The sequence below is a fragment of the Monodon monoceros genome, unplaced genomic scaffold (assembly GCF_005190385.1).
Source record: "Monodon monoceros isolate NGI ecotype Baffin Bay Population unplaced genomic scaffold, NGI_Narwhal_1 Super_Scaffold_18, whole genome shotgun sequence".
Classification (NCBI taxonomy): Eukaryota; Metazoa; Chordata; class Mammalia; order Artiodactyla; family Monodontidae; genus Monodon; species Monodon monoceros.
In genome coordinates this window covers 30,957,935-31,102,072 of record NW_021703774.1, presented here as the reverse complement: position 1 = coordinate 31,102,072, position 144,138 = coordinate 30,957,935, and the positions used below count along the sequence as shown (strand labels likewise).

The 144,138-nt window shown below is 46.7% G+C and overlaps 2 protein-coding genes and 1 long non-coding RNA gene across 5 annotated transcripts; 1 reads left to right on the top strand and 2 right to left on the bottom strand.

Moving 5' to 3' along the window:
• Positions 1-36,189: 36,189 nt before the first annotated feature.
• Positions 36,190-98,539, bottom strand: LOC114898714. 2 transcript variants are annotated; one of them, XR_003794449.1, is made up of 5 exons: positions 98,351-98,539; positions 93,318-93,399; positions 57,224-58,701; positions 39,650-39,713; positions 36,190-36,466 (listed from the first exon to the last, which is right to left on the bottom strand). It is a non-coding gene; the product is annotated as an uncharacterized LOC114898714 (long non-coding RNA). The 2 variants fall into 2 exon arrangements; XR_003794448.1 differs by lacking the exons at positions 93,318-93,399; positions 98,351-98,539 and having other exon boundaries at positions 57,224-59,616.
• On the top strand, positions 83,875-90,722 carry FMOD (fibromodulin). The gene is given in 3 exon segments (XM_029228672.1): positions 83,875-84,488; positions 84,490-85,225; positions 89,695-90,722. Coding segments are annotated over 3 exon segments (1,131 nt in total). The 5' UTR covers positions 83,875-84,245; the 3' UTR covers positions 89,847-90,722.
• A 12,386-nt stretch (positions 98,540-110,925) lies between the features above and the next one.
• On the bottom strand, positions 110,926-115,863 carry BTG2 (BTG anti-proliferation factor 2). 2 transcript variants are annotated; one of them, XM_029230603.1, is made up of 2 exons: positions 115,530-115,863; positions 110,926-114,179 (listed from the first exon to the last, which is right to left on the bottom strand). In XM_029230603.1, the coding sequence occupies exons 1-2, from the start codon at positions 115,681-115,683 to the stop codon at positions 113,845-113,847; spliced, it is 489 nt and encodes a 162-aa protein (XP_029086436.1). In that variant the 5' UTR covers positions 115,684-115,863; the 3' UTR covers positions 110,926-113,844. The 2 variants fall into 2 exon arrangements, 1 of the variants encoding a protein (XP_029086436.1); XR_003794630.1 differs by having other exon boundaries at positions 113,992-114,179; positions 114,694-115,768.
• Between the last annotated feature and the right edge of the window lie 28,275 nt (positions 115,864-144,138).

The window sequence follows — 144,138 nt, the reverse complement described above, 5'->3', positions numbered from 1 at the left end:
CATCCCTCCATTTCCTCTTCAGGCTGCTCACTTCATTCTCCCATCCTGCTCCCAGCTTCTTCCTCTCTCCCCCAGCCTTGGGCTCCTCTTGTGGCTGAGCTCAGGGAGGGGCTATGAAATTCATTAGCCGTCACATTGACGTGGGATTAAATCATCCTGGCCGCTCCGCTCCGCTCCGGCAGCACTCTCCTCTCCACCAGGCCCTCACTGAGCCCCAGGCGCCTCCGAGCCCTGCAGCTCCGCCAGGACTCTCCCAACCCTTCAGTGCAGCTCCAGGCTGCCTCCACTCCACCCGGTCCCTGTGACCCAGAGCTGGGTCCCTTCCCTCAACCCAAGTCCCTGGTGGGTTGGGGCGGAGGTGGCTCCAGGTCACTCCCTTTTCAGCCTCCCTCTTGCAAGCTTCACCCTCACCCTCCCGGCCCCAGTCCTGGCTTCTAAGCCCAGCGTTGGGCCCCTTCTCCTGCTCCCCCCGCCCCAGCCCATCTCTGGTGCCCCTGCTGCCTCCCTATCAGTGCTCGTGTGCCTGTCATCTTCCTCCACTGCCTTGTCCCTCTCTCCTCATCTCAGGCCCCTTGCCTGATACCTTCTGCTCTCACAAAGGTCTCAGAACTGCCCTCAGAGAATTATTTAAGTTATTCCAGCTTCCCCTTGAGATGAAATGCTCTATGAAGTCTTACAGCGTATCCCAGCACCCTGCCCAGGCCTGGCATTCATCCCACAAATGCTTATTGAGCACCAACTATGCGGTTGGCACTATATTAGTCTCTGAGAACACAGCTGTGAACAAAACAGACATGGTCCCTGCCCTCCTGCAGAGCTCAGTCTAACAGGAGGCACAGAAAATAACCTCAAAAAAATCACATCGTGTAACCCAAATATATATAACTTTTGTTTGTCAATCATACCTCAATAGAGCTGGAAAAAAAATAAACAAACACATAAATAAATCTAAGTATATCATAAATGGTGGTTGTACTATGAAGGGGAGAAAAACATACAGAGTAGGCCCCTTATACATATTTATGTAATGCATGAATGATGCATTAACTCCAATTTTTTTTCCCCCTTTTCTTGGCCCTACTTGCTTCCATGAATGAAGGCTGATCTGGTCTATACCACCTAAAAATATCCTTAATTATATCCTAAATTAATCTTTCACTTTTTCCCCTTGTTTTTGTCTTATCATATTAATAATAATAATAATTTTCACACATTAAATGGCTACTATGTGCCGGGCAATATGTTAAGAACCTTCATGTATTGCCTCATTGTCATTTTTATCCCCACTTTAAATACAAAAAAAACTGAGACTCAGATTAAATAACCTGTCAAAAGCCACACAGCTACCAGCCATAGATCTGTGTCTTACACTTCTTCATTGCCCCATAGGCAGGGGTACACAAGATCCCACAAAAGGAGTTGGGTAACCAAGCTGGTGGGGAAGAACGGACCTGGAAGCGTAACTCTGCCTCCGGGCCCCTGCTGAATCCAGCAAGAGTGGGGTTGGCACCCTTCCTGCCCCTTGGAGGGCTCCAGGCCTGGTGCTCTCACACATCTCTCTGTACCTGTTAGGAATGGAAATCAGCCACCACCCTGCAAGAGCTGGTTGTTCAGCCTTTACTAGCACACCACTGGGCTTACCCACAAAATATGTCCAGAATCTGATCGCTTCTCACTACCCTGCCAGCCAGCACTGTGACCCCAGCCACCACGATCTCCTTACCCAGATTATCACACTGGTGTTTTAAAAGCTCTTTCTGCTTCATTCCTTGCTTCTCTTCAACTGATCCTCAACACTGCAGCAAGAATGACCCTGTCACTCCAATGGCTTCCAGTCTCACTCCAAGTGAGACCCAAAGCCCTAGGTACTTTGGCTTTCTCCTCCTCACTCCTCTTACCTGTTACCTCTCTCACCTCTAATACTACTATCCACACCTCTCCCGGCCACTCTTGCCCCCTTCCTGTTTCTCAGCCACTCTGATACTCTCCTTGGGCCTCAGGGCCTTTGTACGTGTTATTCTCTCTTTCTGCCTGTTCTCCCTGCAGATATCTACATAACTCCCTCACCCCTCAACTTCAAGTCTTTATCACATTTCATCTTCTCAGTGGATGTCTCTGCCCACCCTGTCTGAAATTGAAATACCTGCACAAAACTTCGTAAGTCCCTTTTCTGCTTTCTTCTTCCCCTTAGCAGTTGTTATTAACACATTATAAATTTTACAAATTTATCTTTATCATATGTCTCCCAATTAGAATATAACTCCATGATTTTGGTGTTTTTTTCTGTTTTTGTTGAGATACATCCTGTACCACTAAAACTAAGTCTGACATACAGGCATTCAGTAAATAATTCCTCACTCACTGGTTTGTGTCGACTTACATGGGTATGATCTGCTGGGGCATTTGAACATTTTAATTCGATTGAGGAGGATAGGGCTTATCCCAGCCTTACTGGCATCTTAAAGGCAGTGTGCTGGCCCAAGTCTGCAAATTGGCAGCCTGAGTCGAATCCAGCCCAAGAATGTGTTTTGTTTAGCCCACTAGACTTTTTAAAAAATAATTAATTAATTTATTTGTTTTTGGCTACATTGGGTCTTTGTTGCTGCTCGCAGGCTTTCTCTAGTTGTGGCGAGTGGGGGCTACTCTTTGTTGTGGGCTTCTCATTGTGGTGGCTTCTTCTCTTGTTGTGGAGCATAGGCTCTAGAGCGCAGGCTCAGTAGTTGTTGTGCACGGGCTTAGTTGCTCCGCGGCATGTGGGATCTTCCTGGACCAGGGCTCGAACCCATGTCCCCTGCATTGGTAGGTGGATTCTTAACCACTGCGCCAGCAGAGAAGCCTGCTAGACATTTTAAACTAAATAAGATTAGTTGCCAACATAAAAAAATGGGAAATTTCACATTTTAAAAATCCAGATTTCCAGCTTCTCCGGAAAAAACCAAAGATCCTGTAATCCTGAGGCTGCATTCCCACCTGGCAACGATCAGAAGGCACTGAGCAGAGCCTGCTCTCCAGTCTCTACGCCGCTCCCCACCAGCGTCACCTGCTCACATATGCGTCTGGAACCTGCCTGGTCTCCTGGATTAGGTTTGTGTCTGTTCAACGGTGAGGTTAGTAGCAAGACCCCTAAATTGGAGACAGGAGCTCTGAGTTTCAGTTCTTCACTTGTAAATGGAGATAATAACAATATCTACCTGAGAGGACAGTTATGAGACTTAGTGAGGCAACATCTGTGTTGAAGAGACTGGGTGAGCTGCAAAGCCCAGGACACCCTGAAGGGATCAGCATTCACGCTACAGCTGATAGGTCTCTGTCCAGGTCTCTCCTGTCTGAGGATCCCACCCAAAGCTTCTATGCAACATCATTCTGCCTTTCAGATAGCATCTGGCTCCCATGCAGAGCAAGGTCCTCAACCTACTCTCTGTCCTCAGCCTGTCCAAGGACACCTACCCAGCCACCTTCCTTGCACAGCAGCTCTACCAAGCTGCCTCAGGGGCAGAGTCCTGTGTTCTAGGACATCCCCCTCTGACAGGCTCCACTGCACTGGGCCCTGGGCAGCTGCGTCAGCAAAGCCTGGCAGGATGACACCAGGAGATAATCTATAGGATCCTGTGTAGGTTGGGTCCTGGGAGAGCCAAATGAGGACCGTGGTTCCTGCCTGCTCACAGCACCCACCAGCACTGTCAGCTGAGCCCAGAGTGGTTCGTGAATGTCTCTCTGCCCATGATCAGAAAGGTAGGAGTGTGGCGGGCGAGGGGGACACCATTCCCCCAGCCCACAGTGGGTTTGGGGTGGAAAAGCCAACTGTTATTGGGAAGCTTCAAGAACGTGTGGGAAGGCCACAGGAATGCCAGGGGAGGGGAAGTTGGAGGGACGGTAGGGATGCCAGAGTTGAGGGCTTTTTTATGCCATGTCTGTGGAGCTCAGAATCCTGGCTTTGAGTAACCATGTGCTCATGTATTAGCTGTGTTGTCGGAGGCAAGTAACATAACTTCTCTGAGACTGGTCTCCTCTTCTGTGAAGAGGAGAGATCTTTACCTACTTTCTAGTGTTGTGAGAATCACAAGAGGTCATGGGAGAATCACATCAATTTAATTAATGAGAGGATCACATTATGAGCTCCTGCTTGGCAGACACTGTCCTAAGTGCTTTACATTAACTCATCCACTCCTCACACCAGCCCTATGACTAGGTGCTATTTTTATACCCATTTTAGGGATGAGGAAACTGAGGTACAGCAAGGTTAAGGACATTGCCTGTGAATTTACAGCTAATAAGTTGCAAAGCTGGAATTTGAACCCAAGGGATCTAGGTCTAGAATTCAAGACCATTTTAAACTCTTGTTGTGTTACATCTCTAAAAAACTGTGCTGGGACAACTCTAAAATCTACGTTAAAATGTAAGGGCAAATTGTTCACTCAAATAACTGGATGTTATTTTACTGGGAGGGTTTTAATTTTTTAAGACTTGTTGGTAAGCAGAATAGTCAAGCTGTTTACTCTTGAGCTCCCAGTGGGGTGCTAGCTCCTATGGGAGGTCTGTGATGTCTGAGGGGCTCATGGCTCCCTGGGGAAACTGGGACTAGCAGCCTGGGAAGAGAGAAGTGTTATGAGGGAAAGCCCTGGGGTTGAGTTGGGAGTGGATGCCTGAGAGAGGACACAGTGTGCAATTTCTGGGAAGGCTTCTGGAGGGTTAGGGTTAAGGTGGTCCCTGAAGAGCAGGACCTTGAAAAACGGGATGAGAACAGGGTTGGGTCACCCCAGTGCCATGGTTGTGGTGTGACTGAGGTCCTGCCAGCCACCCTTCTGCGTTGTTTTCTGAATCCTACTTGCCCTTTCTGGCTGGGAGTGGTCCTCCCATCACTTCCGTGGTAAGGAGCAGAATTCTGTGATCTCAAAGGCCTTGTTCAGCTTGCAGGTGGCTGTGAATGGACACAGAGGCCTGCCTCTGATTTAAACTTCATGATTTAAACTATACTCCCAAGGGAGCAAATGGCAGCTAGAGACTGGGCCTTGGGGCTAACGGCCATGAAAAGGAGGAGGCAGGAGACAGGAATGCTGCCCTCCCTCCCCTGATGGCCGTCTTAGTCTGCCCTGTGCCAAGCCCCTCATGTTTGGGAAGAGGCAGACTCAGCCTGGGCTGTGTTGGGGCTTCTTGGGTGAGTTTTTGGCAGCCCTGGTCTGGTTCTACCACCACCCGAGTAGTTCTCTTTTCCAGAAAATCATCACATCTCTTCCCGGATTCTCTCTTTCTCCCCTCCCGGACATGATCAGAACAGAGTGAGACATTTCTTGCCCCTGTAAAAAGTCATGTTTATGAAATAAATCATATTCAGATTTCTCTAAACCAATCAGCTTTCTAGAAAGTATGATTCACTTGTTCACTCATTCACAAATATTTCTTCATCTCTAAAGGGGATCAATGATGTAACTCATGGGAAAATTGTAGGTGCTGGATGGCAGTACATGGAAATCCCTAGAATGGTACCTGGCACCCAGTAGGCCAGTGTTGAGATTGGCTCATTCTACTGTGCACTGTCACTGTTCTAAGTGCCACGGGGATTGGGGAAGTGGCTGAGACAAGATCCCTGCTCTCAAGGATTTCATAGTCTGGTGCATCCAAGTAATATGGACCCAAAAAAGGCCCTACAACTGTGGTTTAGCATGCAGCGTGTGCCTCAGAGTCCCCTGGGGGCCTCTCTCCTTCACAGTTTTGATTCACTGGGGAGTAAGCAAGGCTGGAGCATCTGCATTTTATTAAAAGATGCGCAGGAGATTCTGAGGCACACGCAGGGTGCAAGAGGCTGTCCTACAGTATGATGGATGCCATATGGAGGTGGGGCACTAGGGACGGGCTGATCAGCTCTGCCTGGGTCAGGCAAGGGAGGCTTCCCAGAGGAGGTGCTGCCTGAAGGTTGCAGACAAAGAGGGTGGGAACACACTTCAGTAGAAGAACCAGCATACGTTAAACTGATGGCATTTTCCAGGAACTCCAAGAGTCAGTCACTGCCCGCGAGCATAGGTTCAGGAGATGTGGGGCTTGGGGCTCAAAGCGGGACTGCCAAGAGATGAAGCCAGAGAAACAGACGGGGGCTTGACTCTCTAGTTCAGGGGTCACAGTCAGGTTCTGAAAAACCTGCCATCTCTTATTGCAGGAAGAAAACACATGTACACACAAAATCTTGCATAAAATTTCAAGAGGTTCATAGACACACCCTTTCCCCCCCACCCATCCGTCCACTGACATACATGGACCAAAAACCACTGTCAAATGTGACGCATCAGAATATGGAACACAAAGGAGCCTCAGGTTTATGGAAGAAATTAAGGAGTCCACTTCTGGAGAACTTGAATTTGAGTTGTTTCAAATTTGACCTCCAAGTGGAAGGTGGGTGCTTAGGCAGATGGGTGGTTAGGGGTGGGGTTTAGTGAGAAGCGTAGGCTGGACACAGAGACTGGGTCATCTGCAGATAGGTGGTAGCTGAAGTCATGGGAGTGGCTGGGATGACCCTGGGGCGGTGTGGGGGGAGAGAAAAGCAGGGGGGGGCTTGGGTGTGACTCTTATACACATGACACTTACCTTTATTACTCTAAGAACATATTAGGTAAACCAAGCCCTGATTATAAGCTATTTACATACTAGGAAATGCTAGTATAGGATGCTATACTTGGGGGGAAGGGACAAGAAGAGAACAAGATGAGTGGGGTGTGAGAGATGTAGTTGTCACTACTCCAAGTGCAGGCATGAGCTGCTTGGGAGATCATTTTGGAAAGAGTCCTTGAAGCAGATAGGATCCCACAGTTCTCTGGATGACGGGCGGGCTGCCCTGCTAGGCTTGGGGAACCAGGGAACACATGCACTGTCCTTTGGGAGTGGGAGGTGCTCAGGGACACTCCCCAATTCTTTGGAAGGGTTTCTTAGCAGTGTCTTATTCCAATCCAGACGGCACAAGGGGACTCTCGACACCTCCACTTGGCCATGATGCATTCCACCTGCAGAAGAAAGTGAGGCAGACCTCAGGGTCCTCCCACCCTCTCCCATCTTTAATGTATCTATATGGAAAGCCCTCCCGAAGGATGCAATTTAAAACAAACTTAGCTACAGATTTAACAATGAGTCTCCTTTTAAAGAATAAAATTACTCAAACTGGGGACTGTCATAGGAAATACTGGACATATGGTCAACATATTAAAGAGCTGTGAGTCTTTATGCTGAGCAGGAAAACTTTCAGAACTATTAACATGTCTCCCCCTGACCCCCCTTGTTTCCATCTCCTCTTTGCCCTTCCTCTCCAAAGCTAGGGCTTTTAATTACCTCGGGCAGTGTTGTATCAGCAGAGCAAAAATCACCCTCTGCCCAGTTTTGTCCCCTTGACTAGAATGTAGATTAGATACAAGACTTGGGAGAGAAATATATTAATAATATTATATATTTTTATGTAAGAAATATAAGACTCTCCTCACCCTGCTCAGCGGGACAGCTCCTAAAATTCAGAAGTATGGGGTTGGGGGAGGGGGACAAGAGAGCACAGACATTGATGAGTTTTGGGAAAGCTGACCCTGCACACATTTCTTCACTCAATGACCCCAGAGAGGGGAAAATACCAGGGAGATAAGAGGAATCCAAGAACAGGGGGTATGGGCCTCATCGAGTGGGACAGCTCCAGGCAGCAACAAGCGTGTAGAGAAATGCTGCCTGGACCGCCTAGGGAGGTAAAGGCCTTATAGAAGCTTCTGTTTCTTCCAGCACATGGTTGGAGCTCCAGAATCATTGGAGAGTGGCAGAGAACAACGGAGAGAGCCATCAGCCTGAAGGGACCATGGGGCAGAACAAAGGACATCTACTCACTATCTGAGGGTCCCATCCACCAAGACCAGGTAGGGTGGCTGAGGTCTCAGAGGAGGTTTCTTCTGCAAACAGGCCATGTTGAGAATCAGATCCAGGCACATTAGACACCACCCTGGGGAAGGGAGGTGGTTCTTGAAGATTCTGCCAACCCAACTGAATAAAAAGTCAAAACAGAAATGAAAGGAAATGAGTCACACTTCTCATACACATGAGTTTGTGAATAATGATTCATAAAATTTAAATCATATTTATGTAAAGATTACACAAATTACATTTTAAAAACTGGGGCTTTCTGAGAAAATATAAGACAGGTGGTCACTGTACTACAAATCTAAATCTCTAGTACCTTTTAGAAGAAGAAGAAAAAATTATTCCAACCCCACTCCCTCAAAAAATAAATAAATAAAAGGGAGAAAGAGGATCATTGTAGTGTTAGCAGTAATTTTCCAAACATTTCACCAAAAAAAAAAAACAAAAAAAAAAAACCAAATGAAACTCCTGAATCTAGTCATTCATTCATCTCAGGCAAATATGGAAGAACTAGAAGTATTAGCCACGAAGAGTGAAGTTACCAGGACAGGGCTGAGGATGGAAAATGTTTTGCAATTTCATAGCTGTCGCCACCTTGGGTGGTGAAATGGGTCATGAACACAGTGTGCCTTGGTGCCTGCTGCTCAGGGGAGCCCAGAGGAGGCTCCAGACACAGGCTTCGTTGACCTTTATGTGTTTAACGCCCTAGCAGCCTTGATGTCTGGGACAGCTGCCTCACCCGCTCCTCTGAAGGGCGGCCTGGCGAGTCCTGTACCCACCCCTCCCCCAACACTTTGTGAGGTGGAGCCATGGAACCTCCTGCCTTCAGCGGCTTCCCACTGGGATGAGCTGCAGCCATGGACTTGGAAAATGTTCTTGCTGAGGAAGAGGGGGCCCTCTGACTGCCTGCTCACTGTCTTGACCTCTTGGAAGGAAGAATATGGCTTAGGCTGGCTGCAGAAGGAGGGATTTACATTAAACATTGGGGAGCATTTCCACATCATCTGGACCAAAAAATACTGGCTCATGTCCCAAGGGAAACTGGGGATTTACCTATTTGTCGGGAGTCAGGTCAGAGTGCCTGCAAGCAGGAGGTGACTCAGTTAATACCATCATTCAGTTCTGCATTTTTTCAAGTGTCTTCCACTTTCAAATACACTCACAGATATGGACATGGGCATATAGTTTTATTCTCCTGGTTCTCTAAATGGTGCTCAGTCCTCCAAAGCCAGCTCTCTCTAAGCCTTCCCTTGAGAAATTTTCTCCTACCCTGTGGAGTATGAGACTGAGGCTGGAAGGCTTGTCACTAAAGCAGAGAAATGAACAGAACAGAGAGGATGACAGCCTACCCCAAGCCCCAGGGTCTCTTGTCAAATTCAGGCATATTTCTGAACTCATTAGCCCACCCCTCTGACCTTACCCACAGTGGAAATGGAGAACAGAAATGCCTTGGGTCGAGGTCCTTCGTGCCTATCTCCCCATCTCCCCAGATTCTTGTCTTCTAGATAAAGAACCAGGGAAGAAGTCAGTTGTCTAATGACTTATTCAGAGCTAACCAAGCAATGAGAGTCTAAATAACAATTGCTACAGCACTTATTATATGTCCTTGATGTGGTCTGTCTTATTTAATTCCTCAAATAGCCCTATGAGGTAAGGAAAATAATTCACTCCATTCTTCAGAAAAGGAAGCCAAGGCTTACAGAGGATAAGTAACTGACCTGCATAGCTGTTAAGAGGCAAGCTGGGATTTAAACCCAGGTCTATCTGACTCCAGAGCCCACAGCCTTAACTCCTAGACTCTGCCATTTCCTAGAGGAATGCAGAGTGACGCATAACATATATATATGGGAAATAGCTGGGAAATAGCTAGACTAGTGCATGAAAAGAGGGGAGGTGGAAAACCTATTTTTAGATTATAGATAGCATCTTTTGGGAAAGGTTGGAAATTTCATTGTTGAAAATGGTGAAGCTGTTCCTACATTTGGCAAATATAGACATGGAGGTCCTGGCTGTAAAGAGCTTGTAGAAAAGGGAAGTTGGAGTAAATGAGTTGGAAGGTTTGGAATGCACCAACGCTTCCTCTGAGTAAAGGCAGGAGCTTGTTCCCTTCTCCCTTGTCCCAGTCCAGCTCCAATTCTAGGCCCTCTAATTCCCAGACCTTCTGTTGAACAATACTCCCCACCCTGTCCAACCCCAGCAAACTCTAGGCCTAACCCACTGGCTGCCAGGAAAATGGCAGGCTGGGGCAGAGCCTGGGATGACAGCTCCAAGGGAAGCAGTCAGTGCCGCCCTGTCTCCAGAAGCCAATGGAAAGAATGATATAGACAGTAGGAGAGCCAAGCTGTTACTCGGGTGGGAAGCTGGACTCTCTGTCCAGTTAATCAGTGGGCACTTGTCCAAAGATTTGATCTGGGACACCCCTGCAGGGTCTGAAGGGACTGGAGGAGAGGGCGTCCGTAGACATTTTGTTAAAAATTGAGCCAGGTAGCCAGCTGCCTAGGAGACAGGCCTGCCTTAAGACAGGGGCTGGCCGCTAGGCTCCTAGAGCATGTTTTGAGAGACCTGAGAGGAGGTAAGTTTTCTTGTTACAAGCCTTGAAAGTTCCAGAACATCACTTCTGCCACATTCTGTTGGTCAAGCAAGCCACTAAGGCCAACCCAGGTCTCAAAAGGAGGAGTAGTCAAGGTCTGTGGCCATCTTTAATATACCACGTGTCCTCATTTGCCAGAAGAGTAGGTGAGGCTCATAGTGTGGCACCTGACTGCTTCTAGGGCATATAGCTGTTAGACACTCTATTAGTTTCCTAGTGCTGCTGTAACAAATTACCATAAGCATAGTGGCTTAAAACAACTAATTTATTCTCTTATATTTCTGGAGGCCGGAAGGCTGAAATGTGTCTTATAGGTGAAAATCAAGGTTTCAACAGAATGGTGTTTCTTCTGGGGGCTCTAGGGGAGAATTTTTTCCTTGCCTTTTGCAGCTTCTAGAGGCTGCCTGCGTTCCTTGGCTGTGGCTCCGACCTCCACAGCGGGAACACACACTCAACTTCTGCTGTCATCACACCTTCTCCCTGACTTTGACCATCTTGCCTCCCTCTCATAAGCACCTTTGTGATTAAGTTGGGCCCACCCAGATAACGAAAGATGATCTCTCCATCTCAAGATCCTTAACTTAATTCCATCTGCAAGGTCCCGTTTTCCATGTAAGGTAACATATTCACAGGCTCTGAGAATTGGGATGTGGACATCGGGGGGCCATTAATTCTGTCTACAACAGATACTGAGCCTGACCTAGAACACAGGCTCCCAGCTCATGAGGTGCTTTCTGTGATAGTAGGAGAGGGCTATGTCAGTTACTTATTGCCTCAAAAATGCAGCATAACTGACCAACCCCAAAACTCAGGCCTTCAAACTAGACGTGTTCATTTAGCTCACAAGCTTGTGGGGTTCTGAGTGGTTCTCATCTTCCCTGGCCCTGCTAACATGTTCGTAGGTCAGCCCTCCTCGGCTGGGACAGCTGAGACAAATCGGTTCCTTTCTGCATGTCTCGTATCCTCTGTGGGCTAGCTCAGACTTATGTTCACGGCAAGGGCAGAAGTGCAAGAGCCCCAGGAGAAACATGCAAGTGCCTTATAAAGCCTCTGTTGGATTCACGTCTGCTGACAACCTGTTAGTCAAGGCAAGCCTTATGGTTGGGGCCAGGGTCAGGGTAGGGAGGACACCAAAGATTTCACGGCAAAGGATGTGGACACAGAGAGCAGTGAAGAATTTGGACTCTGAATTAATTTCCCTCCCCAGTGACATGGTTGTTTCAGTTCCAAGTGCCACTGAATACAAAGTCCACACATGAGCATTTGTTTTGGGCTCACAAGGGCCAGAGACGTGGTCGCACTCTATTATCCCAACGTGGCTACATCTGTATATTTATCCCATCCCATGAGCTCTCCTTACCAGCTGACTAGAACCCAGTGAGAGGCAGGTTTTATGTTCCCTCCCCCCTTGAATCAGCAGGGTCTCGGGATTGCCCTGAACCACAGAACACAGCAGAAGTGATGCCATGTGACTTCTAAAGATTAGGTCACAAAAAGCTTCAGCTTCTGCCTGGTTCACTCTGTCTCAAGATGTTTGCCTTTGGAACCCAGTAGCCATGTTGTAAGGAAGCCCAGGCCACATGAAGAGGTCCCCTTGAAGAGGAACTAAGGCCTTCCCCCAACAGCCAGCACCAATTGGCCAGCCATGTGAATAGGCAACCTTGGAAGGGGATCCTCCAGACCCAATCACACCTTTAGGAACTGCAGCCTTGGCTGACATTGTGACCACAACCTCATGAGAGCTGAGTCAGAACTACCCAGCCAAGCCACTCTCAGATTCCTGATCTGTAGAAACAATGAAAGGTAATAAACGATTGTTGTTGTTTTAAGTCACTAATATTTGAGATGATTTGTTATGCAGCATTAGCTAACCACTACAGACCTGTTCATGAGGCTTAGGACAGAATGAGAATAAACATGGTCTGAGACCTTAAGGAACCTACAGTCTCCAGGTGACCAAGCAGACACTAATGGAATCAACAATGTATATGTCTTAGTCCATTTGGACTGCTATAACAGAGCACTATAGACTGGGTGGCTCATAAATAAGAATTTATCTCTCATCTTTCTGGAGGCTGGGAAGTCCAATGTCAAGTTACCAGCAGATCTGGTATCTGATAAAAGCCCACTTCCTGACTCACACACAGCTGTCTTCTCACTGTGTCCTCACATGGCAGAAGGGGCAAGGGAGCCCTCTGGGGTCTCTTTTATAGAGACACTAATCTATTCATGAAGGCTCTACCTTTGTGACCTAATCACCTCCCAAATGCCCCACCTCTAAATACCATCACATTGGCAATTAGGATTTCAACATATGACTTGGGGCAGGGGACACAAACTTTCAGTCTATAGCAATATACAAAGTAATACAGTCAGGATATATTAGGGTCGCCAAGAGAAAATGTGGGTCAGAGATATGGTGACCATATTTTTCCAACTCAGAATTGGGACAATTGACTAATGGTAACCCATTGTAGCTTAGAATTGGAACAGAATATTTAGATCAGGGCTGACCAGAATAGTCAGGTTGGTATGGTCCCTTTGTCCAGCAATTGTCCTGCCCAGCTGTGGCTCGGTGTGATCTGTAAGGGCTATCTGTAGTGACAGCTACTGTGATGGGGAAAAAGTGATGACCGCATGAATATTTCCAACCTTCACCCTTTCCCCTGCCCAGGAGAGAGGGCTTTACCCAGTCATCTTCTTCCCCTCCCCTCTCTCCAGGGGTGGTCTCTGTGTTTGGGGCTTTTGTGTTACAGAATCAAGAGGAAAGTGGAGATAAGACGAAGAGCTGGAAAAGGAGTTTGGGAGCTAGGAATTTTGGAAAGGAGAGCTACAGGATCAGATTTGGTATATAGAGAAATAAATGGGAGAGGGGAAACAGGATTTTGAGAAGTATTGTTTTGAGAATACTACAAATAACTTGAGTTATTTTGAAACATTTTTTGGTTGTCAGACTGAGTTTATTGATGGCAACTGCTTTGAGCATGGACCATGTGGGTGACAACTCTCTGGGGCCTGCGCTGTGATTTCACAGCAGAGCAGGAATGGGGTGTGGTGAGTGTTTCTATGTGTAGGAGACGGTTGGGTCAGTGACTGTGAGGGGAAGAGGCTCAAAGCCAAAGAAATGTTCATCTGTTCCAGGCTTAGAAGTCTGTGTGACTTATGGCCTGGGGAATTTAGGCTGCCCCAGGCCCAGCTGTGTCCAGATATGTGAAAGGAGCTCAAAGACTCTCAGGGCTTTTAGAGACCTGTCTGTCTGTGGTGTCACTGACTACTCTGGCTGTAGCCTCTGGAGCAACTCTGGGAGAAGAAGGGGAAGGAGAGGCTTGGCCAGAGCTTGACCGTCTGTCTCTCAAAACAGAGGGAGCTGGGCTGGGGGGAGGAGGAGGAGCTTTGCTGGGCCCCCAGTTAGGAGCTCAGAAGTAAAGACGGGGAAAAATTGTCCTGAGAGTAAGGGTGTGTGTGTAAAGAGCTGCCTCAATTTCCTGGAATTTCTCAAAGGATTGTGAGTTCCCCAAGGGAAGGGCTGGTTCTTAGTCGTGTTTGTTCCTCAGACTTAACACCATGCCCGACAGGTTGTAACTGCTCTGTAAATAATGTTAGAGGCAGGAAGGGAAGGAAGGAAGGTTGGTTGATTCTGTGACCTTCCTTCAAAATGAATTGGCCACCTAATTAAGACATGACACTGCTCTCACTGAAATCTAATTTCTCCTGGAGGCAGAGTTACTGTAGAAGACGTCGATGTCAGTCCTCATTTTCCAGAGTTCTGGAGTTCCTTTTGTCTGCTCTGATCCAGCCACGCCTCCTCTCACAGCGAAGACAGAGTGATGGGGAAGCCATCCGCAATCTGATAGACTTGCATTCAATCCGCGCTCCACCACTTCAGCCATGGAGCCACAAGCAAGTTACTGAAATTCCTTACAAAAGTTTCAGTCTGCCGTAAAAGAGGTCAGGTCCTGGCTGAAATGAGGGTTAAATGATATGTGTCTAAAAGGCCCTGACACAACCCCTAGCACATGGGTCTCAGAACACTCAGCTCTTCCTTTCTCTGGTGGATAAACTCAGTCCTGTTCACTGACTGATCTGACTGTTCCTTGTACTTTATCTCTTCAAGCTGCCCTCCTGCACTTTCTTCCTTGTCTCTGACCTTGCTTCCTCTTGACATCTTCCAGTCTTGGTCACTGCTCCCTGACCCTGTTTCCCTGCAGCATTTCTCTCGCTAGCCCTGCTTGGTCTCTTTGGTAGGACTGTGGCGGTGTCCCTCCAGGAGGCTCATGCCCTGGGAGGTGAGGGGTCAGCACAGAGTCGCAGAGATAGGACTGTCCACTCCATGGCTCTGGAAGGTTAACGCCCTTCTCTTTCCAGCAGCTGCACACAGCCTGTTATCAGGGGGGAAATTAAATTAAAATTAAAAAACGGATGCTCCTACATTCCACAGCATTCCAGGGCTCTGTCTCAGCCCCAGGAGAACCCCATCCTCCTCCAGCCTTCCGCCTCACCTCAGTCGCCATCCCCCCTGACTCTGCCCTCCATCCTCTGCCCAGATGGAGGTGGCAAGCTGCAGGCTGGCCTTGGTTTCTTGTCGGCATGATCACTCTCATCTCCCCCACCCCTGAAGGTGGGAGGCTTACACAGGGTGCCCCAGCCCTGCTGTGGGCATTTGGACTGACCTCCGAGGAGCCTGTTTTTAATTTAAGATTGCATTGGGATATGCCCTCCAGCAGGTGGTGGGTCTGTGCCTGATTCAAAGGAAGACAGTACTGGGGTGGGGGTCAGCCTATCCTGACAATGAGTTTGCCACACTGTCAGGAAAAACCCCAGAGAGTCCAGGTGAGTGGACAGAGGTCAGAGTGGAGAAAGCTCAGGGGCCATGCCCAAGGCTCAGCCCCATGCAAGGCCTTCTGAGGCCTCTGCATCAGTGATACACAAACCCTCAGGAGGGAACGAGATCAGGGCCTGCTTTCTGTCCAGCATGGGGCACCAGTGCACTGTGAGGAGGGCCCAGGAGGAGCTGCCAGCGTGGCTCTGTTCAGGGTGAGGAGCCAGTGGCTTTTGGGGAGGAGCTGCTCCAAGCCACCCTGGCAAGCCCTTGCCACATTCCAGAGCACAGAGGACCAAGAACCCCCAGCTTGGCCCAAGGCATCCGGGCTGGCATCCAGCCCAGGCGTTTCCTCCTTTCTCTGTTCTCTTTCTGCATCCTGGGGCTAAAGGTTCAGCTGGAGCTTCCATCTCTTTTCTCTGCAGAGGAGCTGTGCTGGAATTGGGGAGGATAGGGAAAGGGTGGGTGTCAGCCAGGGGAACTTTCCACTTTGCTTAAAGCTGTTGGAAACCCAGATATTTCTACAACGCGGGCTGAGTGTCTCAAGTGCCCGGCACTGTGCCAACCACCTCCAGAATACAGAGATGAGGAGGCCTGGTCTCTGCCCCGAGTTGCTGTCTGTCTAGGAGGGAGGGGACTTCTCATGGAAGGGTCCTTGACAGCCTCATTGGCAGGGCACCTAGAGGAGATATCACCGAGGTTTCCAAAATATTGTGCTCCACAGACTGTGCAAGGATGGGAACCATATCTGCTTGCTCATGGCCAGTGCCTAGCACAGTGCCTGGCCCACTGGAGGACCTTAATGCACATTTGTTGAATGAATGAATAAATGAAATGAGGTAGTCCAAGAAGGATTCCTGGAGGAAAGGGAATCTGAACAGGGCTTTGGAGGATGGGCAAGATTTAACCAGGCCAAGCTTAAAGGGAGTTTATCCTAGGCACCTGGGAGCCTTGTAAAGAAAGGCAGGAAAGGGAAATGGCCACAGAAGGGCTGTTGTGGACAAGAGCAGGAGGGACAGCTCCCCTGTTACTCTCAGGATAAAGGGCTGACCCCCAGCATCACCTCTGAGCCCCTTTGCCGCTGGTTTTGCCTTCTGCTTCAGTACTATCTCTACCCTCCAGCCAACTCTAGTATTTATTTGCAATCCTTGGAACAAGACTCTTGCTTTCTCTCCTCCAGGCCTGTAAACATTCTCATCCCCTCTGGCAGGAAGGCCCTCCACCTCTACCTCTGCATCAGTGGTCTCGTCCTCCCAAGGTCTTCCCTTCCACAGTCAGGTTGTTCAGCCTTTTGCCGACCAGGGTTCTTGGCCTCCTTAATCAATAGAAATTGATCAGAGGCCAGACAAGAAATTCAGGCAAGGCTTTATTGGGGCCCCTCCTGCAGCAGGGGTAACGAGAACAAACAACAGGTTCCCTTGATTGCCCGCTGGCTTGCTGGGGTGGGGGCGGGGCAAGCTGTTTCCTAATAAGCGGTGAGGGTAGAGGTGTGTCCAGGGGTCAGGCCTGAGGGGTGGCTTAAGCGGTTTACCCACCCCTTAGGCGGTGGTGTGTGCAGGGGTCACGCGCAATACCGGGCTTTTCTCCCAACCCCCTGATTTTGCTCCCGGCTCTTTGGAAGTGGCAGTTGGGCTTTTTGGTCTCTTTATATCTCGTTGTCCAGAATTTGCCCCAGTTGTGCATGCACACATTTATTTTTAGTCCCTTATGGTTTCTTTGTGTTCTGTTGCTCGAGGAGGCGTGTGTCCAGGTACAAGCACTGCAGCAAAGGGTCCTTCCTGGGTCCCAGCCTGTCTCAAGCCCTCCTGAGTGTGGCCACACCACTCCATGCTTGCCCCCTATCACCGTCCACTGGCCATGAACAAGTTGTCCCAGGTTCCCCCAGAGACTGCCAACCACAGTCAGAGACAACTGACTACGATTTCAACGTGGGTGCCAATGTCAGAGGTGGCCAGCATCCAAGAGGCCAAAGCTGACAAAATAAAGAAGGTGTGGTCCCAAACACCCTTGACCTTGGCTCACATACATCTCTCTGAGTGGAGGAGCCTGGGCTGAAATGGGCATGGCTTACCAAGCTTTTCCATAAAGCATTAGCGATTTCTGATCACATTTGGCAACTATCCTTTGTGGATGTGGGTTTCCCATTAGCCCGTTATCTCCTTGGACCTGGAGGTCAAGTCTCATTCTCCTTTGTATCACCAACTAAGCACCATGTCAAGCACATGGTAGGTTTAATACATATTTGTTTATTTATTTGGTTAATTAATTGATCACACCACGTTAGAAAGTGTCATCATAATTTCTAGTCTCTGCCCTCAATCTTGAATGGGCTGCAGGAAGGGGTACCCACCCCTAGTTCACACGCCCAGAATAGAACATAATACCAGAAGTAGGAAAAAGAAGGCTACTGCGGTAAATGGAAGCAGGTTCTCAACTAAACATTATGTGCTTAGAGACAGTAAAGGCTTTAGAGAGCGCCTAGCCCAAGCTCTCACTTTATAAGATGCGAAACTGAGACTAGGAGATGGAAATTATTTGTCCAAGGTCATAAGACATCTCTTGCACGTCAGATCCAGATAGTTGACCTTGGTCTTTGAGGTTCAGCATTCTTTCCACTATAGCAGGCTCTCTTCCTCGACTCCCACTAAGCCTCCTCCTACTGCCTTTTCCCAAGAAGTACCCTGGTGGAAAGATCATGGGCATTTGTGCCAGACTCAAGTTCAAATCCTGATTCTGCTACTTAATTGCCATTTGACCTTGTATAGCATTCAGATTATTCCCTTGTGAAAGAGAGATCTAGCCCCTGCACGGGGGCCAGTGTCTGCATTCAGTGACAGAATGTCAGCAGAGAACCTACACTGTGGCCTTCAATTAATGTCAGTTCTGCCCTCCTTCCTCCCAGTTCTTGCTTCTCTCTTTTTCCCTGGCTCTGAGGAAACTATAAAGTCTACTTAGAAGGGCTTCTGGAGGTCCCTAAGCCCGTTTCCCTGGATGTATTCGGAGCCCATCCCTCCTTCCAGCTTCTAAGGAAGACGTCTCACTGTGCAACCATGCCAGTGGATAAAGGTGGGTGGGTGGCCGCCCCCTCTTGAAATCTAAGATCTAACCCAATGCTTCTTGCTGAAGTTTAGCAGTGAAGCTATCTTCTCTATTTTGCCCTCCAGGAGGATGCAAAAAGCTCATTTTTTTACTTTCTTCCTTCCTTTTTCTACTCTGTGTGTTTATTTTTTCTTCACTGTCCTAATTTAGCTTCCCTTTCTCCTTCCCCAAGGCTTCAGGAGCCACCTCCATCCCTTCTCTCCATCCTCCCCATCCCTGTAATTTGTCTTTAGACGGTGGCTACATAATGTCTCCTGTACACAGCCCCTCCTGGACCCAGACATCTTCCCAGCCACGCTCCATACTGCCTCTGGCAGAGAGCTTATCTCTGTCTACCACACCGCAGCTCCTGAGGCAGTCAGTCAGGGACAGATGGAAACAGAACAACTGAAGTGAATCTGCAGGCTGGGCCCTGGAGCTGTCTCACCCAGCTGTCGGCTTGGGGAGAAGTAGGAATCGAGGCTGCCTTCCTGGCTCCTCTGACAAAATGTCAGAGACCCCCCGGGGCCTCCGCCCATGATGCAAGATGGGTGCTACTATCTCTTCTTGCTCCAGGCCCTCTTCCTGGTCTGCACTGACCCTTTGCTAGAAAAGTTTCAGGTCAGGCTGAAGCGATCTGCTGGGAAAACAGACCCTGTGCCCAGCAGGCAGGATGGGCCAAAGGGTTTCAGTTTAATCCAAAAGCTCAGTGCATAGACCAAACCTCTAAGTCAGGACGGGACTTTTGGTTGCCGTTTTAAGGGCAGCCTGTCTTTCCTTGTGTTGACTGCCTCCTTACTCCTTTCTGCCTCACTCTCTCCTCTCACCCTCCTGGAGTTGGGGAAGGGCAGGAATGGAGAGCAGCCAGGCAGGGCCAGAAGGGAAATAATTTCCCTGCCTCTCAGTGTCCTTGACCTTCAGTCTCACTAGAAGACCTCATTGATATTCCAGTGCTGGCCAACCTGGGGAATGGCATGACCTTGTATTTAGGGAGCACGGCCCAACTTTATCAAAGCACCTTCATTCCCATTAATCCATTTTAGACTCCTAGCAGCCCTGGATAGGGCATAAGGTGAGAGACAGTCCTCGGAGGTCACAGAGATCAGCCGTGTCCATGCTTAACTCCCTCCTAGCCCTTGGCATCTTTGACCATCCCCTTAGAGAGCATGTCTTCTGTGACCCAGAGAACTTCCTGAAGCTTCCACACAGTGGCCTCACACTGAGGTCCCTGAGAACATGGACTCTGGCTCAAAATCTGACTCTGCTGTGAGTGACTGTGGAGCCTTGGGCAAGTTACTTAACCTCTCTGTACCTCAGTTTCCTTATCTGTAACACACTGGTAATATTGTACCTAGCCCATAGGGCTGTTATGAGGACTAATTGATGACTATTTAGAAAGTGCTTAGCACAGTGTCTGACACATAGTAAGTGCCATGTTAGTGTTTGTTCAAGAAATTAGTCCCAGGAAGGACAGGAATAAAGATGCAGACGTAGAGGATGGACTTGAGGACACGGGGAGGGGGAAGGGTAAACTGGGACTAAGTGAGAGAGTCCATTCTTCCCACTAGTCACTCCCTATGTTCCAGCTGAACTGGAATATTCGTGGTGCCCCAAACATGCCTGGCACATTCCCACCCTGCGCCTTTGCTCCTGCTGTTTCCTCTGCCTGGAAGTCTTTCCACACTTCATTCTAGCGGGTTCTACTGATTCTTTAGGGTTCTGGCAGGCACTGCTTGCTGTCCAGCCCATATCTGTGGGATATGGCTATCTTCTGCCTCATTTACAGTACATTGATTTTGTTTGGAGAAGGGAGATCAATGTGATATCCTAAAAGTAATGATTTTCCAGGCTTCTTTGTTGATAATGTGACACAGTTCTGGCCAATGAGATATACATTTTTTTTAACAAAAAAGGAGGAGGCAGAGCGGTAATATATCTGGCATGTGTCTTTTGCTTTTCACTTTCTTGCTGCCTTGAAAGTCTATGATGTGATTGATGCCTGGGGGCGGAGAAGCCAACTTCCAACCCAAGAAGGCTGCATATTAAGGATGCTGGCCCGGAAGACAGAGGGGGCCTGGGTCCTTGATGACATCCTTGAGACCTGTACGGGCCTCCCTCCACACTTTTTGTTACAAGGGAAAAACAAACACCTATTTGTTAAACCTCAGTAATCAGGTTTCTGTCACACGTAGCCAAAGGCTGTCCTAATTGATGAGAAGGCTCATCCCAACAGCTGCTCTCTCCATTTTTAACCATTCTGACTGGGTAGGCTCTTCCCTGTCTCTGAGCTTTTTGTACCTCTCCCAGGGAAGTTATCTTACTCTCCCTAACATTCTCACTGTGTATTTGTCTCAACAACTTCAATGTGCATGCTTTGAGGGGAAAGGAATACTTCCTCTCCCCGGGAACTCCAATAGTAGCACTGGGCTTAGGAGATCCTTGGTAAAGTTTGTTGAACAGACTTGATTGGTGCTGGCCTCTCTCCCCCAGGATCTACTAGGATTGCAGCTTCACTGAGGATTATTTTATGATGATCCCACCACAGGCTCTCCACTAACTGCACATGCCTTCTGAGCGTGCCACTCATCCTCTGTCCAGGCCTGGACTCCTCTAGAGCAGTGAGGTGTCAGGGTCAGAGAGGGTGGGAGGAATAATGCTTATCAGTCCCTTCTAAGGAGCAGGAATAGAGTGGATATATCCTTGCCTCCCGAGTGTCTGCTCCTTCAAGACAAGACATGTCTTATTCATATTTGTTTCTACCACCTAAAGGATATCTGACACAAAAAAGATGCTCAATAAATATTTATGAGAGGAAGGAAGGCAGGGAGGGAGGGAGGCCTTAAATAAAGTTGTCAGGCAAATGAGTTAGGAACTAGCATGCAAGCCCCGCCCTTCCCCAGCCCAACCCAACCTTCCTTTGTGGCACTGATCTTCAAATGTTGCCCTGGCTCTCCCTTCACCCTTCAGGCTCTACTCAGATATCACCTTCTCTCCCACCTCTCTCTGGCCTTCCCACGTCCAAGCAGAATTGACCATTAAGTGCTTCAGCAGCAAATTGGATTCTCCGTCACCGCATCTACTCAACTGGATTGAGAGTCTCTGCCCCTCTCTCTTCAGTGGCAGATGGAGCTACTTGAGGGAAAGGATCAGGGCTCACTCCTCAGACTGGCTGAGAGGGTCTCCAGGTCTCTCAGGTCAGAAGGTTTCACAGCAGGGTAATTGAGATGAAGGTTTAGGTGAGACAGCTCCCTCCTGGCACGAGGAGGAAGGTGGGGTAAGGTAGAAAAAGATTACGTTTGAGGAGGGCTGGCAGACACGCAGGGCAAATGAGGTACTCTCAGGCCAGCAGGAATGGGCCATTAGGACAGGCTTGTTTTTCATAAAGGAAATAAGATAGCTCCTGGCACTGGAAATCAGAACTGAGCCTACGAGCAGAATGGAAAATGGACCTCCACTGGCTGCTAAGGGGCACAGGGCTCCGGCATCATGGGAGGGGGAATTGGACCTCAGAGCTCTCCTAGGCGAATCCCTAGATTATGATGAGTCCTCAAAGATAATAATGTGGACCTGAGAAACATTTACAGCTTTCTAAAGAACTAATGGAAATTTTATCCTATGATAAGACTAAACAGGCTAAATTTAAAAGTTGGTTTTCTTTGCTTTTGGCTGGAATTATAGCAACAGAGTATTCTCAAGGGAATATGAATAGTTTGAAAAATGCAGTTAGGTAGATCGAAAGTCTTTCAAAAAATATAGGGTTCTTCTTCCTTTTGGTAAAGTTGAGAACCACTGATCTGGCTCAAATCCTTCACTTTATAGGCTGAGGCCCAGAGAGGTCACACAGATAGTGGCGGGCTGAGGGCTAGGACCAGGATAACTAATCCCAGTCAACTGCTCTTTCTGCTACACAGCGTGTCTCTCTCGCCTTCCCTACTCCCTTCCAAAGAGAAGCTCCTCTAGGTCTGCTAACCCAGCTCCTTCCGCTCTCCTGTCGTACTTATACAGGAGTCTTGATACCCACATGTTCTATGGCATGGCCCAGTGAGCCCCAGCATCTACTGCCATTAGTATTGTGTCCACAGCTGTCAGGGGAGTGCATCCAGGAATAAAAGGAGGCATCCCAGAGGCCCCAGGGGTATACATAAACCAGGTTTATGTTTAGTTATCAGTAATAGTAACCCTGACAGATAATGGCTTAACTAAGAAAGTTGTTTTCTTCCTTCTTTCCTTCTTTCCTTCCTTCCTTCCTTCCTCAGTGAAACAAAAAGTGTGGAGATAGGTAGTACAGGGCAAGTGCAGCTGCTCAAGGAGATCATTAAGGTACCAGGCTCTGTCTTCCTGTTCCATCATCCTTAGTGTGTGAACTTTCTCCTCATGGTTGCAATATAACTGCTGGATATCCAGGCATCAAAGCCAATGCCCAGCCAAGAAAAAGAGAGGAAATAAAAAGGTGGGAAGGAAAAAGCCCACTGCTAGAGATGCTTTGCCATTTTATTCAGGAAGGGAAAGCCCCCTCTAGGATTTCAGCTACTCCCATTGACTAGAACTCATCCCATGGACACTCCTAGCTGCAAGGGACATCAGCAATTTTAGTTTTGCTCTTTCCAGCCTCTATAACAGAGAAAGGTAATATAGAAAGGTATTGAAATGGGGTAGAGCAAGCTGACATAGACATATACAATCTTCCTTGCATCCTTTCCCATTCTCTCTTCTGGCCTTCCTGTTACAATGGAAGGCAGCTTGTGAGGCCAGTCTTTCCATTGGTGCTATGGATCCCACGCTCTACCACCTTCACACCTCTATTTTCTATATCTTCCATCTTTTCTGCTTTCCTGGATCTTATTCATTTTTTTATACATGCTCAAATCATTCCCATGATTTGTTGTTGACAAAAGTCAAACAACTCCAGGAGTGGTGATTTAGGGGGCTTGATAGAAAAATGTTGGGATGTTGACTTGTGTTGGTCAGTTCCTGCTGACCTTCAGTGAGCTGTTGCAAGAGAGAGACAATCATCGCTCATGCTTGTCTACACGACAACAAGGAGGAGATAATTTACAGCTTCATTGAAAGGCCCTTTCTGCCCATAGCTAAAGGTCTAGGAGCTCTGAGAGTCAGAGGTTCATGTCCCTTGCAGACTGCAAATCTAAATTCCTTTCCCTTCTTGAGTGAGGACAGGACACTTAATCTTTTAGGCTTTGACTTTTCATGTTTAAAGTGGGGATAATAATATACCTGCTTCAGGGGATAGTCATGAGGATATAATGAAGTAATATACACAGAAATGGTTTGTTATCTTATAAAAGATAAAGAAAAGTGGGAGCTGGAGGGAAGGGAAAAAAACCACCTTCCAGATCTGAGTATCAGTATTAGATGCTCTTGGACCATAATTTAGCCCCATCCTATGTATTTCCTGCTGTGTGAGCCAAATTTGTTCTTTTTCTCTCCTTAACCTTGTTTGTAACCCAAGGCATCCTCTCTAATAAATCCCTTTACTCCCATGGCTTCCAATGATTCTCAAATCCATATCTATAGCCCAGACCTTACTCCTGTGCTCCAGAGTGATATATCCACCTACATACATGATATTAATACTTGGATATATGCAAACTCCTCAAACTCAAAATGTCTAAAAGTAGACTTTTCATCTTCCCCACATCTGTGTTTTTTCCTCATATTTTCTGATGACATTATAATCCATTGGCTGCCCAAACTGATAACCTGGAAATCAACCTTTTCCTCTTTCCCTCCTTTATTCTCCTCATCCCATCACCAAGTTCTGTAACTTCCACCTTTTAAATATCTCTGTCTCCAATGTATCTTATCTGGGGCCCTCTTCTCTTGCCTCTGTGACCATTGCTGTTTATTTCCTACTCAACAGTCATTTCTCTTTTCACCTGGCTATGAGAACCCCAATTTTGCTCCAGGCAGCAATGTTTCAAGCTTCACGCACTGAATTATAATGTACAATCCAGATTTTCAATTTTGCAGTCTTGCTTGCAGTTAGAGGGGCATTGTGATCCAATTCTGACAAATGAGATGTAAGGAGACATCTGTGATGAGCTTCTGGGAAAGTTTTGCTTTTCTGAGAAAAGGAACAGATGGTGGCTAGCACTGTTCCTTCCTCCTTTTCTCTGCCTTCAATAAGATTATTGTGTCTTGAGGTAAGACAATCATCTTGCAAACATGAGGGGACAAGCAAGAGAATAAAAAGCCAACACATGGACAGTGGTGGAGTGGAAGGATAGAACAAGTTTGGGTCTTTAATGATATTATTGAGCTGCCCAACCATACCTGGGGGACTTCTTGTTGTTAAACCAAGGTTTAAACTATGTTGGGTATTCTCTTACTTGAAGCTGAAAGCATTTCTAACTAATAAAACCTCCTAATTAGTCTCTCAGGCTTTATTCTCTTTCTCTCCTTTAATGCATTCCAAAGTATTCCATGAATACTTTGAACTCACCAGTATTCAAAGTAATCTTTTACAAACGTAATTCTGATCTTTACATTTCCTAGCCTAAATGCTTTTGTTGGTGTCGCATCAAAAACATTTAGTGTAACTTGTATGATTAATGTTACAAGTTTGGAATAAAAATAAGGACTTGCCTCTGTTTACTATTCACACTAACCACTTGACCCTCAATCTGTACCCATTTTGAGCCTAAGGACCATAGTGGTCGCTTAGTCCAAAAAAGTCAATCTGCATTCAAAGGCCAAAAGAAGGGGGGAACTTGAGAATATGCCAGGCCACCACCGGGTCCTTTCTTTTGGCCACCTTTGAGTGTTATATGGCGTCTTATTTGTAGGATGGTCACATCTGACTGATGCATCCCTATCTGATGCTGCATGACATCCTTGTTGATCCATGGCCCTGTACCAGCCATGATGGTGAGTCTTTAAGGGAGGAGAATCCCATGCCTTCATGTGACACGGCTACAGTATACCAAGGCTGCAGCTCTGTTGGCTTACACTTGTATTCTTCCTAGACCACATCTCCCACACCAAGTGACTGGATACAGAGGAGCTCCCAGCCCAAAGCTCTTTAATCTCATAGAGTTGAACTCAACTCATAGAGTTAAACTCCAGGCTCTGTCTTCTTAGTGTTCCCCCTAATTCTGCACACAGCCATATCAGGAGGAAGTGTGTGTGTTGGGGGAATCCCTTAATATGTCTGGACCCTTCCTACTTCCTTAGCCTCATTTCATGGCACTCTCCTCCATGTCTCTTAGCATCAATGACACCAGACGTCTTGCTGTTTCTCATAAGCATGAAACTCTTTCTCACTTTTAGATTTGAACATGTTCCTTCCTCTGCCTGAACATGTTTCCACTCTTTTTCACCTAGCTAATGCTTATTCTTCCTTTAGGTCTCAGCCTAAGTGTCACCTCCTTAGAGAGGTTCATCTCACTCAGCTTTCCCTTCCAGAACACTCCCATGTGTATTAAAGTTTCCATTAAAAGTAAAGTCTGGGGCTTCCCTGGTGGCGCAGTGGTTGAGAGTCCGCCTGCCGATGCAGGGGACACAGGTTCGTGCCCCGGTCTGGGAAGATCCCACATGCCGCGGAGCGGCTGGCCTGTGAGCCCTGGCCACTGAGCCTGTGCATCCGGAGCCTGTGCTCTGCAACGGGAGAGGCCACAACAGTGAGAGGCCACAACAGTGAGAGGCCCGCGTACCGCAAAAAAAGAAAAAAAAAAAAGTAAAGTCTGTCTGTCTTGTTTATTGCTTATCACAGTCCTAAAAATTAGTGAGTGAAGGTATGAATGGATGAATGAATGAATGATGGCTTGGTTTGGTCCCCAATGACAACCCCTCTTTTTTAAGTGATGAACTTTTACTCATCTTGCACACCTTCTCTATACTTCCACTGCCAAACTGATTAAATTACCCTTCGTCTGTATTCCAGCAGCACATTTTACTTCCATATCACAGGCATAATCTCATTAAATCATGATTACCCTTGTACTTATCTGCCCCCCGCATCTATGATTTGAGCTCCTATGTTCCATGGCTTCGTTTCATTCATCTTTGTATCCCAAGAAGACTGGTTGGCATAAACAGACTCTCAGTGATGTTGACTTTATAAATTAATAAGTCCACGGTTAGAAGAGCCCATAGAACCCTTGAAGCAGGAAGTGGGGAGGGGGTGGGGGAGGAGGCAGAAGGTTAGACTTAGCTTACTGACCTGAGCATGGCAGAGATGACTTTGTCTTCTGCCTAACCTGTCTGGTGACATGGACAGAGAGTTCTGTGTTTCTGTGCCTAAGTGTGTATTTGCATATTTAAGTTCAACTAGAAAAATATAAACTACCCTTGAGAGGACCTTCAAGGTGGCAGAAAAGTGAGACGTGGAGATCACCTTCCTCTCCACAAATACATCAGAAGTACATCTACACGTGGAACAACTCCTACAGAATACCTACTGAAGGCTGGCAGAAGATCTCAAACTTCCCAAAAGGCAAGAAACTCCCCAGGTACTTGGGTAGGGCAAGAGAAAAAACAGAGACAAAAGAATAGGGACGGGACCTGCACCAGTGGGAGGGAGCTGTGAAGGAGGAAAGGTTTCCACACACTAGGAAGCCCCTTCACTGGCAGAGACGGTGGGGGGGTGGTGGTGGAAGGGGGGAAGCTTTGGAGCCACGGAGAAGAGCGCAGCAACAGGGGTGCAGAGGGCAAAGTGGAGAGATTCCCGCACAGAGGATCGGTGCCGACCGGCACTCACCAGCCTGAGAGGCTTGTCTGCTCACCTGCCAGGGCGGGTGGGGGCTGGGAGCTGAGGCTTGGGCTTCAGAGGTCAGATCCCAAGGAAAGGACTGGGGTTGGCTGCGTGAACACAGCCAGAAGGGGGATAGTGCGCCACAGCTAGCCGGAAGGGAGTTTGGGGAAAAGTCTGGACCTGCCTAAGAGGCAAGAAACCATTGTTTCGGGATTTGCAAAGAGAGGGGATTCAGAGCACCACCTAAACAAGCTCCAGAGACAGGCGCGAGCCGTGGCTATCAGCGCGGACACCAGAGACAGGCATGAGATGCTAAGGCTGCTGCTGCAGCCACCAAGAAGCCTGTGTGCGAGCACAGGTCACTATCCACACCTCCCTTCCGGGGAGCCTGTGCAGCCCGCCACTGCCAGGGTCCCGGGATCCAGGGACAACTCCCCCGGGAGAACGCACGGCGCGCCTCAGGCTGTTGCAACACCATGCTGGCCTCTGCCTCTGCAGGCTCGCCCCGCATCCATACCCTTTCCTCCCCGTCGCCCCCCACACGGCCTGAGTGAGCCAGAGCTCCCTAATCAGCGGCTCCTTTAACCCCGTCCTGTCTGAGCAAAGAACAGACGCCCTCAGGCGGCCTACACTCAGAGGCGAGGCCAAATCCAAAGCTGAGCCCCAGGAGCTGTGCGAACAAAGAAGAGAAAGGGAAATCTCTCCCAGCAGCCTCAGAAGCAGCGGATTAGATCTCCACAATCAACTTGATGTATCCTGCATCTGTGGAATACCTGAATAGACAACAAATGTTTCCAAAATTGAGGCATTGGACTTTGGGAGCAACTGTAGACTTGGGGTTTGCTTTCTGCATCTAATTTGTTTCTGGTTTTATGTTTATCTTAGTTTAGTATTTAGAGTTTATTATCATTGGTAGATTTGTTTATACATTTGGTTGCTCTCTTCCTTTTTTTTTATATGTAGGTATATATATATATATCTTTTTCCTTTTTCTCTTTTTGTGAGTGTGTATGTGTATGCTTCTTTGTGTGATTTTGTCTGTATAGCTTTGCTTTTAACATTTGTCCTCGAGTTCTGTCTATCCATTTTTTTTTTTTAGTATAGTTTTTAGAGCTTGTTATCATTGGTGGGTTTGTTTTTTGTTTGGTTGCTCTCTTCTTTCTTTTTTTTTTTACTTTTTTATTTTTAATAAATTTTTAATTTTAATAACTTTATTTTTTTATTCATTCTTTCTTATCTTCTCCCTTTTCTTCTGAGCTGTGTGGCTGACAGGGTCTTGGTGCTCTGGCTGGGTGTCAGGCCTGTGCCTCTGAGGTGGGAGAGCCGAGTTCAGGACATTGATCCACTAGAGACCTCCCAGCTCCTTGTAATATCAAATGGCGAAAGCTCTCCCAGAGATCTCAATATCAGTGCTAAGACCCAGCTCCACTCACAACCAGCAAGCTACAATGCTGGACACCCTATGCCAAACAACTAGCAAGACAGGAGCACAACCCCACCCATTAGCAGAGAGGCTGCCTAAAATCATAATAAGGTCACAGACACCCCAAAACACACCGCCGGACGTGGTCCTCCCCACCAGAAAGACAAGATCCAGCCTCATCCACCAGAACACAGGCACCATTCCCCTCCACCAGGAAGCCTACACAACCCACTGAAACAACCTTAGCCACCGGGGGCAGACATCAAAAACAATGGGAACTATGAACCTGCAGCCTGTGAAAAGGAGACCCCAAACACAATAAGTTAAGCAAAATGAGAAGACAGAGAAACACAGAGCAGATGAAGGAGCAAGATAAAAACCCACCAGACCAAACAAATGAAGAGGAAATATGCAGTCTACCCGAAAAGCAACTCAGAGTAATGATAGTAAAGATGACCCAAAATCTTGGAAATAGAATGGAGAAAATACAAGAAACGTTTAACAAAGACCTAGAAGAACTAAAGTGCAAACAAACTATGATGAACAACACAATAAATGAAATTTAAAATTCTCTAGAAAGAATCAGTCACAGAATAATTGAGGCAGAAGAACAGATAAGTGACCTGGAAGATAAAATAGTGGAAATAACTACTGCAGAGCAGAATAAAGAAAAAAGAATGAAAAGAATTGAGGACAGTCTCAGAGACCTCTGGGACGACCTTAAACGTACCAACATTCGAATTATAGGGGTCCCAGAAGAAGAAGAGAAAAAGAAAGGGACTGAGAAAATATTTGAAGAGATTATAGTTGAAAACGTCCCTAATATGGGAAAGGAAGTAATAAGCCCAGCAAGTGCAGAGAGTCCCATACAGGATAAATCCAAGGAGAAACATGCCAAGACACATATTAATCAAATTATTAAAAATTAAATACAAAGAAAAAATATTAAGAGCAGCACGGGAAAAACAACAAATAACATACAAGGGAATCCCCGTAAGGTTAAAAGCTGATCTTTCAGCAGAAACTCTGCAAGCCAGAAGGGAGTGGTGGGACATATTTAAAGTGATGAAAGGGAAAAACCTACAACCAAGATTACTCTACCCAGCAAGGATCTCATTCAGATTCGACGGAGAAATTAAAACCTTTATGGACAAGCAAAACCTAAGAGAATTCAGCACCACCAAACCAGCTTTACAACAAATGCTAAAGAAATTTCTCTAGGCACAAAACACAAGAGAAGGAAAAGACCTACAATAACAAACCCAAAACAATTAAGAAAATGGTAATAGAAACATACATATCAATAACTACCTTAAATGTAAAGGATTAAATGCTCCCACCAAAAGACATAGATTGGGTGAATGGACACAAAATTAAGACCTGTATATATGCTGTCTACAAGAGACCCACTTCAGACCTAGGGACACATACAGACTGAAAGTGAGGGGATGGAAAAAGATATTCCATGCAAATGGAAATCAAAAGAAAGCTGGAGTAGCAATTCTCATATCAGACAAAATAGACTTTAAAATAAAGACTATTACAAGAGACAAAGAAGGACACTACATAATGATCAAGGGATCAATCCAAGAAGAAGATATAACAATTGTAAATATTTATGCACCCAACATAGGAGCACCTCAATACATAAGGCAGATGCTAACAGCCATAAAAGGGGAAATCGACAGTAACACAATCATAGTAGGGGACTTTAACACCCCACTTTCACCAATGGACAGATCATCCAAAATGAAAATAAATAAGGAAACACAAGCTTTAAATGACACATTAAACAAGATGGACTTAATGGACTTAATTGACTTAATGGACTTAATTGTCCTATAAATATAGGACATTCCATCCAAAAGCAACAGAATACACTTTCTTCTCAAGTGCTCATGGAACATTCTCCAGGACAGATCATATCTTGGGTCACAAATCAAGCCTTGGTAAATTTAAGAAAATTGAAATCATATCAAGTATCTTCTCTGACAACAACACTATGAGACTACATATCAGTTACAGGAAAAGAAATCTGTAAAAAATACAAACACATGGAGGCTAAATAATACACTACTAAATAACCAAGAGATCACTGAAGAAATCAAAGAGGAAATCAGAAAATACCTAGAAATAAATGACAATGAAAACATGATGACCCAAAACCTATGGGATGCAGCAAAAGCAGTTCTAAGAGGGAAGTTTATAGCAGTACAATCCTACCTCAAGAAACAAGAAAAATCTCAAATAAACAACCTAAACTTACACCTAAAGCAGTTAGAGAAAGAAGAACAAAAAAACCCCAAAGTTAGCAAAAGGAAAGAAATCATAAAGATCAGATCAGAAATAAATGAAAAAGAAATGAAGGAAACAATAGCAAAGATCAATAAAACTAAAAGCTGGTTCTTTGAGAACATAAACAAAATTGAGAAACCATTGACCAGACCCATCAAGAAAAAAATAGAGAAGACTCAAATCAATAGAATTAGAAATGACAAAGGAGAAGTAACAACTGACACTGCAGAAATACAAAGGATCATGAGAGATTACTACAAGCAACTCTATGCCAATAAAATGGACAACCTGGAAGAAATGGACAAATTCTTAGAAAAGCACAACCTTCTGAGACTGAACAAGGAAGGAGGAGAAAATAAAAACAAACCAAACACAAGCACTGAAATTGAGACTGTGATTAAAAATCTTCCACCAAACAAAAGCCCAGGACCAGGTAGCTTCACAGGCGAATTCTATCAAACATTTAGAGAAGAGCTAACACCTATCCTTCTCAAACTCTTCCAAAATAGAGCAGAGGGAGGAACACTCCCAAACTCATTCTATGAGGCCACCATCACCCTGATACCAAAACCAGACAAGGATGTCACAAAGAAAGAAAACTGCAGGCCAATATCACTGATGAACTAGATGCAAAAGTTCTCAACAAAATACTAGCAAACAGAATCCAACAGCACATTAAAAGGATCATACACCATGATCAAGTGGGGTTTATCCCAGGAATGCAAGGATTCTTTAATATACTCAAATCAATCAATGTGACAAACCATATTAACAAATTGAAGGAGAAAAACCATATGATCATCTCAATAGATGCAGAAAAAGCTTTCAACAAAATTCAACACCAATTTATGATAAAAACCCTCCAGAAAGTAGGCATAGAGGGAACTTACCTCAACATAATAAAGGCCATATATAACAAACCCACAGCCAACATCGTTCTCAATGGTGAAAAACTGAAAGCATTTCCTCTAAGATCAGGAACAAGACAAGGTTGCCCATTCTCACCACTATTATTCAACATAGTTTTGGAAGTTTTAGCCACAGCAATCAGAGAAGAAGAAGAAATAAAAGGAATCCAAACTGGAAAGGAAGAAGTAAAGCTGTGACTGTTTGCAGATGACATGATACTATACATAGAGAATCCTAAAGATGCTACCAGAAAACTACTAGAGCTAATCAATGAATTTGGTAAAGTAGTAGGATACAAAATTAATGCACAGAAATCTCTTTCATTCCTATAGACTAATGATGAAAAATCTGAAAGAGGAATTATGGAAATACTGCCATTTACCACTGCAACAAAAACAATGAAATACCTAAGAATAAACCTACCTAAGGAGACAAAAGACCTGTATGCAGAAAACTATAAGACACTGATGAAAGAAATTAAAGATGATATAAGCAGATAGAGAGATAGACCATGTTCTTGGATTGGAAGAATCAACATTGTGAAAATGACTATACTAGCCAAAGCAATCTACAGATTCAATGCAATCCCTATCAAACTACCAATGGCATTTTTCAGAGAACTAGAACAAAAAAATTTCACAATTTGTATGGAAACACAAAAGACCCTGAATAGCCAAAGCAACCTTGAGAAAGAAAAACAGAGTTGGAGGAATCAGGCTCCTGGACTTCAGACTATACTACAAAGCTACAGTAATCAAGATGGTATGGTACTGGCACAAAAAGAGAAACATAGATCAATGGAACAGGATAGAAAGCCCAGAGATAAACCCATGCACATATGGTCACCTTATTTTTGATAAAGGAGGCAAGAAAATACAATGGAGAAAAGACAGCTTCTTCAATAAGTGGTGCTGGGAAAACTGCACATCTACATGTAAAAGAATGAAATTAGAACACTCCCTAACACCATACACAAAAATAAACTCAGAATGGATTAAAGACCTCAATGTAAGTCCAGACGCTATAAAACTCTTAGAGGAAAACATAGGCAGAACACTCTATGACATAAATCATGGCAAGATCCTTTTTGACCCACCTCCTAGAGAATGGAAATAAAAATAAACAAATGAGACATAATGAAACTTAAAAGCTTTTGCTTTTAGCAAAGGAAAACATAAACAAGATGAAAAGACAACCCTCAGAATGGGAGAAAATATTTGCAAATGAAGCAACTGCCAAAGGATTAATCTCCAAAATTTACAAGCAGCTCATGCAGCTCAATATCAAAAAAACAAACAACCCAATCCAAAAATGGGCAGAAGACCTAAATAGACGTTTGTCCAAAGAAGATATACAGATTGCCAACAAACACATGAAAGGATGCTCAACATCACTAATCATTAGAGAAATGCAAGTCAAAACTACAATAAGGTATCACCTCACACCAGTCAGAATGGCCATCATCAAAAAATCTACAAACAGTAAATGCTGGAGAGGGTGTGGAGAAAAGTGAACCCTCCTGCACTGTTGGTGAGAATGTAAATTGATACAGCTACTATGGAGAACAGTATGGAAGTTCCTTAAAAAACTAAAAATAGAACTACCATATGACCCAGCAATCCCACTCCTGGGCATATACCCTGAGAAAACCATAATTCAAAAAGAATCATGTACCACATGTTTATTGCAGCTCTCTTTGCAATAGCCAGGACATGGAAGGAACCTAAGTGTCCATTGACAGATGAAAGGATAAAGAAGATGTGGCACATATATACAATGGAATATTACTCAGCCATAAAAGAAACGAAATTGAGTTATTCATAGTGAGGTGGATGGACCTAGAGACTGTCATACAGTCTGAAGTAAGTCAGAAAGAGAAAACCAAATACCATATGCTAACACACATATATGGAATCTAAAAAATAAAAATAAAAAAAATGGTTCTTAAGAACCTAGGGGAAGGACAGGAATAAAGTTGCAGATGTAGAGAATGGACTTGAGGACACGGGGAGGGGGAAGGGTAAGCTGGGATGAAGTGAGAGAGTGGCATGGACATATATACACTACCAAACGTAAAACCGATAGCTAGTGGGAAGCAGCCGCATAGCACAGGGAGATCAGCTCGGTGCTTTGTGACCACCTAAAGGGGTGGGATAGGGAGGGTGGGAGGGAGACGCAAGAGGGAGGAGATATGGGGATATATGTATATGTGTAGCTGATTCACTTTGTTGTAAAGCAGAAACTTACACACCATTGTAAAGCAATTATACTCCAATAAAGATGTTTTTATATATATACATATATATATATATATATATATATATGTATATATATATTACCCCTCTAGAGGAAGATGGGAGAGGTAGATGGCCTTAATCAGCAAGCCACGGGGGCTATTTTCAGAGTTTCCAGTGAGTTTTTGGCTATCTTAAGGGGGTTCAGGAGCCAAGGTTGGGGACAGAGGTTGGAGACAGCTGAGTTGCTCCATGCAAGAAAATGAGAGGAATTTGGATTTTGCCCCTGAGAATAAGACAACAGAGGAGAGAAGATTTGCTGAATAAGGTGGAGAGTGTCTGGATCTGGAGTTGTGAGAATGACCAATAGGTTTTTAAAAATAAGAACAGAAATGTCTATTATTTGAGTTTTTTGCATTGTTATAATGTACATTTCTTCATTTCTTCAAATCTTCCTAAGCTTGCCACATCATGGAAGCCTTGAGAGTGTTTCTGCCACGTTCTCTGTCTGCATGGAGGTGATGTGGAACAGAGATTGTCGTGAGGAATGGCCGGGGGACCCTGGCCTGTATGATTTATCAAAAGCAGGCATGCCCTCTGGAAGTATGCAGAAAACTTGAGATGGGCGTTAGGCTTTGCAACATCCAAGGGGTGATGATGGTTCAAGGCACGTTGGTCTTGATCTTTAGGGTCAGTGAGACTCCCTCTGGTATTGATGAACATGGCTGCCTGTGTTTCAGAGGCAGTATGCGTGTAAGTAAGATGTATGAGCTTTCATTGTATGTACAGTTGATGGCCGTGTTTGCAACTATACTTGAAGGTGTATGTGTTTATGTACTTCTTTGGGGTTTATGTATGGATATGGTTGCCGGGTTTGTCTTTGTTGGAAATGTTGCTAAATGTTCATATGATCATACTTTTCTTCCTCATCGAATCTTCACACAAGGAAACTGAGCTCCCTCCCACTCTGTAAGGTGCAGAGGCCTTCCCAGGCTCAAACTGGCTCTCCCTGTCTGAGCCCAGCCAAGTAACGTACACTCCCTGCCCCCATCTTCCCTTCTAGGGCCTCATCCCATTTTCCGGACTTCTTCCTCCAGCCCCAAGCACAGCAAAAGCCCTCAACCAAGCAAGAGTAGGAAAACAAAAACATCAGGTCACCAGATGTGTTCCATTCCATCCTCTCTCTCCCCACCCCTGCTTACCACAGGCCAATAAATTCTGAGTATATATACAGCAAGCACCTGGCTTCCCCCCAAACCCAGCTGTGCCCCTGCCTGGTGACAGACCCAACGGAGGTGGAGACTGAGCATGTACTCCCAAGCCCACCACGCAGCCCACCCATGTCTCTAGCACCAGGGTCCAGTTCATTTGCTCTGTCTAGTCAGCCCAAGCAGACCCTAGAATGAGTTTTCCCAGCTGAACAACAGGTGATATATTTGTGCCATCTGTACTGTCAAGTCTTCTTCTCCCTGTGCCTGTCTGGGGGCAGGAGGAGACTGAGATCTCCTGGGCAACATACCTATCTGGATATGGGAGGGGCGAGAGGCCAGCAGCTCTGCCTCAGCTCATGCACAGTCTCCCTCGAGCTGGCCCCCACCTGGAGCCCAGGATGAGTGTCTGGGTCTCTGCAATGAACCCGGCCTCTGGCATCTGAGATTCTCATTGGAGGCTGTTTACTTGTCGATTTGCATTGCAGATTAACAGCCTACAGCAGCCCTCTTCCTGCCAGGGACTTTCAGGAACCATTTCTCCAAAGCCAGCGTGGCCCAGCCTGGGCACGAGCCCTCCCTCCCTCCCCACATCAGCCACGTGGACCGGACTCACACAGGCTCTCTAAACCCCTGCCAAGAGCAGTCAGAGGACTGCCTGGATAAAGTTGGATGGGCTACTTCGGGAGCAGAGAGCAGTCCAGAGCCCCTTTGGAATCCTGTGCGTCTCCATATCCTCCTTCCACTATTGCTCCCCAAGTAGCCTACCACCCAACCAGCTGAGGCAGTGTGTCATCTCACTGTTCCGGAGAGCGTTCACCCCTCGCCACCTGGTCCATTCCTTCCTCCAATACCGTGCAATACGATCAGGGCCCACTGGGGGAGGGCCTCTGGGCTTTTCATGGGAATATTATACTAATAACTCACACCTAAAGCAAGGCACTCATGTACAATATATTACCACGTGTTATCCCCATGATCACCCAAAGAAGAAGAAATTGAGAATAAGAAGACCAACGGAAGGCAAACACAGAGAGTTTTTTGGGCAGTGAAACTATTTCTGTAATGACAGTATACTGGTGGATACATGTCGTTACACACTTGTCAAAACCCATAGAATGTACAACACCGAGAGCGAACCTGAAGGTAAACTATGGACTTTGGGTGATAATGATGTGTCAGTGTAGTTTCCTCGACTGTAACAGACGCCCCGCTCTGGTGTAGGATGTTGATAGTAGGGGAGGCTGTGCCTGGCGGGGGAGGCAGCTGTACACGGGGAACTCTTTGTACTTTCTGCTGAATTTTGCTGTGAACCCAAAATGGCCCTAGAAAAAGAAAATCTGTTATAAATAAATAAAAGATTAGGTGACTTGTTATGATCACAGAAAGTGGTAGACCTGGGATTTGAATGGGGGGCAGCCTGCTCACACAGTCCATGTTCTTTACCACTGAGATGTCTCTGCCTAGGATAGGATAGGAGAGATGAATGAGCCAGGCGGCATGGATACACACTAGAGGTTCTCTGAGTCCTGTCTCCTTGATCCCAGTTTTCCCTGTTTTAGATGTACTGCCTAAGACTCTGAATGTACTTGGAGACTTAGCAGTTAACTCTCTTTGCCAATTGTCACTCCTCCCCCCAGCCTGTCATCTGGGTGCCCCACCCTCCACAGGCCCTAGACCATAAAAGCCTTGAGCCTTGACTTTTTTACTCTGTATTTTTAGCTTATAGCACAGTGTTTGACATACAGCACCTGCTAAAGCAATGCCCACTGAGAGAATGCATGAATGAATGAATTCATGAACAAAGAAGGAGAGGGACAGAAGAAAACAGGAAAGAAGAGAGAAAGAGAAGAAGACAAAAAAAGGGAAAGAGATGAAGGGATGGTGGGTGGAGAATCGGGTGGGAGGAGAAAAGGCTCGGCCCCCTGGCTTGACCTCATCCCCTCGGTCATCCTTGGGGGCTGGAGAGCCCTCTCCATTGCTTCCTCTTGCCTTCCCTCCCAACAGGAGAAGGGCTTTGGCTGAGCCCTGCCCATCCCCCAGGTATTCCTCATAAAATCTTTAACCCTTAGAAGAACTGTCCCATCCCTTTTCCACAAAATGAATGCGTTATTTGGGCAAAAGAGAAAAATTGAAGTGGAAAAAATCTGTTACTTGGAAATTCAGCTGACTGCCCTCATTTGGGATAAATGCTCCTTCAGTCCCTGGCTGTGCTGTAGGCAGGCAGGCAGAGCCAACACAGTAACACCGGAAGCCGGGATACTGGGAGGAGACCTGGGGACTTTTCAGAGGAGCTGCCAGAGTGGTATGAACTTGGAGTCCAGGAAGACAGTGATGGGGCTCATCTCTGGGGGCTGAATCCCAATGTCCTCCCTCATCTCCATCATGACAGTGGTCAGTCAGATGGATCAACAGAGCACCATCCTGGGGGTAGGAAAAGGACCAGAAGAGGGAAGCCGGGGACTGCATCTGCCTTATATCCTTAGCACCTCCCTCAGTGTCTGACACATGGAAGGTGCCCAAAACACACCAGCTAGAAAAAAAAGAGTAACCCTTGTTCTGAGGGGTTGATGGGAGACCCAGGCCCTACCCTTACCCTCAGGTTGCTCACAGCCTAATGGTGGAGAGAAAACAGCTATAAAGAAAACAGACATGAGATCCAAAAGTTGAATACCAAGTCAAATAAAAATAATATAAAACAGGGGCTTACTTTCAGAGTAGCACCGTGGACTGGCTGGCTTGGAGGCAGGCGAGGTTAACTGAGAGAGTCTTCTCAGAGTCTATCTTAAGTAGGCCTTTGAAGGAGTAAATGAAAACTATTGGGCTGAATCCAATAGGATGGGTATGAACGTGGAGAGGGAAAATTTGGACTAAAACAGAGTGCAAGGAGAGCCAGAGGCTGAGCCGGAAGGCTGCGGCCGGGTCTCCATGGCAGCAGAGAGGGGCTCACTGGCCCTGACAGGTGTCTACAGATGTGGTATGTGTAAGCAGGGCTGGAGTTTACATGGGTTCACTCATCACCTGGGTAGCTGGGGAAATATAAAAGGATGTGTTACAGGCCCCAATGTAATCTCCCAGATTCTTTGTTTTCAGCCATGGTTGTGCTTATAGGGGTGATGGGTAGAGGCCTAGACTTGTAAAAGCCCAGAGACCAAGTCAATTTCCACAAGAAAGGGCACAGAGACCAGTGAAGGAAAACATGGAAACATAGGACAGGAGGTCAGAGGTGTGAGTGAAGAGAGACCTGTTTTACTTTGTTTATCAAGAGAGGGAGATTGGAGCAGTACTGAGAGGAGGTAGATAATAGCATAAAGAGGCTTGTAGAAAAGGTTGGCTAGGTGTGCCATGTGATCTACTGCACATGTGCATGGAGGTTTCAGTGAAGACCCATATAGATGTCAAGGTTTCTGGATCTGGACTAACAGTTCCTTCAAACGTGACCTGGTGAAGTAGACTTTAGAGATAAAGGGAAACAAAGAGGCTCAATTTTACTCATTATGCCTTCCTGGCAGACAATGTTTCTTACCAATTATCCATTCTTTCCTTACTAATAAATCACAATTTGTTGCCTAGACACAACATATTTCCCGGCCTCCCTTGGACCTAGGAGCTCTGACATAGCTCTGACCAATGAGGCATCTGCAGAAGCTACTGGAGCTTTTGTGAGAAAGGTTGGATTTCCTGATATAGGCCCACCCCTTCCTTTTTTATCATTGTCTTTTTTCTTCTTCCTGCCTGGAACATGTGATCAGGAGGCAATCATGAGGATGAAAGTCATAAGCAAAGGATGATGGAGCAGAGAGGCTGAAGGAGCCTGCCTCAGGCAACCTGATTTCCTGCTACGTCAAATCGAAAAGCAGCCTCACTGACATGGGTGTGTTACCAGCCACTAAACACAGTCCTACCTGAACCAGTGGCCCTCACCAAGGCTTAGGAAATGAAGAATAGCCCCCAAATCACAACAGCAAAAACAAGTCATAGTGTTGGGGCATCTCGCTGTGACTGGTGACTGGGAGGGCAGGACCTCATGCAGCAGAGGGGGGCACCCCCAGCGGAGTTGTGAGAGGCGGGACCTGAGAGGCTCAGCAGGTGTTCTGTGTTGGGACTGAAGGCAGAAAGAGGAAGATTTGCAAAGCACAGCTACTCACCTCCTCTTGCCTCACGTGGGGACTCCCTCACCCCTCACCCCCAGGTGGTAACCTACTCCTGTTTTCATTTTTCTCTGGGGTTGGAAAGGAAGGCAGCAGTAGCCAGACCTCCTGGTGGCTCTTGACCGACCTCATTGTGCCCCACTAAAGTGCTAGCTCCCTGCCCATCCCTCCAGACACTGGACAGATGCCCAATGATTCCAGCCATTTGCCAAATTCAATTTTTTCTAGGAAACTTCAGAGATACATCATACTTGGTCAAGAGACTTGAGTTCTACTCAAGTTATTCAGTATGTTCAGTAACTGGTCATGGACCTTAGCTGGACAAGTCACGTCTACTCTAGACCAGTTTTTCCTTACCTGGAAGAGGAAAGGGTTGCTCTATCTGCAGTTCCCAGAGGCCAGTTTATGAAGACTTCCTGGTCTGTGGAAATATAATAATAATGACTGTTATTTACCAGGTGTTTCCTTTGTGCCATGATGATAACCATGTGTGCATTTGGATGCATGCACGTCCACACACGTATTCTAATATATTTGTGTAACGTTGGTGTAAGCTTGACACTGACCTTCTGGGAAAGAACTGGGATAAAACCTTTATGTTAAGAGTAAGAATAAGTCTTTCATATTTTTATGTTAAAGTGCCTTTTTTTTGAAATGATGACAGAAGATGAATATTTTATTTGTTCAATAAGCAAAATAAAAATTGACAACCTGTTATTGTTTAAACTATTTCCCTCCCAAGTCCTAACAGACCATGAAATTAAAAGTCGGGCAGACCCTGGGCTACAGGGACTTCAAAGTCCTTTCTGGCTTGAACAGTTTGAGAGCTTCAACCTTCAGATAAGGTGATTTAGGCCACATGTTCCAGGAGACATCGTCCCTGATACTGAGCCACTCCACCCTGATGCCCTGGTGAGCTTAGCAGAAGGAAGCAGTCAACAGAGGGGCCTGTTGGTACCACGCCTGCTTGAAACTCTGCAAATATTTTGATCCATAAAGAAATTTCCCTTTCATGTCCTGTCCTGGCCCCAGCTTAACTCCAGCCCTCTCTGCACTTGTCTACTTTTTGGGATAAGCACCATAGAAAAAGTCTTAAATTACTCATTAACTGCGTAGAGATATTTCATTTGAGATCAGGTCCCAAACATAACCTCCCCCGACCCAGTCTTGAATTCCAGGTGTCAAAGACGACCAACCTCTAATCAGAGTACTAAGAGAGAGGAAGCAAAAGGAAAAATTATGGATTATCTTGAGGATATCTGTTCAAAGCAATTGTTCTCCACTTACATGGATTCTGCTGATGCCTGGAGCTGACCAGAAACAGAACAAGCAGTACTGTGGGCAGTCCACTGGTGCTTTCTTTAACACAAAGCTGGTGAACACTTATTTTGAAGCTAATATAGAACAAGTAATTTGGGAAAAAAGGAATTTGTGTATCCCAATGTTGTTATCTATTTATTTATTTTTTCCTTACTAAAAGTCTCAGAGACCCTTATGAAGGAGGGACATTGCTAACGTCCCAACAGCAGCCAGGGACATTCTTAGGAAAGGCAGTGGAAGCCACAGTGCTGCTTCTGCTGTGAGGCCCACATGCCTAAAACCCAGCAAAGAATTAGCCTTTGTGGACTGGGCTAAGACCAGACAGACTTAGGGTTAGGAGTTGAGGAAAGGGGGGTGCTTTTTCCTTTCTGTCTCACAAGCATAGAAACAAAAGAGTCACGAAGGCTACCAATCTGGCAGAAATCTAAGGAATTAGAGGAAAATGAACAAAAATAAACAAAAAGACATCATTTTTCCAGTTTTTCAAACCAGATGTGACCCTGGAATAGGGTGTAATGAGGAAGAAAAACAGCTGTTGAATATATCATGTGGTGACTCCAATGCTATCAATCTTTCATCATCAAAAGGGGCTTTGACAAATTCACCGTTCACAGTAAGATTTAAAATAGAGAAAAAGAGGAGGGAGGAGCTGGGTTACAGCACTAACCTGATTAATTTGCTTCAAAAACTCAGGCTTGTGGCCTGAACTGGTAATGGAATCTAGCCATTAAAAATAATTTGCTCTGGTGATGGGATTTTGAGACACAAAGTTGACAAAGTGGATTCATCTATTTAGAAAAATGTTCGCAACTATGGTGGTCCATTAAAACACCAAGAAAAAGAACAAAATAAAAAGATTTTTACTGGAAAGATTCCATATTAAACCCACAATCCTGTAGTTTCAAAGTAGCAGCAAACAACTTGCAAATTAAAATTGGAAATTTGTGTTTCCTGAACTTTTCGTGGGATGGAGGGCTGGGGAGGGACTGTCTGCTTTTTATGGGTGGGAAGTGATTTCTCACCCTGGCTAGAGGCCCATGGTTTACATAATCAATTACTCCCTCAACTGTGTCCTTAGCCTTTCCCACTATGGGCTGTTTCCCTTCAGCCTACAAACAGACCACAGGAAGTGTTGTTGTCTGCTCTACACGCTCAGACAATCCCATCTAGACATAATTTTCCGTTGACCTGGGTCCCCTTCCATCTATGGCCCTGGTACTCATCTTTTATTCCCAGCCACGTTGCTTGAGAGAGAAGTCCACATGCCACCCTGTTAGGATTACTACACAAAGTACAGAATGCCCAGTTAAATGTGAATTCCAGATAAGCCACGAATAATTGGTTTATTCTACTAATACTAAAAATATTATTCATTGTTTATCTTAAATTCAAATTTCAGATAAATTCAAATTTAACTGGGTATCCTCTATTTTTATTTGCTAAATCTGGCACCCCACTGACCCTTCCTCACTTTCCATTTGCTGCTCAGCCCATTGATCCTGCTCTCCCCAATTTCCCCAGAGATCTCCTAATGATCAAATCTAAAGGAGGTGTTTCCAGGCCTTACAGCAGGCACCTCTGTGGAGCATTCAGCAGTCACTCTTGGCGTTCCCTCTCTCATGGTGAAACTGTCTTCGCATTTCTTGTTTTCTCCATCTTTTTCTGACAGCCCTTCTCTGCTTTCTTCATGCACTCCCCTTGCTAAACTTGGTGCTCCCCAGGGTTCTGCCTTTGAGCCTTCATCATTCTCTACACACAGAGCTGTGTCGCTGCCATATTTCTCTCCCTGCTCAGCCCCACTGGTCTCAGCCGCCCCGAGCAGCTCTCTTGCCTCCTCGTCCATCATCCTGGCTGCGGGGCACCAGAGTACATCTCACAGAGAAACCTTCCTGCCCTAGGCCTCCGAGGAGAAGGGCTCAGCTGTCAGAGAAGAGAGCAGTTTCCAAAGGGGTCAGAGCACTGGGCCCCCCAGGACTGATCGGCTATGAATTACGGACTTCATGTCCCAGTTGGTCCTGGTGTTGCAGAGCCAGCAGGGGTGTCCCTGCCTTCCTTCTGGAGTCAACCTCTTCTCTCGGGCATCCCTTTAGCATGCATTCATTTGACTTTAGGTGTCTTCCTGATTTGCTTTTTTACATTTGTTGTTTTTTAATGATTATTATTTCTGCATACACACACACACACACACACACACACACACCCCATCTGATTGGGAGCTCCCTGGGCCCTCCTCCACCAGACTGTGCCCTGCTGGAGAGCAGGGACTGACAATGCCCCATGGGGAGTGTTTCATACACAGGTATGACCGTGTGACTATTAGGACTGAGAGCTGTGAAGGGCGAGGAAGAGTTTTTTGAGGGAAGAACTAGGAGACTGTGAAGGAAAGGACGTCTTCAACCCACTGCAGTCTGGTGCCTCCAGCCAACAAAAACCTGCACAAACTGCTCTCAATGTTGCTAGTCCTTCCAGCTGCCCAGTCCAGTAGACGTTTTCCAGCACTTACCAGTTTGGACTTCTCTAATGCACTGGATCCTGTTGATCACTCCCCTCTGCTACTGTTTGTTTTTTAAAATAATTTATTATATAGCCAATGGTAGTAATTCTCAGTCATGCTGCCATGGTACATTCTAGTGGGGGTGGGAGGTGGGGCTGAAATAGATAATTACTTAATCAACAACTTGGCAAGTGGTTATAAATGTTTACAGATGAATAAGGCAGGAAAGATGATACAGTCTCTTTGGTAAGGTGACATGTGAGTAGAGACCCAAATGAAGTGATGGAGTAAGCCATGGGGATAGCTGGGGAAAAAGTGCTCTGGAAAGAGGAAATAGTAGGTGCAGGTGAACAAGGAGGGAATGTGCAAGAGGGTAAGGGTGGTAGAATCAGAGTGAGCGTGGAGGAGTAGGAGATGAAGTCAGAGAATTAGCAAGGATGACTAATCGTGAATGGCCTTGTGAGCCATAGCAAAGACTTTGAGCCTACTCTACGTGGAATAAGAAGCTGTTGGAGAATTTGGTGGCAGTTGAGACTACTGCGTACTGGTAGAGGTGGTAATAAATTATTGGACTTGAAGGTGCAGCTGACAGAATTTGCTGATGGACTGCATGTGAATGTGACAGGAGCAAAGACTAGCCCCAATATTTTTACCTGAATAACTGGTAGCGTGGCGATGCCATTTATGGAGAAGGAGAAGACTACAGGGTACATGGATTTGAGGCGGAAGATCAGTTTAGTTTGAGACTTGTTTAATTATATCTATTGAATATGCAGTGGAGATGTATAATAAGTAGGCAGTTGAAGAGAGGAGTTAAATGCAGGATAAGGGGTGGAAGTAGGGATGTAAAGTTGGAAATCATCAATATATAAATGGTATTTAAAGCCATGGATTTGGTGGACCATCTAGGTAGTAAGTATGGGTAAAAAAGTCAGGAAGATGAGGAGGAGCTAGCAAAAGAGACTGAGAAGGAGCTGCCAGTGAGGTAGGAAGAGAGTGATGAGAGTGATTTCCCGAAGGCCAAGGGGAAAAAAAGGTTTCAAAAGAGGGCATGAGGGCTTCCCTGGTGGCGCAGTGGTTGAGAGTCTGCCTGCCGATGCAGGGGACAAGGGTTCGTGCCCCGGTCCAGTAAGATCCCACATGCCGCAGAGTGGCTGGGCCCGTGAGCCAAGGCATGCAAAGAGACAGGAAAATATAACCTTTAATGAAGAGAAAAGTAAATTTATTGAAACAAATTCAGAAATGACACAGATGATAGAATTAAGTGGACAAGAACATTAAAACATAATGATAAATATACTCTGTGTGTTCAAGAATGTAGAAGAATGAGTGTACACGATAAGGAGAGATATAGAGGACATAACAAAATACCTAATCAAATTCTATAGGTTGAAAAACGTACTAGATGAGATTATAACGTATTATTAGACTGTCTACAAGAAAAGACTTTAAAAACCGAAAGTCATAGCAATAGAAACAATTAAAAATGTAACACCAAGAAAAAGTCTGATAAAAAATAAACAGAGCATCAGTGAACTGAGGGACAACATGAAACTGCATAATATACATATAATCAGAGACCCAGAAAAGAGGAACAGAAAACATATTTAAAGAAATAATTACTAAAAATTTTCTGAATTTGATCAAAACTGTAAACTTACAGATCCCAATGAACCCTAAGCAGAACAAACATGAAAAATATATCAAGACATATCATGATCAAATTGCTTAAAACTAGTGATAAAGTCTTAAAGCAAAGACAGACGATCACAAGCAGACCAGCAGTATAAGAAATGTTAAAGGAAGTACAAAAGGAAAATGATACTAGGTGAAAATTTGAATCTACATAAAAGAATAAAAGAAATTCCTGGAAATGGTAAATACTTGTGTAAATATAAATTTTAAATAATTAAAAATATATATTTAAAAGATAATTTACTGTTTAGTGTAATAATAATAATAATTTATTATAGGGTTTATGACATATGTTGAAGTAAAATATATGACAACAATAGCACAAAAGTTGGGATGGAAGAAATGCAAATATACTTTGTACAGATGGTATATTTTACACAAAGTGGTAAAGATAGACTGTATAAGTTATAGATGAATACTATAAACCCTAAAGCAACAATCGAAAAGAATAATACAAAGGAGTATAGCTAATAAGCTAATAAAGGAGATAAAGTAGAATCATTAAAATTATCAACCAAAAAGATGACAGGGAAAAAAAGGATAAAGGAAATTAAGAAGAGACAAATAGAAAACAAATAGCAAGATGATAGATTTAAACCCAACCATGTCAATAATCACATTAAATGCAGTTAGTCTTAACAGTCTAACCAAAAGGCAAATTGTCAGATTGGATTTTTTAAAAAGACAATTATTTTCTAAGACACCCATGTTAAATATATAGGAGAAGACAGATTAAATGTAAAAGGATGAAAATGATATATCATGTTACTATTTCAAAAGAAAGCTGTAGTGACTATACTAATATCAGACAAAGTAAGTTTCAGAACAAGAAATATCACCAGGAAAAAGAGAGTCATTTCATAGTGATAAAGGGGTCGATTCCTTAAGAGGAAGCAGTAGTCCTAAAATATTTATGTACCTAATATTAGAGTTTCAAAATACATGAAAGAAAACCTAATAGAAACACAAGGAGAAATGGACAAATCCACAATTACAACAGGAGTTTTCAACATTCCCATTTCAATAATTGATAGAACAAGTAGACAAAAAATAGCAAGGATAAAGTAGAGTTGAACAAACCTACAACCAATTGGACCTAACTGATATTTTGAGAACACTCTGTGATACAGCAGCAGAATACACATTGCTTTCCAGTGCCCATGGAACAAATACTAAGATAGATAATTTGGGCCATGAAGCAAGTTATGAAAAATTTCAAATGATTCAAATCATACAAAATACGTTATCTGGCCAAAAAGGGAATATATTAGATATTAAGAATAGGAAGATACCTGAAAATTTCCCAAGTATTTGTAAACTAAGCAACATTTCTGAAAACATCTCATGTTTCAAACAAATATTCACAAGGGACATTAGAAAATACTTTGATCTGAATGAAAGTGAAAATAAGACATATAAAAATATGTGCGGTATAGCTAAAGCAAGATTTAGAGGAAAATTTATAGCACTAGACACTAATGTTAGAAAGGTATACAGATTTACAATCAATAACCTCAACTTCTACCTGAAGGAATTAGGAAAAAAGAAAAATTAGACCCAAAGCAGAAGAAAGGAAATAAAGAGCAGAAAATAAATTGAAAACCAAAATATAACAAAGAACAATCAATGGAACCAAAAGCTGAATCCTGGAGAAGATCAATAAAATGGATAAATCTCTAGCCAGATTGATCAGAAAAATAACAGAGAAGACATATATTACCAATATCGAGAGTGAGGGAGGGGTAAGCACTATAGATCCTACAGACATTAAAGCATTAATAAAGGAATATTATGAATGACTTTATGGCAGTCAATTTGGTGCCATAATGACTTTATAAGACAGCTTGGTCCTAGCTAATGCAATAAGGAAAGAAAAAGAAGTAAGAGGCATACATATCGGAAAGAAGGAAGTGAAAATGTCTGTACTTTCAAGTGACATGATATTCTATATAGAAAATCCTAGGGAATCTACCAAAAAAAAAAAGCCTACAGAACTTTTTAGTGAGTTCATCAAGGTTGCATGATACAAGGTTGACATCAAGTGTATTTCTATATATTAGCAACAAAAAAACAGAAATTGAAAATTTAAAATACCATTTATAATGGCATAAAAATACAATCCAGGGATAAATTTGCCAAAAAATGTACAAGATATTTAAACTCAAAAGTACAAAACATTGCTGAGAGAATGCACAGAGGACCTAAACAAATGGAAAGATACACCAATTCATGAATATTTGGGGTTCTGGGACCCAGTTCCACTGCAGGCGTGGAGGTGCTTTCCATAACAACAACAAACAATTCTCAGACCCCAGTTGTCTACAATTCAACTCAATTCTGACACTATCCACCTGTAGAAATCATCAGACTCCACAGATTAAGGGCTTAGTCTCACAAGACTCCCCACCCCCACCCACTTCAGACGCAAGTTGCAGGCCGAGGTTATCATCTGTGCTTCTGACCAACCCACTGTAGATTGGAAGTTCCAATGACCCCCTCCAATTCAGTGTATCAGTCACAAGTCCACACTGTCGTTACCTGTACTCCTGAATGATTGGCTATACATCAGAGGTTCCCAACACCCCCTCCTTGGGTTCGATTAATTTGCTAGAGCAGCTCACAGAGTCTGTTTGCTACAGGGATATTAATTTATTGGATTGTGCCAATGACTTTATGGGTATACACCTATGTTGAAACTCAACAAAGTGTACATGTTAAAAATGTGCAGGTTTTGTACATGTAACTTAATAAAGTTGTAAAAAGCTAAGAAACAAAAGACTTGACAAGCTGATTATAAAATTAATATGGAAAAGCAAAGAGCCAAGTTCAGCCATGACAAAAGGAGGAGAGTCTTACCCTAATAGATATGAGGACTTGTTTCTAAAAGCTACTATAATTAAGACAGTGTAGTATTCATACAGGGAGAGACAAACAGTCCAGTGGAACAGATTAAAGAAACCAGAAACAGACCCACACATGTGGAAACCTGGTAAACAACAGAGATGGCATCCTAAATCAACAGGGAAAAGACAGACTTCTAAATAAATGATGCAGAGACAATTAGGTATCCATATGAAAAAAAATGAAATTAGATATTTACCTCGTAATATTCACAAAAATAAATTTCAAATGAGTAGATACTTAGATGTTTCAAGAGCAAAACTTTAGAACTCTAAAAAGAAAATACAGATATATCTTTATGCCTTTTGTGTAGGGAAGACATTTTTAAACAACATGCAAAGAATGTAAACCATAAAAAAGTAATCAGTGTGATTGCCTGAAAATTATAATCTTCTGCGCAACAAAAATACCATCTATTAAATGAAAAAAACAAGCCACACAATAGGAGAAATTATAACTGAGCAAAGAATTTGCATCCATTTCATACTTTGAAAAATTCCTCAAACAGTAAGAAAATGATAAACTCAATAGACAGATGATATGAACAGATAATTCACCAAAGAGAAAACCCCAAATTCTGTACATTTAAGAAAATATTCTCAACTTCACTAGTAATCAGGGACAGGTAAATTAGAAAATTAATAAGAATATTTACACACATCAGACTAGAAAAATTTTAAAAGTCTGACAATACTAGACACTGGCAAGGAAGTGAAAAAACGTGAACTCAGTCACCCCTAGTTGGAATGTAAACTAGTAAGAACCATTTTGGAAAAATACTTAGGCATAGTTGAAGATGCACATAGCTTATTCCACTGCTAAGCACATATTCTAAAGAAACTTGCACAATTGCATAAAAAGACAAAAATGTTTATTTCAGTAATGCTTTTATTTTTGTTTATTTATTTATTTATTTTTGGCTACGTCGGGTCTTTGTTGCTGTGCGCAGGCTTTCTCTAGTTGCGGCGAGTGGGGGCTACTCCATTGCGGTGTGCAGGCTTGTCATTGTGGTGGCTTCTATTGTTGGGGAACACGGGCTCTAGGCATGTGGGCCTCAGTAGTTGCAGAATGCGGGCTCAGTAGTTGTGGCTCACGGGCTTTAGAGAGCAGGCTCAGTAGCTGTAGCGCACGGCTTGGTTGCTCCCTGGCATGTGGGATCTTCCCAGACCAGGGCTCAAACCCGTGTCCCCTGCATTGGCAGGCGGATTCTTAACCACTGCACCACCAGGGAAATTCCAGCAATGCTTTTAATAGTGGAAAATTGTGAACAACCTAAACTGTCCACCCACAGTATTTGGATAAATAAATTGTGGTATATTCATACAACATATTATATAGCAATTTCAAGGAATGAACTAAAGCTATGCATTGCAATAAGAATAAGTCTTAAAATCATGAAGTAGATAGAAAAAAAAGAAATTTGCAAGGTCATGCATTCAGTATAATATTCATAAAATTTAAAAGCATGCAAAGTTATACTATATGTATAATGAAAGTACAAATATATGCATAGGAATAACTTATACCAAATGACTGTAGTGTTTTCTCTGGAAAACACAAGAAAAGAAATGAAAACAGGGACAGTTCACTGTGGAGCTTAACTGTATCTGAAGAGTTTTGCTTGTGGTGTGTGGTGAACTTATTTGCCTGAGTCCTGGTTCCATCACTTATGAGATGAGTGACCTTGGACAAGTCACTAAACCTCTCTGTGCCTCAATTTCTTTATTTATGACCTAGAGATTATAATTATACAACCTCCTATAGAGGCCGTGAGAATTACCTGAGTTCAGTATACAGTGTTTAGAACAATGCCCAGCACCCAGTAAGCACCATGAGCATTAGCTATTATTAGATCTCAAAAAAAAAAATCTCAGTAACTATGTAAAGATTTTTAAAAGCAGTCTTACTCCTTCCCCTTCCTGAGCAATTCAGTCCTGAAGCTGTTAGGTAAGGCAGAGCAAGGTAGGCATCCATGGAGAGGAGCGATCTGGCATGTGGTGTCAGAGCCAGAGCGGAGTAGCGAGGCATCCACACAAGCAGGGGAAATGCTGATGTGGGGAGTCAGCGCCCAAGCAAAGTGAGAAGGGTATCCATGTGGGGATAGCCCAGAAAAGGTGTTGGAGTCCAGGGGGAGGGGTGTGAGGAAGACATTCATGATGTGAACCGTAAAAAGGTAGCATCCATCCTGAGCTGTCAGCCCAAACAGGTGAGTAGAGGTTCCAAGTAAAAGGGCAGCTTGTCATGGGAGTCAGAGCCTGGGCATGATGACCTGACCTCCACACACAAGTGTGGCCCAGAGAAGGTTATCAGAGCCTGAGCAAGATGAAGGGAGCATCAGTAAGGGGCAGGGCTGGGAACGGGAATGGGAAGGTGGTTACTTACAGGGGGCATTGATTAAATGAGAAAGTAATTTAATTATAGTGGGAGCCAGGTTTCTCTCTGTTAGAAAAAGAAGTTGCAAGTGTGGAAAGGGAGAAAAAGTAGAAACACCCCTGTGGTATTAGATTGGAATTGGAGGCATTGGTAAACACACATGTATATCCTAGCTCTGCCCCCTGAGAGGGCCTGGGAAGAGTAACACCCCAGGAGCAATGAGCATCCCTGGCACCCAGAGCTCAGCTTCTGAGTATCACTCTGCGCTGAAAGACACTAGGGCTCTGTGAAGATACGGTTGCTTTCAAGGCTGGGGCAGAGAACATGCAAAAGGAGCCTAGAACACCTTGTGCCAAAGGCAAGGAAGTGCTCAAAGTATGATGGGGATGTGGCAAAAGGACACAGAGGTCAGCTTGAAGGAGCTTGTACCAGTCAACTCAGAGAAAATTTCAACATCAAAATTCATGTTAGCAACAGAATGTAACCCATTGAGTAAAAGACAAATCCATGAGTTAGCAGACGATGGCCTGTGGACCAAATCCAGCCCTCTGTTTCTGTATGGCCCACAGGCTCAGAATGATTTTTGCAGAGGAACATTTGCAATCAATTTGATAATTGGGAACACTGACCTTGAACCCCAGTTAAGTCTAATCTTCCCTCCACCCCCAAAAGAATTCTATTCTCATTAGGATATCTGCACTACAAAAAAATTTCTACTCAATAATTATATTTTTAATTTCATCAGTGAAAATGTTCTGGAAAAATTTTTTTCCTCTCATTATGAAAGTACCTACATAATATCCTCAACTTGGCTTCCTGGCCTGCAAATCTGAAAATACTTACTAGATAGTAATAACTCTGGCCCTTTACACAAAGAGTTTGTTGACTCCTGGTCTAAATTAATTAAATGTTTGTTGAAGAATGGGATTTAAAATGGGATTTTATTTTTTACATCTTTATTGGAGTATAATTGCTTTACAATGGTGTGTTAGTTTCTGCTTTATAACAAAGTGAATCAGTTATACATATACATATGTTCCCATATCTCTTCCCTCTTGCGTCTCCCTCCCTCCCACTCTCCCTGTCCCACCCCTCCAGGCGGTCACAAAGCACCGAGCTGATCTCCCTGTGCTATGCGGCTGCTTCCCACTAGCTATCTACCTTACGTTTGGTAGTGTATATATATGTCCATGCCTCTCTCTCGCTTTGTCACAGTTTACCCTTCCCCCTCCCCATATCCTCAAATCCATTCTCTAGTAGGTCCATGTCTTTATTCCTGTCTTACCCCTAGGTTCTTCATGACATTTTTTTTTCTTAAATTCCATATATGTGTATTAGCATACAGTATTTGTCTTTCTCTTTCTGACTTACTTCACTCTGTATGACAGACTCTAGTTTCAAAGCACTGCCTATAAAATACTTTTTAGTTACAAAGGAGAAAAGAAAAATGTCATAGTGGAGAAGCCCAGCAGACATCAACGTAAGTAATGAAAGCCTCTTCAGTAACGGGATAAACTGATGTCAAGCCTCACCTATTAGGGTGCAACGAAAAAAACAGGTCACTCCTGTGATATTCCTGCTGAAGGTGCATAACCTGAAAATAATCAGGAGGAAACAATGAGGGACATCTACAAAATAATTAGCCTATAATCTTCAAAAGAGTCAAAGTCATGAAAGTCAGGGAAAAACTGAGGAATTGGTTCAGATGGAAGAGACTAAAGAGAAGCAGCAACTAAATGCAACATGTGATTCCAAAATGGATACTTTTGGTATAAAGGAGATTCTTGGGACAAATAGCAAAACATTAACAATATCTAGGGATTAAAAGGTGGTACTACACCAATGTCAATTTTCTGATTTCCATGGTTGTGTTGTAGTTATACAATATGTAGGAGAATATCCCTTTTTCGTAGGAAACACACATTAAATTTTTCAGGGGTGCTGGGGCATCAGTTGGCAACTTACTCTCAGCAGTTCAGGGAAAAGAGGTTTTTATATCATACTTGCAACTTTTCTCTAAATTTGAGATTATTTTAAGAAAAAAAAAAGTAAAGGCTTTGACAAAGTTAGAGAGTTCTATATTATTCTCACTACCCCAGACTCCCTCAGAGCTAGGGACGCACAGTTCTAGCCAATGAGACATAAGCAGGAGAGTGTAGGGAATTCATGGAGAAGCTTGTGTTTCCTTCACACAGACTCAACCCCTCCCTCCTTCCTCCTACCTGGAACATGGATGCGGTGCCCCAGTGTAGAGCATCCTGGGTTTTATAGCACTGTGGTGACAAGTGTGAAGAAGAAAGCTGATACCTTAAAGATGCCAGAGTACTCAAAAGATGCTGGGCTGCCCCAAAGCAGGACAAATGTTAATTACAGAGTGACGGGGAGTCATTTCAGGAGCCTCTGAGGGTGCCTGCAGAGTAGCTCAGAAGGACAGGAGGAAGGTGGCCCATCATCCCCTTGCACTGTGTGGCCTCTTCCAATTGCTATCATTCCTGCACCCACCCCTCTTGCAGGCTATGATAGAAACAAATCGTAAAACTAACTATAAATTTAAAAAACAGAGGAAGAGATGAAAATTAAAATAAAAAATTTAAAGCCAGGAACAGAAGTTGGAAAAGGATAAAACAGAATAAATAAATAAATAAATAAACCAAACCTTAAGAATTATTATTTTTAAAACTAGGTATTTAAGAATGTTTTAAATAAAAATTAAATATTTTACAAGGAAACAAAGTAAAATTATGTACAAAAAGTAAACAACATGAAAAGTAAAGGCAAATAAAAGCTAAGACCTTCAAAGGAGCAAAAACACAACAGGGAAAAGATAATAAAAGGATAAATTGTCCGTAGTAAAAAATGTCTGTAGTAAAAAAAATCAAGAACAAAAAAGCTAGATATAGACAGGCAGGGAAAATACCTTCCCATCAAGAAGACTAGAAAAGACAAAAACTGCTAAAGACCATTGAGTAGAGTCAAGGGTTAATGCCACCAAAAAGAGGAGGAAAAAGAAGAAAATATAAAAAGTAGAAAAGGGTCTGAGGAACAAGCAGCATCTTTCTGGCCTGCAAGGAGAAACTAACGCTTGTCCCAAGAAAGAACTTAGTATCTACTCTAACTCAGGAAATGAAATGCATTTTAGGAAAGCCTTCTGGGAGGACAGCCTGGGGGAAGACACGCTCCTCTTGTTTCACCATCCTCCAGAAGGTTCCTGCCCCTGCCCTTGAGTGTCACTTGGAGATAGTGGTTTCCTATCAAGTAATCAGGAAATACTAGGCAAAGAGGTTCCAACCAGCCCGTTGGAGCCCTGAAAAGTTGCTGCGTTGTTGTTGGTTTCAGGTTTTAGCTCCTGTGTTTGATGCCTCCCTGGTTGTCCCCTGGCCTAGCTTTGGAGGGCAGGACTGAATGAGATTAAATCAGGGGTTGCTGGGGGAGCAGTCCTACAGAGAAGTATTTGATGAGAAGCAAATCTAGTTCTGGAAAGTTCCCTGGATGGGCTTTTGAAGGCAAGGAAAAGAGGTCCGTTCAAGTTGCCTCAAGAAACGTATGCAGGAACCCAGGAAGAGATTAATGGCCAGATCTCAGGAGAAACAGAAGTTGGAGGGTGTCCATGCCCCTTTGCTCTGGTGGTCCACCATGAAAATGGCTGCTACAGACTGAATGTTTGTATCCCCACAAATGCATATGTTGAAATCCTGACTCTCAGTGCGATGGTATTAGGAGGTGGGGCCTGAGATAAGTAGGTCATGAGGGTGGAACCCTCATGAATGAGATTAGTGTCTTTTTAAAAGAGACCCCAGAGAACTCCCTCACCTCTTCTGCCTTGTGAAGACACAGTGAGAAGGTTGTTATCTCTGAACCAGGAAGTGGGCTCTCACTATACACCGTATCTGCCAGCACCCTGATCTTCGACTTCCCAGCCTCCACAACTGAGAAATAAAATCTGTTGTTATAAGCCACCCCAGGCTGTAGTGTTCTGTTACAGCAGCCCGAGCAGACAAAGTCAGAGACTTTACAGTTACTCTCACTACTCAAGTTTGTGTTGTCTTTTCTTTCTCAACCAGCGAGCTTTATATAATGCGACATCACGTGGATTTCATTACAGAGAGATATGGATATGTGTAACGAGATGCTAAAATACAATTCTTTCTCCCTCAGTCTTGACTGAGAGCCCAAAGGCTTTGCACAAAGCCATGGGTGCAAAATGACTCCACATTCCAGAGTGAGGTGCTAAACCATCTATACAGGATTTGCAAAGGAGATATCTTAAAACCCATTTTGCAATTCTAAGCAATTCTAATCAACAACCTTAAGGGTATTAAAGGGTTGTGACTGAAGTTGAAGGGGAGGTGATTTGATTTTTTTGGAGAAAGTTATAGAAGTGTTTTGGAGGTGGGGAGGAGAAGCTTGCCCTTCACATCAAACAAGGTGATTAGGGCTTAAGGGATCACTTGGAGAATATAATAGACATAATAGACTGGTGCTGGACCCATGCCTGTAAATGTAATAAAGAGACTGTGGCTGGCTAGTGCCTTGGCATAGTGGAGTAGAGAGAGCTGTGTTGGGAAGTAGCTGTGCTCTCATGATAGTAGGACCAAAATGCTGATAGGAGCATTATGGATGCTGATCTGTGACTTATAAGGATGGTGATCTGTGACTTTATATACAGACCCTGCCCATGATGACTTCCCAGAGGAACTTTGGAGCCCCAACAAGAGTATGTGTGGTGTGGACCAAAAGATACCCATGAGCTAAGGGAGGAATGGTAAATGGGCAGCCAGAGGAAAGGCATGGTCTGTATCAAGGAAGCTGCCATCAAAGGACCACAACAGGGGCATCACCAAGAAACATATGTTAGACCCAAGAGAAGAAAGTCAGCTTTAAACATCCACTAAGGCCAGAAAATATCAGCACTATAGTAAACAGTGCCAGTCAAGTAAGAACTTTCCTGCTCCCTGCACCTCCTCTCTCTCCTTGAGCAGCGGCCTTGGAGCACTACGCAGCCTAGTGAGGGAGGGGAAAATGAGGAGACGCACAAGGTGGGGACATAGAATATAAGCTGATCACCATCCCTTCTGCCCTCTGCAGCTTCTGGCCTGAAGCAGAGGAAGAAGAAGTACTGAGAGAAAGAGAGAGAGAGTTTTATAAGAAATTTAGAGTTTTGATCAAGTAGAGAAGAAATAATTGATGTTTCAGGAGAGAGAGGGGAGAACTGCAGGACAAAGGTCTTCAGTAGACAGGGGGAGATGGGACCAGCCCAACATTTGGGGAGGGACCTGCCTCAATAGGAGTGGGGGCTATACATCCACTGCAGTTGGGAATTGGGGAGTGAATTTACTAGGGAAGTATAGCTGGATCTCCAGGCAGTACTGAACCTCATTAAAGCATGTTGGAGAAAGACAAAGACATACACAAGGCATGATTACACTGAAGGACCACAGAATCCCCACTTGGTTAGGAGGGACATGAAGACAGGAGGGGAATGCGGGTCATTAAATTTCAGGGCCAATGTGGCTGAGGTCCTGATGAGTGCGAGGAATTGTGAGACTGACTGTGCCGGCAGGCGGCCACCAGAGACAACCCCAAAATGGAAGACCCAAACCTATTACCATTGTTCACTCCCACCTCTCCACACTTTAAACACTTCTGAGGCAGCTGTCTCCTGTCTGACCTGCTGTCCCGGGCACATTTTGTACATCCTTCGACAAAAAATCTACCTCAATTCTTGGCCCTATAACCCTACTACTAAGATTTTTCTCCTCCAGTTTCAATCCTTATACTCTTTTTTCCTTACTCTGCCACTTCTGGACCTGAGTACTTTGGATAAAGCTCAGCAATTTTTCAGAAGATCAGAGGCTGGGGCCAGATGTGTAGCCTCCCTTGACCCCAGTTGAGTAAAATGTTGTCTCTCTTATGCAAGAAGTTTTCCAACAAGAGAGTTTTGGGAGACAAGTAGCATCCCAACTCCTATAGGTGGGGTCCAGGAAGTAACAAGGAAAAGCATATAGCCACAGACACCTCCAGGATCCTCCAGCTAAAGTGGCAAAGGTCTGAGACCCAGATAATGCTGGGGAACTCCAGCCAGAGAACTCTGCTTAGAGCACACAGATCTTAAGGGAATAAAACTAGAAGTTATCAAGCTATCTCAACTACGTTAGTGGAAGCACATACAGTTAGGAGCTGCCTGGGTAAGATGGAACCCCGTGACCCACGTGTCAAACACTCAGAGTGGGTAGAACGACAACAAAAAACCCACATGGTGTTTGTCAACCTCTGTTCTCCCCCAAGCAGTTGTCTGTTCTGTCTCCTGAAGTCCGAACCTCCTTAAGGAAATGGAACCCACTCTAAACCTCTCCCCCGGTGATGTGGCCTTTGCTTCTAGTGGGAGTGGTTTTAACACCAATGCATTTATTCCCTGACTGTAAGTAACAGAGGGATCCCAGCAGTGGTGCCCTAAAGGCAGCCCACACTGGCCTGCAAGAACTGACTGTTCAATTTTCCAGAACTTTGTGAGCAGGTTGTTAAAGGCATTCTACATCATTTGAAATTAAGTTATAAAAACTGACAATTACATCATATTAAAAACAAAGGTGGGAACCACCTGGCGGTCCAGTGGTTAGGACTCAGCTCTTTCATTGCCGGGGCCCAAGTTCGATCTCTGGTCAGGGAACATAGATTCCCCAAGCTGTGCGTCTCAGCCAACAAAACCAAGAAACCAAAAAATGAAAACAAAACAAAACAAAAACAAAGGTAATAAATACTCAACACTCATCACTCACTAATTATCTTACTGCGTTTTATAATTACTTACGTTCTGGAGGTTACGTACATCTATTGTATCAGATGGTAGAAATATTATGAAATGGAGTGCCAGTGCACATCTCTTCCCAACTCCATGTTCAGGGGCTTCACTTTTGGTAGCTCCAAATAGGCCATGGAAATCAGCAGGCACTACGAATCAGACCCCCGCCCCGCCCTGCCCCGAGAATTGGCTGTTAAACGTTTACCAGCACACCACTGGACTCCACGGACCTGAGGGAAGTCAGTTAGAACAACCCCAGCGTCAGCCCACCTCCGGAACCCAACGTTTCCTCTGCCTTTTTCGTACACCCTCCTCTGCTCAGGGACGGGGCAAAACTGTATTTACTTACTTAAAGGGCATCTGGGTCAGATGGTCTCCCTCAGACAGCAGTGCTGAGGAGCTGGCTGATGAAATATTTTCCCAATTCTGCCTGGTTTCCATTTGAACAGGAAAAAAAACTGGTTCTAAGGAATGCAGCCAGTAGGTAAGTAAATAGGGCAGCTGTGATGTGAGTTCCAGCTGAAATAAAGAAAACTTATGAGTCTGGTTTATATAAAAAGAAAGCTTATAGATTCAGATTTTCCTCCCTTCCTGCCTCTGGTCTCTCTCCTACAACAGGGCACAGTCTGTGCTTGCATTGCCCTTTCCTTCCCCCAGGGATGTAATTGGCACCTGGTTGCTCCTTGGCTCTAGCACAGGATAAACTTGCTGTTTTCTGGACACTTGTTTTCAGTGGTGGAGTTATTCATTTCTCTTTTCATAGTAGACATTACTTAGACTCCACTGGACTCTCTCAAGGGCCCATGTTCAAGGATCCACTATTCTGAGTTGGAATAATCCTCCGGCCTCAGTTCCGTTCAAAAACTCAGTCATTTCCCTTGAGAGCCAAGGACAGAAGGAGGAGATGGGGAACCCAGCAGGTTTAGGAATTCAGCTAGATTTCTGATCCTCCCTGAAAAGATGCAATTTTCTTTCCTACCCCCAAACCTGGTAGTGAATTAGCCACACCAAAGATGCGTGCGTATATGCGCTCCGTGTCAGTACAGGCAGACCTTGGTGATAGTGCAGGCTGGGTTCCAGCCACTGCAATAAAATGAATATCACAATGAAATGAGTCACACAAAGTTTTTGGTTTCCCAGTGCATATAAAAGTTATGCTTACACTATATTGTAGTCTAATAAGTGTGCAATAGCATTAGGTCTAAAAAAGTACATACCTCAATTAAAAAATACTTTATTGCTAAAAAAATGCTAAGCACCATCTGAGGCTTTAGTGAGGAGGAGTCACATCAAAGACCACTGATCACACATCACCAGAACGAATATAATAATAATGAAAAAGTTTGAAATATTGAGAGAATTACCAGAATGTGACACAGAGACATGAAGTGAGCAAATGCTGTTGGAAAAAATGGTGCTGATAGACTTGCTCAGTGCAGGGTTGCCTCAAACCTTCAATTTGTGAAAAATGCAGTATCTGCAAATGCAGTAAAGTTAAGCACAATAAAATGAAGGATGCTTGTATATGGCAATAACACTGCAGAAATGGCGCTATTTACTAGTTTCTATTTGTTCATATGTATGTGTGCCATCTATTGTGAACCTGAATGTTTGCAGGTATACGTGTGTGTGTGTGTGTGCGTGTGTGTGGTGTGTAGACAGGCACGTGTGAGTGCCATTTTGTAGATACCTGTGTGTTTGAACGTGTATAAAATCACGTTTTCGTGTTCCTCTGTCTGTATTTTTGCACATGCAGATGTGATTCGTGTGAGCAGGAGTGAGACTTTCACAAACCTGGTTGAAATGCTTGGAGAACGTCATCATCTTCTAAAAAGAGAGGAATGAAACATTTTGAAGAAAGGATTAAAACACCCAAACATTTCTTTTTTAAGACTCCCTATGTTTTCTCTATGTGTAATGGAAAAGTACCAGATATTTGCATTTTTCTGTCAAGATAAGGATGGTTGATTTCATCTGGGGACAGGACTTCATCATTAAGTTTAAGCTAAAAATTCTTTAGAAGGAATGTTGTAAGAGGAGAGATGAGAGACCATGGCCCCTGAAGGGGCGAGTTTGGACACATCAAGCTTCCCTTCCCCTCTCTCCAGCTGCTGCTATCTGCCTCTGAAACATCGTGGCCCTCTTCCCACTGTTCAAAGGGAAAGGGCTGTTCTCTAGCTGTGGATCCCTTTAGCACACGGGCAAGGGGCCAGGGGCCATGCCCTTCGTCCTTCTAAGGACAAGGAGACACAAAGAAGACATGAGATTGGGTTGTAGCAGAATGAGCAGGGGAAAATGTCTCTACTTCTTTATGGGCCATAGGATACAATAAGGCCTTTCTGAAGTGTTTGTGAATTCTCTTCCAGGTGATTCTAAGAGGAGAGGACTCAGTTCTCTGAGGTGAATTAGAAGTAGGATCATGGAGGGGCATACAATCAGCAGGATGACCTCCGGAAGTTTTAATAATACAATAACTTATGTTTATTGGGTATTGTTATGGTGCCGTGAGGGCTTTGTGTGTGTCAACTCGTTTAATCTCTGCCACAACCGTTTAAAGATAATTATCACCCTTACTTAACATATGAGGAAAAAGAGACACAAAGAGGTAAAGACACTTGGCTAAGGTCATATAGTTAGTAAATGATGGATTCAGGATTCACACCAGGTGTTCTGGCTCCAGAGTCCACTCAGTCAACCATTAGACTGTCCTAGTCCTGACAACTCTGCTCTAGGGCTCTGCATCAATTCAGAGAAGTCAGTGCCTCTTCTTATTGCTGACACCTGGAGGGTTAGGGCTAAAACGGGTGTGCATCAAAGGCCCAACTACCAGGAATACTTTCAGATGCATGTGTTCATTCCATGAAAACTCAAAGCTGGAATAGAACCTCAGGAAGCCACCTGCCCTCCAAGTTCGGGGTTGGAAAATTTCTGGCAGGAAGAAAACTCGCATATTTAGCACTGTGTGTGTAACAGCTGCTGTGCTCCTTGCTTGTTATAATCACCATGTCCTGACACACTGGTGTAACAAACCCTTTACCTTGTTGTTTCCCCTAGAGTTTTAAAGTGTTTCTTCAGTGAAAGCTTACCATACCCACAGACTTCTTCTACGGAAAATTGCCCTGCCCAAGGCCCCTGTAACTTTGTGATTCTGTCTTCTTAGATACAGCTGACTGGGGCAAAGGTGACCCAGTGGCAGCCAATTCACAGACTGGCCAGCCCTGGCTAGAAGATTAACCAGGACCCTCAGATGGTTGCTTTCAGAAATCCAAGGTTGAAACTATTGGAAGGAGGAGGTAGTTAACAGTGGATGTTGAGGTGGAAAGATATAGAGAAGGGAAAGGCCATGAAAGTTGTGTGCAAGATGAGGTTATGAGGAAGCAAAACTGGGAGTGAACAGAGGCTATAAGGAAAAGGAGGCATGCACAGGGAGAGAGAAGTGGCTGAATCCCAACAGCCCTCTGGTTTCAGAGCAGCCACCAGCCTGCCTATGCCCTAAAGCAGCTTGAATGAGCTCCTTGCTATCCAAAGACCTCTTAGAATACCAAAGTTTTCAAATTATTTACATTTTTTATATTATGTTAGAATTAAAACAGAATCAAGGTTATCACATAATAAGTCTTTTGCTGATTTCTGTTCCAAAATGCCATTTTGGGTGGGGGGAAAAATTAGTAAAGGTAGGCAAATTTCACATAACACGAGATTTATCTTATCTGTGCTTGTAGTAACTACATCTCACATACGTTAATAGTTGTAACAAATACAGACTACTGTAGTGCTTTACTTCCCTGTAAAATTGTTTTAGGTATTATAAACGTCTGGTGTGTCATTCACGTGAATATCATCTATTACACTTTGCAGTGTGTGGCAGTGGGAAATGGATGGGAACAACTGCGAGGTATTTTTACACATCTTTTCACAGAGAGTCAAACTGAGACTCAAAAGGTTAAGTTCCATGCAGCTAGCACATGTCAGAGGCAGGATATAAATTTAAATCTTGACTTCATAACGCAGCAGTTTGATAGACTAAAAATTCTGAAGATTTCTGCTACAAAACAACTAGACCCTATACAAAATATAATTGTTATTTCAGTGCCAAACTTGTAATAAATAATTCTACAAGGACGAAAAAAGGCCTTATAAACCATGAACTAAAACCAGTACTGTGAATGGTTAAGCGTAAGTAAAAGGTGAGGGTTGCCCAGAGGATAAATGCTGATATCAGGGCTGCTTTTAGGAGACTAAGCCTTGGGCCATCAGCGAAGTAGAGGAGCTGAACCCAAGACTCTGAGGTTTAGCCAAGGATCCACTAGGGTATAAAGCTTTCTGTGGTCCGTAGTGGTCCCAGCTTCCATCAAAAGCAAATGCAAATTCTCACTGAGGAAAGAATCTTCATTTTAGTTCTCTAGGTTTTTCAGAAATAAAAATCAAATATGACCTTGCCATCAAAGATCAGTAAACACACAAGAAATAAACGACCACAACAAATGTGGCCCCCTGCTTCCCAACAAGAGCTTCAGGTATTGAAATTATCAGACACAAAATATGAAGTCATGATATATGAAATGTTTTAAAAATTTTTGAAGTGGAATGACAGATATGAAATAGACATGACCAGAAATGACAGGCATACATATTTGAGGGAGTTCCAGGGGCCTAAACCCTTAGCAGCTCTCCTTCATGAAAAGCCCCAAAGAAGTGAAAGCATCACTGCTGTTCCCTAGTGGCGGCCTGTGGCTGAGAGGGAGCTGGAGCTGAGCAGAGTTGGAAGCAGTCATGGAACTCACTGTGAAGGCCCCTCAACCCCTTCTAGACCTTTCATGCTACCTCTGAAGCCATAGCTTGGTAAACACTATACATTTAAATACTATCTTACTGGAGTGAACATAACCTGCCGGCATAGCAATAATCAACTCTGCTCTCTCTAGGCCTGGGGAGGGGGTGCTTAGGGGGAGCTGGATTTTGCCTTCTATTTTTCCAAGGTCAGAAATTACTTTGTAGTTCACTTGGCTCAATTTCCCTTTGGATCAGCACTAAAACAGCTTTTAAGTAAAAGTTTTCTCCCCATTGAAGTGCACCAAAGTCAGCTAAGACTTCTGGCCTTAGATCATAATTCCCTTCCTTTTCCTCCCCTGAGAAGCAGCCTTGAAGGGTCATTGATTTGCTTAACATTTGTTGGTGCAGATATGAAAGGCAGCTGCTTCTCCTCAGCTAACATTTGAATCAATGTATGCTGTTTCTTTCTAGGGCCTGGTATTTCTTGAAGGTCTTCTCTGGCCTTCCTCCACAAAGAGGCAAGATCCTCCTCTCAACAGGAAATGGGAGGAAACACAGGAGCAAAAAGGGGTCAAAATGTTGAAGTTGCAAAGAGGAGAAAGGAGATAGCTGGCCAGGGGACACAAGAAGTCAGTGGAACGACTGCTCATCCCTCCCAGGATCTGCATCTCAGCTTCCCTGGCTTAGGGCTGGTCTATACCTCTGCTCTGCCCCACCTTAGCACCCCCGGGTCCTATTCTTCTTCTCCTGGACCCCTGGACGAGAAAAGACTTTCCTTTTGTAACCTAGACCTTGCTGCACCATCCCTCCTTCACATTTAATCAAGGTCTCTCAGACTTGGGTCCCTGGAAGCCCTACCCTCACTCCTAAGTGTTATAACAAATAAACCCTTTGTTCAGATTGTCCTTATCCCTTCCTGATTGCCAACAAGATGCAAATACATTCGAATCTCCTCCCCAGGTATGCTTCTCTAAGGTAACAAATTACCCAGTTAATCCAGCCCTGAGGGTCAGGAGCAATAGAACAAGAATGCCCAGTCCCTAAACCCAAAAGAGGGAACAATCAGCTTCTACAAAGTTCACCGTCCTTGGTGTTCATCAGAAACACCCAGAGAGATTGATAAAATTACAAATTCCTGGGCCCCAACACAGAACCACTGAGTTAGAAGCTCCTGAGATAGAGACCCCTGTGACTGCACCAATAGCTCTTCAGGTAATCCAGATGCACACAAAAGTTTGGGGATTACTGGTTTAAGGGTATCAGTTCTATGGAATCTGGAATGAGAGATACTCCAAAGAGACCCTGAGATATCATAACTTAGAATCCTGTAACAATAGTAATAGAGGTGGGGGTAGTAATGATTGCTAGCACTTATAGCTACTCTCCATGTGGTAGGTACTATTTCTAAGTGCTTTACATGTTATTTCCTTCTCACAGTAACCCTCTGAAGGAGGCACTACTATTATCTCCATTTTATAGATTAGGAAACTGACACATAGAGGGGGTTGTCCTAAGATCACATAGTTAGTAAGTAGGAAAACTTAAATTTTATCTCAGACAGTCTTACTCCAAAGTCTCTGCTCTGAGCCACTATACCATACAGTTGCCCTACCCTAACTGTCCCCCTCTCCTTGTTTAATAGGTGGGGGGGGTGTTGAAAGGGGAGAAGGAGTCTAGAGAAGAGCTGGGAGGAAGGTGGAAAGACCATTGAGCTCCATCTTCCCCACCTGTCACCAATCCCTGCCACACTAATAAGAGGAGGACAACAAAGGGGTCAGAGACGGGGTGCTGAGACAGAACGGCCTCCCCATTCAGTTTGACCACTCTGGTAATAACTTCCTGCTGGCCCATCCATGCGTCTGAGGAATGGCCAAGTCTGCTCCCTTTGTCTGCCATGTCCTTTCTCTGCATCAACACCTGACAAGATTCTCCTGATCCTTCAGGGCTCTCTGGAAAAGCATTAGTAACTCTCCACCCTGACAGGGCTTATGATGACATCCTCTTTTGCAATGATATATGTTCATCTCTTTCTTCAGCCATGTGTTCCTTAAAAGCAGGGACTCCACAGTCCTGTATATCAATGTAGTCCCTATGCTTGGCACCTAAGGACTCTCAATAAGTGTTGTTGAAAAAAAATGAATGAGGGACCTACTGTGTGCAGGCACCACTAGACCCTGTGGATCATTGAGGACCGTGCATTGCCCCTGATTGCATGGAATATATAACCCTGTTAAGAGGAGCAGATGTGTCCCCAAGCATCACTGGCCTGCTGTGTCACTGTGAGTCAGCCACTGCCCAGTAGAAATTCTTTCCTGGTAGAAAAAATTTATAAAACCTTTGGGGATATTTTCCACAATTCTTTTACCTCCTGTCTGTTTCCATGTAGAGACATCTTTAAATAGAAAGACCCGTGTACTTGTGTACTTGTGGTTTGGAGGATGGGAGGGAGCCAGAGAAGGGGAGCCGAAAAGGCCACTTTCCGACTGTACTGGGGGAGGGTAGGTGGTGGCACAGTGAGGAGGAGAGGGAAACTGACCGAGGCCCCAGGCTGCTGGTGAAGAAATGAGGGAATTCTCAGGGAGCCAGCCTGGGCAGAGGCAATGCTCTAAGGGGTGATTTTTACGTCTGGGTGCCGGTCCAGGGCTGTCCTGCACAGTCTTGCTATTTTAGGTGGGGTGTAAGGGGCTATCTTCCTATTGCTCCCTGCTCAGAGCCCAGAGACCCTGGGGCCAGATTGGATCCTCCGCAGGCTGCCGCGCAACATTGGTTTGGGACTTGCACACTAACTGGCTCCACGCTGCGGTTCCAGGACTTAATTGTGAGCCCATCACGACCCCTTCTGTCCTCAGATAGGAATGTGCACAGACTCATAGCAGAAACCGGGGCTGCACAAGTATAGGAGGCTGGAGGGGGTGGGGGGTGGGAGATCTTGGCTGTTAAACTTTGCCTGAATGGATGCACGGTCATCTTCTGAAGGATGAGAGGAAGCAACAAGGTCAGGAGGCCCAGCCAGGGACACAGAGGTCAGGAAGGAGGCAGCGGCATCCCATGAATTTCCCCAGTGGAAAACCAGGTGTCAGAGCACAGGGTGGAAAGTTAATGCATCTCCCAGACATGGGCTATTTTCTTTTTCTTCTGATCTCAGACGCTTCCAAATGCTTGTCCAGGCCTGGCCAGTCCCTCAGCAGAGCCTGGATGGATGAGGTTAGGGACGGGAGGTCAGCACTGCCAACAGGACTCAGGAGCCCCAAATTTGTCTTCTTTCCAGAATGAGTCAGTCCAGGCTGCCCGAGCAGGCTACCTTGCCTGGTCCCCACTCCTTCAGGGGCCCCAACATAGTCTGGTGTTCCAGTCCTGGACCTGGGCAAGAGGAATTAAAGGTGTTGGAGCCCTGGATTTGTGCATCAAGCCCTTGCCTGTTCATCCACCTCTGACCTCAGGCCCCAGTTCTGACAACCAGCTTTCTTCCTCGCTGTTGAGGGCCAGTCCCTCACATCCTGAAGATCTCAGCCTCTCCACCAGAATTATAGTAAAGACTCAGTCTGGTAAACCCCTGCCTCTGGGGGCTGCCAGCTACCCAACCCTCCTGCTCTTGCCCAGGGACAGCAGATCCTCACTAGGCACCCGTGGTAGCCACTGTTAATCAATCACATCACTCTTTCCTACTTTTTCTGCTGAGTTCAGACTTAAATCCTACCCTTGACTCAGAGCTCCAAACAGTCACTACCAATTCATCAAACCTGGCATGGGAGTTCCCATTCCCTCCTAATCTCAGAGGGATACTGACATTATTCTACCTATTTTAGGAAGAGGAGAATTTGGTAGAGAAAGAAGATACAAGAATCTTATCTGGTTCTTAATCCAAAGTGGGAAATATCCTCTAATCAGGCTGAGCAAAGTCCCAGAATGTAACCAGGACCACTAGCTTTATTCAATGTCTCCCTCATTAAAAAAACAAAGTGCGTGATCTCCATTTACCCCAGGGGAAGTCCTAGCTTTCACTCAGCAATAAACTCTCATTTCACACCTCTTTCATGCTGCTTGCTGCCAAATACATACAGAGATGTCTATGTATGTGACACTGTCCTTGCCCTAACCGTACTCAAAGTCCGCTTCCTCAGTATCCCCTGAGTGTGTCTTTGGGAGCCCTAAGCCCTGACTTACAATGTCGCTCTAAGGCATTGATTTCCTAGACCTTGTGCTTCAGAATCACCTGCAAGTTTGTTAAAAATACAGATGTCTGGGCCCTACCTTATTCTCACTAAGAATCTCCTGGACTGGGGCCCGAGACTCTGGTCCTATACCAGTATTCTTAAAGGGTAGCCACAGACCAGTGGCATCATGAACGCCTGAGAACTTCTGAGAAATGCAAATTCTCCCTCTGTACCACAGACTCTGGAGATGGGGCCCAGCAATCTGTGTTTTAACAGCCCTTCAGGTGATTCTGGTGCACACAAAATTCTAAGAACCACTGCCCTAGGTGATTCTGAGATAGATTCAAGTTTGAGAGCCATTGATCCGAGGGGCCTTCCAGAATTCTGATTTCAGCCACCGTTCCTTTGGGCACTTCCAGTGCAGCCCAAGAGGTAGCGAGGAAACACTGAAACATCTTTAGTCTTCTCTAGAGGACCAGCACATTGCAAGGGAGAGGCTGGAAGGGACAACTTCTCCAGGCTATTGCTATACCTGGCATTAGTTTCTGCTGGCTGCTAGACCACTAGCCAGCCAAAGGCCCTTCTGAAAGGTTCTATTCAAAATTGTTAAATGAGCAAACACCATCATTTTTTCCTTTCCTCTGCACCTGGAGCTGTGACCAGAAGTGTTGGCAGCTGCATCTGTGGCCCCAGAAAATGGTCAGAGCAAAAGAAGATCACTCCTCACCTGCTGGGGAGCTGGATCCCTGGGAAGGAGCTGGCCAGTGGGTTAGAAAGAGAGAATGTCTGCTGGAAAATTGGGCCAATTCCTTGGAGTGGGAAAACCAACCCTTGTCTATATCCCTAGCACAGTGCTTACATTTGAAAGGTACCTGAACAGTGAGCTGTGCTGAATGCTTACCAGATGGTCTCTGGGGATCTCTCAGTCTGAGGGGGACACACGGACAGGCCAAGCACCCATAGACAATCCAACAGCAACATTATAACCAAGATAGGAACCTATGCCATAGCCCAGTCAGGGGTCAGGGCACTTTGGGGTGGGAGCTGTGGACGTTTATAGTTGCAGACAGAGCAGAGATTTGAATCTGTCCTGTCCTCCACAGCCCATATCACATGACCAATGCAGGACTCTGTGCTGAGCTGGCCACTGAGCAGAGGGAATTACACAGCTGTGCATCCTCTCTCAGGGGTCTACACTCATACTCATTTCCACAAGGCAGGGTAAGTCCTGGGTTCTGAGTTCAACTACAGTTTATTTTTTAACTTCCTATCCTTTGATTCACTTGGGGACCAGGAATAAACCCTCTGGTGTTTTATAAAATCTTATGGCTTTGACTTGTTGAATTTGAGCCCCAGAAGGGGTTACCATGCACTTCTTCTCCATTCATATCCCAGAAGACCCTTCTTACTAGCAGTGGGATCGAGTAACTTCCATGCCCTTTCCCAGCCTCAATCTTTTTGTCTGCAAAATAAGGATGACATTGTCAACCTCACAATACCCTTACACCACGTTACAGGCATTTAACAAATTCTAATTTCCTACTTATTTTCTCATTTAGGCTGAAGAAGCCAGTGCCCAAGTCCACAAAGTGGTAGAAGTGGGGCCTGAGTCCAGTTTCTCTATCTCTCCATCCAGAATTCCATTGCGATGGGTTGAATTGTGTCCCCCAAGAGGATATGTGGAAGTCCTAATCCCTGGTACCTGAGAATATGACCTTATTTGGAAATAGGGTCTTTGCAGATGTAGTCAAGTTAAGATGAAGTCATATTGGACTAGAGTTGGCCCTAAATCCAATGACCTATATCTTGATAAGAGAAAGGAGACTGAAATTTGGACACAGAGACACACAAAGAAAAAGATGGTGTAAAGATGAAGGCAGAGATGGGAGTGACGCAGCTGCAAAGCCAAAGAAATCCAAGATCTACAGGGAGCCAGGAGAAAGTAGGATGAGGCAAGGAAAGGCTCTTCCTTGGAGCCTTCAGAGGGAGTGTGGCCCTGCCAATACCTTGATTTCACACTTCTAGGCTCTAGAACTGTGGAAGAATAAATTTCTGTTGTTTTAAGCCACCCAGATTTTGGTAATTTGTTCTGGCAGCCTTAGGAAACTAATACCTCCATCCTCCCCACAGACCCGAAGCATGGCTGCTGACCTTTCCTTGGCTGGCCCAGTTCCCATCAGCAGCCTCTGCTCTCCTGCTGATCTCCACCCTTATCTGACCCTCCATAAAATACGATAATATTTTACATGTGAATCACGCTTTATAGTTTACTGGGTATCAACAATACACAAGTTTTTCACTCAACCCTCACAGCCACCCTGAGAGCTTTAAGGTTTGCTGACCCCATTTTACAGATGTGGAAACTGAGGACCGGAGAGATTAAGTTGACTATACTATGACCTCATGACAAATAAGTGGAAGAGCCGAGGATGAACCCAGATATTCTGACTCGTAAGCCAGGATTGTTCTTCTTTAAGCTTTTTTGTTGTGAAATATAACAATACACATACATAAAGATGCACAAAACAGGGGACTTCCCTGGTGTTCCAGCGGTTAAAAATCTGCCTTCCAATGCAAGGGGCGTGGGTTCTATCCCACATGCCGTGGGGCGACTAAGTCTGCGTGCTCTAAATCCCGCACGCCACAACTAGAGAGCCCACACGCTGCAACTAGTGAGCCCACGCGCTCTAGAGCCCTCATGCCACAACTGGAGAGAAGCCTGAGTGCCGCAACGAAAGGTCCCGCGTGCCGCAACTAAGACCTGACTCAGCCAAATAAATATTTTCTTTTAAAAGATGCACAAAACACAAATGTATAGCTCAAGGTCAGCAACACCCACATAACCACTCACTAGGTCAAGGAATAGAACGTTGCCAGCTCCCAGGCACCCTCTGCCAATCACTCCTCCTTCCTTCTGCCCAAGGTAGTCACTGCCAGGCCATTCCTCTCTGTTCCATTCTGACCTTTGCATCATTAGGAATCAACAGAGACCACAGGAAGAGACAGAAACCTGTCAACTTTTTCCCCTAAGGCCTTTCCCCCGAAGCTAGGACACTCTAGGGCTCTTCCCCACCCTACTCTTCAGGAGAAAAATAAAAACAAAACTCCCAACTGGTCTTGACATTTCAGAACCATAAAATCTGGGAGTGGCTGCCACTTTTTGAAGCGGTCAAACCACAGACTTTTAACAAGAAGAGAGGGAGGGGGGAAAGCAGAAGGATAGGCCCAAAGGCAACAATCATGGACGAGTTAAAGAAACAAAGCAAAAATTACAAAGTCCCCCAGGACCCCCTGGCTGCCACTTCTTCCTCCCCATCCCATCGGAGATGCCTCTGCTGTATTTGCAGGGGTCAGCTAGACCCACAGGATTTCAGCCTAATCTCATCCGGAGGCAGGGGTGAACCACATGGATTCTTGGATCTTTCCTGCCTGAGTTTGCGACACCTCTCTTCTCCAAAAGTCTGTGCTCCTTACTCTTGGTATCATGGGCAGGGCAGAGTAAGAGAATGGGGGCTGGGCAGAAAGCTCCTGCCGGGAATCTGTGCTGTCTTTCCCTTGCCTGACTGCCGGAAAGTCACTTAACTCCTCCGGGCTGCAGACCCAGCCCTCTGAGGTGAGGGTACTGGTCAAGTCCCTCTGAGGTGCTGGTGAGTAAACACTGATGCAGACATGAAATGCTCAGGCGGGATCCCAGATGAGAAGAGACAAGCAGATGGATCCTCTGCGCGGGGCGAGCCTCTGGGTCACACGCCCGCCCTGGGTTGCCGCAGGGGGAGGTCCATTGTAACTATTTCTGCAGATGGGCCAAAGGCAGGAAAACCAGGGGCTCTGGAGGGACAATGGGAGTTCAGGGGAAGTGACAGCCCAGCCAGCTGTCAGTTACACTCAGCGCCACTCTCCACCTGCTGTCAGGCTGCTGTTGCAGAGCTGAGGTCCGGGGAGAAGGCAGGACAGCGCAGAGGTTGGGAGAGCAGAGTGGGAGGTGTCTCCCTGCTCAGTTCTCCTGTCTCTTCTCCTTGGGCTAGGGCAGGGCAGGTCCCTGAGCCCAAGGGGAAATTCACACTATCGGGTTTTTTTTTTTCCTGGGGAAAATCCATGGCCTGAGTTCCTGAAATCTGTTGGAAGAAGACTGGCTCTATGGTCTAAAATTGGAAGCCGTGGATTTCGTTTAGATTCTATTATCTATAGGGAGCTTGTGCAAGTCACTTGAACTCTCTGAGCCTCAGTTTCTGCATCTGATAATAATACTATTTTAAAATTTATTGAGCACTTATTATGTGTAGGTAACGAACGACCTACATGCTTAATATGCATTCTCTCTAATATCTGCCCTGTCTACTTCACAGGGGTGCTGTGAGGATCAAATAAAAAATATATTTCCAAAAAAAAAATTTATATATATATATATATATATATATATATATATATATATTTCCTCAAAAAGTTAAACACAGAATTATGTTTAACCATATTAGCCACTATTCCACTACTAGGTATATTCCCCAAAGAACTGAAAACAGGCACTCAAACAAATACTTGTTCACAAATATTCATAGCAACACTATTCACAATAGCCAAAAGGCTGTAACAGCCCCAACGTCTATCAATGGATGAATGGATAAACAAATTGTGGTATATACATACAACAGATTATTATTCGGCCATAAAAAGGAATGGAGTCCCGATACATGCTACACTTTGGATGAAACTTGAAGACATTATGCTAAGTTAAAGACGTCAAAGAATCACACATTGTATGATTTCATTTGTATGAAAAATTCAGAATAGGCAAATCCATAGAGACAGAAACTAGATTAGTGGTTGCCAGGGACTGAGTGGGAAGGAAGAATGGGGAGTGATTGCTTACTGGGTGAGGGGCATTCTTCAGTGGTGACAAAAATCTTTTGAAACCAGAGTGGTGGTATCTGCATAATGCTGTGAATGCACTAAATGACACTGCATTGCGCATTTAAACGGATAATCGTCTTTTTATCTCAATAAAATATGTACGTATATGTGGAAGTGTGCAATGTGTGAAGCCTTTGGCGTATATGCCCGCTGGCTTGCTTACTCCTCTGCAATGAGAAGAGATGAGGGCAGCTTGCCTTAACTCTCCTCCAAAGCACATTGCAACCATGCTCCACTACGTGCGGTTCAGTTCAGCCTCCCGGGTCAGTGTTGTTGCCAGACTGTGCAGGCATACGTTACCACGCGTACACTGATGTGCCCACAGGCGGTGGTGCTCTGCAGAGAACACAGTTCCCACGTGGAGCACCCATCCCTCTGCAGTGAGCAAATATGTCCTAATTTACGCATCTCAGGTAGTAGGGAATTATCAGCAAATCCAATGAGTTCCTATTTTCACTGAGTCTCTTCACACATAGCAGTGCCCACAGAAGGCTCACAGAAATGCAGGGCAGGCTCCAGAGACAATAGCAAGTGGGAGGCTGCGGGCACTTGCAGCCAAATGCGAAGGCAGGATTTGCTTTTAGCTAGTGAATGACACACACACTCCCCTGGCGCCTCCCGCACTGATCTCCAAGCACTTAAAGGGTACTGCTTTCCTCGGGGAGGGTCCCTGGAGAGGCAGGGGCCAGGAGGGACCCAAAGCCTGTAGGGCTGGATGTGTACCATGGGGAAGGAGTGCGGCCAAATTGTTGCTGCTCTGGGCACTCCGGGTTGGTACCCAGGCTTCTTCTGCTGTTAGGGCCATTAGGCCTGTGTTTATTACTTTGCATGAAGATCCCAGTAGGGCTGGGTGGACAGGACAGTGTGTGCGAGGTGAGGAGAGAACAATCTTGGGTGCTGTAAGCTCACCAGGAAGACTGCTTTCTTCGACTGCCAAGCAAGAGGGGCCCCATCTCTCCTCCATCCGTCGCCTGCTCTAAGCCCCAATAGATGCTGGGTTCTAGCAGGCGCCTGGTCACCAACCTCTAGAGGAGCTGCCTTGCTGCCCCTGAGGCCACATCCCTAATGACCCCAGATGAATGGGGCCAGGTGACCTCTCTGAATCCCAGAGCTTAAAGTGGAAGTGAGTTCATGCCTCTGGGCTCCTTTGCCCTGGTTGACGGGTTGGAGCCACAGTTACTACATGAGCTGCCAGAGGCCCTGCCAGCAGCACTCAAGGTTCCTTCTGCCTGGTAGCCAAGCCCACTCAACTGCCAGAAGCCAGAGGTCTTAGGTAACGGCTCCTTGCTGTTTCCTTGCATTTCCCCCAGGCCTGGGAGGTACTGGGCTTTAGGAGATGCTGCTGGCAGCCCGGGGCACAGACAACAGTCTGCATGAGGTAGGGAACCGGCACAACCAGGCAAACTGTGCACACCTATCGCCCTCCCCAGTGCTCGTGCACGTGTACACACACAGGCACTCATATGCATAAGAAGCAAGAGGATGAATAATGCAGAAGGGAGGAGGTTTGTCAGGAGGTGGTCCTCTGTAGTTGGAGAGGCATCCAGCCAAAAAAAAGAAAAAGAAAAAAAGAAACAACAAAATCTGACTTTCCTTTACCTATAACCAGCTGGTGCTCTCTTCCCATCCCTCCTGCTGCGTTAAATCAGGAGAGGGCCTCACAGAGGAGAGGACGTTAATTAAAGCATCAGCTTTGTGCCTGAACCCCAGTCACTTTTTTCACTCACTTAAAATGCCTCCTGATGATATAGCGACACAGCTCAGAGCTTCCATGGGGCTCCCAGCCCTGGGCTGCAGACACAGGTCTCTAGGAACAACAGTGTGACTAGGCAAGAACATCTCTTCAGCTACTAACCTTTCAATTCTTCATTCCCTTCCAAATAACAGCACTTGCTCATGTCAAATCCCACTAATCCGTGACACTAACTCCTCTCCTCCAGCAAACCCACAGCAGCCAACTAAAGACCAAGGCCTTCCTAACTCAGGGCCTTCCTAACTCAGGGCCCCCTCCTCCCTTCCCCAGTGTCTCCCTCCTCTCCTCCATTTCTTGTCCTGTCCGGGCTCTCTTCCCTCCTGTTGAGACAAGATGGTATGTCTGGCAGCTGTCCACTCAGTGCACTTCATCAAACCTTGACTGAATACCCACGATGCCCTAGGCATGGGTGCAGAGTCCGAGGAGATGTTCCTTCAGCAGTGTCAGTACAAACCAGGGCCAGAGTCAAAGAGAACTAGGCCAGAACACAGAAAAAGAAAGAAAGAAAGAGTCAGAGAACACCTGGCCTTCTGTCCCCTTCAGGCTTGGTTCTCATGGAAACCTGGCTCTGGAAGAAAGAGAGACACGGAAGGTGGGTGTTCTGCGGCAGGTCAGGTGGCTTCCCACAGTCCTGGACTCCGTGGTGGAGACCCCAGGAGCAGATCTTCTGGAATTGGGGCTTTCTGGGAGAACTTCCTTCCAACTAACTTTCCCAGGTGGGCACAGAAGATTCACTTAGACAGTACAGCTTGTAATACAGGTCCCAGGGCAAATGCTGAGCGCCTCTGCTGCTGCCCTGGGCCGACAATGGGAGGCTGGGAGCCGCAGCAGCAGGAGAAACACAGACAATAAGGAGTTAGCACTGCCTGTGAGAAGCCAGGGACAGTGGCCTTCAGTATATTTCCCTGAGGGGGATCACTGACAGTAGGGACTTCTGGCGACCCTTGGGCAGGTGGTGCAGTCAAAAGAATCCTAATTTTGTTTCCTAGTTTACTCCATCCATTCACTCATTTATCTGTTCATTCATTCATACATACTATACATACCATATGCTTGTGTTTAAATCTTAGTTCACCTCTTTGAGCCTCAGTTTTTCTCATGTGTTAAATGGAGATAATTGTAGCTGTGTTCCAGCGTTTTATGACGTTTAAATGAAATGATGTATGAGGACTTAGCCTTAAAAAATGTTAATTCCCTCTGCTTCCTTCTTCTAGTTCTCTGGAAAGAAGGCAGCTCCTTCTAATCCTACACCCCACATCCCACTTATCCCCTCAAACCAGAACATGTTTGCTCCTGGAAGATGTTGTTTTGTTGAAATTTATGAAATGGGGGGCTGGAGGAGGAGGGGGCAATGGATTTGGAGAGAGCGGCAGGTCCAAAGGAAAGTAGCAGGCCAGACAGAAATGCCTCAGGGCAGTTCAAGTACTTTTTGTGAGGCTGGCTGCTGGTAGGGAGGTAGAGGAGAGAGCAAATTCTCCCACAAGGATGTGTTTCTTAAAGCAGTTGGGGATCTAAAAAGTGGGAGGAAATGGGGAGAGAGTGAAGCTTTCTGTATCTTGACTGAAGATGAAAACAATTTCTATTCTTGTAAATTCCCTTAGAAATACAGCCTCAGGAGGATTGGGAAAGGAATCTATTTCTTCACAAAGCTTTACCAAGCTGCCTGGCTAGGAGCCATTGGGCAGTTTCTCTAGCAAGAAAGTTGTGGAAGAAGCAACAGTGCCCCCTCCTCAGGCTACAGCAACAGACATAGGGAGCTGGGCCTGTCAGTTCCTGCTCTGGGTGACCCCACAGCCAGCATCATGCACAGGGGCAACCCCCCGCCCAGCTGTCCCTCCAGTGACCGAGGAGCTCGTCAGCCAAGGTGAATGACCTAAAATTATGCTGTTCAGTTGGGGATTCCTGGGATTCATGATGCCCTGGAGAAGCATGGCATATCTGGGGCACCATTTTTACTAAAGGAGATTTTTTTTGGGGTAGGAGGGGTAATTTCTATTGAAATAAACATGAATGCTTTATGGAACAAAATTCAGATGTTTTTTTACATCAAATGTGAGATTTCAGTTTGAATGAGCTGCTTTGGATCATGTTCCTTGATCACATTCATTCTCTCCTTTTCTGGGTACTTCATAGATAAAAGTTTGAAAAGCCCTTCTTTTAGGAGTAGATGCTAGGATGACCTCTGTCTTAGACGTCATCATGATCATCCCCCTGCCTCCGGATAGCGCTCTCAAACCTGGTTTCACACTAAAATCATCAGTCAGTCCACAAAAAGATGTCAGGCTCCAACTGCAGAAATTCTATTCCATTTGTCTGGAGTGGGGCCTGGGCCCGGGTGTGTTCCAAAGCCACCCCAGTGGCTCCCATGTGCAGCCGGGGCTGAGAACCACTCCTCCTAAATGGAGGGCTGTATTGTCAGACTCCTAGACCCTTTGGGCCTGCTAACCCCCATTTCTGTTTTTTCTTACAAGTGTCAGGTATTTAGTCTGTTTTCTTTCCAGGCTGTCACCAGCTACAGTCCTACTAAAATTGTCTTCCCTCTGACCTTCCCATAGATTAGGATATAAGGTCCTATTTTTAACGAGTTCCTGGACAAACACGCAAGGTGAGGAAAGGAAATGACGTTTCCTAAATGTCTCCCATGTGCCAGGTGCTGTGCTAGATACTTACAATTGTTTTAAAACCACCCAAAGAGCTAGGTGTTAACATCCTCATGCTACAGATAAGGAACCTGAAGGAGAACCAAGGAAATTAAGGGGCATGCTCTAGATTCTGGGATTCAAAGCCATTCTGTCTGACTCAAAATCCCTGTCCTTTCCAAGACAATGACAATATATTGCCCTTCCTCTTTTTGTTTTTAAGGAATTTTTCTTATTTGTTTTTTATTTAATTGTTAAACTATTGTTTTATTTCAGGGACCACAGAAGGAACTAGAGTTCTAGATATCTCACACGGTACTAAGGATCATTATTCCTGGTCTTTGCAGACCTAACTGAACTAGATCCAAGTCCACAGACCTTTGGATGGGCTCATGGGACCTGTTCCTAATTCTTGCTTTGAGGACTCAGCCTCATCCATCTCCAGGTAGGAGTTAACCACTCTCCTCAGCCTGAGGGTATTCAGAGTGGTGCTACCAGTTAGGTGGTATTCTCTCTCCAACCCAAACCTGATTCTTACATTCCTCTCTGGGAAGGAGCTGAGGCGTCTCCTCTTGTGGGCTGCTCTGTACATGGCTCTTGAATCCTGACCTTTCCATGACCCCCAAGATAAGTAAGATATTTCCCTATCCCCCAAAGATGTTTGTACATTTGTCTGTGGAGGGTTCTACACTGACCTTACAGTCACCTTTCTTGCCCTTCCTTGGGGCAGTTCGATAATTCTAGCCCTGAAAGTCCCACCTCTACCCTTGGCTAGCTTCTCTCCGATTGGTTTAAGTTACCAAAGTATGTTTACTACCCTTTAGTAAAATCCAGCTTCTTCACCTTTCATTTATTCATAATGCTTAGAAAAGGGCTAATACGTGCCAGGCACTTGGCCAAGCATTGTACTAGTGGGAGGCACAACGACATTGCCTCGTTCCTCAGGGAGCTGACAATCTACTAAAATAACCAAAGGATGCTACCATTTATTGAAGGTCCACGTGTGGCAGCCTCCCTACTAGGAGTCTATGTCCTTTATGTCATTTAGTCCTCCCAACATCTCATGAGGTTAAGGTTATTGCCCCCATTTTACAAATGAGAACGTTGTCTCACTGATGTTTAAGCAATTAGCCCAAAGTCACAGAGACTACTTTAGTAAGTGGTAGAGCTGGAATGTGAACATATATCTGTGTTCCCAACCCATGCTTTTTCCTTTACTCTGGAGATTCTATATAGCATACTGGTTAGGAACTCAGACTCTAGGGGTGGACAGACTTAAGTTTAGAATCCAAGCCCTGCTGATTTTAATTGCTATATGACCTTGAACAAATTAATTAGCCTTTCTGAACTTTGGTTTCCTCATCTGTAAAAGTAAGATATGAAAATACCTATCTCATAGGGTTGTGGTGAGAATTCAGAAATGGTACGTGGTATTTTAGAGCGAATATCCAGACCTGGTCTCACCTACAGCCAGGTAACATCCGTGACAGGTACCAGCATCCTGGGAACTGGTCTATCCTACACCTGTTCTCTCCAACAGCCCCAAGCACAGTCTGAGGGGAACCATTAGCTCATTTGCAGAACATAGAGGGATGTCACATACTGAGTCACTGAATGACCAAACCCTCCAGGTTTCAAATTTCAGGTTGTCTCCTCTGCCTCCATCCTCATTTAGGTATCGCTCCCTGAACCAACAACCTCCCTTTCCTGACTCAGATACACTCATATTTTCCAGAAGGTGATGTTCTGGAATCCATCATGTATGTCCTCATCATGTTAATAATAGCAAGCATGCAGTAAATATACAGTAAAAATAAGAGATACTATCCATTAAATAAGAAAGGTTGTTCTCTGTCTTATTTTTAAAGAGCTTATTAAAAGGAAATTCTGAAGCCCTCAATGCATTTCCCAGAACTTGGAACTTAAGGTTCCAAGTTCTTATTCTCCTATTGCATTTGAAAGAAAACAAGCCTTTCTCCCAGCTCCAACATCTTTGTTTCATCCTCTGGAGAGAGGAGACTATCCATGGTGAGGACTTCTAATGACCACTCAGTGCCAAGGGAATAAGGGGAAACATCTCCCTTGGAAACTCTGAGATACCACTGTTGAGTGCCAGTATAGCCAGGACTTCCCATCAAAACCTCAGACTAGTAAACAGTCCCTCTCTGGCATCAAGAGTTTTCAGGATGGGCAAGCAGCAGGGCCTGGATTGTATCACCATAATCATCTTTCTACTGACCTCTGTATATCCAACTCAATAATTCTGTTTGGGTGGATTTCAGGCTTACCCCTCATCCCTTGGTTGTTTGGGATCAGAGGCTGTTTTATAAAAACAGTGGCTTTTGGGTTCTGTGAAGGTTGAAGTGGAAGGGTTTGGCGGCCACAGGTGCATAACTCTCTTTGCTGGTAGGAATTTGAATCAGAAGGCACTTTGTCTCTTCCAGACAGGGTGGGTCCAAACATCAAAGGCAATCAGCTTTGCCTAGTGGCTGTGGCTTAACCTGTACTTTTCTGGGTGGGAAGGAAATAGCAATGACATGAACCCCTGGAAAGTCTAACTGGCCTGAAGGCCTAAGGGTTTTCCTGTCCTGGTTGATGGTGGCTGTTCTACCAAACATTGGGTTCTGAAGACAGGCAGACTCTGTAGGGAACCAAAAATACAGTTCACTTTATAATACTTTACCAATTACCTACTAAGTGCCAAGCACTCTATGCCCAGCTGGGGATAGGGGCTACAGAAATGAATAACATAGCCTCTTTCCTTAGTTTGCTTGCAGTCTAGTAACTGGGTAGTGCTGGCTTGACACCTCCCAGAAAGCACCAGTGTCCCAAATGAACTTTCTTCACATGCGGGTTCCTTTGGCAATCTGAGGGACATCAGGATCCCCTACTTGGTTTCCTATATTGAAATCAAGCTCTGAGGGCCTAGATCCAGGAACCAGGGAAACAGAGAGGCAGTAGTCAAAATGGAGGTTAGAATCCATTGACAAAGGAATTTTTGAACAGTGAATGATTCCCTGAAACTCTTCCTCCTGACCTGATCTCAATCATCCCCTCCCTCTTTTCTTCCTCCCAAGTCTACCTTGAAACAGAATAGATGACTAAAGACCTAGTGCAAATCCACATGGGGATACTGTGTTTTTTGGTAGATCTTAGTTGGAAAGAATCCCAATCAATGTTTGGCCCCCAGACTCTGTTGACTTTCATTGTTACTAAGTGAAGTATTATTCGGTATGCTGGAATTAAAAAAAACTAACATCTGTACCTAATGGGTGTATTTGTCCAGGCTATCTAGATCCAGCTAAGGAGTGTCTCTCAGGCCCAGTTGCCAGAACTAGCCTTTTCCATTGAAAAGTGACTGCTTTCTAGACTCAAAAATGATGGGAAAGTTATCTGTGCAATTTTTTTTTTTGCGGCACGCGGGCCTCTCACTGTTGTGGCCTCTCCCGTTGCGGAGCACAGGCTCCGGACGCGCAGGCTCAGCGGCCATGGCTCACGGGCCCAGCCGCTCCGTGGCACGTGGGATCCTCCCGGACCGGGGCACGAACCCGTGTCCCCTGCATCGGCAGGCGGACTCTCCACCACTGCGCCACCAGGGAAGCCCATCTGTGCATTCTTTATAACCATCTTCACATTAAGGCCACTCTGCCTCCGTCATGAGATCAGAGTTTGCTGCTTATACATCTGCTTTATTTTAAGCAGGTGCTCTATCAAAACCTTCTTTGTGTCCCGAACACTTAAGAGCATGCCAGGCCCAGAGTAAATGCTCATATGCATTAAATTGAAGTGAAATATGTGTGGGGTCAGGAAGAGAAACCCTGCATCCCAGCCCCCTCTCATCTTTACAATCCCCTGTCCCCAAATTCAAGCAGATTGGGCCACTGTCATTAGCGGCACTCCACATTAATTGAGTTCAGCCCTGACAGCAGGGTGGTCATTACCCCCTACACTCCACCAGCCCTCTGGCCTTGTGTTGTGAGAAAGGTCTTTGGAGTCATGCAGGTCAAGGTTCAAATCCTTATTTTACCACTATCCAATCACTTTATATCTGTGATCCCCTATTTCCAACACAAAATATCTACTGTGATTATTAATGAGATAACATACGTAAACCATCTAGTTTATAGTAGGTAGTCAGCAGAGGCCCATACGTTATATTTAATCTTTTTAAAAACTCTTTGAAATTCCTGAGGAGACTGGGTCCCTAATAAGGGCCTTTCATATTATGTCAACAGCTCAACCTTATTGGAGCAACCAAAAGTGCCACTCTTTAAAATTCAAATTCTAAATTCTTCAAATTCAAATCTGAGGCTTTCTCAATCGGTACTTTTAAAAGATAAGGAGCGATTCAAATTCACACCCTTGTGCATTGTTGGTGGATATGTAAAATGGTGTATCCACTATGAAAAACAATATGGCAGTTCCTCAAAAAAGTTAAAAATAGATTACCATATGATCCAACAATTCCACTTCTGAACATATAACCAATATAATTAAAAGCAGGATCTCAAAGAGATATTTGTACACCCATGTTCACAGCGGCATTATTCACAATAGCTAAGAAGTGTAAGCAACTCAAATGTCCATTGACAGACAAATGGATAAACAAAATGTGGTATATGCATACAGTAATTACTCAGCCTTTAAAAGGAAGGACATTCTGACACACGCTACAACATGGATGAGCCTTGAGAACATTATTCTAGTGAAATAAGCCAGTCACAAAAAGACAAAGACTGTATGATTCCATTTATATGAGTCATGCAGAGTGGTCAAATTCATAGAGGTAGAAAGTCATTCTTTCTACTCTGGTGGTTGCCAGGGGCTGAGGGAGGGTGAAATGGGGCGTTTTTGTTTAATGAATATAAAGTTTCAGTTTTGAAGGATGAAAAAGTTCTAGAGACTGGCTGTACAGCAATACTTAACACTTCTGAACCGCGCACTTAAAATTTGTTAAGATAGTAAAGTTTAAGTTACGAGTTACCACAATTTAAAAAAATTTAAAGGGGTGTTTCTTGGATGTTAGTATGAGGCAGTTAGTTGAGGAAAGAGCATTCAGGATGCATGGGTTCATCTAAGCTACTGAGATTCTAAGTAATCCAAATTCTTCTAGTCCCTGAACTTCCAGTTCAGACTCATCTATCTAACTGCCTGCATGCATCTCCACTGGAATGCCTAACAGGCATCTCTAACTTAGACTCTGTCCCTCCCCATCTTTCTAATGTCCGGAAATGGTGCTACCACCCTACCAGTTGCTCAAACTCAAAATCAAGGACTCGTCCTTGACTTCCTCTACCTCCCTATCTGGTCCATTTTCAAGACTCCTTGTCTAAAGATACATTGTTCCCTCTTCCATTGCACTAGCCCAATCTGCCATTATCTCTCAACAAAGGCGGGCTAGAGCTCCTGCTTCCACACTTTCCTGCTTTTTGCCACACAGCAGTCTCTCCCATGTGCTTTTAAAAATGTAGGTCAGATCTTTTCACTTCCTCTGCTTAAACATTCAGAATAAAAGTTAAATTCATGCCATGGCCTAAAAGTCCCTTCATGGTCTAGCTCCTGCCTACTTCTCCGACTTCATCTTCCCCTTGCTCAGGGTCTCTACATCTGTAAAATGGGCACAACAGCAATCATCTCTGGACCGGGGGCCTCACACAAATTACCTCACAGAGTCCTTGCTACAACTCAACAAGGTACTTGTTGCTAACCCTAAGATCATCATGAGGCAGGCGAAAGTGCATGAGGCTAGTGAAGTGATCAACAAATGTGAGAGTCCCTTTCTTCCCTTTTATCACAGTGGCGAGAGAGAAACCCTACAGCCCAGACAGGTCTACACTGGTCAGGGATGGAACTGGAGCCAGAGCCTGCTGTCCTGTGTCCTCTCCCTTGTCCATTAGCCTAACCACCTGCCCGTAGAGGGCGCCAGAGCCCAGAAGGGTGAGCCCTCGCTCTCCCGTGGGACCCATGGGTTGCTGAAAGAGTTAAGATGCCTCTTCCCAAATCCTGGCCCTCCTCATCCCTGCATCTGCCCTTGTGGGTTTAATGAGAAATCCAGGCGCTTCGTAAGAGACTGTACAAATAACTTCGAGGGCGCCACTAACTCATTCAGCAGAAAGAGACCCTGAGCTGCCAATGCTTTAGGGCAGATGAGTGGAAAGAAGGTGGTTTTTATAGCGTCAGGCGGACAGCAGGATTTTGCGCGGTTGAGTGTGAGCTCCGCCCCTGCAGCAGAGCCGAAAAAGCCAGGATCTGGGCTCCTCAACCCCTCTCTTCACAACATTTGATTAGGAATGTGGGGGCGGGCCCTGGCCTGGCACAGACACACACACTCTCAGTAGACACCCTCACTCCTCTCCCTCTCACACGCTCTCCAACCAAGGAGGCCAGACAGAGAGACGTGGTCATTCTCTGAAAGGTTCAACTCGAGGTAAGTCAGTCATTTTACTTCAGGTTTTGTCCCTGGTAGTTCCACAAAGGGACCATAGCAAAGAGGCTGGGGAGCAGGGCAAGGGCCGGGCGGAAGGAGTCATTCGTCCTTCTCCCATCTGGGCTGTGTCCCAGGATGCTGGAGCCGGGAAAGGGGAGTAGAAGGAAGGGTTTCCAACATGCTACCTTTGTCCTACAGTTTCTTTCTGTTGTTGGGGGACATCCAATTCTCAGGCATGAAAAAGTGAAGGGCCAGGTATCTAGCATAGCCAGGTCTGCCCCACTACTGCTCAGAAAGCCCACCATCCTAGCCCTGTGTCCCTGCAGTCTCTCTTCAGAAAGGTTGTGGTAACTAAATTCTGTTATGAGAGCGGAGAGGGAGTTTTGTGTAGTGTGTGTGTGCGTGCGTGCGCATGCACACGCGTGCTTGTGTGTTGCTGGGGTGAAAGGGAAAGCATACACAGAAATATTGAGACTTGACCAGGTCCAAGGAGCTGTGAAATGGGGATCCAATTCAGGTTAGGGAATAGCTCTGGCTTGACCTCCTGGACTCTGACAGAAGGGAGAAATGGCTCTCTAGAATGGAGAAATGAAAGAACGGCAGTAACTCCTGAGTAAGCTCCCTCCAACTCAGACAGTGCCAGTCCTAGAAACTCTCCACCTTACAAAGCTCTGAGCACAGGAGGGTCTCTATCATTGGGGGTGGGGTGGGTGAGGATTTAAGAGTATAAACCCTGGAGCAACATTGCTAAGAGATGGGGGTAGGGTAAAGAGAGGAATAAGGTGCCACCAAACCCTTTTAGCCGTCATGACTCCAAAGGAGACTCAAGTGGGCAGGATGCACAGCCCTGGAAGGCTGGGTCTCGAAGAGGAAGATGGCTCTTGTCTGCCACGGTGCCTAGTCTGGAAGGAGAAATGGAGACAGAGGCTCACTGTGCCAGCCTCCAGACAGCCACCGTGATCCTGCAGCAGCCCAGAGCTGAGCATGGAAAAATGTGCTACTGGTAATGGGCCATTCCGTCCGTCTTCCCCTGGCCAGTGCCAAGGCCCAGCCAGCATGCCCAGGCAGTGGGTGGCTGGGTTGGCCCCTCAGAAACACTGTGGGCTCTTTGTCTGAGGCTGCCTGAGGATGAGCCAGGGGCCTCGCCTCTGCAACCCAGAGGCTAATGGAATAAAGTGGGCCTAAGGGAATTGCTTTCAGGGGACAGAGAGGTCTGACAGAGATGGTGGCCAGAAGGTGACTAGATTGTCACTATTAGGGTCCTTCTCATCGGTTCATTGGATTTGATGTTGGCTTTTAGACTCCTTTCTTTCTCCTGTCCACGGGCGCCAACCCCAGCCAGGGGCCAATAGCAATGTGAATGGTATACGTGACTATTCCCAGACCAAGAAAGGTTCTAAGGTCTTCTGTCCAAGGGTGACAATCACCCCTCTGGAAGGTACCCATTGCTCACAGGGGTTATGCAGTGCTTTGGCTATAGGTATTCAGAGTAAGACATCCAGCCTGATATGCCACCCCATGACCCCTCATCTTCCACTCCTTCAGCTTCCCTCTCAGGTGACACCAAACCCACACTTCTCTCTAAACCTACCCTGCTCTCATCTCGCTAGCATAACAAGCTCGAAGGCAATGGGCTGCCAGGAAATGTGGGGGCCTAGATATGGAGCCTGGTAATGCAGAGGTGGCTTGGGATGGGAGAGAAGGATGCCAGAATCCCATTCTAAAGCCATGTTCCCTTGGGCATACTCAAGAGGCTTCAATTCCTGTTCCACTGTTTGATGTTCCTCATACATTTTCTTGGTCCCATTTGGCTCTTGCATAACGTCCATGGTGGAGCGGGAGAAGTAGTAACACTTTACTGGACAAGTGCAGTAAGACTTGCATGCACTCAGTACCCACTCTAGAAGACAAGTGCCATACCTGGGTGGCAGTGGCCCCAGTCTGGAGCGAATCTGTAACTGTTACATGAAGACCCTGTGCCAGCCAAGTTGCATGTGTAGCCACAAACTGCCAACCAGAGAGTTTCCTCACCAGCAGACTGTTATAGGTGCTGGCACTGTTACAGATGCTGGCACCACAAGCCCAAGCCTTGTGGTGGCTGCAGGGGGACCACAACGTTCCCCACAGACTCAAAACAGAAACCTCTGCCTTCCCAAGTAGTTCAGATCTTCCCCTTTGAGATCTCAAGCCACTTCTGGCTGTTTCCCAGAGATATGGAAAGAGCCAGAAGGCTTTTTCCTTGGACTCTTGGGAAACATTTTGTCCTGGGGAGTCCAAACTGGATGTGAATTCAGGACTAAAGAGCACCCACCACCACTCCCACTCCCATGGGAATTGCTGTGGCCTTTCTAGCTCCCCCAACAGTACCCTCAGGTTGCTAGAGGTTCCTGTGGGCCTGCCCTCCAAAAAAAATGCAGCACCTCCATTCAAGCTCCTTTTAATCTCAAAGGCTATGTTTCTGCAACTCTATGACCAGAGGAAAATGCACCTAGCTCCCCCCAGACAGCCACGTTTCCACTGGACCAAGTGTGCAGAGGCGGCACTGGGAGGAGGCCCAGAGGAAGTGAGAGCAAGGCTACTGCTCACAGCTGTTTGCTGCTGAAGTCAGGTCCGCGTAGCTCAAAGACTAAGGCTCAGCTGCTCTGCCTCCCTGCCTCCCTAGAGTCTCACTCACGCCTGCTTACTCTGTTCTCTCTCCCTTCTTGCAGAGAGACAACATGCAGTGGGCTTCCCTCCTGCTGCTGGCAGGGCTCTGCTCCCTTTCCCGGGCCCAATATGAGGAAGACTCCCACTGGTGGTTCCACTACCTCCGCAACCAGCAGTCCACCTACTACGATCCCTATGACCCTTACCCTTATGAGCCCTATGAGCCTTACCCCTACGGGGGAGAGGAAGGTCCAGCCTATGCCTATGGCTCTCCACCCCCGCCAGAGCCCCGCGACCGCCCCCCGGAGGGCGACCGCCCCCCCCAACTTCCCCACAGCCATGTACTGTGACAACCGCAACCTCAAGTACCTACCCTTCGTCCCCTCCCGCATGAAGTACGTCTACTTCCAGAACAATCAGATCTCTTCCATCCAGGAGGGAGTTTTCGACAACGCCACTGGGCTGCTCTGGATTGCTCTCCATGGCAACCAGATCACCAGTGATAAGGTGGGCAGGAAGGTCTTCTCCAAGCTGAGGCACCTGGAGAGGCTGTACATGGACCACAACAACCTGACCCGGATGCCTGGCCCACTGCCTCGATCCCTGAGGGAGCTCCATCTCGAGCACAACCAGATCTCGAGGGTCCCCAACAATGCACTGGAGGGGCTGGAGAACCTCACGGCCTTGTACCTCCAACACAACGAGATCCAGGAAGTGGGCAGTTCGGTGAGAGGCCTCCGGTCACTGATCTTGCTGGACCTGAGTTACAACCACCTTCGGAAGGTGCCTGATGGACTGCCCTCAGCCCTTGAGCAGCTGTACCTAGAGCACAACAATGTCTACTCGGTCCCCGACAGCTACTTCCGGGGGTCGCCCAAGCTGCTGTATGTGCGGCTGTCCCACAACAGTCTCACCAACAGTGGCCTGGCCTCTAACACCTTCAATTCCAGCAGCCTCCTTGAGCTCGACCTCTCCTACAACCAGCTGCAGAAGATCCCCCCAGTGAACACCAACCTGGAGAACCTTTACCTCCAAGGCAACAGGATCAATGGTGAGACTTTGGCAAAGGGGAGTGGGGAGGGCTGTCTGCTGCATTGGAAAGACCCAATTCTGAGTGCTGGGGGCAATACAGAAGAAATAGAAGTAGGGGAACCAAAGAGTACCAATGAAGTAAGCTGAAAACCCTGCCATATCCCCGTACAAAATGGTACATAGTGGCATACTCTTATAATACACAGCAGTGCTAGGAAAAGTCAGTGGGAGAGTGGGTTGGTACGGAAGAAGACTTCCCAGAAGAGGTAAGTCTCAATCTAGGTCTTGAGAGATAAGCGGGCATGGGCTGGAGGAACACAGGACTGGACCCTTCTGAGAAATGCAATTGCCACAAACAAAGGGACCAGTCATTTAACAGGCCACCTGGAGGGGGCAGCCAGGAAATTCCTGTGTCTAAGAGGAAGGGGTCATGTGTTAAGCAGTGAGAGAGGAGTTGGGAGAGGTTGGGGAGGTGGCAGTTCATAGACAGGGGATTTAAGTTGAACTTCTACGGTCCGTCTCAGGAGGAAAGTGTGCTGTTAAGAAACCGTGGTATCTGCACTTTCTCACTGACCCAGAAGAGGATGAGCTCTCTGTCTCCACCTGATCTACTCATGCCTCGACAGCCTGGTCTTGTGTTTGGATGTTTATTTGCTTTTTAAACATAACAACTGGTGGACAAGAATTGGTAGCCTCTCAGGGCTGAATGCGGCACTTGCTCTGGTTGGTTCTCCCTGGAGTACAAGGAGCCCCTGGTGGCAGGGCAGAGGCCCCCTAGGGTAACATGAGCCTGACCACCGCCAAACCCTGGGGTGGTGGACAAGGACAAGGCCTTCTTGTTTTCCAAGCTCTTCCCAGAAAAGGCCTAAAGTGCTGCCTCTCTGTCTCCAAGAACTAAAATCTTCATTTCAGATTGGATTATCTAGTTGATTTTCAGCTCCCTCTCGGGATCTTGTGTTCACAATGTGCTTACATTACCCAAGGGCCTCTGATATCTTAATCCAGCTGGAAGGTACAGAGCCAGATTTTAACCTCTCTTCCTCTGCAGCAAAGTACCCCGCTCCCTGGGGAATGAAGGACTCATTAATGACCATTGGCAAAGGGCTTTGAAGTAGAGCCTGCTGAGAGCAAACAGCACCATCAAAGCATGGATAGGGACTGAGTCTACAACCTCCCCCATCAATACTTTCTCTCCCTGTGCTCAGGGAACAGATGTTAACGAGCTAGACAGCCCTCTGAGTGAGAGAGGCACCCGTCCCGGAGGTTGACTGTGAGGCGGGCAAGGTGAAGAGGTGCCTGGTTCTCTAGTTGGAAGTGCAAGACACCATCATGTATAGCGCAAACTGTTTTGTATTTAAAGTCTCTCTTTCTTTGGGGGGTGGGGGTGTGGGGGTGCGGGTCTTCCTATTCCCAAGGCAGGGTTCTCTGGCCTCTAAGATGTTGCATGCTGCAAAGGGTTTGACATTTGCTTGTAGCTGTTCATCACCCCACCCAGGAGTCACCACTACTTACCTGCCACCCATTCTAAATGCAGGAGGATCGTCACAACAGAAACGTCATATTGTATACAGTGCTTTATCAGAGTTTGACCTTGAAAGTGTGACAGCAAAGAGCAGCTGTCATGGGAGAGAAGCCATTAGTTATTGCCTAACGGTACAATCAGTGAAACTTGGGGTGGGAAAGTCTCCATTGCAGTATCTTGTCACCCTGTCTTCTTGCAGAACCACATCTGCCGCTCAAATACAAGGTGGTTCACCCCTTCCAAAAGCTCTGCCACAGATAAAATCACTTTAGTCGAGTGTCTCAAGGTCTTGCAAGAAATTTCTCCCTTAAGTCAAACCTAAAAATGTCCAGTGCCTACCCCAAATCCCTTCTTGTGCAATTTAAGCCAAAGCCCCTTTGTCTGGTTATCTCCCTTTTAGTCTTCTTTTGGCAAAATAACACCGACTCCTTATTTTTCTTAATTAGTGGATTAATACATGTAAAGTGCTTGGTTCGCCTGGCACATAATTGAAAAAGCGATACATAGTAACCATATTATAAGCTTTTCTTCTATTGCCACTTTGAAATTGCCAGGTACAGTTTTGTTCTGTTTTATTTTTTTCATCGCAAAGAAGGGGAAACTGAGACACAGAGAAGGAAAGGCAATCTCTTTAGGTCACCCAGATCTTGTAGCATAGCCTCTACCATCAACATCAAAGGACTGAAAGCCAGGCTTCTCTAGCTGAGAATGGAAGGAGTATCTCTCTGATTCAGACCAACAGCAGGAAAGACCGTTCTCCAAGCTCAGGCCCTCGCCTGGGCAAATGTGAAGGAGGTCTCCCTGCACAGCTGGTCAGGGACCCAGAGCAGGGGTGGGTGGTGAAGCTGGGATATTGAAGCAACCCTCTGAGAGGGGAGCTAAAAGGACAGGAGCTGAAGGGTGTGCAGTGGAATTAGGCCCGGCCCTCTCCCTCCCCCTTCCTTCTTCCATTAGCATCTCCCTCAGTTTTTCCAGCCTGGCAAGAGCAGGAAACACAGCTCAGAATGTTATTCAGTAGCTCTGAGATCCAGGGGGCAGGGCGGGTATACCAGGAGGAATTTGGAAAGACTTTTGTCAGAATTTAATCCGGGATGGAAAGTGTCCTCCAGAGTCTCCAAGCAGAAGCCCCTGTCCTATTCATGAGCTATGGGAAGATAAACAGGGGGGCTCACGGTGCTCAGCCTGTGGATAGAATCTATACATGCTGTGTGTTGAGCAGCCCCTAAGCGCTCAACACTTGGGATCCAGGACTTTAGCAGGCAGTCTGAAGGCCCCAGGATGGTGTAGAGAATCTATGGTGGAACCTCTAAGTGCAGTCTGCCGACAGGGTTGGAGGTGATATTTAAGCTGGGCCACTTTACTTCTCCCCAGCCCAACTCACTCCACCTGTTCCACACAGACACCATAGACCTGGCCCCTGGCCTTGGCTCTGCCCCCAACCTGTCCACCTGGAGGCCACTTGATCCATTCCCTGGGACCAGAAAGGAAACATCCAAAAGCATTCCAGGTCTCCACCCGCCCCCCGCACCGAGTGCTCTCCAAAGAAGGGTATTTCCTGTCCTCATTATTCTTTGGGGCTGGGTTTTCTATCTTACGTTTGCAGGACAAGTTATCTGGCTGCAGCCTCAGCCCATCTCCTCTCTGTCAGTCTTGACAGAGGCTGAAAACAATTGCTAGCGCTAATTTAAAAAACAATTTCTTCATCTATCTAAGCTCTCCATACTGTCTTCCTTGCAGTCTTCACGTTCATACCCATAATCTCTCCATCCACAATGCCCTCGAAGGTCACCTCTAGGAAGAGAGTCAGGAAAGCCTTCCTCCCATTCCTCCTGCCCAGTTCCAGGCTGACACACAGCTCCTGACCACTGTGGCAAGCAGGGGAATGCCTCTGGTTGAGGCAAAAGCAAGCCCAGCTCTGGGTCTGCCTAAGTGTTACAGCCTACGGAGACCCGACAGGTAACCTCACCCAAAGCCCCTTTGACATGAGCCACCGTCCTGACGCTCTCACACACCGTGTTGAAGGCCGCCTCTAGGGGCTTCAGCAGCTTCTCAGTGGTGACTCTGGCTGTCCTTGCTGGAGTTTTAGCTGAGTTCTTGGTTTTTATCCTTCAAGTTCCTGACCCAGCAGGCTAGAGACAGAGGTGGCTGATCTGTCCAAGAGGACAACCAGAGGGAGAACAAGGTGAATGGTAGCAGAAGGATTTGTATTTAAATCAAACAGAACTACTGTATCAATTAGGACTGCATGGTTTGGAGGGAAAGTCTTCAAAAAAGGGTGCTTCTTTTGAGATTACAAAAAAGGAGGGTAAACCGTATCATATTAAATGTGGGATGCAAGGGAATTATTTATCGGACTTTTGAGCTCCATAGCAGCCCTGTTCATCTATCAGTTTCCATCTCCTTAGACCTCAGGGCCTTGCTCACTCCTTTGGCTTTACTCAGAATGTACACAGACAACGCCCTCAAAGCTCTGCACTCAGAGACACTTGTCTCTCAGTCTAGATTTTCTCTCTTTAATTTTCTGCCACTTGCTCTATCTGCAAAGTGTTAGGAAATATTCCAGATTTAAGTCCCTGCATTTCCCCAGTCTTCCTTCTTAAAGCAATTCGGAAACACCCTCCTCTCCAAAAGCAATCAAAGCTGCTCGGGTTCGTCTTTGACTGCCTTCTGCTGCCGCCTGCTGCCTAAAGATGGGAAAAGATCAAGGCCTGGCTGGAAGGACATTCCAGGGTCTACAGAGAGGGATGGGTATGAGGTGGAGCTATGCAGGCAGAGACCCCACTCTGTCTCTGGTTCTGCCCACTAATTGGTTCAAGTATGACTCCGATCCTGGAAAGTGCCTGCCCCACCCAGCCGAGTTCCACCTCTCACATTAGAAGCTTCACAGAGGCTGTCTGGCCTCACTGCGGACCCAGGTCCCTGATCTGGGCTTCTCCGACCCACCCCCACCCCTCTTGTTCCCACAGAGTTCTCCATCAGCAGCTTCTGCACCGTGGTGGACGTCATGAATTTCTCCAAGCTGCAGGTGCTGCGCCTGGACGGGAACGAGATCAAGCGCAGCGCCATGCCGCCCGACGCACCCCTCTGCCTGCGCGTCGCCAGCCTCATCGAGATCTGAGTGGCCCACGCACTGGGCGCAGGGCCAGAGCCCCCGTGCCCCTCTGCATTTGGCTTGATGGTTTGGTTTGGCTTTTGCTGGAAGGTCTGGGACAGACCATGTGACAGAAGTCCATGGGCTCCCTCTACAGTTTTCTACCCTGTAGGCAAGTTCAGGTGGAATCAGGGGACAGGCAGCCTTCTTCTGAGGGACATGAAACTCTCCTTTCCAGGACAGAAGTGGTGGCAGACTTCTTCAGGGACTTCTGTCCCTGAAGTCCCAACCCCAGAAATCTCATTACCCATTCTTCACAATGATCTGGTGCCGTGAACCCTAAAATTTGCTTGAGCAATAGTACATAACCTTACTTTTTAAACAGTCACTGATTCTGTCTGTGAGCAGCGCTTGACAGCTCTGCCATGTGCTGGGCGAGTTGTGCAGTTACTCTGGGCTCCCACTCACTGCTTCTCAGTATATACCTCTTTGGCCAACTGCCTCCTCTTAAGTCCACCTCATCCACTCAACATTGCCCCACAGACACGTCTTCTCTGCCTTGGGCAGAGGCAGGAGACCCCAAGGCATATGCTCATCTGCCCAGTGCCTGTGCAGAGAACTCACACTCGCGTCTGAGGTTGGAAGGACGCCAAGAGTCACCTCTACACCAGAGGTCACCAGTATGATGACCATGTTCTTGGCTTGATGTGGGAGGAGAAAACCAACCTCAGGCTTAGCTAAATGTATGGGGCTATATTTTAGCAGCTAAGCAATTCTTTGAAGGTGGATCAGACTTCAAAAGAGGAAAGGCCATGGACTCAGCTGGAGACTAGTTTGGGCTTGACTAAAAAAATAAAAAAAAAAGAGGAAAGGCCAGATTCTGCTTATCATCAGCCTCCATAATGGAGGCAGACACACCTCGAATTGGCTGAATTGAGGAAGCAGCTGCGGTAGTTCCATTCTCAGCCAGCACTCTGCATTCCCAGCAGCTCCCTACTTGGGTCTTTATCTTCAAAGGCAGAGTCCATGCGGTTCTCAAAGCATGAGAGAGGTAATTTGTCCTCTCCTCTTATGCAAGCAGAAAGGTCTATATCCTGATGGGAGAGACAGACTCCAACCAGCCCAGGATTTGCCAAAGGAGGAGGCTGTGGTATTAATTGTTTTCTCCTAAGGCCACAGTTAATAGTACCAGCTCTGGCTGGAGATGCTCATTGGGTCAGTGAAGCCCAGGCCAGGCAGCCAAATCTTGCCTGTACTGAGCACAAAACCCTCTGCTTTCACATCTCTGAGCTACACTCTCATTACTGAAGATGGCTGTTACTTTATAGCTTGGGTGGAGAGCAATTAATTCTTCCCATTTCTGAAAGGAGTGTTGTCTGGGGACCTAACCCTCCTGCTCTCTGGGGTACCACTGGGATGGAGCCAGCCAGGCAGCCATGGCCAGGGACTGCTTGAGGACAGCTAGCCCTAATCTGCTCCTTGCCCAGATGCCACTGTGTCCCTGATACAGTGTATGCTTTGAAGCCGTTTTCCTGAAAAGGGAAGGGGGGGATACTTGGACTGCTTCTTGGCTCCAGACCTTGAAATCCACAAAAGCCAAACCAGCTCATTTCAACAAAGGAGCTCTGAGGTGAGGGGCAAGGCTGCCCCTTGCCCCAGGGCTCTTCAGAAAGTATCTGCATGTGAACACCATCATGCCTCTATAAAGGATCCTATCACAGGAAAAGCATGAGTGGTGGCTAACCCAACCAATAAAGTTATTTTACAATTGCACCTGCAAGAATGGAGTCAATTAAGGCAGACACAGAAGGGTAACTTTAAGGGGGGGGGCGTCACATAAGCCTCAGACTGGAGGAGCCCACTTTCTCATCTATTCAGCTTGGGTAGATATAGCTAAGAGGTTTGTAAAAAGTCACCTGTATAAAATCTCTAGTTAGCAAACTCTGTGCTCTGGAAGTTCTTCTTTAAGTCTAACTTCAATCTCACTAGCTCCATATTTCCTTCCATTTGGTCCCCAAGAGATAAAGAAAAAAAAATTTTTTTTTCAATCATTTTTCTCCTTCAACCATCCTCCCTTGTTTACCCAGTAATTATGGCGCTGGTGGGTCCAGAGTATTGTTGTCTTAACCGCGCCTGCCCTCTAGTGGCAACTATGTAGAACTGAGGGCAGTCAAGTACTGCAAAGCCAAGTTGGGCCTGGAAGAGGAAAATAAGCATTCAAGTAGCCCATCTGCTCTTTCATTCAACTTCTCAATGCACATTTCTTTTTTCTTTTTTTAAAGAAGATGTTGGGGGTAGGAGTTAATTAATTAATTTTTGCTGTGTTGGGTCTTCGTTTCTGTGCGAGGGCTTTCTCTAGTTGTGGTAAGCGGGGGCCACTCTTCATCGCGGTGCGCGGGCCTCTCGCTATCCCGGCCTCCCTTGTTGCGGAGCACAGGCTCCAGACGCACAGGCTCAGTACTTGTGGCTCACGGGCCCAGTTGCTCCGCGGCATGTGGGATCCTTCCAGACCAGGACTCGAACCCGTGTCCCCTGCATTAGCAGGCAGACTCTCAACCACTGCACCACCAGGGAAGCCCTCAATGCACGTTTCTTGAAAGCCTTTAAGAGCTAGGCTTGTGCTTTTAGGACAATTCACTATTTTCTAATAGAGAAAGAACCACAACTGATATTTACTGAGCTGAATATATTATTGACTGAAGATATTCACTAATACATTCTGTGAAATTCTGTTTCTAAATCCAGTGCTTCTCAAGAGGGTAGCAGGGGTGGATTATCCATCAGGCTCTGATGGATAAAAGTAGTCTCTTTTCCTTTAAGCTACCATTTGATCAGTACTTATGTGTGAGGTGTTTTATTTATGTGGCTTCATTAGCGTTCCTAAACATTCTATGCCATTGTTACTGTTATTTTCACTGTTTTATATAGATGGAGAGACTGAGGCACAAAGAGGCTGAGGTCACCCAGGAAGAAAGCATGGAGGCCAGGATCTGACCCCAGGCCATCTCTCTCCCCAGCCTGCCAGTTTTGCTATGCTGTTTCTACTGTGCTAGCCTGAAGAGCTCTGTGTTACCAGTGTGCGCACAACTGCCAGGAGTGTGGGGGATGCTCGGTGGTAGATGGGGTCTCACAAGCGGGGGAGGCCATCCGACTTTATTTTTTGTGGACCTAAATCCATTCTGCTAGCATTCACAGTCCCTTTATGAATTTTCCAATTAAAATTCACTCTTCATCAATAAATATTTACCACAAGCCCTCGGTCAGGCACTGGGGATACTGCAGACAATTAAAGCAAGCCTTCCTTGCCATTGGGGGATTTATAATCTGGTGCAGTGACAAGCAGTGAACTAAAGAGTCACCCCAAGGACCACATGGTTACAAACTGAGAAAGGGCTGTGAAGGAGATGAGGATGGGTCTACGTGAGGATTATCAAGGAGCCTGACCTAGTCTGGAGGAACAGGGGCAGATAATCAGATATGGAGGGAGAGTGTACTTACCTAGATGAAGAGACGGGAGGAGAGTCCAGCAGAGATAACGGCATGTATAGACCTCCTAATGCAGGAGGAAGCTTCCTGGACACTGAAAGACAGCAAAAATGGCTGGGGGCACAGTGGCAAGGAGCAACGAGGCTGGAGCTGTAGGCAGGGGTAAAACCATCTACTGCCTTTATTCTCTTATTTCAGACACAAGTACCAAAAAACTTTACCAACATTCCAAAGCTCCGGCTCAATCTCACAGTTCTGTCTTCCAGCAACTAGCGGGCAGATCTCACTTTGCACCGTCAGAGCCTTTTCTGAAACTTTTAAAGGTGGCAATCCATGCCCACTTTCTCCCATTCGGCTCTGATCAGTACCGAGCCCCAATGGACACTTAACCAATAATCAAAGCATCAGAAGGTATGGTGTAACCAGGGAGCCTTGACATTTGTGGACCCCTTTGGCAGCCTGCCAAAGCCTATGGACCTCTTCTCGAAATGTTTTTGAAGGTATAAAATAAAATCCATTGGATTCCAAAGGAAACCAATGAAGTACAGTTATCAAAATGTATAAATATTTTAGATCATATATATATATAAATGTTTATTAATGTCATAAATAATGAGATGCAGCAACAAGTCTAAATAACTACAGTCATTTCGAAGTGCTAATGAGCACGAACGTATGTATTTTCAATAACTGTAATGTGATATGAAGATATCTGTAATTTCAGTTGGTGACAAAGCTTCAGGCTGCTAATACTGCAGTGACTCGTTGCCTTCATAATTGAAGGGAATGCTAAATTTCAGTTAGCAGTGTGAAAAATGAAGATTCAGTGTTTTCTCATCCAAGTTCTGGGACCCTCCCTAAATTAAGCCATGAAAAGACAGGCAGAAAGGCAGATCCTATTAGAGGAAAGGCAAGAAGAGAAGGCAAATCATGGTCTTGTCTCTCTATGAGCACAGCTCAATCATTCAACACATTTTTTCTGTACGCAAAATCCTGAGCCAGATAATGTCAATAGTCGGTGCCTTTAGTGTATGAAAGAATGAATGTAAAGGTCTCCAGGTACTTGCTGTGGAATTTGGTGGAGACAAAAATAACTAACTTGCATTACATCCACAGGGGAAGAGTAGAGAGTTGTTTGTGTCTTTAAACTTTACAGAGTAGCACTTTCTGTATTACTCTGCTTCTTCCAGTGAACATTGTGTGTTCAAGATTTATCCATGTCGATTCTTGTAGTTCCAGTTCATTCCTTCTAACCATTGTGTGAAAACACCTAAATTTATTTCTCTATTCTCCTTTTGAGGGACATTTAGATTATTTTCAATACTGTCATGTTAGAAACAAATGATGCAGTGAACATCCTTTTATCTGTCTCTTTGAGATTGCATTTGAGAGTCTCTCTAGCGTTTACATCAGGATTTCTTAACAGTGCGCTACTGGCCTTTGGCTCTGGATAATTCTTTGTGGGGCAAGGGGTGGGGGGACAGAGTGGACTGCCTGTAGGATGTTTAGCAGCATCCCTGGCCTCTATCCACGAGATGCCATTAGCATCTGTCCCCTCCCCAGTCCAACTCAAAAATATCTCCAAAGTTGCCAAATGTTCCCTGGGGGGTCAAAACCACCACCAGTTAAAAACTACTGGTATATATGCCCAGGAGGGAACTGCTAAGTCGTGAAATATGAACAATTTACCTCTACTAGATTCTGTCAAACTGCTCTCCAAAGGGGTTGTACGAATGTGCACTCACACCAGTTGAACCTGAGCCTCCATTTCCCCACATCCCCATGACGCCAAATACTGCTTCAGACTTTAGTAATTTGGACAGTCTGATGGATGAGACTTGGTATTGATATTTATTTTAATTTGCATGCCCATCTTTTTTTTTTTCAAAGATGATAGCAATTACACTGATCTATTCCTTCTTAGAAGCTATGCTGAGCCTTTGTTGACAGTCTCCAAAAAGGAAAGGAGCTAAATCTGCTGGCCCAGCACAGAGAACCTGGAGCTGGAATCAGCAACAGAACTGGTCCTCAACCCCATCCCAGACTAGCTCCCTCCACCAAGAAGGCTGGGGGGAGCCCCAAATGGGACACAGCCCTCTGTGCTGTGGGGAAGCGTGAGCAACTTGCATCTTTTCTAGTCTACCTGCCCATGGGAGCAAATACAGAGATTAGAAGGGGTAGGGAGGTGGTCTCCCTTGCCGGGTACAGGGGGCTGGGAATAACAGTATCCTCAGTGTCCCACCCAAAGCCCACCCCACAGGAGCTGCTGTAGCTACAATGGCTGTGATGGCGTTTGTAAGCAGTGGCAGTGGGCAGGTGCAAATGAGAAAGCATCAGCAACAGGTAACTACATGAACAGTAAGTGAAGGGCAGCATCAAAGGTGAGCATCTCCCCAACCTCAGGTCACAAAGCATCAGGCCATGGCTCATGAGCATTGGCGAAGGCAGCAGTGAGGATGGTTTGTAAGACCCCACACCCCACCAAGGATAGAAAGAGAGAGGTAAGAGGCAAGCAGCTGCGCTAGCTGCAGTAAGGCACGTCCACCTATTGGCTCCATTGTCACACCACCAGATCATCCTTTACTTGTAAGACAGAAGAGGATATGTGGGGGACCCACAGTCAATACGACACATCATTTCATGTGTTAGTTGAGCAACCTGGTTAGACTGTAAATTCTTTAAAGGTAGAGAGCGTGTCATATGATCCCTCCATATACCTCACAACAGTTAGCACAAAGCTGGGTTCATAAGTTTTTAATAACAACTGTTGGATCATATTTCTGGGAGCCAAATGGAAATAGTAGCATAAAATGGATTTAATAGCCTGTTGCACACACCCACACAAACACACCCCTTTTAATTTCCAAAAAATATGAAGTGCTTTCAACAGTATGACCCCAGTTATTTTCCCAAAATATCTATAAAGTAAGGAGCCAGGTCTGATTCACCCACTTTACAGATAGGGTAATTGAGACCTAACACTTTTTATTGACTTGTCCCTAATGACATATACTCAACACTGAAACCCAGGTCTGCTGGCTTCCCACTGAAATACACCCCAGTGCTGGGTGCCCCTTGCATCCTCCCTGTACCCGGCATCTGGCACCACTGAGGTGCCCCAGACACATCATTGCTTTTGTTCTTAATAATGCAAAACATCAACAAAGGCCACTTCTGACATCAACAGGGTATGGCAGGTGATAGAACATGGCAGGATGACCCCTACGGGTCTGGGAGCACTGAACTGCCAGCCTCTGTGTTCACTGAGGAAAATCTATGGACCAGTGTGTAGCATTCGGGGGAGAGGCAGAGACTGCAGAAAAGATGAGTCTCTGAGCAACAAGAAAGGACTTCAGTGGAGAGTTTTGGGAAAAACTTAACAGTCACACCTTGGTGTTAATGTAAGTATATGGAGAGGTCAGGTAAGGCACTCCATGAGTCCGTGAAAAAAAAAGGAGACTGTTAAATCCTATTAAAATGGGATTACTGTAAATCTTCAGACGCTGCTGTTCTAAAATTTTTGAGAGGGAGGAATTTGAAGAAAAGTCCTTGACTCTGAGCTTCCACTGCAGGGGCACAGGTTCGATTCCCGGTTGGGGAATCCCTCATGCTGAATGCGGCCAAAAAAAAAAAAAAAACCTTGTTAAGAAAAGTCCTTGAGGAAAAACGAATCCTATCTTGCCAACAGATCTCTCCCTTCGTAAAATCTATGAGCTAAAACAGGACCCATGTGAAGGCTGGGGGCTGTGAGACTGTGCTAAGTTTTATTCTGAGTCCTAAATTGTTTTACTGATAGTAATTTTAAATGTCCCTAGAATCTAGTTGTTATCCCTAGCACCTAAACCAAGAATGGGGGGCTGAGATTAACTGTGGGGAAGTAATACTCATTCCTTCTTTATTAATATCTAAAATAATATCATTTATTAGGCATTATGTGTCAGGCATTTTGTCATAATAATGCTAGGAGGTAGGTGCTATTATCATTAGCATTTTTCATTGGTAAAAACTGAGGTTCAGAGAGGTGAAGTAGCTGCTCAAGGTCACAGAGCCAGTAGCAGTGGCAGAGCTGGAACTGTACCCTGTCACGGTCTCTAGAGTCTTAATCTTGATGCTACTGCGCTAGGTTCTTTGAATATGTATGTGTGTATGTTTGTGTGCGTTGAGGTGGGGGAACAATGTTATTCAAAATGCTTTCTCTTACAAAGCTTACAATGTACGTCCTCAGAAATGTATACTGCACTAAGTCTGGGAGGTTGGTGCCAATAGGCACAGTGTAATAAAGCGGACGATTAACCTGGTTTTAGAGGATGGGTGACTGGTAACACGGCCCCAGGAGGGCGTGAGCACACACAGATGTACAAAAAGAAAACGAAGAGGGCCCGAGTAACAAACTTGGGAAAATAAACGCCCCAATACAGAGGGACTTTGGAGAGAGGACCGAGGAGGTTTCAGAAACCCGGAACCTCCAAAATTGCTCAAGAAAGGCTGCACCAGCCCTGCAGTCGGTCAGGCTGTGAGGAAGGCCTGAGAAATGGAGGAAAGACCTAAGCTTTAGGGACCCGAGACGCTCTAGCAGCAGGTGGCGAGAGGGAGGGGGTCCCGGCACAGAGGCCGCCACTTCTCGGCCCCTCCCCTGCCTGCCCTATCCTGGTGAAAGGCCCGATTCTCCGCCACCTACCCGACCAGCACCTCCACTCCGAAAACGCGTAGTGTCCCGCCTCCCCCCCCACCCCCCACTTTTAACTCCTCTCTGCCAAACCTCGACATCAAGGAGAGCTTTGATTGGTCCGCTGTGCCCCACGGCCAGCCAATCAGCAGCTTGTTACCAAGGTGGGGGCTTCCCAGAGGGGGCGGAGGCTGCGGCACCACCCAGTTGCCAAACTAGGAAAATCAACTAGCTGGCGCGTTTGGTCGCGTTTCAAGGTCCCAGACAGCTTCTCCGTAGGGACTGAGGGACGTGGATGATTGGCCGGGGGCTCCTCCCTCTGCCCACATCCGGGAGGGAGGGAGCCAAACACCTGCCTGCCCTCACGCCCCCAGCCTACCCGCAGCACCACCCTTGCGGTGCACGTCTGAGTCCGGGCGGCCCGCGCGGGATCATCCTTGGCTGTCCCCGACTGAAAGCCGTCGCCGTTTCCCCCCAGGCGTGTTGAGGACGGGAGAACTGCCTCGCTGGAAGGTGCAGAAAACAAGCCCACCTCACACGTTTGAGGCCGGCCAGACTGAGAAGTGAAGACAGGCTGAGATGCTGTATTGCACTGTGTGCCCCACAGTGACCAAGTGACCAGTTCATTCCACATGACCTTGTGGCCTGGGCGGGGCTAGAGTAGGGAAAGCCCCAAGAAGCAGAAGAATCAAATCTCAAGTCCTTAACCCCTTTGAATTGATCATCCCATCAGTAAAATAGGGCTAACAATAATGCCTAAACTGCCACAAAGCAAGGTCTGGACCAGAGGGTTTCAGAGCCCCAGGTCCTGGAGCTGTTCGCTTGCCCTGGTGAAGGTGGAAGAGGGATGCAGGTGGGAAAGGGGGGCTACCCGAACAGGACCACTATTTTTGGAACAGCAAAGACCACATTTCCAACCGTAGCTCATTACAAATGGGAGAGAGGATGGAGGCAAATCTACACCCTTACCAAATTCCCCTTTGGCCTTGTACCCAATTCCCAAATTCCCTGTTTCTCTCAGTTTCCATTGTGTAGCCTATATAAATGCCTCCTGATCTGGTAATGGTAATGACAATAATATTTAATAACATTTATTGTGTCCTTACAAAGAGCCAGACACTCTTCTAAGTGCTTCACCTATATTAATCCCCTCAAGAATACTGAGTGGAAGCAATTTTTTATCCTCATTTTAAAGATGAGAAAATTGAGGCATTGAACAATTAAATAACTTACCTGTGGTCGCAGAGCTAGTACATGGCAGAGCTGAATTCAGATTGAATCTGACTAGTATGTTTCTACCTAGGGACCTAGGGCCCCTGTGCTCTTGGGGGCACAGACTGCCTTTTGAAGCATCCTGTGCCCCCAAGAGCAGGGCCTCCAATTATTTGCTTTCTCAGTATTTCCACAGACTCAGTGTATGGTCTCATCTTATAAAATGAAACTAGATAAAATGGTGAATTTTATGTTGCAGAAGTTTTACCACAAGTAGAAAGAAAGAAAGAAAAGAAAGAAAGAAAGAGAAAGAAAGAAAGAAAGAAAGAAAGAAAGAAAGAAAGGAAAGAAAAGAAAGAAAGAGGAAGGGAGGGAGTGAGGGAGGGAGGAAGAGAAAATCCTCCTATCCGTCTGCCCAGTTCAGGTCACCATTGAACCAATCTGGAACATCCCTAAGTGCCAGAAGACTTCACAGTTTTGTTGTGTGTTTCCAAAATGGTTCCCTCTTAGGGCAGATACGAATTTCAAAGTTGGGGAGTGGTGGGCAGGAGTACAGAAAGGAGAAGCTGAGAGCCTGCTCACAGCTGGTGTAAGCAAAGACTATCCACAGGGCGTGCTTGGGTCTAGAGGGCAATCTCTGTTTCACTTCCCCTCCCCCATTCTCTTACTCCCTGAACCCTGACCTCTAGCTCAGTCCTCCCTACCTCCCCCACCCCCACCCTCACCCATCCTGCACCCAGGTTCCCAGCAACTTGGGCACACCATCTGCCTATCCTCCCCCTTCCCCAGGGTCTTAGCTCCTTTTAGTGAGCCCTTTAAATAATTAAATGCCCCAAAGCCTCCCACACACTGATCCCAGCTCCTGGCCTGGGGTGTTATTCAAAGACCAGGAGCTGGGCTGGAGGGCTGCCAACCCCGACGTCTCAATTCAGCTCCTTTTTTTTCCTGCTCAGCTGCTGGGTGGTTAATGGGCCTTTCCTCCCGCTTTGGCCCCTCTGCCCGCCAGCCTAGTACGCAGAAACCAAACAAAAAGAAAAACGCTGTGAGGGACTGATGGGGGTGGGGAGGGAGGAAGACACCAGACCCACCTCCAACTGGGAAAGGGATGGGGACAGAGGGGGGACAGAGAGGGACAGAGCAGCTTTCCCTGCTCCCCGTCCCTGCAGAGGAGCTGGGGCCACTCCCTCTAACCCTGGGGAGCTGTTTGGCCGAAGGGGGAGGGGGAGGGGTGTGACCAGGAGAGAGGGCTGGAGGCTGTCAATCACTTGGGTGTTTGGGGGCTTAGGCAGCTTCCTCATGCAAATCACCCTAGTGAATCACTGAAAGTTTGGTCCAGACACAAAGAAGCTGCTTCTCTCACCCGCTGCCTCTCTCCACTGCACTACAGCAACCCCACCCCTAGCCAACCAAACAAAAGGCCCGAGCCCAGTGGTGCGTGAAGGAGTGAATGGGCGAGACCATCCCTGGTGACGTCCCACCAGACAGATGGCAACAGTTGCCCCACACCAGTTTCAAGCCTCCTTTCATCCTTCTGCCAGTCATAAAGAACAGCCTCCATCCCTCCAGAGTCCATCAGCTACTCAGAGCCCACCCAAAGACAGAATGGGGGTGGGGGGGGCTGCCTGGGAGCTGGAGGTGAGAGGGGAATGACGTTGGACGTTTGGCTGGAAAAGAAAAGGGTTGTTCAAAGTGCTGGCACTGGGGCCAGCCTGCCCATCTGTTTCCCTCTGGGGAGGCTCTGCCCCCACACTCCTCCTCGGCTTCTGTCCAGCTCTGTGCAGAGCCAGAATCCCTGGGAAGGGAGACCTCAATTTGGGGCAACAATGTTACACTGTGGTAGCTTGGCGTATTGTGCTTTGAAGGCTTTCGTTCTGTAAAACTCCCTTGACTGGGCATTGTTTTGCCTCTCAAAAAATAGGGTTAAATAGAAAAATCCAAGACCTAACAGGTGGAGAACAGTGGGATCTGGCACTCTGCCATTAAATAATGAATTTTGAGTTGTTCTAGAATAGGATTCTATCAAAATAACCCATGTGTGCTTTCAAACATTAAGAGGCTAGGTGGAAAGAAATGGACCAGGAATCAGCTGGTCAGCTTCCATGCTCAGCTTACCATCTGCTTGCTGTATAATTCTGGGCAAGTCGTCTAGCCTGTCTGAGCCTCAGTTTCCTCTCCATAAATGGTAAAATCACCCGCCACCTCTACCTCCCAGCATAGTAGAGAGTAAGCTGGTGTGCAATCCAGTGCTCTATAAACAGGACAGGTTGTGCAAATAGGAGGTTTTCTCTTCTTTTCTTTTCTTTTTTGGTGGAATCTTAGTTCTCCAACCAGGGATCAAACCCGTGCCCCCAGCAGTGGAAGCATGGAGTCTTAACCACTGGTCCCCCAGGCAAGTCCCCCATGCAGGCTTTACTTTCAGCTTCCCCACAGTCATAACTCCCAGGAGGTGGAGCGTTGAAACATTTTTCAGAGTGCTTCACATCTATTATTTCATGAGGCAATTGAGACCAGAAAGGTCTAGGGCAATGCAAAGATCTTTTTTAAAGAGTAGAGGTGAAGGCTCCCCTGGCCCCCTAATCTCCTGAATCTCTGATTTTTGTCTCCTTCTCGCTCCACCCTCCAACATCAGTCCAGTCTGTTTTGGGAGGATTAATGGGAACTCTAGGTTAAGGTGCTAAGAGATCTCGATAAATTCAGAATAAAAGGGAATCATTCCCTATGTCTTAAAACAGTAAAAAGGTATCGCATATGCAAAGTTATGATTCTGAGGCCACAGGTCTGCATTCTTCGGGGCTGAATGCCCCCGGTTGCTCTTTCTGCAGAAGAACTGAGCTGTGGTGCTGGGGGTGAGGGGTGAGGAGTGGGAGTGGGCAGAGTCGCTCAGAGCTTAGGGAACAGAGCTCACCACTCTCCTCCTACCTGGCTCCATGCCCTGCTCCTCCACCCACCCACCGGACCTCCTGTTGTTTGAGTTGGCCAAGGTGCCTGTGCTCAGAGCTGTTTGGGCACAAGATAATAAAGGCATTTCTCAAAACATCTCTCTTTCCCGATCCTTGCTTGAGCTAACCTCACCCATCTCTAATCATTTCCATTTGTCTAGCAACTGTCTAAGCACTTATTTATGTAGAATGTATCATTCTATGTAGTTCCATTAATTTGTATTTAATCACATATCAGTGTTTTATGTACTGGCATTTATGATTATCCCATCAACATTTTTGGACTGACAACACACTGAGGGCAAAAACTCTCGCCTCTGCCCACCCCCCCCACACTGTGCTTCTCACAAGGACCCATCTCTGGACATAAGAGAGCCCTTACTCCAGGACACATTGCCTGCCTGCCAAACTGAAAACTCAAAACCATAAAAATGTCCTTTAAGCTGCACGTGCTGCTGGCTCTGTGCTAGAGCCCAGATACAGACCCTGGACTCTAAGACCTGTGTCGACCCACTTCAATCCCTCGTATTCAAATAACACTATAATCTTAACAAGTGGTTTTACATTGTGTTCCGCCCTCCTGGGTATCTTTGAAGCTCATCTCAGGACACAGTCAGTGTTCCTTTCTTTTCTCTCCCACCTGGGAGGTGCCATGGGAAAAGTCATGGGAAAAACCTACTGGCGACTATGACAGGGAGATTATTTTCCTTTTGCAAAAACAAGAGAAGCCACTGAGACCTAAGCCCCTACCCTGAGCAGGTCCTAGTAAGAAAGGAAGTGGGTCACAATGAGCACAAGGAGTTCCTGTGTTTTGCGCAAGAGCTGGGAAGTCAGCAGCTGAGGATGAAGCAATCCATCTGGCTGGTTGGTCTCTATTGGATCAGGATTTCTCCATCCGGAAGGAGGCAAAGGGCAAAGCAGAGAGAGAGAGAGAGAGCCCTATGGGGCTGCGGGGAGTCCACTGAAGTGTATAGACTAGACTGCTTGGTTCCCCAGCCCTTCTTGCTCTCAGTTTCATACCCAGGTACTGCATTAAACCCAGAAGCTACAGTGGGTATTGAGAAATACCAGAGGTGATCTCTAGAGCCTTCAAATTGAAATATGACATATTTAAAAAAAAAGAAATTCAAGGAAGACATACACAAATAAAAGATCATATACATGAATAAGCGAGGGAACAGCAACTTCTTCCTATAAAAGTTTAGAGGGTTGTTATAAAATCAGTCAAGGCTAGGATAAGTGGCAGGAGTTCAGAGGACGGGCAATCTGAGTTTGGACATAAAATATACGTAAGATTGAGATTCTAGACTTCTTAACTTTTTTTGACTACCTGCAATGTGAACTGTGGCTTGGTGTAAAAGTTCCTGGAATCCAGAAGACCAGAGGGCTAAGGGTGACAGGGGGAATTAGAAGAAACCCTGGATCCAGTTTTGCCTTCGTTTTTATTTCTTTCATTTCCCCCTCTGTTTATTCAGTCAGTCCTGGATTTGACCCGACCCTGTCACTTACTAGCAGTACGCCTGTAGGTAATTTGCTTCACCTTCCCTGAGTCTTAGTCTCTTCATCTATAGTTTAAGGGTAATAATATCAACCCATGGAGTTACTCTGAGAATTTAATGATATTATACGCATGGTGAATGCTCACTAGCGCCATTTATTATTGTGTTATTCTGTTAGCCCATTGCAAACACCAAGACAGAAAAGGATTAAGGAGGTAACATTCCCATTCATTCATTTACACTATTGTTGAGAACCTACTGCATGCCAGGCCCCATGCAAGCACTGGAGATACAATGTAACATCAAGATACGCAGCCCAGCTCCCAGAGCCAACAGCCTCCCAGGGAGACATAAATAAAATAATCACCCAGATGAGTGGATCACTTGAACTAAAATGGAGAAACTTGAACCGCAGATACTACCCTACCTTCCTGGGAAGAGTGGCCAGGGAGAAACCCAAGACAGCGTTTGTCTTTGCACCAACTGTCTGGGGTTGGGGAGGTTTGGTGAAGATGGGGTGTATAGTCGCTTCAGCTCTGAGGTAAGAAAACGGAGGCTTTGTCAAGACGGCCCCTTGCACCCTCAGCCTTTGCCTTGAGAAGCAATGCACTCCACTTTATGGCAGGCGAATGGTGGAGGGTGACCCAGCACCACCAGCCCTTGTCATGTTGGCGTTAGAGTCCAGGGCAACCAGCCTTTGTGCTGAGGTCCCTGTGGTGACTCACACTTTAGACCTTGACTCTCTCCCCTGGGGAAAAGGGAATTAAGGTAGGAAGCTTCTAGACTTGCGATTTCACTTGCGATATGACCCTCTGTTCTGACCCAGCTGAAGCCCCTGCCCTGCTCTGCTGAGAGAGCCTCCTTCCTCTTTGGGCCCAGTACTGTTCGTGCACTCTCAGAAAGGCAGGTATCACGAGGCAGCTGCTGTTTGTGGTCGGTTCCCCCCAGATACAGGAGCTCCAGACCTCCCCCCACACTGGCTGCCATTGGTTAACGGGAAGCCAAAACAGACTCCCACTCGCTGCCCTCAGCCACCCAGCCAGCAAACAAAGAGCTACAGGAAACACCTGGAGGAATGGGCAGCTGGCAAGGGGACGCTCTGCCCAGGAGAAGAAAGGGCTTTCAGGATTAGTTAGGCCAGTGAGGAGCTGGGGGAGGGGCTGGGCTGCTTAATTGCACTTCTCTGGGAACCCACCAGCGGCAGAGAACTAACAGCTGAGTTGCTCAAATGCGCTGTCACTCCCCCCCCACCCAACCACACACACACAGAGGAAAGGGATCATCCCCCTCCAGCACCAGCTTTCCTAGAGCTAGGACAAGAAGGCTCATAAAGGAAAGACTCCTGAGAGGGCTTGTGCCTCTGCCCCTCTCCTTCCTTCCGTGGCCTCCTCACCCTCAGCCAGAAGGTTTAATCCTCTTCAGACCATGTAAATTTAAACCCATGGTATAAGCATGAAGACAGAATCCTTAAATGATGCATCAGCCTATGTTATGTGAAAACATTTTTCCAACAATAAGTCTCCATTTATTTCCAAACGTATTTATCTAGATCTGCATCCATATCTGCCTACTCATTGCTTATTATTTCAAGTTGTTGTGGTTCCAGTTGTGTGGAACAGATTTGACTGAAAAGATCAAATGAAGTCCTACCATCAGTATCCACCTAAGAACAAATTTGCTGGTGTGTAGACCATGTGCTGGGAACTGTGATATCTGCAGGGGGACTCAGCTCACAGGGCTCCCTCACCCCCTCTTAGGAAACTCCCAAAGTGGGCAATTTCCTTTTTAGGTCCTGAATGGGAGGGAGGATATTAGAAGAGGGCAGTGAGGAGAGGGCACTTGCCCCGCAGTCACCTGTGGGCACATCCTTTCATTCAACCGCCAGTGTACTCAGTGTACTAAGACTGTCTCATGCCAAGTTGTGCATGGCACATGGGGGTATAAAAAGAAACAGAACACAATGGTTCCCCCTGTGGAGGTGTATACGGTAACAGTTGGAGAGGGGATGCAAGCTTGCAAAGCCACCAGACCTCAACCAAAAGCAAAACATGAAGATGTGCTGACTCTTTGTTATGAAAGTGTAAACAGTAATAGATGACATGTATATATATATCATTAAGAGGCTCTAGAGTAAGAAATGTGTTATAAAAGTGCAAGCAGTTTTAAACCATATGTACAAACATTGAAAAGCCCTGAGGTAAGAATGTTTTTAAAGAGGACTAGCAGGATTATTCAGGAAAAGTATCCTGAAGAGGCAACAGGGGAAGGAAAAAACTCTAGAGAGTCATGTAGGTTTTTTTGGTGTTTTTTTTTTTTTTTAAAGCTTTATTTATTTATTTATTGGCTGCGTCAGGTCTTAGTTGCAGCACAAGGGATCTTTCGTTGTAGCGCGTGGGTTCTTCATTGCGGCACACGGGCTTCTCTTGAGCTGTGGCATGAAGACTGCAGGATGCAGTAGTTGCAGCGCTTGGGCTTAGTTGCCCCGCGGCACATGGGATCTCAGTTCCCTGACCAGGGATCGAACCCGTGTCCCCTGCATTGCAAGATGGATTCTCAACCACTGGACCACCAGGGAAGTCCCAAGAGTCACATTGATTTTAAATTTGTTTCCACTACCTCTCCCTCTAGTTACTGGTGCTTTGCTTTCTTCATCTGTGAACTTGAGGTAACAATATCTCACAGTGCGCTGTGGACATTACAAGAGACATTCTGTGTGTAAGGCACCAGGCAGAGTATCTGGCAATTGTGGGCGCTCAGCACATGGTTAAGTGCTCATATCCTAGAAGAAAGTGTGTCAAAGTCTTTTACAAGCAGTTTTGGGCCGTGATAATTGTCAGAGTAGAGAAACTTGCAAATGTGGACGTGGCTGCAAGGAAAGGTGAGCAGGTAAGAATTGACAAGGTGAGGGGTCCTGGTGCAGATAGGCCATTGCACAGAGTATTTGAGGTTGGAAAGACTGGGAGAGCCTTATATTCCCATTTTAGGGATTCAGAATGAAAAAGAAAAGCAGCAGGAAGGGAATGGCTCAATGAAAATAATTTGCACTTGCCCCGGGCTGCTGGGCAGGCCAGGTCGTAGAGCAGGTAGAAGGCTGTTGTTTTATTTCAAGTGTGACAGGGGCCCGACTAGACCTCTGTGCTGGCCTAAATGGGACAGAAGAATCAGAGATTTTCCTGTTCCATCTGGAAATGGAAATGGAATGGTGAGAGGTGATTTAGCATAAGTGACTCATTTTACAGATGAGAAAACCAAGACTCAGGAGGTGGAAGTGACCAGTCTAAGTTGTCAAAGACATCTATTACTAGCTATTTTCAGACCTGAAGCTAGGGCCCCTATTTCCCAACTCCTAAACCTAGAGTTATTTCCACCACCTCATAGCTGGCTTCACAAGTAGACATTGGGAAGAGAATTTCTGTAGACAGCATCAGTGTTCAGGAGCTGTGGACTCTATTCTCTCTCCTGCCACCTTGGAATTCCTTCCTGATGGCAGCCCAGGCTTTTCTTCTCCAGGTGATTACTTTCTGGGTAAGCCCATTTAGGGAGTTAATTGTTAACTAAGGCTCTCCCATATTATGACTTAAAGTGTGTGCACGCCTCTTTAAGTGACATTTACATTTCAATGGCAGGTGGTTAAAGACCTAAGAGGCTGCTAGAGTCAAAGGATTGTTTGTTTTTTTTTTTAAGAAGGTGCAATCACAGGTTGGTATTTTGAGCTGGGACTCCTCGTGGCAGACCCTGAATGGACTTGAGTTTTTCCTCCCATCCCTGATCTAAATCTCTTTCATCTGCTAGCCTCTACTCTTGGCCACTTTGACATTCATTCATTCAACCAATATTCACTAACACCCACTAAGCACCAAACAGTACTCAGATAAGGTCCCTGGCCTACATTCTAGCTGTAAACTCAGGGTTATAAGGACTAGGGTAGAGGAAAGAACTGAGTAACATGGGAACACATGTCCCAGACTGGGAAGGGGAAATGTCACAGAAAAGTTGCCTGGAAGAGATGCTCTGAATCTTCAGAGGCAAGAGTTAACCAGATGAAGTGGGTGGGTAGGGGAGGGGCAGAGCATCCCTGAGTAAAGGTCCAGAGGCCACAGTCCCAGACGCAGGTTAATGGACACCAGTTGAGGGAAGGGAGAGCTGCTTCTAGTCCAGTCCTTGGAGGGGGAAGAGGCCTCAGGTGTGCCCTTGGTTCTATTAGGGGTGTTCCTTCCTAAAGGTCATGGCCATGGTGACAGCCAGCCACTGATATCCTCAATGCAGAGCCTCGCTGTTAGTATGGGGGATGGGGTCAGAAACCTCTACATCCCCACTCCTAGGGGCATCATAGGTCACAAACTGGCAGCCTAGGCTGATATGCACTTTAAAAAAATAGCTTAACACTTTAAAAAAATTAGTTGCCATCTTTAGAATTTAGGGAGATGTCAAATAGAAGTCTACATTTCAGGTTTCTCTTGAAAAATTACAATATCTGGTATAGAGCTAATGAGTGGGGTCCTTTTCAGACAAGGCTTGAGCTGGCTCTCCAAGTTCATTGTAGCCTCTGTCCAGCTATCCTCATTCATTGACTGTCTGGCCTTACCCTCACCCCTGCTATCCACCAAATTTTAAAGGAGCTCTCCCTGCTGGTATATAGAGTAGTCCTTGGTCCAACCTGCCCAGCTATAACCTCCTCTTATCTGATGTGCTCTGGGAAGCCTGTCAGGTTTACTGAACCAGGGTTGAATTAAGGCCGCCCTTGTTTATGGCAATGAGGGTGGGGAGTGGAAGAGCCAGACTTCAGCTGGGAACAAAATGTCTTGGAGCTGGTGGGAGCTCAGAGAACCAGGCTTCTCTCAATCCAAGGGAAAGAACTGGCTGCACATCTGGGGTACACTTGTTTGTATAAGATCATTGTTATCCAGGGCCCTGGTAGCCTTTTAGACTAAGCTCAAATGGTTTTTTGTTTTGTTTTGTTTTGTTTTGTTTTTGCCAGCTCTGCAAAGAAATGGTGCAGAGAGAAAGCCAGAACTCTCCAGAACGCATTACCCTTCCCCTTCTCAATCTCCCCATTTCTCTCTTCTGGGAAGGGAGAGCAGATGGGTGTGATTCCACAGATGGGCAGGATGGAGGTAAGCAAAGTTGTTACTGGAAAATCCCTTTCCCCACCCACTTGGTGTGTGAATGAGCACGTAGCCGGTTTGGTTAATCTCCACAAGCAGAACATGAAGCCAACAGGTCAAAACTGCTCGGTGGTCAATGAGATCAGATATCTGGAAAGGACACTGTCCATTTCAGCAAGAATGACAAAGGTCAGACATCAGTTCATTCATTTATTTATCAGGTACTTATAGAGGCTTCTTGGTGTTAACTGTAGCTGCTCTTGGAGGCCCTAGCAGGAATTTTAATTTAATAATGGTTTCCTTCCAGTTATCAGAATGTCAGAGTGTCCTTATTCGTCTCAGGGCCAGTTCAGAGCCCATGAAGAGATGAGGTTAATTTCTACTTAAAACTACAATTCTCATTTATTTAGTACTTAAATGTGCAAAGCACTATTCTAAGTAGAATATGGATCTCATTTAATCCTCATACCATTTTGAGATAGGTTCTATTCTTGATCCCATTTTACAAATGGGGAAATGGAGGCCTGGTGAAGTAATCTGCCCCAGGTTTCACAGCCAGTAGGTAGGTGGTAGAGCTGAGATTAGACCTCCAGGCAGCCTGACACCAGGGCCTGAGCTCCTGACCTCTTTGCAGCACTGTCTCACTAGACCTGGAAATTGAAACCTTATCAGGCAGGAGTCTGATCCAAACAAGGGAAGATTATTACTGGCTTCACTTCCCAGCCCAAATGAACTTTTAGTTCAACTAACTGAAAATATGATAATAATTGTGCTAATTTGCTCTCCAGTAATTGCTAGGATAATGGAGATGATTTAGAACCAGAAGCTGAAGAAAGGAACAGAGTTAGTTCATCTAATCCACCCCCTAATTTCGGAGACAGGAAACTTTCAGGGTTTATACGAACTCACATAGCTAGTTAGGAAGAAGAACCTGGACCACAGCCCATAGATTCTACCCCCCAGCCCAGAACTCTTTCTATTGCACCACTCTTTGTTGGGCCGGGTGCCAGCACTGGCTCGGAAGCCAGGAGTCCTCACTATCTTTCCGGACCACAGGCTACTCGAGGAACAGATGTCAGCCTCACAGAAGTGGGTTTCTTCCCCCGGGGCTCGTTTGTTGCGGCACCAAGGACTTCCCCACCCAAACCTCCTTATCAGGAGCCAGGATGGGCTCTTAATCTGCAGCTCCCAGGGCCTTGTCTACACTCTTTGGGGCGGTGCTTATCACCCAGAAGCAGCTGACCAAGCACAGGTCTCCCAGGCTGGCACTGTTTACCAAGTGGGGAAGCTGGGAGCAGAATGGACCAACCAACGCCCAGTCCCTGAACACATAAAAGCCACCAGCTGCAATTCCTCAAGCAATTCTTGTCCACAGCCCCTATTCCCTCACCTGGCTAAGGGGTACTCTCCACTCCTATTGACATTGGTCAGATCTAAAGTAGATAACAAACTGCTTGATCACAGAACACTCTTATTTAAATTGAGGGACTGTTAGTTCTACCTAGAGCCATGAGAAACCTCAAGACCAATCTGCCATTCTGTGGTTTACCTGGCTTGGAAACAGAGGTGGGTGACAGTGTCCCCTTAACCCCCAGACAACCCTCCCTGAATTTCAGGCCGTCGACTAAACAATGAAATATCCTTCATGAGAGAAGGCTGTTAGGAAACAAGAAGTTAGATGCTGATTTTGTACTGAATAAGAGAAGAGTACACCAGGATGGCAAAAATTCGACCCTAACCTAATTTGTTAAGGACCTAGGTAGGTCCTTAACAAATGAGTACCTAGGACATTTGTGTTAGAAGCTAGACATGAAAATGGGACCATTGTTTTAAACAACTCCTTGACACAGGTGGGTCCCTAACCAATTCTATTTGTGATACAGATGAGCTAGCTTCCCTGACCCCCATCTCCTGGCTCACCTACCCTCCCAGTATATCACACACAGACTCCCAGGCCTACCTCCCACCTAAGACACCTAGGTCAAACTGCATGTTTGTTGATGAGGGTCATGGAGGTATGAAATGAAGTGTGTGTGTGTGTGTGTGTGTGTGTGTGTGTGTGTGTAGGGTGGTGCCACTGCTCATGAGACAACATGTTTAAAATTTAGTTTAAGTATAGCCCACTTACAGCCAAGAAAAAAGATAGCCCAGGTCAAAAATGTACTTGTGACCTTAGTGCAAACTGCGGAGCTAGCAAGTGAAGTGGGGGTGGGGAAGCCTGTTTCAAAACCTCATGGGCAGAACCCTAGAGTCAGGGATGAGAAAGGGTGTTTCTATGTCCTTGCATAGATCCTATCTACATAGCCAGAGTTATAAGGGGTAACAGACCTATGCTCTTGGTGTTTGCTGTCAGAAGTAGCTCCTTTTTAGCTAACTGGTAACATTGGCCTTCTGTCACATGTTCAGCTCCAGTGCCTGTATCCTGAGGCCCAATTGCTCTTGTATAATAAGAATGGTGGTTGCCAAGTGGGAGCTCCAAAGATGACAAGAGAGCTTGACCAGGAATTTCGAAAAATTCTGCCCCAACCTGGAAAGGGGTTCAGTGTCCTCTGTTTACCATCCCAGTCTGTGAGCAGGCTGTGAGTCTTAATCATTTTTAATAATTTTAGTACCTAGCACATACAATAAATGCTTGCAGAATGAACTAATGAGTAAGGCGGAGGAAGAACAGGATGCATAAGATGAGCCCTGGCTAGACTGAGGAATGCTCAGACTAGAACACTGGCCCATCTAGCATTTTCACAGGGAAGTTAGAATATGCATTAAAGAAGGGAAGTAAGGAGCTATCTCCCAGGAAAGAGGGGATGCTTGGAAATGTCCCTACCACCTACGCGATAGGTCTGGTGAATCCAACTGAAGAGAAATACTCTGAGGCACAAAGGATCTGCTTCTGAGGGAAACGCAAATTAGTGATGTGGGAATTTTATCTTCTCTATACCACACGACTTCATCTGCTACATTTTTATTAAAGAAACCAAAAAAAAGTGTCCATTTGTCCATTTGTGCATAAAGCTGTACATTCTTCCATATAAAAACACTATTATACAATTAGTAACCTTCGTCTTTTCTGTCAGAATAGCTTACAAACGACTTATTTTTACGTAACGGGAGAGACAGGCCTGCTCAACAGCCCAGCTCTGGGCGTTGTGTTGTCTTTAAAGTGAACGTGAAAAAGAAGAGAGAAAAGATGAAGAATGAGACCGTGAGGCTGCTTATAAAAAGGCAGGGACCTGTTTGCAGACAAGACGCAACAGCAATCTGCAGTGATTCACAGCTTTGTTTCAACCCACAGACCAGAAAATGAGCTCTTGGGTCTACTGGCCTGAAGTTAACTTTAAAGCAATAAGGACTGGAAAAAGGATCTGGGAAGGTACTCGGGATCTGGAAAGTTGAAGAGGCAGTACTGGCAGGAATGGGTAGGGGAGTGTTTGGTAACTAGCACCCTTGAGTCAGAATTGAGTATTTAAGAAATCCAGGAAACGGGACTGGCAGTGGGGAGAAAGTTTCCTCACTAAAGGCAACAGCAGGAGGGTAGCCAGGTTGACCAGATGTTCTAGCTACATCCTTCTTAAGGTGATTCGGGTTTGGGAAACTCAAGGCCTTCTGAGGATCCCTCACTAATGTCACCGAGAAACTGAAGGAAGGAGATTTCTTCCCTGTGTAATTTTCCATTTTTCTCCAACCCAGAACAGTAAGTATTGCACAAGTCTATAGACAAATTTGGATTGTACTGAGAGAGACAGTAGCCTCTCCCACAGGTGCTCTGAGCACCAGGGAGAAAAAACAATGCCCAAGGTTTGGCTTTTAGTGTCAGCCCTACAAGAATACCAAGTAGTCCTGCAGAACTTGGGGCATTCTCCCATTCAGCCAAGGAATATCTACAAGGCTAAGCATCCAGCCATAGTCCTGAGGACAGAGGGAGAAATGGTTCCTTAAGCCCACCAGGGCACCAGGAGGTTGTGAGAGCCAGTTTTCCTCCAGATCCTCCTGGGACCCAGGAGGCCATATTGCACAGTGACTGAGAACTCTTGTCCTAGAAAATAGGGTAGCTCCATGACCCAACCAGAAGGGGAGAGGAGCGGCGGCGGGGGGGTGGGGGCAGTTAGAGAGGAGTGTTGTGCTTTTAAAAAGAAGGCAGTATTCAAGGACCTGAAGTTCCCTGTAGCTTTTGAGCCACCTCTCAAAGGGATAATGGCAGCATCACGAAGACTTCCGTCTGGTTACAAAAAGAAAGGTTTTGGCCAAAAAATATCCCAGTGGATACTCTATGGGTCCCAAAATTCCAAATTCCATTGCAAATCAACCCCAAGGTATTTGCCACACATACTCACACATAGAGCAGCTCATAGCAAGGCAAAGGTTTTGTGCAGAGTGCCCTTCTCTCCCAACTCCAATAACCCTCAACCCCTGCCTCACTCCCCTGACTCCCAAAACAAAAAGCTTTGTATTCTTGGTGGGAAGCAACATCTACAGCCCCCTGAGAATAGAATTAGAAACAAGTCATGATTTCAAGAAAAGCTGCTCAGGACAGAAGGAATCAGGAGAGGCCTTTTCACTCTCTGCCTAGGATCTCATCAAAAATTGAAAGAGAAGATTAGGCAATAAAGTATGATTTAAGTCCAGGCTTGAATGCCCCTGAGTAAGAGTAAGAGAGGGGCCAGGGATGCAGGTGTCCTGGGTGAGAGGTTTGAACTCAGCCTCTCTTCTCTCCCCAGGGCAGATCCTGACCTCTCTCATTCACAGTTACTAACCTTGCTTGCTCCCTCTCACATCTTCCTGGGTTACTAGCCAAGCTTCTCCCACCTCACCTTGGCCAGACCCATGCCCTCCCTGACCATTCCCCCCTCCCATTCCAGACACTGCCTCCCAGACTCAAGCACACAACAATTCTCTCCAAAGGCACCTGGGGAGGCCACTTCCAAGCAGCTCCCTTTAAGGATTTTTTTCTTAAAAAAATCTTTTGGTTTTTTTCCCCCCTTTTCTTAAAAAAAATAATATATATATAATATATATAAATAACTCTTCACTTAAAATACAATTCCCCAGGTAGAGGTATGCAGTGGCCTGTTGTCACAGCAGAATGAGTACAGCAGAGCGCCGGGTGGGGCGGCGGGGGATCTAACTGGAGACTGCCATGATGTAGTTCTTTGAGGGGCTGCTCCTGCCCAGCATCATTTGGTTCTTGCAGGTGAGGAGCCCATAGGAGGTGGCCACCGGGGCCTCCTCGTACAGGACGCAGATGGAGCCATCCTCCCCAATGCGGTAGGACACCTCGTAGGGGTCCACCCACAGGGTCAGCTCTCTGGGCAGCAGCTGGCGCAGCTGAGGCTGGCTGAGTCCAATCTGGCTAGCCACTTTGCTGATGATGGGGTCCATTTTGTGGTTGATTCGGATGCAGCGGTAGCCGGAGCCCTTGGATGGTTTTTCAGGAAACCAGTGGTGTTTGTAGTGCTCTGTGGAGACAGGACAAGGGGGATATGCACTGGTTAGAACAGTTGGGCCATGGATGCTACCACAAGGGGGGTGGGGGTGATGGGATAGGAGAGGAAGGGACCTAGTGATTTTAAGTAAGCAACATGGTTTCTCATGAGTTTCAGGACCCTCCTGAAACCCTCCTGACACTGTAGCAGAAAAAAAAATTACGGGATCTGGAAAAACCCCTCCTTCCAGGACAAGGGTTTATGTGTATCGGGAGGGTGTCCCAGAGCCCTGGGTCAATCCTCTGTAGCCAGTATATTGCCTTTGGCACATCCCCAGTTTAAGGAGGAGGGGTGTGACTGGGGCTGGCATGTCCAGGCAGGGCCTCTGGGGACCTATGAGCTGAAGTTTCAAGGCCAAGAAGGCTGCCATCATTGTCGGACCCATGTCTCCCACCCTGTGCCTCAGTGGTTCCCTCTGCCTTGAAAAGTCAGAGGCCTGTCTCAGCGGGTAAGGGAGGCAAAACCGGGATGTTTGGGTGAAACATACGTTGTTCCTCAGAAGGCAGGATCTGTGTGGGCACGTTCAGAGATGGCTATTGCTTCCCAAGACCGCCGGCCAACCCGCTAGAAACAGCTGGGAGATGGGTCTCTTCCCCTGCCAGCGGCTGCTTGTATCTTGTCAACCTCCTCCGTCTCACACGGCACCGCCCCCAACCCCGACACACGCCCGCAGAGCGCAGTTAGTACGTACAAGGCTCTCTCTGTACCATAATAGGTGGCAGATGGCTAAGGGGGTGGGCAGAAAATACAAAGGGGGCCCGGATTCCAACTTCGACTGAGTCAACAGCAGACGCAGGCTCAGCGCAGCCCCGCGCGGCGGGAAGAACCACGGCTGGGACTCCAAGTTGTTGAGAAGGTTCAATTGCGCCTTCTTGTTCCATAAGGACCCCCCGGCCGGTCAGACTTTGTTGCCTGCAGGGTCTCAGGGTCCACTGAGGGAGATGAGCTCGCACTCAGACCCGCTGGTAGCCCCCCCCCTCTTCCGGGACATAAGCCGGGGACTCGGGATCGCACTCAGGCCTAGTGTTTGCGCCCGCGACAGCTTGGAGGGGAGCGCCCAACCAGAACAACCGCGGACCGAGACCCTAGAGCAGGGCCGAGGAGGAGAGACAGGACCCAGAGGAATGGGCGGAAGGTGGGGATGTGGGGGGGGGGGGAGGAGACTGCAGGCCGCCCCGGGAGCTGGAAGGAAACCGAGTCCTGGAGCTGCTCGAGTGGGGAGCCCTGCCCTAAGTGGAGAGGAAAGACGCCTCAGGCAGGGAGGAGGGCCGAACCCCGGTGTCAGGGTTCGACGGGCGCCAGGACCCTCCGCAATGTGCTCACCCGTCAGGGCTTCCTGGAGAGCTCCGCTGAAAACCTGAAGTCGCTGCTCGTTCACGCAGCCCCGGGTCCTCAGAAGGCTGGAGAGGAAACCCACAGCGGCGGCGATCTCCGGGAGCATGTCTGTTCTCTTCCCGGTCCAGCTGGCCTGGCTCATGTCGTGTGCAACTCTGGGAGCGGTGGCGGAGGCGGGGGTCAGAGAGAGGTCTCTGATGGGACGTGCCGAACCGTAAGCCTCTGCTCGCTCGCCAGTCGCGAGGGCTTTGCCCGGACTTTACCTGCTACACGCCTTTCATACTGTTGCGAGAGCCGGAGGAGCCGGCGGCGGAGTCCATTGGCCGCAGCCAGCGGATAGGGGCGGAGCCTGGCGTCCGCCCCGCCCCGCGCGCCATCGGTCTCAGTCCCGCCCCCACCTACCGCCACCTCCTCTGCGCTGAGGTCATCGCCCGCTGACGTCAGTGCTGGGAACCGTAGCTGAGCTTGCAGGCTGAGGGAGGCGGGAGGAGAAAGGGGTGGGGGGGCCCGAAGGCTCTCTGGAAAGGAGAGTGGCGCTTCAAGCTGGGGATTCTCCGACCTCTCGTATTCTCCCATTCTTCCAGACAGGTTAAAGAACACCTCCAAGAAGAAGCTTTCGTTGACACCACCTCTACCAGGAGGTCGCCTTTTCTGATTCCCCCACTTTCAACCACACCCTGTCAGAACTCACCCATTTTACCGCTTTGCCGCGTTTCCCAACTAGTCGGAATGGGTTCCTCTTGGCTCTCCGGAAATGGAGACTAAGTATTCTATTTACTTCCACAATACCAACTTCCCCAACAAGTTATGCTCTTCTACAGCAATGCCTTTTCTCTTGCCTAGAACCATCCGAGCCTTACCGACTGCTGGGTGGGTAGGGGTGGAGGGGGTGTTGCGAAATTTTTCAGTCTTCCTCTTCCACACGGGGAACCAGGCTCAGAACCTGGCAGCATCACAGGCACTCCTAGAGATCTGTTGAATGGGGATAATTCTTAATCAATATACCAGGGTCCAGCATACATAGGTGCCTCATACATATATGTTAAATGAATCAAACCCAGTGGCCTCTGCAAATTCTTATTTTCCTTGACCACCTTTTCCTGGAGGCAGTCTCCCTTCTTTTTCCTTGACCCCAGGTTTCTCTGCCTCCTTCCCCGGCTGTGTCTCCCCTGGATCTCTTCCTGTCCCCGTTCCCTCACTAGGTCCACTCACTCTTCCTTTTCTCTCCACTTTCTTTCCTTAGAGAGATTCTATTCATGTTGTCCATTTTGATGTTTACTTTTTTACTATTGACTTTCTTATCTGCATAGTCTGTCCACATCTTCTCTCATCCCGCCCCTCCTACCTGCTCTGTCTCTCCCCTTGGATGTCCAGCCACCAAATCAATGTCAGTCTAATCCCACTGTCTTCTCCAAGGCCAGCTTCCTTCCTGATCTCCATTTCTATCAGATACCATCGGTTCCCAGTCACTCTACCCAGAAAACTCAGACTCATGTTTGGCTTCACCTTGTACTTTGCTCCTTAGATCCAGTCTCAAGACCTGTTGCTTCTTCATATCTAGATGATTGCAGTAGACTCTGTCAAATCCAATCCCCAAATCACCCTTCCCACTGTTAGTAGACTTACCTTCCTAAAGTTCTGCATTCACTTGCTCTTCTTTTGCTCAGATCATTCTGAGACACCCTCCATTTGTCTACTGCATTAAGTATGGACTTCTTTGCGTAATAGTTAAGACCTTTCATAATTTGGCCCCATCTATCTTTTTAGGTTTCTGCCACTTTGTGCTCCAAGGTGACTCTCATCACTGTTCTCTAAGCATCAGAGCAGCTCTGCATCCCAAAGCCCTCAACATTTGCCTATGATCCCTATCCCTGCCCTGTAATATGGTCCCCATTCCATGTATGCCTATATGTGCCTGGCATTGCTGCACCATGGCTCATGCCATTATCTCTTGGATACCTCACTGCCTCCTTCGCATCTTTCCCAATCCCTCACACTCCTGAACGCACAGCTTAAGCTTGGTCCTCCACCTTGAAAACCTGTGCTGACCATTTTCTCACTACAGAATTAATATTATCCATACCATCCATTTGGCATTTATAATCTGTTGTTTGATATTCTTAGTGACCTTTTTAGAGGTTGACATCTTGTTTGCAGACTGCTTGAAAACAGGTTACTATGCTCATATGTCCTACATTTCCAGGACACTTCAGGTTTCAAATATTCTGCTCCATTGCTTCATATAGCTCACTAAAATGCCCTGGAATTCTAGTATTTTGGCATTGAACACATCTCTTAGATGGCCTCTTCACTGGCTCCTCCACAAAGCTGGATCAGGCCAGGTGAGACCTCTGCTCATTGAGGGGGAAACAATTGTTACTGGAAACAGGGCTAGGACTGGAAACAAGATAACCTGGAGTGCATCAAACAAAAAGATCAGGTGTCAGCAAGACCAGAATTGACCAAGGTCAACCACCAAGGAGGCCAGGGAAACAGGTCAAGGTATAGACAGGTGTACAGGGTGGTTTAGCACCAAAACCTGAAAATACTTAACATCTTCCTGACTATGCTGTTGACTGGGGTCTGGTGTTCTGGGCCTTGCTTTAGTCCATAATTGACGGAAAAAAAGTCTTGTGACAGATCATCACCTGTTTTTTGACTTAGGAAATAGAGCTCTGTCCTTATGTAGGTTCTCGTATCACTCACCAGGTCACACAGCTAGTTCTTAATAGAGCCAGGACTGGCACCAGATCTGCTGACTTCAAATATGCCCTTTTTATTAGACCATGGAGTCCCTGTGCTATTACAATGGCTGCTGGTCCCACCTCATCCCACAGAGCTGTTCTAGATGATGATGCAATGAACTGGAGGGAAACAGTCTTCATTTTGGGACAGTAGCAAGGTCTTATCCCCCACATTCCCCCATTACCTAGGAAGTGTCTTATTCTCATCATTGGTGATTAGTTCTGAACTTTGTAGAGGGCAGTGATAATAAGAACCAGAAAGCACTTCACCTACTTTCTCATCCTCTCTTCTTTCTACACACAAGCCTAGGGAGAGGGAGTTTAATGTAGCCAACATTCAAAGTTTCCAAGTTACTCCACAGTGTAGTTGTACCCAACTCAGGATTTAGATTCTCGAACAGTTTAAGGCCAACTATTAGGGTGGCCAAAAAGTTCGTTCGGGTTTTTTGTCCCATCTTATGGTCAAACCAGAACAAACTTTTTGGCCAACCCAATACATTATAATAATCCAAATTACTTTTGGAATTTGCTGAAACTGCCCTTAAACTGCTAGGACCACGGTCCTTAGAAGCTCTAAAGTCCAGATTTCACTTCTTCTTCTGTTGCCTGATGCCTCCCTTTCCTCGGTAGAGCCAAGGCATAGTTCAAGCATCAGGATAAGGACAGTGTGTCCCTCCCTCCCTCTTCTCCTCTTCTTCCTCGCTCCTCTCTTCCCCTCCCCCGAAGGGCCTTGAGTTGAATTTTGAACATTAAATGTCCTGACACTCTGCTGACCTGTGGCTCTACCTACTGCCAAATGGGCAGGTAGTGGTGGAGCTGGGGGTGGATGCTAGTTTATGCCTCAACTGGATCAGAAACTTCTTCTGTACCATGTGACCCCTACCCACTGGCTCCCTTGGTCCTGGATGCCCATCTCACCCACTTGCACAGCCTACCTGTGTGGCCCCTCTAGAGTGACCCACAGCATCCCAAACTGCCCTCTTCAGACCAAATCCCCACCAGAACTGGGTCCCTCTCCTCAGGTCTCAGCCCTGGCCTTGTCTGTGGAGTCATCACACATGCCTTGCTCTCTACTCCCCAGTCAGGAGCAACCAGAACATTGTATGCGACTGTCTTGCTCAGCATCCTGCTGGGCCTGCAGGGTCTTGGCTTGGTTGTCAAGGCTACCTCCCAGTTTCCTGACCACATGTTGAAACCCGAGGTTGAGTAAAGTTGATCTGCAGGCAGAGTCTGGGCTGCAATATTCCAGGAAGATGACATCAGCTCACTGCTACACTGTGCAGTGTGTAGTTTCACTAGGTCTGTGTGTGAGTGTGCATGTGTATGTGTGTGTGTACGTGTGTATCAGTGTGGGTAGGAGGGCGGTATATATTTATTTGAGTGTACATACTGAAATGTGTATGATGTTTGTGGATAGGAGGGAATGTGGATATATGTTTGCAGGTGTTAACACGTACTTAGTATATGTTGAAGAACATCCTTTTGATGTGTGGGTGTTTTGTTGGAGTGTGTATTTTGGCAGGCATGTCTGAGTGTGGCTGGTATAGATGCTAATTTGGTCTTTCCTCTTTTCAGGCCTCATCGGTGACAACCTTGCTCTGCGCACCAGAGCTGATAAGAAACATCACCCAGGGAGGACAGATGCCTCTTCTCCACTTTCTAATCAGAGTGGAAATACCACTAAATATATTCATAATTCTTTGCAAGCATCATTGGGTAACGTCCGGAACATCTTTTTGAGTTCCCTATCACCTTCTCACAAAGTTGTACCCTTCAAGTTCAGATCTAGGCCAGCCAGTCTGGGGGTTACTCTTTAGAATCAGGAACAGGAATCGAGGACAAAAAAAGATGACATTGTCCCTAGAAACTGTTAACAAAGACTAAGAAAGTGGGGATGTTAGCTATCTTTAAGTTTCTGTCTTTAAATCCCTCCCCCACCGCAAAGAGAACAGGGACAGAGACAGATAATGCAAAGATGATTAGGGTGGAGTGGAAAACTACCATCTGGACTGAAGGAAGGCCTGGTAGAATATAAATATGAAAAGGGCTTTCTAATCCCCAGGTCACAACAATTTCCAAGTCCCTAAGGACCATTTCTAAGAATGCCTTGAGGGCTGGAGAAGAGTCAGAAAGCTAAAAAGTAACCCATTTCTCCACTTGCTCTGAAGATAGATGCAAGAAGAAGATTCCATTGTATAAAAAGCACCTAAATTGAGCAACAGAAGAATTTCCTTATAGGAAAGTGAGCAACTAGGATATGGTAAACAAGATGTCTGCTCCAGTCAGGACTCAGACACTGAGGTACAGGGCACCTTTATAGTGAAGGATGAAAATAGCCACAGGGGGTGGTGGAGTGAAGTCTGCTGGCCCCAAGCAGCATCTAACCTGCAAAGTATCAGAACCTCAGCCGTCGCCCACACAGTTTCCAGGTGCTGAATAGAAATAGCCATGGCAGATGCAGGCTCCACCTGCTACTACCAACCTGGGAGCCCATCAGACACCTGGTGGCTAAAACAATCAGGGCCTCTCTAAGCTTTACTGGGCTCACCCATAGGCAAACTTGGGAGCCTGGGTGGGTCATGGTTCTCCACAGCACACAGTCTCTGGATTTCCTCTCAGTGTGCTCAACTCTCTCTCCCGAATACAGTCCGTGTAGCTCAGAAGTCACAAGTTGGAAGCCTGTGAGGCAGAGCTGACTCAGTCACAGATATATAGTGTTTGGTCTCTACAGTGTTTAAGCATTTAAAAAATTAGTTGTCAGCATTTAATGATTAGGAAGTGTCATATCAAAATAAAACCCTAGAATTATAATTTCTCTTTAAAAATCAGAATACCTGTTTACACTGGTTCCACATTCTTATTTAGCAATGACTGTTACTTAAGACAGGAAGTGTGTCCTTCAGTTCACCCAGGTCCCCACCAACTCTTTATCGCATCCCTGCTGAGACCAAGTGGTGGTTATCATTTACCAGGGCTGGATGCTGGGATTTGTTATTATTATTACACTTAATCCTCTTTTGTATAACTTGCCTTGATCCTGGAGGTATTTGAATTAGCATCTCCCGATATAGAGCAAATGTCAAAGCATCATCTCTAACCCTAACTTTCCTGCTGAACTCCCAACTACTTTTTTTTTTTCAGTTGAGAACTGGACATTTTTGAAATATTTTTTCTGGTGTTTTTATCTCAACATGTAGGAATCAAGATACTTTTCTCCTTTCTCTACTTCTGATTTCGTTCTCTCTCTCAATAGCATTACCATTCTTTGTCTAGTCACCAGGCTCACAGTCTGACAGACATCTTTAACTGTACCCCTGCTAATCAATTGCCAAGGCCTAGAGAGTCTACATGTGCAACATCTCTCCTGTTTTCGCCTCTTGCCATGGGCAGTGTCCTCCCTCCCCCAGTCTTTCTGCCCCATCCTTTAAAAAACTTCAGTGGCTTCTCATTGCCTACAGCATTAATTAAAAATCTGTTATCCGGCATTCAAATCCCTACACCCTGGGACTTTTTAGGACAGTAACTCAGATCACTGTGGAGTTTGGTAAAAATTCAGATTAAGCAGCCTCTCCCTTGATATTCTAATTCGTAGTTTGAGATGGGATATGGGCCTGTTTGTAATGAGAATCCAGGCCATTCTGATGCAGTTGTCCATGGACCCCACTCAGCACACCTTGTCTGGGAGGCACTCTTAGAGCTCCAAACCCACCTGACATGTCTGCCCAGACACCACCATCTGTGTCAACCCCTCCCCCTGCTGCAGCACCTGGCTCATAACTGTTGGCTGAACTGGTGGTGGTCAGGCACACGCAAAGCGTGGCCTGTACCCCCAGCCAGGATTCTGAAGGCAGCCCCCTGCCACTTCAGAGAGACCTTCACTACGGGAAGCCTAGTTTACCCTTATTTATTTATTTATATATTTTTTGGCCTCACCACGCAGCATGTGGGATCTTGGTTCCCCGACCAGGGATCAAATCCGTGCCCCCTGCAGTGGAAGTGCAGAGTCTTAACCACTGGACCGCCAGGGAAATCTCCCTCGGAGGCCTAGTTTAGAAGAGCAGACAGCAGTCCCTCTAAAGAGGAGGCTTCTTTCATCTTGAGACACATTCAGACATACTTGCTTTTGTTGGCCAACCTGGATTCTAATCCTGAATCTGTCACCTACTATCTATGACAAGGCAAATCTTTAATCTCTCTTATCCTCAATTTTTCTCATCTTTATAATGAGGACAATATGTTCTTCACATACTTATTGGGTAGATAAGTAGTAATATATAGAAAGAGCTTAGTGCAAAGCCTAAATATTACAGATAAGTATAAGTAAACCACAGCTTGGTATTGCCAACAGTCAGAAGCAGCGTTTTCAGAAATCATCTACCCAAAATTTTTAATTTTGCAGATGAAGAAAAGGAGGCTGTGAGATGGGAAAAGATGCCCAAAATCACACAGCTGTTTAGTGGCAAACCTCCGTCTCCCACCCCATCTAGTGCCCTTTCCATTTTTCCACATCCCGTCTTGTGACACAGGCTTCATTCACTCCCTCATTCATTTTTTCACTTACTCAGGGACTATTTATTGAGTTCCCTTGGTGCCAGGCTCTGGAGGAACAGTGGTGGGTTTTGGAGTGGCAGGTGTTGGAAGCTGAGGGCAGGATACGGTCAGGTGGAGTAGGAGGCTGAAAGCTCAGGAGGCAGAATGAATTCAGCTGCTCACACACATGTTGATGTTTCCTCAGGTGGAGGCAGGAGTTTGGGACAGAGAGAAAGACTGTGAGCCCTGCAGGGGCAAGACCTGGGGTCAGTGAGAAAGAGTGACCAGGAGGGTCAAAGACGATGGTACAGCAGGACAAAATGAACTTCAGAGAAGGTGATGCGGAGTGACAGTCGGAAGAGGTAGTGCAGAGCACGGAAGATGCTGCCCCACCACGTGAGCCTGAGGGGTGTGGGCTCTGACAGAGGAACAAGCTCCCCTTGAGACAGCCCCGTTTCAGCTAGGGTCAGGAGGCACAGAAAATGCTTGGATGGGCTTGAGGCTACAAGGGACTTTGTTGGACACAAGAGGGTTTGAGAGGGAGGTGGCGGGAGTTGGATTAGCAGACAGCGCTTACACAGAGGGTGGGGATGAGAGTGTTTGTCCTTTGGACGGCGACCAGTGTGAGGAGGAGTGAGGACTTAGACGTGGCTGGGCCTTGGGAGACAACTGAATTCAGGGTCTCAGGGCAAAGAGCCACAAAAACATGAGACACAGAGTGTTGGACAGGACAGGGAACTGCCACTTTTGCTCTCAGGGGTCAGCCAGGGGACCACAGGTGACCTCTGTGGCTTGGAGAGTTGAGGCCTCCAGGTTCCTGGAATTGGGCTCTAAGGGCCTGCTTTGTGCTCTCCAAAGTCACCTCTCCATCCTCTTATATCATCCTGCACCACATTGGCTCATACAGGTTCACTCTCCTTCTGCTGGGAGGGAGCGCTGGAAAGTGTTATTAATTCATCAAACTTGTGACATATGCTGACAGTATGTCAGTTCCTATCTAGGGAGGAGATCTGCTCCCCAAAGATAGCTATTCCCTTGAGGGTTGCTTCTCAGCTGCTGTGCCCTACTGACCCACTAGAGGAATGCTCCGGTTTCCTTCCCTCCTTTACCAGCACGAGCCTGTGGTGAGGACAGAGCAAAGGAAGGCAGGATGGCTGAGGGTGTATGAGAGAGAGTGTGAATAAGGTGGGAGCTGGGGGAGAGAAGACATGTGGACAGATGGCTAGACCAGTATCTGGCTGGAAAGGTCCCCAGCGATATGTTTTTGTTTCTGTGACTCCCTAGGTGTATCAGAGGAGCAAAAGGATGGAGACTATCTATTAAAAGTCTATTATCCTGGAGGGCCCCCCAGGAATGTGACCTCCCACACCTTCACCCTCTGGGCCTTCTCAAATAGTACTCGAAGGTGTGACTGAAAGTGCCAGAAACTCAACGGGGGAACACACGGACTTGGGGACAGCAGCAGATCTGAAGCTGAATTTATTGCCTCTTTCCCAAACTTAGAGGACAGACACATTGCAAACTCTCCTCATCCTCACTCCCAGGGGCCCAGCATAAACCCCCTTCATCTCCAGACAGAAAACAAGAGAAGAGGCCCTGAGGCTGTTGGAGCTGCCCCAGATGTTGTTTTGGCAGAGCCTTAATGGGGCTGGGCCTCCTGGGGCTGGGTGTCTGGGGCAGGCAGGAAGCTGGCATCACAGCTGTGATAGCCAGAAACCCCCCCTGGGTAGCGGGCTAATGTGTGGAGAAAAACAGACTCAATAAAAAGGGACATGAGGAAGAATCTAAAGAGGTACTGCACGTGCTTTGTGACCACCTAGAGGGGTGGGATAGGGAGGGTGGGAGGGAGGGAGACGCAAGAGGCAGGAGAAATGGGAACATATGTGTATGTATAACCGATTCACTTCGTGATGCAGCAGAAACTAACACACCTTTGTAAAGCAACTATACTCCAATAAAGGTGTAAAATAAATAAATAAACAAATAAATAAATAAAGAGGTACTGCAGCTTCCCCCTCTGGCCTCCTGGCTCTGGGCCCCAGGTATTTCTCAACTGCACCATGGCTCAGAGCCAGTGGAGGCCAAGCATTTGATACCTGTGGTTCAGAGGAGGGAGCCTGGTGGCTGGATTGGGAGTCACCTCCCTGAGTCACACTCTGCTTATCTATAACAAGAGAGTGTGGGCCAGGAGACCCACCCTGTCTCTTCCTTAATCTGTGTGAATCCCTATGTTGTAATATCAGTGAGAGGCCCGTGTGCTGAAAAAAAAAAAAAAAAAAAAAACCAAACAAACAAAAAAAACAAAAACGTATGTAAGTCCAGGAAGACCACCAACCACCCCACTCCAGCCTGGCCTGGCTTAGGAGGAGGGACTCTGCCTAAGAACTTAAACACACAGAAGCTTTGGGCCCATCTCACTGAATTTGTAGAGAGGCACAGAAGTGTGGGTAGGGGTTAGAAAGAGGTGACTTACTCTGCAAAAGAAAACAGGAAGAATCTGAAAGGCAAAGGGCTGAAATACACCACTCACATAGCAAGAGCACTTCTAGATGGGCAAGATGATTCCTAAACCGATTTGACTTAAGAAAAATAGGAGCTCAGAGCTAGAGACATCCCCACTCCCAGAGGAATCTGGAATATTTTGAGGAGGGGCATTGGATTTCCCATAGTTCTTAGAATGAAGATTTTTTTTTTTTTCCTTCGGTACGCAGGCGTCTCACTGTTGTGGCCTCTCCCGTTGTGGAGCACAGGCTCCGGACGCGCAGGCTCAGCGGCCATGGCTCACGGGCCCAGCCGCTCCGCGGCATGTGGGATCTTCCCGGACCGGGGCACGAACCCGCGTCCCCTGCATTGGCAGGCGGACTCCCAACCACTGCGCCACCAGGGAAGCCCTAGAATGAAGCTTTGAACCAATCTTAGCCAGCACCTAAGGAGCAGTGGACCTCAGCTGACAGTTTACCAATTGGGAACATGGCCTTAGGTATCACCCTCAAGTGCCTTACCTTTAATGAGAGCAACCACCTCCAAAAGGAGGGTACCTGCCTCCTAGCAGGGTACCTTCCCTGGTAGCGCAGTGGTTAAGAATCTGCCTGCCAATGCAGGGGACATGGGTTCAAGCCCTGGTCCGGGAAGATCCCATATGCCACAGAGCAGCTAATCACGTGCGCCACAACTGCTGAGCCTGCACTCTAGAGCCCGTGAGCCACAACTACTGAGCCCATGTGCCACAACTACTGAAGCCCACAGGTGCCTAGAGCCTGTGCTCCGAAACAAGAGAAGCCACCACAATGAGAAGCCCGTGCACTGCAAAGAACAGTAGCCCCTGCTCGCCGCAACTAGAGAAAGCCCACGTGCAGCAATGAAGACCCAACGCAGCCAAAATTAATTAATTAATTAATTTTAAAAAACACACAAAAAACCCCATATGTCTAATTAAAAAAAAAAAAAAGTAGATTAGAAGAAACTCTATTTTCCCTCTATTGCATTAGTAAATACACAGAAGAGCAATGAAATAAATGGATTACTTCACACTACTGGTTCTTACACCCATGAACACGTATCAGAATTACTTGTGGAGGTTTTAAAAAATATTTAAGTCTAGGCCTCACTCAGCAGTTACAATGCGGGGCAGGACCCAGGTATTTTTTCCAAGCTCTTTGGATAGCTCTGATGAGTTTCCTGCTGGTTGAGTGTCTGATGTTAGGTTGACTGGGGTAGTTTGAGTTCTTTGGGCCACTCTTTGAGGGTACGGGGAGCTTTTTTCTCAGATTTACTAGCAGTAGTGAAGAACTTGCCCTCAGGCTTTTTAGGAGTCTGTCTTGGGTCTTTTTTCCCCAGCGAAGAGGTTCTTTCTTTCTCCAACTCTTCCTTGATTCTTCCCTGGGCCTTTACCTGGGGTCTTGGGCTCCGCATCTCTTGGGGCCTCCAAAGCTGGGGAGGCCTTTCTCTTCTTCCCATGAGGTGTGTACCAGGACTCTTCTTTGGAGACTTCTTTCCTGTGGCATCTTTTTGTGTCTCTACGCTTCCTGCAGCTGGAGTTTCCTTCACTGGCACCAGCAGTGGGATTTCATCTTCAAACTTGTCTTGAGCTTTAGTGGGGGCAGGTACCCTCTACTAGAAAAAAGTAGAAGTAGATTGCCAGGGCACACTGTGCAATCTACTTCTCAACAACTCAGCACAGTTCTCCCTGGCAGGGAGTGGATTCTGTGGGGATCACTGAGACTGGAAGCAGAGAAAGAGGGGGAGGTGAATACTGCAGAGATTGGCCTTGTCTGACCCTCCCATGCCTCACTGCCATTTATATATGGGTCATAAATCAGTCACTTGACCCCAGGATCTGAACACCTTTTGTCCTCCTTGTTTTATAGCGATCAAAGGAAGGAGACTTGGTGCCTGTCCTCAGGCATGGAGGGTGGAGGCTCTTCAGTCTAGTTTGAGAGAAATTGCTCCTGCCCTCAGGAAACTCCAAGCTGGGGACGAGGAGGAAGCACGCACACAGAGGACACACATGCAAAGCTGCCGGCAGACAGAGAAATGTGGGCAGATGAGCACTGAGAAAACACAGTCCGAAATTAATGAACAGGGTTGGAATGGGGGCACCAGCAGTTAGCTGGTGTCCAGTATGAAATAGCTTTTTGGGGCTGGGAGTCCTGAGCTGGATTTGGAGGTCTTATTAGCAGGGGCAGAAGACAGTCCAGTACTGTATGAGGTATTCACACAACTGCTCACCCGCTGTCTTTTGGCAATTCTGGTTTCCTTCCGTGGTTTAACTGGAAAGGCCATCTCAAGCATACTCACCACTTGCGTATTAGCAGCGGCCCAAAACAGCCCATCACAGCCTTGGAAGCACAGACGCACACATCGGATGACTTTGTGTACACAGCTTAAGCTTTTCCACAGGGCCAAGGGCATTCCCAGAGTGGTTAGGCAAGGCCCCAGAGACAGGTTCTGGAAGCCAAGTCAGCATCTGGGCCTCTGCTGCTCCCTTCCTCAGAAAGGGACCTGAACAAGGCTCCTCCAGGGTACAAAGTGACCACCGTAATTTTGCACAGCACTTCACAGCTTAAAAAGCGGCTTTACACGAACAAGTTGAACATCCATCTGATCCTCACAACCACTCCATCAGGCAAGAATCTTCTACACTTCACGGATAAGGTAAATGAGGCTGGAAGAGACTAAAAGGCTTGTTTAAGGTTGCCCAGCAGAGGCAAGCCTGTCCTTTCCACTACTCCACGCTGGCCTCTGCATCACAGCCTTCTGGCCGTGGACATTAGGGATCCAGAGCATTAAGGGACCATTGAGTGAATCTATTAAAGGCCAATTGTCATCTGCGTTTCAATCTAGCGCTGAACACTTCAAGAGAAACACAAACAGGGAGGATGCCCGGAGAGAATGTCTTGGAAGGCTGCCCACCTGGGCTCTCCAGCTCTCTGGAGAAGATGGGAAAGCCACGTCCTTATCTCCAAACTGGCTCACATTTGCCCGGGCCTGGGAATCTTTTGGAAGTTGAGAGCCTGGCCAAGAACAGCGGGTAGCTGTCGCCCTGCCTCCCGCCCCCGCGGACCCCTCCGGAGCCTGCGCCCATATAAGGGCAGCGCTTCCCGTCGGCCGGGTAGTGACGCGCCGCGGGCCACGTCAGAGGCCGGAGGGGAGGGGCGGCCCCGCGACAAGAAAACCAGTGACGCCGGTGGGGAGGGAGGAGGAGGGGCAGAGAGGAAAGGAGGAGGGGAGGGCGGGCTTAACCCCTGACGGGGCTGTCACCTCCGAGCCTCGTCCTTACGCTATGTGTAGAAACGTGGGTGCAACAGGCGGTTAGCGTGCGTGATCACTTTCTGTCCCCGTGTGGTAGCAGGTATTTGTATTCTGGGCGATCTTATCTTTGGACGCCCAAGTGTGTTTGCAGTCTATTTTGTCTCAAGGTGTCAAGGATGCGTATTTCACGTTACAGCCATGGTGTGTATTTTTACTTTGGAGACAGACGAGGAACTTTGCTGGGGGATGCTTGAAGAAAATCACATCTCTCCGTTGTTTTCCTTGTTAAACAAACAAAAAGACTCTTGGCACTTGTGCTTCCGGAGACCCCCAGAAAGTCTCACTAGAGGCGCTGCTGTAAGGGACTCACTTCCCTTCTACTAAGCTGCCTCTCACCGCTGCCCTAGCCAAGTCAAATAAAAAGGGGTCGGCCCTAGGGGCTGAAGGGGAAGAAGCCTAAAAAAGGAGGGTTTCAAGATGCCTAGTGCCCTGTAGAGGCCAGGAAACAGAAACAGAAGAGAAATTGCAACAAGAGAAGCTCAGGGCTCACATTTCAACCAGGCTTCTTCATGGAGTCTCCATTGGGGGCGGGTGTGGGGGGGGGGTTGTCTCATTTCTGAGTCCAGCTGTGCTGGGGTAAAGCCTGTTGGAGTGCGCCCCCCCCAGGCCTACCTTGTCTCACCTGAAGTTGGGAGGGAAGGATGGGTGAGGGGAGCAATGGGTAGTAAACAAATTCTAAGATGAAGGGAGAGGGGGTACACTGCAGAGGGTGGGAGAGAAATAGGACATGGATGGGAAGAGTCAGAAACCCAGCCAGAGGCTCACAGCCTGTGGGGTATTGGGGCACTTGGCTGCCCTGTCTGGGGGAGGAGTTCAGGCATAGGGGAAAGTCCCCAGGGCCTCCCAAACTGTCCCTTTGCACCCACAGTGCTCACCCACCCACTCTCCCTACCCTACTTAAGACCCACTTCCTCTCTGTAGTTCCCCTGGTAGAGAATTGTCTGGTGAAAACCCTACCTCACACCAAGCTCTGGGCCCAGTCAAAGAGTGGGAATCACAGGTATGCGGAGAGATAGTGACCTACCTTGTCAGGGGATCTGCCCAGAATGTGGTCCCTTTGCCTTGTCTGCAGACATCTCCCCACCCCTGAGGCCTAGGCTTGTGGGGGGGTGGTGATGGTGGTGGGGAGTAAAAATGGTTTTAAGCCTGAGAATTTAAGAGGATGCAAAACAGAGGCCTTCCTTTTTCAGGGACCAGCGTTCTGGGGCCGGATGATGCCAAAGGTGTTGAGGAATAAAAATAATGGGGCAGCATTTGTGTCCCACCTTGGCCGTACTGCACAGTGGGTATGAGTGTGGCCCCTGCTACCCACTATGAGGTCTCAGGAAAGTCCCCAACCTCTCCGAACCTTAATCTCCTTGTCTGAAAAATAGAAACAAAAGTATTTATCTTATTGGTTCTTCTGAGGGTTAAAAGAGATCGCTTCTAAAGCATTTTGTACATTAATCCCTTCCACAATATTTATGTATTTGGCACAAGGTAAACAGTAAATAGTAACTGTTATTACTATTAGAAGTAGTGGCAGTAATAGAAGTCCTCTCCAGGACACCACATGGAAAGTTAGCCAGCATTATCAGGTGTTCCAGGGTTGCCTTTGGGGGTCCCCTATCCCTCAGTTTTCTTCTCCCTCTGGTACCTCATCACCTCCACCACTTCCTCCTCCATTCTGATCCCAACCTGGCCTCGAAGAAAGGGCAGCGAGCACAGAAGCACAAGATAGGTGTTTCTGTCCTGGCTACACCCTTACTGGGGCCTCAAACTTCTTATCACTAAAATGGGGAGAATCCTTTCTGGCTGGCTTCCCTTTTTGTGGAAGTTAAGGGAATAAAAAGTTTGTGGAAAGACTGAAAACTGTCTCAGCCTCAGCTCCTATGCCTACCCCCACCCCCTGCCCTGCCCCGCCACCTTTGCTTACAGCTCTGTTGATGGCTTTCCTTTAATCTAGTAATTCTCCTTTTCCCCTCAGGGAGGAAAATATGTCCTTTTTCATTTCATTTCATGACTGCAGTGCGAAGCCCAGGACAGGGCATGCAGTTGGAGCTCAATAAAAGCTAGTTCCCTTTTGTCTATCTTAGTGATGGGACCAGAGGAGGTGGCCCCAGTAGAATTTGGGGAAGCAGTCTCCATCCTCTGGGAGGTTGACAAAGAGAGGAGGGCAGAAGGAAGGGAACCAAGTCCTGGCACTGCTCAGACTCAAGGATTTCTGCTGTTCCCATCACAGAAAGCCCGACATCACCCCCATCTCCTCAGCGTGACGTTGTGCTGACTGTTTACTCTAGGTTCCCAGGGCTGGGAGAAACCTCTGCAAGCCTCTACCCCCTGCTGCTCCACTCCTCCCAGGAGGAGAGCAACTGTTCCGGCTAACAGGGAAGTCCTTTGGTAACTAGTTCCACTTCCTCACAGCTAGGGCTCTAAACTCCGCCCCCCCATCCCCCTGCCCCCAACACCCACACACAACCCATTTCGTCTCCTGCTGATTTGTGGAAACAAAGAACCCTTGTCCTCTCTTTGGTTTAAAAATAAGACACTTGTTTATCTTACCCTTACCTCTGGCCACAAAAGACCTGGGCTCAGTCTGGCTTCCCTCGGGCTAGGCCCCCACTCCTGGGCACAGGGCAGCAGCCCCTAGGCCAGCCATAGCCCCACCCCTCTCTCTGGGGCGTTGAGCCACACCCACTCTGGCTGGGCAGCCTGGTCCCAGCGCTGCCCCTGAGTACCCCTGGCTGCTGTCCAGGCAGCAGCCCTCCTCAGTGTGGCCCCCCTGCACACTCACTTTTTACCACTATGACCCTGCATCTGCAGTGGGCCTTGCCCAAGGTTGGGAGGAAGCTGCCTCTGTAGAAGTCAAGGTTTCCTGCTCCGTGAGATTTTGCCTGACTTCCCCAGGCAAACTGCCACGTAAGGGAAATAACTTGAGTCAGAAACCACTTGAGTTCACGGCCACTCAGAAACTTCTCTGAGCCTCAGTTTCCTCATCTGAGAAGTGAGGGTGGGGGAGCCTGCTTACGGAGTGGCCGTCAGGATCAAGTGAGATGTGGTTGTGAAGGTGCGCTGTAAACAGTGCGACCGTGCGCGCCGTTACTTCTACCTACCGCCGCACAGAGCCCAGGTCACCACCGGCAGCCATCTCCACAAGGCAGATGCCTTGCTCAGACGTCACATCAAGCCTCCCCTCCTTGGGCAGCTGAGTGCATCCCACTGTGTCCTCAGCGCTTACTTACCCAAACTGTACCACAGAGAGCAGCACCTGTTGCTTGCAGGTGTGGGAAATACCCTCAAGTTCTTTTCCATGGTTTCTGTGCTTGTCTTACCTGCTTCTGCCCCCTTCTCAGCATCATGAGAACTTAAGCTCATTCTCTCTTGATCCACAGCCGGTACCTCTCTGTTCCCCCACAGCATAGAGTAACAAGTATACTGAATGGAAGCGTGGATTTGGGAGAGGGCACACAGCCAGATGGCTTCTTAGGGTAAAACTTTATTTTTAACACATAGGTCTTCATAGACAACTCACTCTCTGGCTGTAGAGGGGTTTTGTGTATTTTCCTCTTATGAATCAAGCTAATTTGGGATCCACTGGGCATTCAAAAAGGCAGCTGCTTGCAGGAGGAGCCCAGAAAACTGAGCAGAGTCAAGCCCTGAGGAGATGGAACCGGGGAGTCCCTTTACTTTAGAGAATAAAGGTCTCATGGTTCCAGCTCTGCAGACTGTCCCTCCCAGCCCTTCTCACCTCTCACAGGTGTGGCAGAGGGCAAGCACACCCAGGAGCTTCCCGTCTGAAAGCTGGCTGGCACTGGCATCAGTGAGCTGCCCCTAGTTGCTGAGGCAGATGAGCCGCTGAGGTGTGAATCCCTGGCCAAATAAATTCCCTGCTGCCCCAGGGAGCAGAAGGTTCTAGAAGGCAACAGGATAGCGTTATCCCTGGCTTATCAAGCAGACCTAGAACTGGGATGGAGAGGGGTTTTGAATCTCCCTCCAAAGGTCCAGAGAAATTTCCCCGGGGTCAATCATTGTAACAAGGGTTCTTTCTCACCCAGCAAGCTCCCCAGAGCGGTGTTCTCTAATAGAGTCAGAGCTGTGTAACGAGGGGTCGGGGTTCAGGCTGCTGTGTCGAACTGCTTGGGTTCAAACCTTAGCTTGAGCAAGTAACCTAATATTCTCTGCCTCAACTTCCTCATCTGTAAAGTGGGAATTACAAGAGTTTCTATCATATAGGATTGCTTGTGACTAATGAGGTAACGGGTACATAACACTTGGGGCTCAATGAATACTGTTATTATGAGAAAGGATCTTACTTAAGAAGCCTTCTAATCTATTTCTCTGCTGTTATGAAATGAAGTTCTCCAAACAACAATTATATGCCAGACATTGAGCTGGGCAATGGAAAATCAGTGGTGCTTGAGACAGCAGTTTTCAAGATGCTTCCAGACTGGTGGGGTAAGACAGACAAGCAAACTGTAATGAGACCAGGGTTCCTGGGTCAGGGAAAATATCCCACCAGGCCAGAGAGGGTGTCCCTGGGGAGATTTCTTCCCTGGGGAGAAACTCATCTACCTCCAGGAGGAAGGGGAAGGCGGATTAACCTTTAGTAATGACCTCTTTTGGCCAAACTCTGTGCTAGATATCTTATATATGCTATTTCATTTCACCCTTATAACGATCTTTAGAGTAAGTATTAAGCCCATTTTATAGATGAACAGGCTAAAATTCAGGGTGCTTAAGCCACACTAGGGGGTCAAACTGAGACTTAAATTCAAGTCTGCCTGACTCTAGAGCCCAAGTTCTTTCTGTCCAACTGACAGAATGCGAAGGGCAGGAGTAGTTGCTACTCTGAAAACTGCTCAGTTTGAGCCCTGCTGGCCTTTGCTAAGTCCTCCAGGTCCCTCCCTCTGGCCAACAGGAGAACTGTCACTTTGAGAGACGCAGCTGTTTCTTCAGTGGGTTGGTTTCCATCCATTTTTAATGGCCCACTGCTGTGGTCTCCCTGTCTCCCTGCAGACTAGCCAGGGAGTTTCACTGCAACCGAGTACCATGCTCTGACCTGTCAATGTTTAATGGCAGCAAGAATCTTATCTCAGTTACCCAAGTTGTTTAGATCACCCTGGCACAGGGACCTGGGATCGGGGGAGGCAGCAGATGGCAGATCCTTCAGTCAGCCCTCTGCATAGCAGAGGGAAGAGAGATTATTGGAGTGAAAGGTATGAGAGGGCGGGAGACATGGAGAGTGGCATGAGAGACACACTATAGTGGGGACAGAACACCCAAGTGCATGTTTGTATAGCTCTGACCTCACTCTCCTCCACTCCGCCTCTTCTCAGCCATCTCCAGCCGTGAGTATGCAGGGTCTTTCCACTGCCCTTTTACAGAGCCTTCCTGGGAGACCCAAAACATGGGGGACGGGGGGGTGAGTGGATGAATTTCTGTAGGGTTTAAACACAGATTTCTTTTAAGCCCATTCTGGTGTCTCCCTGGACATCTGAATCTCTGTTTATTTTCAGGGGGGAAACACAGCAATATTTGTCATTGTTATGAACTGTTGGAAAACAGGGACATAAGCATGTTGCAAAGGTCACACTAACCATATTTCAGCAGAACACTGCCATTAACCTATGAGCCCTGAGTCCTGGCTCTAGAGTACCCTGAGAGGGAGGGACAAGTTCCAGTCTCTCCCCCAGTGCCTGTGGAATGCCTGGAGCAGTTAGTCAAGGTCTATTTGGGGAGTAGAAAGTCATGGTTCAAACACAGCACCAGAGACCACTCAGGTGTTTACAGACCTTGTCTAATAACCCAGCCTCCAAGCTGGGAGGGAGAGGAATGGACTTGCTGCCTTCTCCAGTTTCCCCTGCTCTCTGACTTTCTCACACCCTGTCACCATTCCTCGCCTTCCCATCTTCTTTCTACCCAGTAGCATCGTGCCCCTGGATCCGATGTGTCACTCCCAGCTGGGAGCCCGGAGAGCTTATTCTCAGGACAGAGGGAGGTGCTTGGGAGTGGGGCCGAGGGCTCACCATTAGTGGCAGAGGATCAAGAGAGGTTCCTAGTCCTGGGATTGGTGGGGCGGGGGGGGGGGCAGAGAGGTACCACGGAGTTGGATTGACTTGGCCCTGTCCTATAGGGGCTCCCTGTTTGGTGGGGGTTAAAGAGGGCAGGATGCTTTCTTAGGAAGACTTCTGTGGGAGGCAAGTAGAAACAAGGACGGGGAAGGGTGATTTCATACTTATTTCGCTCCTAATTCAAATGGGAAGAAAGCCAGTTGAATGGATCAAAAGTAGCCAGCATATCAGACAAGTGTTCACAAAGCCTGGACCCTTGATTCCTAGGTTGGATTTTTGAAGATTGAACTTCTAGAGGCTGGGAAATTCTGAATGACATTCCTGAGACTTGGTGGTATCAAGACTGAAGGCATGACAGAGATGGAACTGAGTCTCTCTGCTCTGAAAAACTCATGCTACCTCATGTGTACCTGGGGTTTCCACACTGATCAAGTCTCTCTTCCTGATCTCTTCATTGACCTCTCAGCACACATGCTTGGCCTCCCCACCAACACTTCACAGCCTTTATCCCCAGAATAGCTCTGATCCTGCAATGCACGTGACATGTATAATAATGGTCCCTATCTTGAAATGTTATGAGAATTAAATGAGATAATCCCTGTGGAATGCTTAGAATAGCACTTAGCACACAGTAAACAGTGCATAAATGTGAGCTATTATTACTGGAGGTAGTAGTAAGAGGAAATAGGCGAGCAATTTAGTTCCAACATCAAGACATGTTGCTGCATAGTCCCCTGTCCATAGTTAATCCCTGTATGATAGAGCTTCACAGTAAAGAAAACTCCACTGTTCAGTCCCCTCTAGGCCCTAGCATATGCCAAGCCCTGAATATAACTGCATTCCATGTACTTTTCTTTCATACAGCCACAGACTCACGACTCATTGGGCACCTACTATGCTCTAGATAATGGCAGATCAAGGTAAATAAGACAGAGCCTGTACTGTCAGCAAACTCACAGTCTACTTAGGGAGGCAAGAAGGATGTCTGTGAAGGGCCCATTGACAGTGCAGCACCCCACCTGGCCACTGAGTGCTCAGATTATGGGACTGGCCCCTGGTGCTCCTTAGAGCTCAGAGAAGGAGGAGAAGGGAGGGCCTGCTGGGTGGAAGGGGCCTATCGTATGGGTGGGAATTATAAAGGCAAAAGGGAGGAGGTCTTGGGAGGGAGGAAAATGTGCCGCTTGTCTTAGGCCCCATCACAATGTATCCCTACTCTGTGCAAAGTGGTCCAACATTTAGGTCAGCAGGTGAAATGTGCATAGGCAGCTCAGGTGGAATTCTCGGGGCTGGCTCTGCCTGTGGCCTCTGGGAGTCTCCTGAGGGCAGGGGTAATCTTGCTGTAAGAGGATTACTATCTCTGCCCTCCCCTCCCTCACTAAGGAGCTCTTATCATGGAGGGCTTTGGGTAAGGATTTACTCATTCAGCCACTATTTATGAAGCACTTACTATGTGTCAGGTGTTTTTCTACACATTGGGGATACAACAATGAATAAAACAGACAAAAAGTCCATTCCTGGTGTGGGCAAAGGGGTGGTGGAGGTCAGATAATAAACAGGATAAATAAGTAGACTATGTACATTCTATGTTGGATTGCACTGTGGTAAGTGCTAAGGAGGAAAATAAAGCAGGGGACGGGGTGAAATTTGAGACCAAGTGGCTGGGTTGTGAGAAGGCCACAATCCCACCCCAAGGAGGTCACTCTCTGATGGGTGGCTCTCATTTGAGTATAAAGAAGAACTTCTTGGTAGACCTGCAGCTTGCAGATGCCCAGGCCCAACCTCAGAGAGTCTGATAGCAGGTCTGGGGCCAGGCGCAGGAAGGTGATGCCATGGACCCACTCTGAGGGGTGTTGCTTTCTTGGGAAACCAAATCCAAGAAGGATGGCACTGATTTTTTTCCCTGAGGAAGTTCCTGTGGGAACCCCAAGAAAACTGGACAGAAGGCAGCTTCAGCAGTGTCACCCAGCCCTCAAGCTATGGGGCATCTCCTCATGCCACTCCTTCTTCCTGAGGCCTAGACGCCATCCCTGACTCTCCAGAGAAAAGGAGGAGCTTGGAGTTCCCAGCCAGACCCTCTACTGGGCAGGGCACAGCTGGGTTGGGCTGAAAAAGGGGGAAATCCAGTCTGAGGACAGAAGCATGTTTTGGGGCTCTGCCTCCTGTGTCAGTCCTAACTGCTCAGGGCCAGTGAGCAGTGGCCCAAGCTCAGCCCAGATGCTGCTGTCCCAGTATTTTACAGCAATCTAAATTCTCATCTTTGCAGTCTCAGGGCACCCAGCTCTTGCAACAGAAGGGAAATAGCCTAGTAAAACTTCTTGGAATGATCTGTTTATTCAACAAAGTACTTACTGAGCACGTACTTTGTGCCAGACATAGTTCTAGATGCTGGCAGTACAGCAGTGAGCAAAACAGACAAAATCTCTGCCCTCTTAGAGCTTATATTCTACTGGAGGCAACAGATGGTGAACAGATAATAAAAATATATTTCTATTTATGATAAAGGCTAATAAAGAGGGAAGCGGGATAGAAAGTGTCAACAGCGAGCATAATGTTGAAAATTTAGATGGACTGGCCAGTGGAGGTCTGCTGGAGAAGGTGACTTTTGAATGAAGACTTTAAGTAAGCCAGGGAGGCATGAGGCTTTCTGGAGAAATAGAATTTCAGGCCAAGGAAATGGCAAGTGCAAAGGCACTGGGGCAGGGTGGTATGCGGCAGGTTTGAGTTATAGCACGGTGGCCAGTGTGGCTGAAGCTGGGAAAGCAAGGGGGAAAGTGAGGAGATCGAATCAGAGGTAGCAGCAACCTTGTTGGCCACAATGGGGACTTGGGCTTTTACTCCCACTGAGGTAGGGAAGCCAAAGGGGAATTGTGGCAGAACAGTGACCTGATTTGACTTATATTTTTAAGGGATCGCCTCTGGCAGCTGTGTTGAAAATAGATAAGTGGGACAAGGATGGAGGCAGGGAGACCAGGGAAGAGGCCACCAAAATATGTCTGTAGGAAATGATGGTAGTTTGAATTCGGCTATTAGCAGTTGAAAGGTAAGAAGTGGCTGGATGTTTTAAAGGAAGAGCCCGCAGGATTTGCTGATAGACAAAGCATGGGTTGTGAGAAAAAAAGTATGTGCCTATGCCAGGTACTATAGGAAATCCCTTATATGCGATATCATTAAAATTTCACAGTAATCGTATAAATGAGGTTCTATTGTTATATTCTACCTTACAGATTAGGAAACTGACAGAGAGTCTAAGCGACTTGAAAAATCCTGTGGCTAGCAAGTGGTGGAGCTGGTATTTAAATCCAGACTTCCACCAAAAGCAGACCCTGAGCTCTTAGCAGCTACAATGTAAACATCTCATCCATTCATTCAACAGCTCTCCATTGCACATCTACTCTGCAGAAGGCACTGGCCTAGATGCTAGGGAGGCAGAAATGAGTAAGAGACAGTTCTTGACCTTGGAAAGCATATGGTTTGGAGGAAGAGACAGATATGAATAGAAATACAACAGTGAGATAAGAGGGCAGAGTCTTAAGCCCTCAGAGGAATGGGTACCTCTGCCCACTGGGGACAGGTAAGAAAAGACACCCCAGAGGAGGTGATGTGTGGGCTGGATCTGGATACCAAGTAAGACTCTGCCAGAAGAATAGGGGGTGGAAAAGCACTCCTGGCTGGGGGAACAGTGTGTGCCAAGGAGGGAAGTATAACGGAGTCTGGGGCACTCATAGGACTGGACGTAGAGTGCTTTGCTTTGGGAGGAGTTCAGGGAGGCCTGGGAGGCAGGAGAGGAGCTGGAGTAGTTAGCTGGGCAGTCAGGCGTGCAGGAAAAAGCTTACCCTGAGGACAAGGGGAAATCCCTGTAATCTTCCAAAGGGGAGAGAAGGGCTTAGATCTGTTTTCCAAAGATCCCTCTTCATGTCTCAGGTGGATACCAGGGAGAAAAGGACATATTTTTCCCTGTTTCAGGATGACACGACCTGGGAAATCGGGTAAGAATGTGAGAACGGGCACACGTTTCCAGGAAACAAACAATACTTTCCCATGCGTGTGTGTCTCTGTGTGTGTATCTATAAATATACCCAGCACTTGACTGGAATCTCACACAGGGTCATGACAGCATCCTGCCACACTCCCTGAGCTGCCTCTCCTGCTTACTTTCCTCCTCCTGGCAAGGCTTATAAAGCACCAAATTTCACTACCCAGCAGGCAGGGCCAGGATCTGACCTCTGTCTTATCACTATTCCCCTAGGACACTAAAGTGAGTGTCCAAACTGCAGCACAAAGGATGTGAGTTTGGCCAAAGGAGGAAATATGGAAACTGTCGGATCCAAGCTAAGTGTGGACTGACTCCCTAAGGGTGAGAAGTGGGAGTTTATTTGAAAACCTGACCCACATCCAATGGTTCAAGGTCCATTCTGGTAGTGAATGTATAAGAAGACTCTTGTCCCATCCACCTTGTGATCCTTCAAGTCAGATTAGTGGTTAGAGACAGAGACAGAGAAAAACATTATATATATGTATATACATATGTGTGTGTGTGTGTGTATGTATATATATATATATATATATATATATACTCACACACACGTATATGTGTATAGATATACGTATATGTGTATTTATATATATGGGAAGAGACAAAGACAGACATAAGAAACAGGGGCAGAGACAGAGAGATGGGGCAACCAAATGTTCTCAACCATGACAATCTTCAAGGCCCCAGCTAGGGCAGACCTGTTAAATTGGTACACAGAATTAATATTGATATGCATTGGAGTCCAGCCCAGTTCCCCTTCCACAACCCCAGCTCAGAAATTTGTATCAGCTTCTCCCCCTTCTTGTCAGCCCTGGAGAAAAACAAAAAAACAGAGGGACAGTGAAACAAGGAAAACTCAGACTCACAGGGATTCTCAGAGTGAAGGTCCCTCCCCAAGAGCCTTCAAACCCCTTCTGTCCCAGGCCAAGGAGGAACCCAGGTTTCTGTCAGCTCTTCTCGAGGCTGAGCCCTGTCCCAGTGTTGGGGCCTGGGTGGGGGAGGGCTGGCCACCTACCTGCCCTCTGGAGCACTAGGGCTTGGCATGTCTCACTGGGCAGCTAAGCTGAGCCACATGTCAGTCAAGCAGTCTTCCTTGGCTACCCGGCTCATTAGGACCCAGCAGAGACTGTGCCTGCCTTGGGAGACAGCTGAGTCCCATTCTCCACATGACTTTAGAGTGAGGGATACGGTCCCTTCCCTTTGGGCCACAATCTCCTGATCTGTAAAATGGGAATAAAAACATCTGCCTCTGTGTGATCTCACTTATATGTGGAATCTAAAAAAACAAAACCAAGAACAAAGAACCACGCTCAAAGACACAGAGAACAGGTTGGTGGTTGTCAGAGGCAGGGGGAGGGGGGCAAAGTGGGTGAAGGGGGTCAAACGGTTATAAAATTAATAAGTCATGGGGATTAATGTGCAGCGTGGAGACTACAGTTAATAACACTGTATTGCATATTTGAAAATTGCTAAGAGAGTAGATCTTAAGAATTCTCATCACGAGAAAAAAAATTTTTTAACTATCTATGTATGGTGATGGATGTGGTAATCATTTCACAGTCTGTACAAATACCAAATCATTATGTTGTGTACCTAAAACTAAAATGTTATATGTCAATTATACCTCAATAAAGATTTAAAATTAGAGTAAAAAAATCTGCTCCCTAGGGCCTTCCCTGGTGGCGCAGTGGTTGAGAGTCCTCCTGCTGAGGCAGGGGACAGGGGTTCGTGCCCCGGTCCGGGAAGATCCCACATGCTGCGGAGCGGCTGGGCCCGTGAGCCATGGCCGCTGAGCCTGCGCGTCCGGAGCCTTTGCTCTGCAACGGGAGAGGCCACAGCAGTGAGAGGCCCGCGTACCGCAAAAAAAAAAAAAAAAAATCTGCTCCCCATTTTACAGATGCTGAATCCAAGGCACAGAGAGGTTAGGTAACTGACCCAAGTCACTCTCCTACCCAGGATTTGGACCTAGGAGTGTGGCTCTAGCCACACTTTTCTGCCTCTCTGCATTCCCAGCATCAATGAAGGGCTGCTGCAGTGTAATGAAAGCTTTTGATCAATGATATGAGACTTTAATATCTGAATAAGGCCATCACTTTAACGGTAAGCTTAAATTCCAATTCCTTCATTTGGGTTGGAAGACAGTTGCCTCCATGTGGAGGGTGGTATAGGGCAAATCTTTTCCTTTTTTAAAGATTTATTTATTATTTTTAAAATTTATTTTATTTTTGGCTGCATCAGGTCTTAGTTGCAGCACGTGGGCTCTTCGTTGCGGTGCTCAGGCACCTCTCTAGTTGAGGCGCCGAGCTCAGTAGTTGTGGCACACGGGCTTAGCTGCCCTGTGGCATGTGGGATCTTAGTTCCCCGACAAGGAATCGACCCCGCGTCCCCTGCATTGTAAGGCGGATTCTTTATCTGGACCACCAGGGAAGTCCCAGGGCAAATCTTTGTGTTACCCGAATGTTCAAGTACAGAGTCTATACCACGGTATAGACTGCCCTTCCCCCAAGCAAGAGCACTGCACCGTGAAAACGAAGAAGGCAGTAAAACTCACAGCGTTAGGAAATTGAGATGGTTGAACACCGTCTAGAATCTGGTAGAACTTTAATTAAATGCTCAAGATATGTCATTATACGTTTAGTACTTTCCAAAAAAAACCCTTTTGACTCTTGTGGTTTAGGGACTATTAATAAAAGTTTCTGAAATGAGAAAAAAAGCAAACAACTCCCCCCACCCCAAACATCCGCTCTGCCTGCCCCACAGGACCGCTCTTGTCGGGTGTGTGCAACCCAAGCACAGGCGCCACCATTGTCCAGTCTGATCCATCCCCCCACCGGCTCCAAACCGCAGCAGGCTGGGCAGCAGGGGTGAGTGTGCTTTCTTGGAGGGCGTGCCTAAGTGGGTGTCCCTGAGAAGACCTGTTTTGGGACTGCCTGCCTCCCCCAGGGGTTTGTGTACAGAAAGTGTGGAGTGGGGGTAGAGGCAGGGAGGGGGCCATCGGGGAGAAGAAAAGCTCTTCAGAAAGGCCTCAGTCTCCCTGCCCAAGCCTCTTTTCCACCCACCTGACCCCAAATCTCCAGACTCCTGGAGAGCCCTCAGGTCTCCAGGCTAGAAACACTCTGGGGTGCAGTGGTGGTCAGAGAGCAGACCACTCTGCAGGGCACCCTCCATCCTGTCCTCTTTCCTCATATCACAGTGTGTGTCGAGTGGATGCTCTGAAAGGGAGACGAGCAGGATCTTGGACACTGATGGGGGGAGGACATACGAGGGGAGGGGCCTGAGCAGACCTGGTTCAAATGCCCACAGGAAACCTCCCCTATCATCCTGTTTGTGAAGTTCGCCTTTTCCACCCATGGGCTCTAACAGTAATTCACTTGTAAGGTCTTGTCATTAGTACACTCCAGTTACACCATGGTTACCTAGACAAGATCTCTGAACTTGAAGCTTGTAAAACCCGCATCACTATCAAAATGACAAAGCAGTTACCATTTATTAAGATCCCCCACATGCTGGACAAGGTGTCACGTACATTTCAAGTTTAGTCCCCTTGACAACTCTGTCGGGGGATGTGCCCCAACTGACAGGTGAGGAAACGGGTCCCACAAGGGGAAGCTCACACATGGTAGCATCAGCCAGGGCTTGGGCTTGGAAACCTGTCTTCTTGGATAATGACCCTGTAAGAGAGGACGTAGGTTGAGGGAAGTGAACTACAGTGTCTTCAGATCTCCTCGAAGAATAGAGGATGTTTCCATCAAGCTGCGTGATTGGCATCCTCAGGAGAGGAGTGCCACGAGATAAAGTTGTAACCCAGTGACTTGCTCTGGCTCCTAACTGGAGAGACACTGTAAAAGAAGGGCTCGGTGAGAGAGCAAGAATTTGAGTGGATCCAGCACTGACTGGGGTGAGGACAATCTGCTTCTAAAGGGAAAGTGTTGTGAATATACCTTCTGCAGGGACAGGGAAGTCGCCAGCCACCCTGAATAACAATTAATAAATAACTTTTATTTTGCATCATCATACACATATCATCTCTGTCTCTTCTCCCAGAAATTCTGGGTTGTTCTATGATTATCTCCATCTAGCAGATGAAGAAGCTGAGGCTTAAGTAACTTGCCAGGGACACACAGAGACTGGTAGAGCTGAGATTCCAATTCAGGTCGTTCCAGAGCCACCTTTCCTCACGCTTCCCGGAACGTCCTGCATCTCTCTCACCTGGTCTGATGGGTGAGAAGTCCTTCAGGATGGGCTGGCTCCCTTTGCTCAGGCTCTGCATTCGTGGGCATCACCAGGGAGTAATGGGTGGCTCCAGCAAATTCCCAGCACCAGCCTTAATGACAAACCCACACTCCCTGTAAATGAACATATTGGTTTTCTGCTTGCCCATCCACCTCCTGTGTGTTTGGTTGGCATGAGCTGGGCCTCCAGATGTGAATCAACTCTGGTGACCTGAAAAAAACAAAAAACCAAGTTCTAGGCCTGTCAAGCTAAGACAGGCCCTGTTGTTTTCAACAAGGTTCTGCCTCTGGGAGTTGGAGTGGTGGTGAGACAGAGGCTACCTAAAGAACTAGTTAAGGCTTGGAATGTGGAATCAGAGCTCCTTGCTGTGTGTCCTGGGGTTAGTTATTTAACTTCTCTGAACTTCATTTTCTGATCTACCTCGCAGAATAAAGGTATGTGAAATAACTCAGTGAACTAAAGTGCTTTGTGCTCTTCCCTGAGTTATCACTGCCAGCTGTGTGTGCCTGCCTGGCCACTGGCCCTGGGACCTTCAGGGCGGGAATTGCAGTGGGCCACACTCTACCTAGATTATTTTTCTGCCTCCTTACGACTCAGTGTGAATGTCACTTCCTTCAGCCTCTGGGAAGGCAGGCTCAACACCTCTCCCTAGGTAGAGACTCCTTCAGAGCTTGTCACTGCGTGGGGATTGTCCAGCACCCATCCTGCTCTGCAAGCTCCTTGTCTATACCCTCGTCAACTTGGAAAGGATGGGCCCCGGTGGCCCTTCGGTAAGTGTTTAAAAGGGGATACCCTGGGTGGTCAGGAAGCTAGAAGAGAACTGCTGACTGGGCCATGGGAAGGGACTCAACAATTTGTCTACCTTGTGGTTAAAATTCATCTTCTCTGCCCTGTATGGCCACAGGCCCCTCTGGAAACAGCCTGATTTATCCTTGGTGGAATGTCATTCTGCAAGCTGTTGTTTCCAGAGGGGAGGACAGTATCTCTCCCTCAGGCCAGGAGCTCCAGGGTAGAGGCTATGCTCCCCCCCCGCCCCTGCCCCCATCAGACCACCCACCTGGGCAGGTCCGTTTCTGGGGCTCAGCAGGTGACAGAGGCCAAGCTGGCTGACCTGACTTGAGCAATGACTTGCCTCTGGGTAAGACAGTGATCTGATTGAGCTTTTTGTTTTGCGTTCTGTTTTGTTTCGCCTTCTT

Excerpts from the sequence above, each read along its gene's own strand:
- BTG2 (XM_029230603.1), bottom strand. The coding sequence starts at position 115,683 with ATGAGCCAGGCCAGCTGGACCGGGAAGAGAACAGACATGCTCCCGGAG. Across the intron at positions 114,180-115,529 it reads TCTCCAGGAAGCCCTGACGG|AGCACTACAAACACCACTGG; the intron begins GTGAGCACATTG and ends CTGTCTCCACAG.